Source organism: Haemaphysalis longicornis, unplaced genomic scaffold (assembly GCF_048455015.1).
Source record: "Haemaphysalis longicornis isolate Haplotype H1 unplaced genomic scaffold, Haemaphysalis longicornis Haplotype H1 scaffold_4, whole genome shotgun sequence".
Taxonomy (NCBI): Eukaryota; Metazoa; Arthropoda; class Arachnida; order Ixodida; family Ixodidae; genus Haemaphysalis; species Haemaphysalis longicornis.
In genome coordinates this window covers 113905548-114049726 of record NW_027526361.1, presented here as the reverse complement: position 1 = coordinate 114049726, position 144179 = coordinate 113905548, and the positions used below count along the sequence as shown (strand labels likewise).

Below are 144179 nucleotides of genomic sequence, written 5' to 3'. Positions count from 1 at the left end.
GAGCCATCTGCAATGAAGTAGGCGCAGCAATTTAGGTCATGTCAGTCATGCCAGGTGAAATAAAAAAAAATAGGCATAGCTCATAACCACGCCGAGGATAAGAAATAAATCAATAAGAGATCCGCGCACCATGCTCGATGGCAGGCCTCGTCGCTTGCTAGCTTTCTTACTCTCTTGCTCACTTAAGGGTTCATTTTCATCTTTCGTGCATACCACGACTTTTCCGCAAAAACTTCATCGGTTTTATATGGCAATTAACGTTACCGTTCCACGCTCACAAACTTCCACCATGAGATACCCAAAGCAACATGCACTTGTATTAAAGTTCCGAAACATGCTCGCACTGCTCAGTCCGTAGTTACCATGTTGGTTTGGTTGCTCTCTACTTCTGACGGGCGGAAAACACGGCAAGGATTGGTTATCATGGGCTAGGATCTGTTGGTCGCCTTAATGGTCGCCGAAACACAGCCAATTGCCTCAAGATAGTGCGTTCTAATCATTGGCATACTGCGGCCGCTGTACAGTGCCCTAGAAACGGAATCGATGGAACGTCGTGCTGCTCGTGATCGATTGCGCTATTGATCGGAAACTGCGATGGGTCTCGTGTTAACGGTACATGCACTGCGGGGAAAGGAGGGTTATATGTGTGTGCCTCATTTTTAATGGAGTTTGTAAAGTAGCATACTTCCTAGGTAAGGCGCATACCAGGACGGCATCTCCCAAAGCCAAATGAAGACAAAGAAATAAAACAGTAGCGTACACTATGTTTTTGGATTTAGTGGAAGGTTAACGACTGTGCCTTCCCAAATATCTCATCCTTTGAAATTTGATCCTATTCTGTCAGTGGTAAAGTTGGCCACTCCTGCTTCGACTTGACTGCACGCCATTTGCACAAAGCTTGCCTCGACGTCGTAACAGGCATCTCATTACTTTCGTTCTTACTACTTTCGCCGACCTTTAGAAGACGAGTGGGTAATGTTTCAGCACTGCCACATGATAAGGATGTAGATTTATGATATTTCAGGTATTTCATGCCAATTCACGAAAAAATAAACGTGCCCTTAAGGTTTCTTTTCAAGAAGGAAATAAAAATGGTGAATAACTAACTAGCGCATTGCAAATACAAGACGGAACCATACTTACACTGCTGAAACTGAGGGGTCGTTAAGGGCGATGTGGCACATTCAACGGTGACGCGAATTGATGAATGCATTTAGGCATCAATCTAGTTCCATGTGCACTTTTTTCTTTGTTTTGGTGTTTTATACTTCAATACGTCTCTGAGGTGCAATAAAGACAAGAGAACAACCTATTTATTACCTCATGATAAAGCATTCGTGTCATCCAGTGCATCCAGAGTCTTGTTTTTTAGAGTATGCTGAAGTCCACTTTGCGCAAGACTTGTGTTCTTCAAGCGCACTACAACTCGCACCAGAGTAGCTAGATCCTGACGCTCGTTGTAGTGTGCTTGAAGGTTCTCTTCTGCTACTTCTGAGTAAGCAACAATCTGCAAGAAAAATTGAGAGAGTTAGCGAAGGCTAGTTTTTTTTTTAAATACAGCTAGCATGAGTTCTGCCTTCATAGAAGCAATGGCGGAGTGTACGTTTATCAAGAAATGAGCGCGCGCCATGAGAAGCAGTGTGCAACTGCCGGAAAAAGATTACGTAGACGTAGGTAAGAACCTATCTTATCACGTACTTGCTTCTGTTTTCTAGCAGGCCTTTTTTAACGGCAGCCACGCGAGACATGATCCCCACAGGATTGAAGTTTTGGCGTACGCGCATGTTCTGTACCTCCCACGACAAAAAAACGCAACTCCAAGGAGAGTAGACTTCTACGAACGAATACTGATGATACATTCACTACGCTTCAAATACCGAGTGAAGTCGGCGGAAGCCATTCGTCTTGGCTGACAGCCCAGCTAGCTTCCTTTCCGGGGACATAAGTACCGCCAGTCATGAATCACGCTGTAACTTTGGGTGGGGCCTTGAATGACTCAATGTATCCCAGCTGCCTGGCTATTGCAACTAGCTATACCGTAAGTTCCATGGCACTACACCCTAGCCACACCGGACGAATGGTGTAAACACGCGTTGGGGTCTGCAGCCATTACTGCCAACCGCTCAAGCGAACTTACGGAGTGAGGGCATCACTTCGCTGTCGCTCCTACGCGGGAAACTATTGCTACGGTTTTCAAAATTTTGCAGTTATTCATATATCCAGAAAGTAAAGCTACTGTAAGGCTTATGGTCGCGGCACTGTCGTTCCTCTATACAACCGAGCGAACTAAGAGGACACCCAAGGAGTGATGTTCCGTACAGGGGAGAAAAAGCCCCATTTCTAGTTTAACGAATACCTTATTTTTAGAATTTTCCCCCGCAGGTTTCTAAAGAATTTACTGCAAATTTCCCTGTATTCTCTTTTCCAGCTGATAGATCTTTACGTAGTTTCCTGTTCGGTTTGAGGGCGTGAGCCGGCGCCACCTATGTTTACTTTACGACGCCTTCCGGACGCAGACGCCGTTCAGAGAATGACAGTTTAAAATTTCACTTCATCTGCCGCTCAGCAGAATTTGACTATGCATTTCACGTTTTGTACCAAACAGCATGCTTACTGTGCATGCGAACTCTCTATGTTAAAAATGCCAGTATGAAAAAGGCCAAGAAATTGTTGAATAATAGATGTCATTTCTGCTCAGCGCCGGGACTGGTGACGCCATCTCTTGTTGACCACACGCGGACTAAGGCGCACCCGAAATACTTTTTTGTATATTGCGCGGAATACCTGCGAACAGGTTTCAGCCCTTCAGCCACCGCCGCTTCCCGCTATACTAACTTTTTCTCACAAAGTTTTATTTCTTCTATGCTCCCTCTTGGGTTACGAACAAAATTGGAAGCCTTCCTAGATGCTTGTGGCTTCCACGAACACGACTGCGGGTAGTTGAACATAAATCCGATAGAGAGTTTAGAAAATTTTTTAAGAGAAAACAAAGTAATAATGATGTAAAGTACGGTTTACCGGAATTAGTTCTCCTTTGTTTTTCTCATTGAGTTTCTAGCTTTCCAAAGAAAAACTAATGGTACGCGGACAAAAGGTACAGGTGCCGTCAAAAGGAATTGGAACACGGTTTCGTAAATTTACAGGAATTTATTTTTCCGGAAACTGCCGGGCTGCATTGGTGTGAGTTTAGAGGAGCCTTCCCTTTATAAAAAGCTTCCTGTAGACTGGTAATGGCTGTCATAATGCCAGTAAGAGAAATGCTTTGTGGTATTCGTAAATGCCTGTTCCAATTACTTATGACGGCATCTGTAAACATAGGTATCTTACTTGGTCCCAATTAGGTTTGCTCCGGCACTCCTAAAATTCCCTACATCTATTAAAGATTCCCTTTTTCCCTTTCGACCAAAATTACACCCCCAAATTCCCCGCACGGAAAACACTGCACCGATGGTAGACGAGATGGAGCGAGCAGAAGCGCAGGAGGAAAGTAGGGCGAAAGTGTCAGGGGGGAGGGAAGTATACCATGGCCGCGCAAGACATGTGGGGAAACCGTGCCATGGCATTAGTGGCGGCCGAGAAAAGAGTCGCAAAATCAGGCATCCGTGAAAGCAAGCGTCTTGTTCTTTCGAGTTCACAAAAAGCACAGGAGCACAGCAAGCGTAGCGTACTGCACGTTCGTCGGTACTTCGTCGTCCTCTGCGTTGCGTGGCTTCTCCGAACCACCTGTAATTTGCGCGGCAGGTTCAAACACGATTTACAACAGGCTCGGCGGCTGCCACGCGCTGCAAGGTAGCGTCAGAATAGCGCGCGCCGTCTTGCGTTCGCTCACTGCGCGATCACTTACTGAGGCGCAACAACCATGCGCCCTGATCGGGAAGACTTCAGTTCGCGCTGCGCTCAAATTTCTCAATAGGGAGTATCGTACTCCTCACGGGATTTTTAGCAGCAGAGCTCCTTAGGCTTTTATTTCAGCCGTATAGCGTTATCAGAAAAAAATACTAAAAAAAAGACCAAGCACACGTTAGCGTACACTCGCTGAAGAGAGCCCGGCGTCGGTCAGGCTTGCGCACGCGTTGCTCGCAAGAAAACCGAGTGCACATGAGCGTGCGCCTCGTGAGGAGCGCCCGGCGTCGGCCAGCTCAATTTTCGAGAACCCTGTGCCCAGCGTTCGTGGCGTGATCTCTCGCTTGTTATTCTACTCGCCAGTTCACGTAGGTTAGCGCCTGAAGTGGGGAGCACAGTCGCCGAGTTCACTCTACTGACGCCGAGTTCGCGAAGCGGGTTGCCGCGGGTTCTAGCGCGTGCTCACGCGGTCAACTGTGGTAGAAAGATGTGAAAGGCTGCGGGCAAAACGATCCATGCTTGTCAGTTATGGGAAATGTTCAGCGGCAAGTTCGGAAATCCATGTGATGTGCAACAGCCAGGTCTGCTGTGCTGTTTCTCCAGCCTGGCACCACAAGAGCAAGCTGCCCCCGGTTTTTTAAAGAGAAGCTTGTATGGCCGGGGTTCTATGTATTTTTCATGTTTGAGAACAACAAGATACGTGTTCTTAAATCCTGAGGTGAACAAACGTCTAGGCGCGAGTGCTATTAGCACACGGCAACATTAAAGTGCACACCGTTCAGAACATTGATTAGGACCTTAAGCCTGTACGTCTCAACACTTGGATATGCTTTTGTGCGATGAAGCGGCATCATTTTCAAGATAATTAGAGTCTCAGGCAGAGAGTATATATATATATGGTTTCTCAAAGGTTTGCCACTGTGCTATCTGCGCTACGTTTTCACCGCACTCTCTTTTCCGTCGTATCAAGCACTTGCGTTTGTAGTTTCCTCCGGCTCCTCGATGCAGCAGTCCCATCTTCAAGATATGCTGGTCTCCATTTTGAATTCTACTATGTCGTCGTCAGGTGATGCCGCGTACAGACAGGAATAAATCTGTGGCCGTCTACCTTCACGGAGTGCAAGAGTTATGGAATTTGTTTGGTTTCACGTTGGTGTTTCCGCCATTTTATTTAACGAAATTGCGGATTTTGTGGCTTGCAATGCAATTATCCTACCAGCAGTGTTGACCAGTGAATTTCTAGATTCAGCCTGACCTCGAATACCCCCCGTTGACATATTTGCCTTATACGGGCGTATGTATGGCCGATTAGGTGTAAGAAATACGCACCATTAAACGCCTTGTTCTCGTTTTTAAATTATGCTACTTGAGGGAAGTTTGAAACACGGGCGGGCAACATTTGCCGGTCGGGAAGAAGATTGACAAAACATGCGCTGTCTGGGTGCAGCATTTGGAAGCCCAGGACCGGGTTGGGGTTAACTGGAAGGCGGGAAAGGCCGAAAGGTTGTAATTCTTCGTGGCAGGCGCCAACGTTGTCTGACAACGCCACCGACATGCTGTAGCCTAATTGGCGACATCACCAGCAGGGTGCACTAACAACAACACCGACGCTCGTTATCTAAAAAAGGAGCAGAAGCACACGAAGATGGGGAAAAACAAATGACCTGATGCCTTGCTAGTTTAGGTGTTTTTGCGAAGGGTAGTGGACGCTGTTCTCTCTGGTGCTGCAGCGTCTGGCCGTGTTTCCTCCTATGCAGTAACAGTACAGAAAGTTACTTTTTATTGGTAACTTATTCAAATTCCTTCTTTTCTTCCGTATTACTTGAAATCTAGGTCAACCATTTCACACGATCTTATACGTTCTTTTTAGGGATACCAAGCAACAAAGCCGACAAAGTCCGGTGAGATATTTTAGGCACTTGAGGAGCATACGAGCTTCGCTAGACACGGGAGGCTGTGCAGTGAGGGAGGGCTTCAGTGCTTATCTGCAGAATAGTAAAACTCAGTGGGCACACTTTATATTTTATTTGCAGAAGGTCTGGGCCACACAGAACTTCCTGAAGGATAGTCGCGACAATGTTTTGCAACGGAGCTGGCTGGCTTGTTGAAGCTGCAAATATTTTTGCGTACATATTGTCACGAGACGACGATAAAGAGGGCAGTGGCTCGTAGTTCGGTGGTCACAGCCTCCGACGACGACGAAATTCTGTGAGGTGTGCAGCTGCCTGCGCGGACTCTCCGATAACCGCCACGTACATAGTGTAAATAGATCGCTCCTCATCTGCCATGGTCCATCTCATATCTGTCCTGGCTCCACATAACAATATTAAATGTTTGCATTGTTTAATGGCTTCGATTCTATATTACAATTAAGCTTGTATTCTAGTAGGCTAGAATAGATCAAGAGAGTGAATTTCTGGGCTAGTTGGTTCATAATGTTCAGAAAAGGGGAAACCAGCGAGCAGAACGCAGGACAAGAGGAGGAGGCACACACACAACACCGCTGGACTAACAACTGGGTTTATTCGGCAGAAACACATCACATTTATACGCCAAAACCTGCGCGAGCGCACACTTTTGAACAACGTGAAGGGCTGAACTATAAAGATAAGAATTCAAATTCCTTTTCCGTGATAACAACCGAAGGATCACTAACGCAACTCTGTTTATTCTTTCTTATTAAATACGCTTCTAGCAGTTCGCGCTCACGTCTCGTTTTCCCACGACCGATAGCGCTAGCGAGGTGAAACCGTGGGGCACAATTCTGGCAATCTTTTACATGCAAAGCTAGATTGCTTCCCGTGCCCGAGCCTAAGGTTCCTCGGTGCTGCCTCAGGCGTTCATTTAGGCACCCACCGAGAATAGAGCGCCGGTGGTAGGTATTTAAAACAGTGACTTTTCTGAAGAGCTGTCTTAATGTTCAGTCGAGCAGCCTCAATCAAGTGCAAATATTCGCCGTAGTCATGTAGCGCTGCCCCCAGCTATTTAAAGCAGCTTTAGCGTGTACTTCACGTCCATGAGCCGGAGCTGCAGAGATTAGGCGCAACCTTTCTCGCGAGGACGTACCCTCCGGTAAGAGAACTACCTCACCGAAACAATGACGAAACAGTAATGCGATCACTGACCAAGTCAAAATGTATAGAAAGAATAAGAATTATATGCTTCTGCATTCTTGGCATCTGTTCGCCATCAGCTCATCAAAACTGGCCAAAAGCATGCCTGGTAGATATCCTGAGCGCAACGAGAATTATGTTGTGAGTGTCGACGAGAGTACACTGGCTGACATAAAATGCACTTGATGATGTAGAAACCCTTGCCGAATTACTTGTGCACACGATAGGCAATGACACCACATTGCAGATTTTCGCACAAAATGCGAAGATTGCCCTATTCTTTCTCAGATTTTCTGGAATTACTTGAGAGTTAGGTAAAGAATTGCTACATTTTCAAGCCCCGTCTCTAAAATAGCTGCTTTTGGTAATTATCGAGGCAAATAAATTAACAGACAAACATTCTTAGTATACAGCGCTGTTCGATGGATGTTTACTGTTCTGACAGCGATGCTGCCATGTATTTAGCTTTTCAATCTTGCATGAACGCATAAAGATAGCCTATATGCATAAAAACGTGTTAACACGTGCAGTGAGATTTCTTGCTTGTCTCTAAAGTCCAAAATGCCAAAGAAATGGTCCCGCTTTTCGAGCTTGGTATTTATGATTGCGGCAGCTCAGAATTCGATATGTTTGAGATCAACGTAAGGAGGGCTCAGTAATACTAATGGTGGAATGCGGAATAACTAAAACGTACTTGAGAATGTTATGAACTGGTGGACATTGATCTCTTATCATACAACGGACAAGCACAGCTGACCGTTATGTGATCGCAGAACCTAAACAATTCAATCCGCGAACCATGGTGATGATCCTCCGGATTATTCTAAATAAATGTCATACATGTGCCCATCTGCCTGCTTTACATAGTCACCTGCTCTACATAGTAGCGTGCGGAGGGGCAATACATTGAGGAGGCGTACATCTCCAAGTATTAAATACCAGTAGTGCTCGTCCTGTTGTATACCAGATTCCATACTTCTGTCTCAGAAGCAGGAGAATCACACCCTCTTCCTAAAAAGGGACAAGGCTTGGTCTCCCGCTGTACTGCAATGGATACATATAAGACTAGAGCTATCCAGATACAGCTCATCACTGAAAATGGAAAAAGTTGTGGGTGAAATCTACGTTACGGTCTTGAGAATTTGACGCGATAGCGTTATTTGATTCCCAGGGAGTGTTTTCGAACGCAGTTGCTGTATTTACGATGTAGTTGCTGTATTTACGATGCACTGAAGATCAGCAAAGAGAGAAAGACCACGAGCAAGGGTTTTGAGTTGCCGTGGGCCAGGAGAAACAACTACTCTGCACATCTGTGGCTTAAGCGGCTGCAGGGTGTTTGTCAGTTTGAGCGAGAGAAGGCGGTGTCAGTGTTTCAAAGTGTTTATTCTCTGATGTCTAAACTGGACTGAACACTTTTTTCTGTAGCAAAAAGAGAGAGAGAGAGAGAGAGAGAGAGAGAGAGAGAGAGAGAGAGAGAGAGAGAGAGAGAGAGAGAGAGAGAGAGAGAGAGAGAGAGAGAGAGAGAGAGAGAGAGAGAGAGAGAGAGAGAGAGAGAGAGAGAGATAGTGAATATCTTTGTTGAGAATAAATAGTTGTGGTTTAGCAATAGAAGGTGGGCAGATGGTAGGGAGCTCAAGGGTGAAATCAGAAATCTGGAGCACCGGACGGAGCGGCTTTTTCTCTTGCCCTCTCATCAGTTTGCGCTGATCTTGAGGTAACGAGCTAGTCACAGCTGCCTCCCATATCTCGGTAGAAGTGCAATATGTAATGTTTGAGTTGTTCTCCCCTAAGCATACCCTTGGGCATGGGTGGGGTGCCTGGTAGGAGGTGGATGTTTCCCCAATTTCAGCAAAGCTTTAAACTATGTCTGATGTTCCCTACGAACATTTTCGCCTACATAGATTTGTAGGTAGTTATGTTTGTTTGTACTCCAAATTCTTTGCTTTTCTTCGGCATTGAGACCCCCTTGTAGCAAGGGGATAATCGTGCTCTTAGGTGTAGGACGGGCGTTTCTGGGCGTTTCTGGGCGTTTTTCTTCGACCGGAGTGCGGCGATCCTGGTGGGGAGGAGCACGGTATGTGAGTTCGCATGTCTCTTGGTAGGTGGCTTGTTATCTTCCAGACCCTTGTGTCCAGGTGTCCAGGGGACTTTGTTAACCTTCTGAGGTGTAAAGAGGAGTATCCTACCGAAGGAATAAGTATCCTGCCAACAGAAAAGTCTAATGCCCTTTCATAATCTGCAGTAGTGTTTACGCTTCTATTCTATAGTTCCGCTATTCCGATTGCAAAGAGAGTGTCTCTAACTTTCGTTTATTTGTTCCTGTAGGTAAAAGCGTCATGCACTAACAAAGATTTCTTAAAGGAGCACTGACACGAAAATTTTATGTTACACTTTTATTGCTTTTATCCATGGTTAATAATCTGGCGAACCTGAAACAGCACTTCAAATATTTCAGCGCGCGATAGTTAATTACATTGAACAGGCTGAAAATCGTTTGTTTCAAATTCCCGCGCTTTCATCCCGAACGGCGCATATGACAGAATCCCGGCCTGACCTCACCGCTTTGTGCGGACGTCACCGGTGCCCGTTTGAGAGGGTGTTGCGCCCGCTCGCCGCTCGTGGGGCCGCGCGCGTGAAATGACGTCACGAGTTTTAAATGCAGAGCATTTCAGTAACTCACGATGTCACCCGCGTTGTCCCGTCGTAGTCCGCACCGTCGTTGTCCGCACCCCTCCCCCCTCACTATATAAAAGAAAATACTATCCAAACGCAATGTACATGGTGCTCTACCCACCGCGCCACAAAGCCGACACAGAATGGTACGCTACGAACGCGCCTTATATCGTTGACTAATTCAAATTACTGCTGACGAGCGCTCTCTCGTCAGCACTTGCCACAAGTGCAGCAACATTCACGTAACGCAAACTGCTTAACGTCGTGCGCTCCCGGAAATGCTCTGCATTTGATCGTGCCCCTCGCGAGGGGGATGTTTCACTGCGTCGCCATGCGAACAGTTTGCCACGCTTTAGTTTCAGTTCTTTCTTTGCTGGGTTGCCGACGAGCGGCGCCACCTCCTCGCACTTCGCCGCGGGAGGATCCGCGGTGGGGGCGAGAGATGGCGCTGGCGTCTCTGCGGCCGCCTCTGCGGTCGTCAACTTGTTGTTTTGACTTAAATTGATTAATTTCTCAGTGATCAAAGCGTTATTTGCATTCGGACAAGCGTTGGGGGCACTATACGCCTCGAGCTTCGCGATCGCTGCGCCGCCTGCACCCGCTTCTCCGCGGCGTTTACGGGATTTGCGCTGCGTGGCTGATAGGGGCTCGTGCAGTGTTTCTGTTCTGTTTCGCTTCTTTTGGCCTTTCCGCGCCCTAAAAAAACTTGTTATGGTGACGTCTATAGGCAAAGAGTACGTTTAGGTCACTTAAAAAGCAGCTGCGTCTTCGTAGAGTACGCCATCGCGTGCAAGAGCTACCCGGGGACGCCGTTCGGCGCGCTTCGTCGCCGCTGTTCCGGGCGTCGGTGACGGCAGCAGCATATCACCCATGTCACCTCCAAAACATCAGGCACAAATGAATTCTCTGTCGCCTTGTTTAGACCTGATACTGGCACAGTAAGAGGTTGCCTTCATTGTGCAGCGTGGACAAGGAACGCGGCTTCGTTTCGGATATATACGTCGCAGAAAAATGTGTTTCCGGGATGTGATTACCCAATCCCGGACAATAACTAATGCCTGTTATAAGAATATAAACCATGCGAAAATGTTATGTAAATTCCAAGCCTGTGCGTCGTTAAATATGTGCCCACACACGCCATATAGCAAGAACCAAGGCAAGTTAATGAAACCACGGGGAAAAAATGCTGTGCAAGTGCGGAATTAAGAAACATAATAGCTCTAACAGAAATGAAAAAAAAAAAAACAGTGCGGTGTCTGACATGCTAAAAACGTTCGTCGAAACTTAAGTTAGGTAGGGTTCACTAGACCAACTATACGCGAAATGCACTGCTTTTTCGCGAGACATCGGGGGGAGGGGGGGGGGGCTGTGTACAAATACGAAGCGGAATAAAGCAATGAACGGTTTAGTAATTACACACACAAATCTCGCGTTCACTTTCCTTTTGTTTTTCTACTTCAACGAAGAGCTGATCGTACGGCGGACGCATTTTTGGAAGTATACAGGGTAGGCTGTTCAAAAATTAAGCGATGAAAGGTGTCGCTGGAAAAGTGTGGTATGTGATAAGGCCCTCTGATTTCAGTTTCAACTTTATTCTGCAGGGTGCCATATGACGATATTTCAAAGAAGCATTTAGTCGCGGACGCGGATTACATTCTAAGCCCGTCTCCGCGCTGCTCGCAGAGGATATATCTAGCAGATGAATGTTTGCTGGCGCTCACCTCCCGACAAGACGACTCTGTCGTGTGCTGCTCCCCGAGTATAATTATGCATTGTCCACCGTACTTTTGCTGAATTTTAATGAGCGCTGCGCGTCACTTCTTTTGGCTTCACGGGGTGATGTCACGCTGATGTCCATTTGCTGTGTGCCGCTCCGCGCGCTGCTCCGTTGGCGCGATAAATGAGATCCAATTGAACTATGTTCTTCGCGTCGCAGGCCGCTCATATTTCAGCCAGGGTATTCTGTTGAGTGAACGAAGTGAACTGTGAAATATTATTAACGCCGAAAATTGGTGTCAGTGCTCCTTTAGGTAGTAAACTGCGGCCAGTGCTGCTTCATACTTTCGCACGCGCTGGAGTGGGTGTACACTGTGGTCTCAAGAGTTTGGTCCTTTGGTCTCAAGAGTTTGGTCCTTTCCTCAAATAAACGACACTCTTTCATTTTGCCCGTTCTTGGGTAGGTTTGGATCCATTATTTCGGCGGATGAGTTTGTATAGGGAGTCAATGGATCAGTGGCATGTCTATCATGGCATGCAATCGTTTCTTTCCAGAGGGCTGCTGTCTTCCATACGATGGGCCGTCCCTATTTTGCTTTCTGAGCCGCTCTCAAGGTACTAGGAGAATGGTTTCTCTGGTTTCTTCAAAAGCATTATGAAGACACAGTTTAAGGGTCTGATTATCGTCATCATCATCAACAACTTATTTAGGTCTACTGCTGTATGATCTCTCCCATTGAACTTCACTGCTCTTGTTCTGCAGTTCCCGATTCCATTTTTTGCCTGCGAATGTTGTTATTTCATCATTCCATTGAGTTCATGGCTTTCCCCCTTCTAAACACGACACTGGCTATCCATTCATTTACCCTGGTAGTCTACCCGTCGAAAGTCCGACTCATGATCATAATTGCGAGTTCGAGGACTGCCTTATTTGCTGTCCTGATGATAATGTTTCTTTTGGTTTTTTCGGTGCGGGTATATTTGTGGTATGATAGGCTCTGCAATATTGTGGTCATGATCAGGGGTTGCATGAGTCTTATCGTTTCTTCTTCTTTCTCTCCTCCTCTTTTCTAGGTTATTCGTTTTAATGTGGGCAATTGGGTAGATATTTTTAGGGTTATTGGGAGTTCCGTTCTACCGCTTGGCTTTAGAGCGAAGCCGATCATTCTTACGTGACTGTTCTCTAGGAGGACATACGTGCCTATTTTAGGGTGATTTTTGACTTGGCCGCGCGGCGCTTGCAACATTTGCCAAACAGAACTTGCAGCAAGGTTAGAACTTACGGAATTTTTAAACGTAGTTCGAAAATTCTAATAATTAGACCCTACATACTGAGTTTTATTTTAGTTCATTTCTGCACACAATCAATGCCTTCGCCGATTTCTGGGAGACTGGCGTTAATCATTTGCCTCCTGATTTATTTAGGTGACGGCATCAGTTCCTGTGGCAAGCACGCGGGTTTTCTCTGGAGTACCTGTTTAGTCTTTCAAGGAAGGCTATGACGAACACTTTAATTCATAATCTGTTTCCCGTGCCTCTTTAGCGTCAGCCATACTTCCGGAGCATAAGCATTATGGTTTCGCCCGTGTCAAGCGTATGTGCGTGCCACCAAATGCCAAAACGTTTTTCTTTCATCTTCGTTCGCAAACGCTCCTTGTTAAAACATGGCTGTGCGAAAAAAAATGTCGATCCCTTGGTCAGACAATTGCCGCATGTGCAATCAACCAGAGGCTAGTGAACATTGCTTTCAGCTGTGCCGTGACGCGGTGTTTTCTGTGACATTTTGCAACGGACACTAAAAGAGGACATTGACATCACCTGGAACGCGATTCGCTTCTTGCCACTTGAAGATGTTAATCGGGTGCCATATGGCGTTTTTTTCTCATAGGATTGTTTAGTTTGTGGATGTGCCGCATGACTGATCGGCATGCGGAACCCTCTAGGCCGACCAAGTGCATTTTTCGGGGACAGGCGGTGTTGGTGCGGAGCGTGTAAGCTGCGCAAAGTGATCTAGCGGAGTGGCTGCCTCTTTTGGATGCGTGTGTCTGCTTGCCTGAGTTTTGAAATGGTTCTGATCGCTGTTAAACTGACGTCCTTACTATTAGCGGTCTGTTAATGTCTGCATTGTGTGTAAATTGTCTTGTCTGATTTTTCGAAAATTTTCTTGCATTAAAGAAGAAACGGAGGGGTGGCTCAGTGGGTGAGGCATTGCGCTGCTGAGCCCGAGGACGTGGGTTCGATCCTCAGCAGCCGCGGCCGTTTTCTCATGGAAGAATTTCGGGGCATGTTGAAGATCCCCAGGTGGGCGAAGTTAATTCGGAGCCCTTCACTGTGCCTTGCCTGATAGCCCACGTGTAGCTTCGGGAGGAAAACTACCGAAAATTTAAATTTTTGTGTAACTTCTGGTGGAAAGGCGCTTTGATACGATGACGTCAGTTGCTGGCATGGCCGATGACCAAGGCTGCCGAGCATGCCACCACCGAGAGGGCGTATAAGGAACTTTAATGCGGAGGCGCGGCTCCTGTTGAAAATGCGGGTCCTTTCGTCTCCGCCGAAGTATCATTGTCCTTGTTTACACACTTCAGCTGCCCCTGCGCTTTATTGCAGATACAGGCCAGCCCTCGAATCTTGCTGCCTAAGTCGCAGCTTCCGGGTGGCATCGATGACGTATTTCTGCGGACGCTTGATGCGTCCGGCTGATAGCGCAGGGCTAGCAGCCACGGGGAGATCGAAAAATGAGCAGGCCTGGGCGTAGTATCCCAATGAAAAAGCGAACCGAAACTATAACAGGGGCACCTACGCGGCAACCACCATCCACGCCTGCAGCGTCAAATTTTAACGTCACTTTGTGACTGTACCGACACCGTCCACGACGTTAAAGAACCCTACACATAGCTTCTTGCGAAGCAGCCACATGCAGCTTACTTGCGTTCGTACCCAGTGGCACGACACCGCCATGCTCATGATACCGCCAAAAGCCCTGACCTTAAAGGGACCCTGCAACGCTTTTTTCTACTTCTTTTGAAATCTTAAATGCTTGCAGATTATAGTCACTCAACACACCCAGTACTTAGATTGGGGGGCCGGAAAGTATTTCAATCAAAAATTACTGCTGTGCGCCCATCAGATAACCTGTAAACTCGCTCAAAAAATTTTTCTTTCTTTCTCGGTCTTGACGTTCTTCGACGGCTCGAATAACGTCACTAAGGCCATGTAGCGGCTGTTGGCCGGTTTTACTTCAGTTGCAGCAATGAATGCTCTTCGATAGCAACTTAAAAAAAAACCACAAAAACAAAGCAGAAATGGAAGGCGTATCTGGTGCGACAAGCAAATCACGTGGTGCCACTCCGTGCTCGCGATAAGTATAGCTTTCACACTGGTTTCAGACGCGAAGGAAAGAGTGAAAGCGCTTATCGAAAGTGTTGCAGGGTGCCTTTAAACAGCTATTGCCCGCCACGACGACTCCCCCTACCATGGTCGTAGCAACTGCAGTGGAACTGCGCGCTACGTGTCTAAACTTAGAAAATCAATGAACGTCCTCAGGGACCGAACCAGAAGCTACTAGAGTCCGTATTTAAGTCACGAAGCGAATGTCCTTGAACTTGCTGGCCAGCGAGCTTACGGCGTTACCAGAATTTGTGAAGGTTTCCTTAAAGAATTCGGCATGTCGCAGGGGTCCAGCACATAGCTGTTCAAGTGCCACAAGTAACGCCATAGCATGAAATGCCTACCACCTGCACGTGTGACGATGTCCCGGAGCTGTCCCGCTGTCGGCGGCCACAAGGTAGTGGTGGCATCCACGTGCGTGTGCACTCGGGTTGCGGGGACGAACTACTCTACTGGATGCGCTAACTTCGAGGGATGTACCTTACGCTCTGGTGGTATTTGGCGGTGCTTTCAGTGGTCTCTGTAGTGCATGGGGGTAGCGCGTAATGACCACCAAGGGCCGCACCCTGGAGGATGCAGCATAAAACGGTCACCTTATGATTGTAAAAGATCGCGCGTTTCTGACGCGGTTGGAATAGCAATGTTCGCAGCCGCATGATGCGCTGTAGCTAATAGGGACGTAAAAGAGGCTCGCGTTCACAGCCAATGGGCGCACTCCTGCTCTATATTCTTTCTGACGTCCGTGCCGTGGTACGTGTTGCACCTAATGCGGGGTTAAGAGCCGCTACAGTATGCAGACGCATCGAAAGCACCGTCGCTGACTTTCTCATTCAATGCACTTTCTTGCTTTAACACTAAAAATGAGTCCACAAGGTAGAGGATTTACTGCTGGTAATGCAGAAAAGCGCACCTAATGAATAACAGTAATTCTGAGGTCGTAGCCTGGTTAACATTCCTGCCTTTCCTTTACTTTTTCTCTCTCTCTGTCAGACATTCTGCCAAGGAGCTTAGTTGTAGCGTTGAGACTACAATTCCTGCTTCAGAAACAGTGGGAAATGAATTTGATTCTTCGTGCAAGATGCTTGTGAATACATTAAAGTGAACGCTTTCTCAGCGGGGCCGACGGCGTCCTGTTAAAAACTAATGCATTTACCCATAGACCGGTTGGTTGACCGAAAAGCTCTGATAAGATCTCTGGAATAACGGCGCGCATGCGCATAAAACCGGGCTTCCATTGAGTAAAAACGGTTACTTGAAAATTGAAAAAAAGAACGGTTCTAGATACACAATGCAGGCATCGATCATTAAGAAGTACAATAGAATACATTTATCTCATACACCACGTATATGTATACATTTTGGTCGTTCGTAGATGTTTTACTTAGTGACAGAAAAACCGTCACATGGTTTCGTTCTTCGTTTGCGGTTTGGGTCTTGAATGGTTTGACTATTGATCGGACTCACTTTCAGCAAAAGTTCGACGTGCTTTTAAAGACGTTTTTGACGCACTTTTGACGCAGTTTTGATCTGAGAAAACTTTCGCACTTCTTTCAACTTCCTTTCAGAAGGGAGGGTGACGTTTTTTCCTACATTATTACTCAAAATACTGTACCTAGGTGCCCATGCGGGCATTTCCTTCCTCGAAAAAGTGCTATAACTCATTGCGCACAAGAACACACGTTGTCCCTCCATGCCTGCGATGGTAATCACCACATGGTCATTTTTTTTTCAAGACGTCGTTTGACAAAGGCAAGCTTTCGAAGCTCTTTTATTTTCACACTGCGCCTAATCATAACGTCAGCAATGGTTTGCTTGGTTCTCGTTGGCCTTGGCCGACGCACATCTCGGCGGTTTCCGATTTGCATTAACCCTGACCCACTTTTAAAAGAAGTTTGCTGAGCCCGGTGCCCGTACTGTTAAAGATGGTTTATAATGAGAATTTAAAGGGACTTGAAGCGTCTTGTTCGGTGCGCAAAGTTTTATTGCCAGGGGAGGGGGGATGCAACGTAATCCGATTAAGGTCTTTTTATCCTCTGGGTCATTTATTATACACAAAAAGTTCCACATCTTCTTCCTGTTTAAACGGGAGCTTTGATGGCGTATCTCAAGGGTGAAACTTTGTTGGGGAAGCTACAGCCCCGCGTCCCCTTGATACGGTTGGTCGTTCCCGGCGTTAATCCGGTTAACGCTCTCACTCCAGCGCGCCTTCGTCTTGTTTTACACCCATGTCGCGCTTGCTTTGCCTGCACCACGCTTGGTGATGCGAGGCCGGCCTTCTTTCGAGCCAACAATGGTTCCTTCTCGTGCGCACCATCGTACAAAAGAAGCCGTATTATCAGCGCGCGTTTCTAACCTATAAATACGCGGAAGGCGTCTTTTTTTCCTTTTCTTTACAAACATTCTATTGCTCGCAGCGTGGATAATTAGTGTAAGTCGCTGAAAATGCACCTCCACAAAGTGAGGTTTAATAATGTGTTTTGTATTGCGGCTCACAATTCCGCAGTGTTTGGGCGGTGCCGGAATGCGTTCGTAGAACAAGGATTCTACACCTCGGGTGTGGCTGGCATTAATTTGTAGCATACAGGTACATAAGCAAGCAAAACTGTTTGCAAAGCGGTGATGGCGGTCCCGTGAGAGACATGAGACAGATGGAACAATGCCCACCTTTTAGATTTTTCAGAATGACCACCTGAAGGTGCCATCTCGAAATATATTTTTTCATGACCTTCGATCTTTTCTGACATTTATGTTTAGTTCCCGCTAGCAGTAATTTGTAGTTGCTGCACGTTGCAAACTGCTACAATGCGTTTTCATTTTTAATATATATGGTACCTTTACAAAACCTGTAGGGCTCGGCTCAAAGGCGCAAACAGCCTAGATAATGAATGGTCCACCACCTACACTTGTTGAAATGTACAGACATCAGCTCCTTCACCTGCAATAGATAGCAAAACACGTTGTAAAACCGCATTCACAACACCTTCAGATGGTTTTAGTTTTCTGCCGGCATTATTTATGCTGGTTGCTTTCTTTCTTGCCTTCCAATATCGTTAAAACTCGCGGACGTGGACCTAGGAACCGCAGAAGCCATGAGGGGTGAGGTAGTTCATTAAGTATGTCCCCCTTGAACAATGTCGAGTAGCTTTATGACTTTGTGTACTTTGAAAAGTCCTAGCAAGGGGGCTTTGTGCCGCTCTCTTATGTTTTCCATTTGGATGATAAATAGCTTTGTTGAATTCATAATCTCCTATAATGCACCGCTGAAAGCTTGGCGTTCGGGGAAGAGATGGTTTTGCTGTATTGTCAATTTTAAAGCCGAAGCTAACTTTAAAGCTAAAAGCTAATCGGCCGACCCTGCGAGGCTCGAATCGACATACCCGTTGCCGTGCACACATATATCCCTGCCTCGCAACCCATCTTGTTCGATCTGTTGGCAGCAACATCCAAGTCCGATTGTATCCAGTCTGCACATTCGAAAACACCACGTTCACGCGACCTAATCTTTCAACTTCCGGTTTGGGCATCTGTAACCAACATACCTTGCGAATTACAAAAACCCTCTGGCTACTGTCCTGGCATCCTCAACCGATGTGGTACTGTACTCGTAAAGATACTCTTGCACGTGCCTGTCAGCGGCCGCAATGGCTTGCTGGTGCATCTGTACGTAATCGACTTGAGAGAGTTCGCACGCCGTTTCATGCACGGGGCTTACGTCTGCACTTTGCACCGTGGCTTACATCCCACACCCTTGGTCGGATAGCGTCCGTGTCAGTGTATCCGTACTCTATATGACCCCCTCGGCGAGCCTGTAACCGCCAAGTTTTTGTTCCTGTGTGATCTGCATGTCTTTGAGCGTATACGTTCTTTGTCAAAGCGTGACACCAGTCCTCTGGCCATACCCGAACTGAGCGCAGTAACTTCATCAGCCCTGCACCACTATTCCGAACGCTTTCCTCCAAGCTAAGCAGCGCCATAATTGCGCGTACCAGGGGTAGTGCTAAGGAATGAGTTTGAACAGAAAAGTCTATGAAGGGGTCCGACAGGTTCTCATCGGCGATTAGGAGAAAACGATGTCGGGAGCATGCTGCCTTTGATTAGTTTGTGAGTACTTTTATTAGTATATGTGTCATTAAACCGTAGAGACGTATTCGTCTGCGCAATGCGCACTTGTTGGTGCGGCGCCTCACACGGGTGTTAACGCTCGGAATGGGGGGAAACAACGCCAATCTAATTTAGGGTGGACGTTCAGGACCAGCATCCTGGACACCACAAACAAGGTACTTATATGCGGGCAGTAGGGGGAGAATTACAGGAGCACATAAAAATGATTGCGATGGATAACTCAACCAACATTTACCACACAAACACTGGGAACAATAGTTGAATATTATTTACGTGCTTACCAATTTAATGAGTTGTAAATGGAATGCATAGTAACCAAAGTGTTGTTATTGCCATGTGTCAGGCTGCAATTAATTTGTCTGTAGACGTTTTTAATTTTCGCACAAGAAGCATGGCGGGTTCCATTCTTATTGTTATATCAAGTGCTTTCGACTCTGCATAGCATTTTTTGTAGTATCCCAATTAAAACAGTTTTTAAGTGAATAATTCACGACAGTACAACATTGCTATGGGTTCTTTGTCTGGAACAAGGCATTGTGGTCTGAAAAACTATTTAGCAAGTGGTTATAAATCGTTGCTTGTAGGTGGACTTCTTAGTTTCACCTCAGTCTTCTGTAGCGCAGTGCCGGAGCAAAGGCGTGCAATCTAGCATGAACAATAGTGTTCTTTACTATTGTCATATATCGTCTAACCACGAACAAGTTCACCCGCCATGCACATCCTCCTCGTCTTCTGTGTCCATGTTCCATGCAAATGAAGCGTGTCTTACTCTGGAAAAAAGAACAAAAGGGCTACCGTAATCGAAGAAAACAAATGCAACGTGTTCAGAGCGCTTTTGTAAGTCCCTAATAGAAGTGCAGTCCTTATTTGTTGGCGGCGACAGCAAGGGCTGATACGTGTTCTAATATAAACACCGAGTTGGGATAGTGCACAGTGAGTGCATGTAAGATAAGAATCTATAAGTGCTATCGTATATTGGAATAAGGATAATTGCATTCCTAACGAACTCCCTGAGTAAAAGGCTTAGCGCAGACATCGCGCTATACTGAGCTCCAATGTTTCGTTGCTGAACTGTAGCCCAAACCCTGCGCATCTCCTGTCATCAAATATTCACGGTTCAATCATGTCCCGATGAACGATTGCTGTTGGGGCACCCAATGTTGATTCCATTTCGTTTCGTCGGCTTAATGTTGATCTAGGACGACCAGTAGCGCACTCGCTGTCTGGCGCAATAATGGATGAATGCTTGCTTAGCGAGGGACGCTGCTCACTCCACTAACTTTGCCCGCCCCACTCCACCGGCCAGTGGCAGCTCGAGTGTACAGAAGCAGTCCTTCATTTCTCGAGGTAAGGGATACGTGGCTAACTAAACTTGTCCAGGACTACTAATACTATCCTATGATTATTTTAGCGATTTACGTTTTAAGGGCGTCATAACTCTGGTATACATGAGGCAGAAAAACATATGCATCCGAAGAGCAGAACAGGAAGCATGAATGGTTGCAGTTGATCGCATAAATTCCAGAACAGGGGAAGCGGCGTGCCCTGTCTGATTAACTTTTTATAGTCCTCTGGTCACACTGGAAAAGTTTGAACTCTCAATATATTTCTTCAAAATTATTCTTTTTTCACATGCCCTCCCTCGATATCAAGTACTGCTAAAAGCGGCTACAATGCAATAAGCATCCGACAAACATATACGTGGAAGCACTGATAAAAGCTGTCTGAAGGTGTATCAGCACAGCTGTGCTTGAATATTAGCACAGTACCTTACCAAGGAGTATTAATCTGGACGAATATTGGCCAGGAATTGCCTAAGATGTTCTATTTGGCTGCACGTTGTTTGCGTGAATTCAGCCTATTTTATTGAATTTTTTTGTAACCTGATTATGTATGAAGCACAGCGGCGTTGTAATTGCTTTAGTTTCAATTCGGGAACTCGAGGTACGCTCAAACACAATCGTTGTCCGCACAGATGAAGAGTTGAACAAGTTTCATCTTCCCGAGTTTAGAAATTTGCTCCATTTCGTCACAATGACAAGCCACGTTTTGCACCCACTACTGCCTTCATAAGGATGTTTCATTCAGACTAATGACGAAAGTGATCACGTGTAATGGAGCTATGTAAAGCGATTGTAGAAATAGCCATATCTTTGTATACCCAATCGCCGGTTTATTGCTTCACGTCAGTACTGCAGGGAGTAACACCTTGCGATAATAGACTTCACATGTTAGTTACAGACATAAGATTTCAGAGAATCTTAATGTTTGTCGGAAACAAAATAGTTTATAAACTTTACAAACGAGTCTGATTTTTTTAGCATCTGAGACATTCGAGAATTGTTATAAAGGCATTTCAGAACTTTGCCCCTTCAGAAGCGCAGCTTATAACCGCTGTGTTGCCATGACATAATCCTCATCATCATCATCCTATCTACGCCCCGTGTAGGGCAGAGGCCTCTCCCATGGATCTCCAACTATCCCGGTTCTGTGCCAACTGCGACCAATCTATCCCCGCCAACCTCTTGATCTCATCTCGCCATCTACCCTTCTGCCACCCCCTGCCTAGGGATCCACTCTGTTACCCTTAATGACCAAGAGTTATCTTGCCTTCGCATTACATGCCCTGCCCACACCCATTTCTTCTCCTTCATTTCTACTAATATGTCCTTAACACGCGCTTGTTCTCTGGCCCACTTCGCTCTCTCCTTGTCCTTAATGTTACACCTGTCATATTCCGTTCTATTGCGCGCTGTGTCGTCTTCCATTTAAGTTGAACCCTTTTAGTGAGCCTCCAAGTTTCTGCCCCGTTGGTGAGTACCAGTAAGGTGCAGCTGTTATACACTTTCTTATTCAGGGACAATAGTAGGCTTGCGTTCATTGCCTGACAATTCCTTCTGAATGCACTCCACTTCATTTTTATTCTTCCAATTATCTCAGTCGCATGTTTGGGACCCCGGGTGACCACTTGGCCTAAGTAGATATATTCGCTTTCCACTGCCTTGCCACCTACCTGAAACCGCTGTGCTCTCTCGAGGTTATGAAGCATTAATTTAGTTTTCTGCATATTTCTTTCCAAGCCCACGATTCTACTCCGGTTGTCCAGTGCGGTTATCATGCTTTGCAATTGGTCCGTCGAGTTACTAAGGTTACTCTGGCACTCTCCGTTAACCCTTATGCCCACCTGACCCCACTGCAATGTTCTGAATACATCTTGTAAACTTGCTGTGAATAACATTTGAGAGATTGTGTCTCCGTGTCTGAAATCCTTCCGCGTATCTATTTTACGGCTCTCCTTATGTAGGACGATGTCAGCAGAGGACCCATTGTAGATATCCTCTGTTATTCTTACGTTATGCTCGTCTACACCCTGATTCCGCAATGTCTGAATGACTGCTGAGGTTTCGACAGAGTTAAATGCTTTGTCATAACCTATGGAGGCTATATACAGAGGTTGAGTATACCCCGTGCATTTTGTTATCACCTGATTGATCGTGGGAATATGGTCCATTCTTAAACAGCCTTTACGAAACCATGCTTGTTCATTAGGTAGACTGAAATGTATGGTGGAAGAAATTTTGTTAGCGATTACCTTGGACGTACCTTGTAGATAATTGACAATAAGCTTGTAGGAACTTCTTCCTCTTCGTACATAGCAGAAGACGCTGATCATCATCATCTTCACCAGCACGGACCGAGCGGTGGCACGCGCTCGCGCTCCACGCGACCTGTTCCATTAAAGCCCTCATTCTCATCAGACGTGCGCTCTCGGCTCTCTCTCGACGGCTTGGCAGCCGGAGGACCTCGAGGTCCATTACATGGTGCCGAAACCCGGGACGTCTAGCGACACGACGAGGTGAGCCATGCAGCGGAATTCAATTCTTCGACCGCCATGCTCACCCCGAAGCGAGGAGGAGGCGTCGAGACAGGGGAACCGGCTTCGCATTGCGCAGAACAGCCTTCTCGAATTTCATCGAAAGCTTATCGCCGAATTGACGCCCACTCTTGAGGAAGCAAAAGACGTCGAGGCTGCTGTTTTGATGGCGAGGCTCCAGCACAGTGCCGAACGACTTGCTGCTATCAGCGAGAAGCTGGATGCCCTTGCTTGCGGAACCACAATTGACGGCCAACACTACGAAGCTTTAGAGTCCGTTAAAGAAGCGCACAGAATTATTCGCTACCTCAAACCAAGACTTTGCGGACAAAAGGAACTTACTCCTGAGGGCCCATACCTCATAAAAGAAGAAAGAAGGCTACACCTACAAAAACATGAACTTAGTCCTACCAGCGACAGAAATGAACCCGAGGAAGAGACCGGAACCCACAAGAACCAACTTACTTAATCGACCTCGATGGGAATTCCGATAGTCTGTTGTCAACCCTCCAACCCTTCAAGCTTGGCTACATCACCAGCCCCGACGTCAAGTAGCTCTATGAATAACAACTCGGCTGAGACGGCACTTGGGATATGCCAGACGAATGTGCCTCCCTCAATCGGAACGGAAGACGCCATGATACTGGGAACACCGCCCAAGAAGCGGAAAGTAATCCAGCGAGAATCGCCGCAATCCATGTCGACAGCATCCGCACTGGAACAGAATGTCGTGAATGACGGTCCGGACTCCGACGAGGTTACCGCCAAAGCTTACGCACCAGGAGTGCTTCAGAGCTCCCCTGGGGTCGCAAGGTACGTTGTAGACAGTATGAAGAAGGACAATCACAAGAGAGAACTTGCCAACCTAGACGCAGGGGGACCTCCGACAGAGGTAGAAATAACTACAGAAGTCGAAACACAGTTGTTGCTAAAAGACAAACGGGCCGACCCTTCGTACATGTGTGGCTGCGACGGGAGCGCGTACAGTGCCGGACCTACGGCCATGACAAGAAAAGTGCACCAGCTTCATCCGCACGAGGGCACGGCCACAAAAGGCAAACTGCTTGAACGCAGCCCTTGTAAAACCACGGACCCCTCGACGATCGTTCACCTTCCCGTCGGCTTGAGGGACGACGCGAAAGACCGCTCACCCCCTTCTTCTGGAAAGAGGCTAGATAAAAAGGCTGCCGTCGGCATGGGGACACCTATGATTAAGAAGGCTAACAGATGTGTTCGGAAATCGGAGAAACCGCGAGAATGTGGCACTGGGAAGGTGCACACTGAAAAAGGCATACACGTTCCCGGTTTCAACTGGGCCATCGGGTACAAAGGCCATACGCCAGTGAAACAACTACAGTTGAAGTCACTGCGCACTCTGAGCTACGCAAAACGTCGTGGCTGTGTCATCATGGAGAAACCCTGACCGAAAGTCAGGAGAAAGGCGAAGTCTCGAAGGAAGAGAAGGCCGAAAATCAGAAAAAAGTATAAATTCACAGACCGGCTAGATACAAGCGACATACTGACCAAATATCTTCGCCCCAGGACTCGGTTACTCAACATTTACGTTTGTTGACAGTAGCTGCAAGACTTTGCTTCATGTCGCTTACAGGAACTCTTGTGGGGCGGGAGAGTGTTGGAACTTTCGATGACGACGAGGACGTCGCAAGCAGTGAGCGCAACAGACCCATAGCGATGAAGAAGACGACGACTAGGCGAGGCGTCAAGATGGCTGCATAGCACCCGGTTCTCTGTACATAGTGTAAGTATTCTGTACATAGCAGAAGACGCTGATCACCATCATGTAATGGACCTCGAGGTCCTCCGGCTGCCAAGCCGTCGAGAGAGAGCCGAGAGCGCACGTCTGATGAGAATGAGGGCTTTAATGGAACAGGTCGCGTGGAGCGCGAGCGCGTGCTACCGCTCGGTCCGTGCTGGTGAAGATGATGATGATCAGCGTCTTCTGCTATGTACGAAGAGGAAGAAGTTCCTACAAAGCTGATCGGCCTGTAAATTTTCAAGTCCTTAATGACACAGTTCTTACGGATTAGGATGATGTTCGCCTTCTTCCAAGATCCCGGTACACTCGCGGCCATTAGGCATTGCGTATACAGGTTTGACAGTTTTTCTAGAAAGATTTGCCCGCCATCGTTCAAGAGCTCTGCTGGTATCTGATCCTCACCGGGTGCTTTGCCCCCTTGCATTTCTTTCAAAGCCTTCTTTACTTCTGTCGTCACTGGTGGCACGTCTATCTCCTTTGAACTACTCCCTCGTAATGTATTATACGGGGATGTCGCGGCTACTGCACAGATCCTAATAGAACTGGTCGGCTAGTATTACTTTATCATCCCTATTTGTAATTACATTGCCTTGCTTGTCTTTAAGTTCATACATATGATTTTTCTTCACAATTAGACGCCGCTTCGCTGCTTTCAGACTGCCTCCGTTCTTACATCATGCTCAATCCTCACCTTATTAGACTTGCTTATGTCAGCTGTATTGCGCTTATTGATTAACTTCGAAAGCTCCTCTCCGCTAGTCCTGCTCTGTCGGCTAGGGTGGATATTGTCATGCTTCGCCGTTTCCTAATTAGATCTTTCGTCTTCTTGGAATCTTTACCAGTATTTTTCCTAGCAATCGTACCTCCGACTTCTACTGCGCACTCCGTGATAATGCGTGCAAGATTGTCGCTGGCTTCCTGGGTCGTAAACTCTGCCTCCTCGGTTAGAGTCGAATATCGGTTCTGCAGCGAGTTCCTGAATTTTTCAATTTTCCGTCTTGCCGTTATCTCATTGATCGGCTTCTTTCGTACTAGTTGGTTACGGTCCCTCCTCAAATCTAGCCGAATTCGTGGTCTGACCATACGGTCGTCACTACACCTCACCCTTCCGAGCACTTACACATCCTGAACGACATGAGGGTTATCGCGTTGTATGAAGTCTCTTTCATTTTTATGCGTCCCATTCGGACTCCTCCACGTCCACTTCCGGTTCTCCCGTTCGTAGAAGAAGGTGTTCATGATGCGTAGATTATTCCTCTCTGCGAACTCTACAAATAAGTTCCCTCTGTTATTTCTACACCCAGACCACATTTCCGAACTGCCTTGTCTCCAACCCTGCTTCTTGCCCGTAACTACGGTATTCTCCGTTTTTACTTTATCCATTGCCAATTCCACACCTTCATAGAGGCGGCCAGCTAGCTGGTCGTCGTGGCTGGATGTTGGAGGGTATCCCTGTACCATCTTGATTTTGTGCCTCCTATTAAGCCTAATTACAAGACCGGGTACGCTTTTGTTAATGCTATAGTATTGTCTATGTTTCCATCCATGCGTTTGTTGACTAGAAATCGCACTCCCACTTCTTTTCGGTCCAGTAGACCACGGTAACATAGGACGTGTCCATTTTTCAGCAATGGAAGAGCTTCACCTGTCCTGCTTACCTCGCCAAGCCCTATTACATCCCATTTAATGCCCTCTATTTTTTCAAACAACACCTCTGGACTCGCCTCACTAGATAAAGTTCTTATGTTAAACATCGCCAGGCTCAGATTCCAATGGCGGCCTGGGCGGATTCAGATCTTCTTAGTACCCTCTGCTTCGTCACAGGTCTGACCACCGCCGTTGTCAGTTGCTTCGCAGCTGCTGGAGACTGAGTGCCGAGGGTTAGTCTGTATAATATGGGGGGTTGTGGCCATTACTACACCAGGGTTGCCAGTCCTGATCTGGTGAGGGAGTGCGTTACCGGCAATGGTCGCCGGGATCAGGCCGCACCCCAAGCGCCATTCTTCAATTCCATCAACACTCGGATTGTTTTTGATCCTTTCGGAATTCCGCGGCAACGGGATTCTAATCCCGTTCCTTCTGCACGCGAGGCGGATGCTCTACCTCTACGCCACCGCTGCACCAGTTGTTATAACAAAGTCTTTGATAAAAAATGCCAACATCACCGGTAGCTCCAAGTTACTAACCAAAGTAACCGCACATTTGTCCGTTGACCCATTCCTAACGATTTTGTTGATAGCCTTTCAGAATTAGATTTTCGTTCTTTAACAAAGTTCGTCAAAGGTGCCAGACTGCTACCTTAGCAGCATTCTGTTCCTTTAAAGTGCTCAAGCGTTTTGTGGGACTGCATGCCAGCTCACCATCCGCCTCTGCTTGCGTCTTTTACATGTTTTGGCTGACCTGCCTGAGCAAACCACACCTGCCAGCATTAAATTCAGCCATTTTCTGTGTAGTTATATACTGGCTTGCAGCACTGCGCGCGGTAGCCTTGCCAGTTTCTTCCTTTTACCTAATGCCAAGAAAAACATGGTGCTGCTGGCAGCACTATATTCAAGCGCGAAGATGCCACACTGGCTGCAGTGCTCGGTATTTACGTGGTGACGTACAGTTCTACTAGCGTCACTACTCAACTCACCCTACAACAAAAAATTCATGATTAGAAACAGCGCAAGAGACAGGACGAGGAAACTGACAAGGACGGTTATCTGACAATTATCCTACACAAGCGGTCGAGGTCCTATTACGGGCGATGTATTGCTAACTCGAGAAATTTACGAATGACGTTTAAAACTAAACCCCATTAATTTCTTTCTGCAACATTTATTTAATCAAAAATGTGTCTCTGATATCTTTCTATCACCTCCGCGACAGGAATAATGTTCCGGAAAGAAGCGTTACCGGTATGCCCGCCAGCCGCTGAGATAGGAGAAGCCGCCGCCATCGCTGCATAACACACCAGCGTGTCCATAAATGAACCTTACCTCCTTTTATCACCTTCCTGACGTCCATAAAATACACGAATTTTAACAGGGAACAGTTGTACACCCATTTACTCCCGAAAGAAACAGAAACAACAACTGGGACGCACACGAAAGCCTGTTTTTACTAACGGAGGTCTGGCACCTAGTGGGCCGACCTAGTTTATACCAAATTGGGCTTACGACGTGCCAGTTTAACATCTGTCTCCTTCATAAGCATGTACGGTGATTCGACCAAGTCGGGAGGCAGCGAAGTATATATTTTCTTTCTGGATTGCCCTTTTGTAATTCTTAAATCACATGCTGCCTTATTTCTCACGGATCTCTCTGCTTTAATATGCGTACTCGGAAAAATCTTACGAAAATTTAAAAAATAGGCTCCATGACGAGAATTTGAGGCTTTGTGTCTATTGAAATAATACAAAACATGAGCATGGGAATGTTTAAAAATATTTTGTGTAATAGTTCGAGGACAATGAAAGAGCGTTTGGTGAAAGTTCTTGCCGGTGGCGCAGATGCCCGGCGCCACGTCTAATGTCGTCGGCCGAGCCCTCGTGTGGACGCTGTGCACGGCAGGCTTCGTGTACCAGGCTTCCGACGTACTCCAGTTATACACGCGTCAGGCCTTCACCGTGACAGTGTACAAGGAGCACGGTTCTCTTCAAATACGCTTCCCGGCTGTTACCATCTGCACCGAAAAATGGTGGGGGCACCCGGCATATCTCTGGCCAATTCTGGCAACTATAGAAATCTTGTGGTAAATAGAAAAATTTAAGTAACTCGTCTTACAAACGTAATCCTCTCTGTAAATGAAAAAAGAAAGAATCAAAATGAAGTGGTTATATTGATCTTCGAAGTTCCTCTTCTAAAAAGATCACAAAAAATATCCTGCTTATGAAGTAGCATTGTTCAATAAAGACACTTTCAGGCGGCAGTGAGCATTATCATATAAAGCTTGGCTTAGAATTTGTTGAACAAGCACTCGCGGTTGTGCGGATCAGGTGACAATTTTGATACATTAGCTCAGTGATCATCGGTGCTCTAGGCACATAACGGAACTTAACAGCTCGCTATAGAGGTTTCCTGTCATGCCCAAGTGCCTCAAACTTCCAGGATGCTTTGTGCGCCAATTGGAACACGTCACGGAGGCCGCACCACAATTTTAAGCGGGCTTCCTGTTAGATGCAATAATTAACGGACTTGGTATCTACTGTTAAAATCACAACATATAACGCGACGTACATATTAAAATGGATTTTAACCGCTCATTGTGTCTTGAGGACGACTATAGCTTTCACAATGCTTTGAAGTAAGAAGGAAAGCGGGAACGTTAAGTGAGCCACAATATGGCTTACGTAGCTCCGTGCTGACTTTGCATCATGTGGACACAACTTTCTTAATTTGTCGGCGTCCCATAAATTACCGGAGTATACTATGACAAAATGACTTACGGGTAGTAACACGATGAAACAGGGCTAGAAAAATATTTCATTTTTGGTTGGGCTGGGCGATCGGTCGATTAGCACTCGAATATTCAATTAGTGCGTTATTCGCGTTTAAATATTTTGACTGGTTAAGTGGTGGAAAGCATGTGAGCAAACTGAAACAGGAGTGCCATGTTGAAATTATGCGCAAGCATACTGAGGATGGTACTCACGTTCAAATAATTCGCCTTACGCCAGAACAGGGAACGTTGCAATTATGCTCGGAGATGATAGCTCTCAAAACCGCTTGCTGCTGCCGGACAGATGAAAAAATTGCTTTTTTTCATGCATATACAACGCTGTCGGAACGGTACAGAAAATAGACTACCGAGTGCTTGCACCGTTTTGCGTGGGATGCTCACTGGCGCATGAGTAAACTACGAATAAATGGGCCCTCTACAGTGTCATTTAGCGCCGATGTTTCTCACTCCAGACGTGCGAATGACGAACGCAGTGATGAACGCCCCGGCTGCATCATCGTCACGGTGATGACCTGCTTACCTCATCTGAAATATGTGTGAATAGCTCTAGAAAGGTACTGATGGCTGAAAATACTAACAAACTTCATTGCTTGTGGAGCAGCAAAAATCGCTATGCAGACATCTCGTTGACAATGTCGGTCACGTGGCAGGGAACACGTGAAAAACGGGAAATGTTATATTTCAATTTTTTGTAAAGCAGCAGATCCTATTAATCGATCGGTTAACCGATGGATTAATAGGATTAATCGGGTTGAAATTCTTCATCGACTCCCAGCCTTTATTTTAGGGTTTTATACTCTGAGGCTTCTCTTTTATAAGTTATACGAGGCGAGCCCTCTGGAGACCCAGTGATGTATGACGTATTCCACCTGCGGGCTTTTAACGTGCCCCGAAATCTTGACGGGAGAGTGTTTTAAAGACGATAGTCTTTTTTGGGCTACTTAAACCCAGAAATTTTGGTTTGGTCTGTATGTATGTCTGTCTGTCTGTCGGTGACTCGATTCAGCCACCCGGCCAAAGTAAAGCAATGCCTGCGCAATAGTCTTATATAGTCACAACTAAATCTTAACGTCTAACTCCGGTGTAATGCTCATACTTGTCAACGTAGTTGAAGAAGAACAAAGACATTACGCAAATATAAGACAATAAATTTATACAGAAATGACATTTGCAGTGTCCTTTTATAAAAAATCATACATGCTTGATTTTTGCGAAATTAAATACTTCTTAAACTGCAGAAAAAAAAATTCTGCTGTTGATTCCGCCTCCTGTCACCCGCGCCACTATAGCTTCTGGCGCCATTTAAAGAAATCAACCGGAAACCGTTACGAAAGGGTCCACTAGATAGTTTCTACGTTCTGCTTTCAACTAATGTGGAGTAGGGAAACGCGGTTCTACAAACGCTGAAGTAGGGCGCCTCGATTCACGCGCGTTATCGCCGTACGGCAGCGTTGGCATCGAGACACCCGGCCTGGAGCAGTGGAACACGGTAAATGTAAAATGATTTAGGCAAACCTTTGGCGTCTTTACCTTGGGAGGAGCGCGACGCAAGAGGAACAACATGAAAAGCAAGCGGGAAAGCGAAGGGAGGCATTTACTTGGCAAAAGTCGATAAAGACTATCGTCTTTTATCGAAATTTGCAACGAAAGGAGCAGATACGCGGCCAATTTTTTTCATTTTTCGGTTTCATCATAAAATGTGCGTGGAAGAGAATGCCGCGTTGAAATTCTTATATAGTGCAGCAGCAGGCAGCCTTCGTGGAGTACACAAGCGTTTGGGTACCGAGCACAGAGCCGCTTTGTGCCCTTCTACACCTTGTATCGTAAAGCACCTACGATGTTGTCAGTACGGCCAAACTCTTTGATACAATACGTACCTTAAAATTTCCTTATTATCAGAGGGATTAGCTGTTCCAGCTCCATAGATATACTGACCGTGGTGTTTTCCGTGCTCCGTTTTCGTCTATATTAGCGACGCTTGGGGTTCTAAGGCTCAGTTTGAATTTATCGCGGCGATTTGACAGTTTAAAATTGTAAACAATGCAGTCAATTTGGAATGTGACGCTTGCAATTCATACAAATTAGAAATTTCATCGGCGTTCGCGTTTGCCGAGAATTTGGCTTACAAGTTTCAGGTAAGGTGGATTTTCGGAATGTTTTCTCGCGTTCTCACAAGCCCGCTACAAATTACTCACAGTCGCGACTACTGTGCTAGCATATTTTTATACCTTCAGTATTCTCGCTCGGTTGCCTACCGTCCCTTGCAGGTCCAAGAAGGTCGTTATGTGCAAAAGGAACAATTCGTATTGCCACGTGAGTACCAACAGCTAAACAACTTTTCTAGCGTAGTCCAAGCAATTGAGATGAACTATGGCAGCACTGTTTATAAGGAAATGCAGGTTCGAGCATAATAATGGTGTGCACAGTTCCATGACAAAATGTATCAAGGATTTTCCTTTCGTTCTCGAGGAAAACTAGTTGTTGCAACAGTTTGCGATTTTCCTGCGTTTTAAACCGTAAAAAACAAAAACAAAGCGACGACTGCAGAGGTAGCACCCCAGGAGCCAGATCGGTCCAGGGAGAATTCGGCTGCGTATCCTGATAAGAGAACCGAAAGTGTATAGATAAAAATAAAATGGCATTATTTTCTTACTTAAATACAAATACATACTGCGCACCACACTTCGGTCCAAGCAGGAGGGCATGGTAAAATGCAATGAGCAATACCATAAAACAAGCACTACAAACAATGTACAGTTGCCCAGTATCGGAAGGATATCATTCAGTTACCTGGTTCCATTCTGAAATAGTGCGCGGGAAAAACGGGGATTTGAATGTGTCCGTTCTCGCGTAATACGGATTGAGTGCGCTTGGTTGGTGATGTCTTGTCGGTCTTGTGTTTAAGGAAAAAAGAACAGGTGCTGGATCAAGGGCAAGTTTGCACGTATATAAAAGAGACAGAAAATCAGGCCGGGACTTCCTTCTTCGGTCCTGAAGGGAAGAAATGCGGTTGGCTAGCATTAGGACCTAAAGGGATTCCGTTCACGAAAACTTAGAATAGACGAACGGCATGGCTTTCCGTTGAGTACTCTGAAGTTTTTTTCATGTTTTGTTTAGTAAGACGGTCCCTGTACGATAGTCGCATATTCTAGCTTCGGCCTAATCGAAGAAAAATAAAAAGGGAGCTTAGAGTTTGCAGGGGAATTTCGTAGCTTGTATCTTAAGGAGCATAATTTCCGGAAGGCAGATGAGCAAATATTATCGATGTGTAAGTTCCATGACAACTTATTTGTGAGTGTAACACCTAAGTACTTATAGCTGTGAACCTGTCGGAGTGAAGACGGTCGTAGTTTATGCACGTGTTCACAGGGGTTTTTCTTCCTTGATACACAAAGATACACACTTTTTTCCAAATATAATTCCGTTGCCCATACTTCACGCCCCTTACGCATTTAATCGACGCCACGCTTCAAAAGAACGGTGTTACATCTGCAACAAAAAAAGAAGGCTTGCTTTAGGCCCGTTACTGTAGCCCGATTCTGAACTGTCCATCCTGAAGTGGCGTTTGCGCAAGACAAAAGGGAAGAGGTGCATACTGATGGCCTTGACTGCCCTTGAAGTTTCACTATCAAGTAGGACGCCACCTTACCGTTAATGTGTATTGAGACGCGTATAACATGAAAATGCAGGCAATGTCTTAACTCTCCCTGAATGATGTATACAAGTAACCAAGCACTCCCGATGGGCGTCCATTAAACACGTAACACACGATCGAAAGGCCGCATTGCATTCTGAGCTGTTGCGAATGCAGGGAGACAGCTAAAAGGCTGCGATGACCAGAAGAGGGACCGACAACCTTCATGCAAACGAAAAAATACAAAAAAAGGGAAGCGCATGCCGTGAAAGAGGTTGCCCAATTGCTGACAAAGCCGTATGGGGAAATTCAGTAATCGATTGCCCGCTCGAAGGGTGCTTGAGCAATATCTTCGTGAGCACGCTGGACGCGGGATTTTATTCTTTGTTGAAATGGCAAAAAAAAAAAAACGGGAGCCACTAAAAAAAATACATGAACGGAACTTTGGGAAATTAAAATCAAATAGCAAAATGAACAAAGAAATCCGATAAGCAATGCTGACGCATCGCTATCACTTCTACGGATCATACCGACGTCTCTACACGTATATTGCGGGGATTTGTGCCAGCTGCAATCGGCAGTTTGGAGAATTCCTCATCTCGTCGGAACGGGCCGCAAAACGCAAATCCAGATGGTTTCATCCCTTGGGTAATATAAGTGGCACTCGCTCGGCCTGCCAATAGTAGACGTTTACAAAACGTCCCCAGCAGAATGGAAGATGAGCAGGAGAAAAAAAACATTATTGCAAATTTCTGAGGAAATCGAAACGCCTAACGATAAAACGGTCTTTGAATACTGTAAGCCAACAATATCCCGTATTTCCCACTCCTTATTACCCCCAGTGGGTTATGTAAGGAGCTGCAACGTGGTTGGCAAGATAAAGGTGGAAGGTCGGATTGTCTTCACACTAACGCACCCTAAAACGGGGTTAGGCATAAACTTCTCACGTACAGGGCTCATGGTAAACCCAGTCCACTCTTTATAAGCTCCGTGTTTCTCTATCCTCACGGAAAGTTATTACGTATCTGTAAGCTATCGACTGTTACTCTATGATAGCTGAAACGCTGTGCTTTAAAGGGACACTGAAGTGAATTTGTCAAGCTCCCGTTTTTGCTTGCACTGCGTAAACTGGCTCAAATTAGCCCACTTTTCATCGTTTATCCGGTTGACAAATCGGTAATTATTTTACACAGCGTGAAAGAAGAAAAACGACTATGCGCGGTTTGCGGCGGCCGCACCAACTAAAGCTGTGACGTTGGGAGGAGGGAGCACCGTGATTGGACCATGCCCGAGGTTAGCAATGCAAACAAGTTTCGGTTTCGGTTTCGGTTCTGTAAAACACAACCGATGGCGTTGTTGGATGGGCATTCTCAATATCTCATTAATCATCGTACCGCGCTTCTGCCATGTTGTCGGCTGTAAAATGCGTAAGATAAGCCTCCCAGGACGGCTTGGAATCGTAGCATTCACTAGCCGAGGCCTACGCAGTGCATGGACGCCCTCCGCGTCCCCGCAGACGCTCAAATGCCATGCGCTTTTCCCCCATATTTGGAGCTTGCCTCACTCATTCCTGTATCGTAAAAAGCGTGTTCGCACCAGGCCAAGGGTCTGCTGATTCTGGCCTGTGCCCACTGCCCGCAAGCAGTCGGTGCTTATGGCAACAGCACGCCAACGAGAACTCGCTAGCGCGCCAGTGCCAGCCTGCGCCCGTTCTGTGAACTAGTTCGTGGAGCAATGAACGTTGCGGCCCAAGAAAAGGTGAACTCGGTATAGAAAACATCGGCGGAAAACGAAAAAGTTAACTTATAAAAAAAAAAGCACGCACCCGCGGGGATTCCAACTTGCGACTTGCAAAACACTTGGCATGACATACCCAGCGCTCTAGACCACTCGGCTACGGGGCGGGCTCTGCTGACATTGGTAATATAAGGTATATAGTTTACATTTTTATTTAGTGTTGGCATTTCAAGCAGCTTATGTGACTATTTGTTGTTTTGCGCTCGTGCAGTAAGCATCACCCAAGTTTCCAGAATATATCACGTCTAGCAATTGCATTTCTTTGACGGAAAAGCGTTCGCAGATGCGTAGTCGTGCTGCTGACCACTGTGCTTGTTCGCCCAGCGCAAAAAAGTGCTTCCCGCACCCTAGTTTTACGCTCTACGGTAAAAATATCAGTTGATTTTATTTCCTTAGTACCTATATTGACTTCGCTGACTCTTCTCCCGCCTTCAAGAGGCCTTATATTTTCCTACTGGCGTACCAGTCAGCGAAGCGTCGCATGTGCGCTTGTGCAGCGCTTTGTGTGAAGCGACCTTGACTTGGAGCTAGATACAGTGTACAAACTAACCAAGTAAAGAAAGGCACATTCTTCCATTCACAAACGTGTCCTGGCTTCGTTTCAACTGAGCGAACGAATTGCGACGACCCGTCGGCGGCCGGCGGACGAAACGCTGGGCCGACTGACTCTGCCTGAAGGCCGGGGAGCCGTGCAGTAGCGCAGCCAATTGCGAGCTCGGCTCCTCCCGACGTCACACGAAAACGCCACAGAAAATGGGCGAGCGTAAAGAGAGGAGGACAGCATTTTCGAATTAATTTTTCTACTAAATAAAATCGCGTAAACGCGCCCAGAGTGGTCGAAACATGGCCTGGGGACTCCGGACTACAATTTGCGCTAGTAATCCCGCAATGTTTACATATCCCTTCAGTGTCCCTTTAAAGGGAAGCTGAAACGCTTTCCAACAAAAAAAATGAGTTAGAGGCACGTTTATATAGTTTCTTGCGCGCTAACTCCGAATATCACATTGAATTTTTTCGTAAATCAGACCAACCGGCATTTATCTTGCAAAACGCGCGTTCCCGTTTGAAAGACGCGCGCTCTTCGTCTGTGACGCCTCTAATTGGTTGCGCCCGTCATGACGTCAAAGGAGGACACCCTTCGGCCGCACGGTTTGTCGGAAGCATTGGAAAGATCGCACAGAAGCGGCGCTTGCCTGTTCGGCAATTTAGCTTGCAGTGTAAAGGCCAACTGCACTCAAATTTCACCTGGACCAAATTTATTTTTAATGTGTAGTAAATACCCCACATCAGCTGGGGCACGAGTGGCAACCCCTAGAGTTCCTAGAGGAACTCTAGCAGCCCCGTGAAACGCCTGCACCTGCCGACGGATCGCGTAAACAGCCATGACGCGCCTGTGACGTTCCAGCCGACGGGGGCATTAGAGCACTGCACGGGCCTAATTTTAAGGCCAGAGCCCGTCCCGAGCCCGCTTCGCGAAGCCCGAGCCCGACCCGGGCCGTAACACCTAGCCCGAGCCCGGTCCGGGCCCGGACATTCATAAGTGAGCCTGGCCCGAGCCCGGCCCGGGGCCCGCCATCTCAAGCCCAGGCCCGGCCTGGCCCGGTGATTTATTTTTTGGTCTAGGGAGGGCCCGCGCGTGTGTGACCAGGCCCGGTCTTTGACGCTGAAGAAAGTTTGTTTATTATATTCCGAGCGATCAGACGGAGCATCTAGTCTGTACAAGCAGCTTTCAGCGTCTGCAGTTCACGCCACATCGGCGTAATAATACCTCGTATTCTTAGACGAGAGACACCATCACCTTTGATTACCAGACTCTTGGCAACTTCACGTGGTTGTCTCGGCCACAAGTTGGTATTGCTGAAATTTTTTGATCCGCAATTGAATCAACGAGTATGTACGCGCGTTAAAATACTTCCCCTGCAGTGGTTGTTAAGCGGTGGTGTTTCTCTGGCATGCGTGTTTGATTCCCGGCCACGGCAGCCGCATTTTGATTGGTGCGACATCTAAAACACACGTGTACATATATAGACATAGGTGCACAGCTGCAGGTTATCTGAATTAATTCCTTCCTCTCTTGGGCATTCCTTGTAATCGTATCTTTGGTATGTTATACACCAAAATATAAAATCTTGACGCAGTACAAGAAATGTCATTAAAATTGCAGTATAGTGGCCATCAGACCCAGCAAAACACGTTTTTAAAACAATGCGTACAACTAACAGCAAGAAGCGCGCAAAAATAAACCAAAAATAAACCAAGAATATTCATTTTTAAGCTCTTTTCTACACTTTACGTGGGACCTATTAAAGGGACACTGAAGTGAATTTGTCAAGCTCCCGTTTTTGCTTGCACTGCGTAGACTGGCTCAAATTAGCACACTTTTCATCGTTTATCAGGTTGACAAATCGGTAATTATTTTACAAAGCGCGAAAGAAGAAAAACTACCATGCGCGGTTTGCGGCGGCCGTACCAACTAAGGCTGTGACGTTGGGAGGAGGGGCGCCGTGATTGGACGATGCCCAAGGTTAGCAATCAAACAAGTTTCTGTTTCGGTTCTGTAAAACATAACCAATGGCGTTGTTGGATGGGCATTCTCAATTTCTCAGTAATCATCGTACCGCGCTTCTGCCATGTTGTCGGCTGTAAAATGCACAAGATAAGCCTCCCAGGACGGCTTGTAGTCGTAGCATTCACTAGCCGAGACCTACGCAGTGCATGAACGCCCTCCGCGCACCCGCAGACGCCCAAATGTCGTGCGCTTTTCCCCCATATTTGGAGCTTGCCTCTCTCATGCCTGTATCGTAAAAAGCGTGTTCGCACCAGGCCAAGGGTCTGTTCATTCTGGCATGTGCCCACTGCCTGCAAGCAGTCGGTGCTTATGGCAACAGCACGCCAACGAGAACTCGCTAGCGCGCCAGTGCCAGCCTGCGCGCGTTTTGTGAACTAGTTCGTGTAGCCATGAACGTTGCGGCCCAAAAAAAGGTGAACTCAATATAGAAAACATCGGCGGAAAACAAAAAAGTTAACTCACAAAAAAAAAAAAAAAAAAAAAAACACGTACCCGCGGGGATTCGAACTCGTGACTTGCAAAACACTTCCGGTGACATACCCAGCGCCTCAGACAACCGAGCCACGGAGCAGGATGCGAAGGGGTGGCTAATATAGGATATATATTGTATAACCGGTTTACACTTTTATTTAGTTTTGGCATTTCAATCAGCTTAGGTGACTATTTGTTGTACTGCGCTCGTGCAGTAAGCGTCGCCCGAGTTTCCACAGTAGCTCACGTCTAGCAATTGCATTTCGTAGACGGAAAAGCGTTCGCAGATGCGTAGTCGTGCTGCTGACCGCTGTGCTTGTTCGCCCAGCGCAAAAAAGTGCTTCCCGCGCCCTAGTTTTATGCTGTACGGTAAAAATATCAGTTGATTTTATTTCCTTAGTACCTATATTGACTTCGCTGACTCTTCTCCCGCCTTCAAGAGGCCTTATATTTTCCTACTGGCGTACCAGTCAGCGAAGCGTCGCATGTGCGCTTGTGCAGCGCTTGTGTGAAGCGACCTTGACTTGGAGCTAGATACAGTGTACAAACAAACCAAGTAAAGAAAGGCACATTCTTCCATTCACAAACGTGTCCTGGCTTCGTTTCAACTAAGCGAACGAATTGCGACCAACCAATTTTTTTTAACCTCCTGGACTGCGACGACCCGCCGGCGGCCGGCGGACGAAACGCTGGGCCGACTGACTCTGTTGGCCGGGGAGCCGTGCAGTAGCGCCGCAGCCAATTGCCAGCTCATCCCCTCCTGACGTCACACGAAAACGCCACAGAAAATGGGCGAGCGTAAAGAGAGGAGGACAGCATTTTCGAATTAGTTTTTCTACTAAATAAAATCGCGTAAACGCGCCTAGAGTGGTCGAAACATGGCCTGGGGACTCCTGACTACAATTTGCGCTAGTAATCCCGCAATGTTTACATATCACTTCAGTGTCCCTTTAAAAAAACATCCTGTCAATAAAAAAAAACGTTCGGCTTCGATCGCCTGCTAAGAGGTGAAAATGAAGAGTGCTTGCTTTTCTACAAGTGCGACCTCCACATTCCTTCCCTGTTTATACCTAATATGTTCACAATGCTAGCAGGCACAAGTCTCGCGATTTCCAGACCTGCATTTTTACTAGGTATGGCCAAGTTATTTAGTATCTGGTTGGTGTGGTAGCATCTTGGAAAGCCTTTTACCATTATATCCTGTTAATATTCCGCGAATTTTTGCTGCCTGTTTACAGAGCAGTAATAAAAATAAAATAATGCACTTTTCGAGAAACGGCCGCCACAACAGTACTTTCAAGAAATGCGAAATTAAAGCTTTTAGGTGCAATGCATCATTTCACTCCACATCCTCCTTTTCCTTGCAATCTCCAGCTGCTGATGTCGTTAGTAGCGCCACTTTTGCGTGCATAGTTCGATTTAAAAGAGCCAATAAAGGAGGAAGATCTGTTTTTTTTTTAATTCTCTCTCCTTGCCATCGTAACACAACAAAAGCACTCACAATTGTCCTGTTTTTTTTTTTTCACACAGCAGAGACAGAACAAGGTTTTTATTACGCTGCTGCGCTGTAAAACAAGGCGCTGGAAGATATTATAACGCTGAATAATTTTGATGATAAGTTACCATCACGCCTGGTGGGTGGGCCGCGGCTGCCCAATTTCCGCACTTGTGACGTAGGGAGTAAACTGCTCGGCTGCAAACCGCAGAGTAAATGGCTTCAGGTCACGTCACGGGAGCGCTATTTCTATAGAGGGTGCGAAATATCTGCGTGTATGAAGATTTTTTTTTTCGCGCGAAAGTACCAGGTTGAATAAATTAGTGCTGATCACGCCAATTACTGTTCCTGATAGCTTACCCGGAGCTCGGGGGCGTGAAGCTTCCAAAGAAGGTTGCGCAATTGCCACCGTTAAACAAAGAATCCGCGCCAAAGGAATCCGGAGTACTCCACTACGGGACGCCTCATCGCCTGTGTAGCCTACGCTACACAGGCGATGAGGCGTAAAACCTGATAATCAGTCAATAAAACGTATCCGCGCCAACTAACGAGTAGAATGAAGGAGCACGCGTTAAGAGGCAATGTTGTTGCTTTGTAGACAAAACCCTAGACAACGACTAAAACTCACGCTTCCACACCGCATTCATCTGGAGTATTCCGATATGTAGCTGCCATTTGTCACCTGCTTTCAATAACTGAGGTTTGTCTGGCAACTGTTGAAGGAAAACTGAAGACGATGCAGCACGATGTTTACCACACTCCCCAGATAACGTAGAAATGTAGCAGCCCAATAAATATCCTCTCTTGCACCACTGAACGGGTAATTATGATGTGTTAATGCGTTTTAAAAATTATCCACCTGCTACGAAGTCATTTCTTCACCGAGCGAAATTGGGCTGTCGCAGAATACCGTGAAGCAGGAGGATAGGAGAAACGCGAATGCCGGTATCCCGTTCTGAGGCGCGGCTTTATCCAAGCGTGTGCTGAGGGCGCGTGGCCGTCGTTTAACCCTTTGAGGCTTTGGGAGCTTAACTTTCAGACAACAGGATTTTCCGCAACGGAATATGAGCAAGATGACATAACGTTTTGACTCGTTAGGCACACTTAACAGTAGAGGAGAATAGAGCGAAGAATAACGGAGGAAAAATATGGAGTTTGACATTAAAGAAATATTTGTGTTGCAGAAATGACAGCGAAGTCGGTTGGCCATAGTTGCTTGTCTGCAAAAAGCGCTTTCAACCAAGGGGAAGAGTAAAAGGTCGGCAGAGGGAATGCAAAAATTCGTGGTTTTTTGAGTGAGCGGATATTCGATTGTGCGTGTTTTTTTTTTCGTTGCCTCTAGCGTCAGGTCTCCCAACCAATGAAAAGACCGAGATGACTTTATCGAAGAGGCTCCCGAAGAAAGCTGTTGATTTTAAAATTCGCGCTTTTTCTGGTCTAGGGATTGTAAATGCCATGTCATCAAAGTCGATTTATACGGGAAGGACCAGACGCCTAAACAATGCAGGCAAAATGCTCTGAAGCTAAAAATAGGGATATGAGAGCGGCCACGCAGGAGCAGCTTTATTCACACCACTTCCATGTGTATCTAGCCTGCTAAAGATTATCGCATCGAGTTAGATTTTTAAAAATACGTACACGCAGCCGCATAAAGCTTCCCTCGGAACTCCTCCTTTTAATCGTTTTATGTGTACACTCTACTTCAATGTAAATTGATGCAGGGCGCACCAGAGGCCATGGCTGAGGCGTTGCTCTTCGACCCCGAGCTGCGCGCGGAGGCTGCCTACCCGCCGACAGAACTATTCAAGTGCCACATGCACTCCCAGGATGAGAAGTGCCCCGAATTCCCGTGCGAATCAATGTATGTGCTTGCATAATGCATGTCAGTGACCGAGTGTATGGCATATCAAGTTGTAGGGTGGCACGCATTGTTACCTTTGCTTCAAAAACGCCTTTTACGCACTTATTACGCACAGTTACATTGATTTACAGCATCGGTAGCAGTTACGACGCCATGGGAGTAAGAATTTATCCAACTTTTTTCAAGGCTAGATAGGAACGCTTACGGCTGAAACCCTGATTAACCGAGCTTAATTATTTCATGCACAGATGTATTTCAACACAACAGGCATACAACCAACCTTTCCAGTACTGCTTCTGCATTTTATAAAATATTCTATATATATATATATACGTTTGTCCAGTGTCGATCAACATTCCGCGGTGCTTCAGTGCTAGTGGACAAATGGGTGGGATACTGAGCGAGCAGGCCGGAGCTGAATTTCTTCGGAGCACGACACGTCAAAAATGTCACAGGTATCGAAGCGCCGTCTTAGACAAACGCCCAAGCGATAACTTCCGTAGTCACACATTGCGTTGCGTACAGATTCATGCTGAATCGAAGCTCACCTGGGTAATACTGCATCATTGTGCACGTGCCCACCTTTTCGTGGAAGCCATCGTTTATTTGGTATATTTCAAGTTGCTAGATGAAAGAAAAATCATTTTCGTTGCTTCGGGAAGGCGCGTATTATGGATGTTTCAGAACGCGACTTTTGTTGGCTGTGCTATTAAATATATGGGTGAATAATCGAGAGCGCGAACAAAGAATTCACCGCTGCGGGTTTCTATTTGGAGGCCGGGCAGCCATGTAGAGAAAAACGCCTCCAAACACGGAGTAGCGTCCACAACCTCTTTTAAGTAACCCCACAGAGGCTTGTCTTGTTATAACGAGTACAGGATTTAAAAAGGCAAATGGTTACCAAGGTGGTGGTTGAGCACATGTCTCGAACAGCTTGGAGGCCTTATGCGCCGTTTTATGCACTTTGATGAAGTCTCTGTGAAAATAATTCGAAATACTTTGTGGGGATTGCGTCAGCAAAAATAAAACCTCTTGCGAGATATACGTTGGAGGTCACCCGCTGTCAGGAAAACACAGCCTCCCTAGGCCAATACTTACATGTGCAGCTTACCCATACGTATCATCTGCAGATAATGTATAGGCCATGGCGTTGCTAGAGAGGTGTCAAAGGTGTTTCGGGGTAAAAAAATGGGCCAGACCGTTTATCCACATGCCAACTGATACCAAGGACCCATTTCTAAGAGTAGGCAAGAGCGGCGCCCTCTACTATTAACGATAGCTTGTTTGCTCGTTGTGTCGCCTCGTAGTGGGGTCAGTCATATGGTTGATTTCCCCATTGCGTTATATCCAGTATTTATTCGGAGAAAGGACACTCACCCTTTTGTTGTTAGCCAAAACAAGCAAAGACGACGGACCAAGTAATTGTCTTGTTGCTGCGTGCCTCTTGTTGACCGTCGTACAACCGAACAGCCACAAGGCTTATCCACAGCTTTCGCGGTGGACTCCACTGCGTTACCTGAGACACGTTTTCTTGTGTACTTGCAGGATTCGCAGGACCTTCTACAGAACTCCATTTTTCATGTGCTACACCTTCGATATGTACCATTACTCGGATCGTGACCAGGTGTTTCGATCCTGCAAGGTCCCATGGATGTACGGTACGAGAATGACCCCATTTTATCTGTTTCACTTGTTACACCCGGTTCGGTTGATAAGAGGCTCACTTTTTCGAGTCTCAGATGCAGCTTCGGTTTACTGAGGATGAAGGAAAGTGCATTTGTTTGCCATGTATAATGCGCGCGAACATGAACTCCGACCACCCTAATCCCAAAGGCTGTTATCACTTGTGTCGCCTCGTGCGCTGAGCAAAGCTGGAACTATTTTCAGAGGATTTATTATACCTCAACGCTAAGCACAAAATATCCCATAAAAGAGCAAAATTAAAGCTCCTGAAGTGTTGTACGACAAACGGTGCGAGTGTTACTCTTCGGTGGGCATGCAGCCCTGTACTAGGCTGCGCAGGCTTCAACACTATTCTAGGCTGTACCCTACATATTTTTGGTGCTCTGCTACTAATAAACTACATATGGTACTAAGGTATACTTGAAACGGAGTAAAAAACGTGCAGAAGAGATGTAAGCGGGACACAGCGGGACAGAGCGGGTCACTGCGCTGTGTCCCTTTTACGTCTCGTCTGCGCCTTTTTTGCACTGTACCAAGGATACATATGGCAGTTTTCTATTCTCGCAGGAAATGGCCTTGCTGACTTCTGGCGTGCATCACATTTAGAGTTTCGCATCATGCTCTTATTGACACCTGTAAAAACAGCACCGACCCAGCAGACGGTAGTGGCTTACTGATACCAAGGACCCATTTCTAAGAGTAGGCAAGAGCGGCGCCCTCTACTATTAACGATAGCTTGTTTGCTCGTTGTGTCGCCTCGTAGTGGGGTCAGTCATATGGTTGATTTCCCCATTGCGTTATATCCAGTATTTATTCGGAGAAAGGACACTCACCCTTTTGTTGTTAGCCAAAACACTCAAGCTTTCCTCAACTTTGTGTTTATATTACCTCTAGGTGCATGATTGCAGAATCGGAAGTGATAGACGATAATGCCCTTTTGAAGTGATAGTATGCTTATAGTATGCTGACAGCAATTACGTTTCTTCGCACTCTCCCACATTTATTTTGGTCCATTCGGGGCTTATATTTCAGAACTAGAGCTCACGGCTGAGTGGGACCCCAGGGAGGTTGGACGCACAGACCACGTAGAGAAATACCCGCTCATAGTGCACGAAGCTGGAATCTGCCCGCCAGAAAAGCTGGCTCCCATTCATCTTAGGCCGGGAACACGCTACACTGTGTCCATTGCCCAGGTAATGTCCCAGTCACCTACAACCACAGAGAAACATGTTATAGTTTACGAAAGCCTCCACATGCCACCGCAAAATATCTTAAACGCAGCACTCAACGTAAACGAAACTTTTCCAGGAACTGCACAATGATTTGCAACACTCAGATAGGCCTGTAACATGCACCATAGCCATGCAAAGTAGGGGGCTTGTTCTACCCTACCTGACTCTTCTCTCCCTTACCATGTTCGGTGAAGCGGAGTAACACCATTAGAGAAAGCAATCTTCCCGAAAATCGCGACGAAAAGTAGCTCCAGAAGAAGCCGATAAGGACGTCAAACACTAAGGGAAACATTGCGCATAGGTTTCTGTTCTTATAAACATCCTTTTTTTTTCTCAAGCCCGCCTCTATTTACGCTGTACAATTAGCAGAAAAATCAAAACGAGAGAAATGAGGAGGAATAAATATATATTTTGTTCTAAGTTTAGAAAATACGGTCGGCCTCTTAGTTGAAGTATCTGCTTGCTTTCGCAACTCGGGTAGCCCTCTGGATCACGTTTTCCGGGTACTGCCGGTCCGAGCTGGTCAACGCGCCGTAATATTGTGCAGGAGTAGGTGAGGGGAGTGATTGGGATGGTGTGGGCAGAAGAATATGGGGTGAGGGGGTGGAGCTGGATGGGGTGTGCCAGGCAGGGCAGTTGCAGATGAAACAGCTGGGAGAGAAGTGGTAAAGGATGGTCACGTTGTAATATGTATTACTTTGGAGACGTCCCCAGATGTGGGTTCTTCATTGCCGAGTTTATGGTGTGGAGGACGGTATCCTCGACGGGTTTTTTTTTTTGTAGCAGGTGACTGGTAAGGGCTGTAGCGTGTCTGCCGTGGTGGCGGAATCTTTCGACCTCGTCGGGAGGGCCCGATAGTCAAGGTCGTGGCCCACAGCGTGGACTGCTTCGTTCCAGGAGAGGGAGCCGTGACCTGGGGGGACAGGGGACATTAAGCCCCCGGACGATGGTGATGATAGGGGTCCTATTGGGGCTTGTAGAAGTTTGAGGGTAGTAGGGTAATTCTTCCTAGGAGGCATCTCCAACCGGGTTGCTGGGAGGGTGCTTGCCATAGTTTCCGCTGCAGCTAGAGATAGGAGGCCGTATGTGACTGCAGTGTAGATGGTGTCGGTGGGGGTGTTGACCACTGAGGTTTTTACGGGAAGGTGAGGGAGCTATGACGGTGTACCTGGGGTCGCTAGCCGAAGAATATTTCTCGTGTACGTGGCGTACGTGAGTGTTGCGACGTCCATAAATGAACTCGGGGTGCATATGTATTAGGAAACAGGTGGCTTTGATGGTGGCCCGGACGTGGGATGTTACTTTGCGTAATGCTTCATAGAGATCATGTATAGGACGGCCTTAGTTCTAAAGGACCGTGCGGTTGGTAGGGTTGAGCGTAAAGCAGGCCAGTTTGCTGGTGCTTTGAGCTACGATGGCTTCATAGAGTGAAATATGCAGGCCAATTCTTAGGAGCTTAGTGGTGGGAGGGAAATAAAAAATAAAATAAAAAGTATGCTGGAGAAAGAAGGACCGCCGTTCATTTGTAATTTCTGTGCTAACAGATATTCCGATACAAAAGAATTGTTCCGGATAAAACAAACGCTGAGAGTTCAAAATTATGATCCTTCGGATGCAATGAAACGTATTTCAGCTTTTATGGTTTAGTTAAGATGCTGGGCATTTCTAGTGTTGTCTCAATGGTGCCAGGTCAAACATGCTGGCCTACATAGGGTTACCAGTGGGCCTTGTTTCCAGCGTGAAAAACAAAAAAAAGAAATAGTCATACTGAAAGAAGATAAACTGTAAAATTTGTTTTCCCGTCCAACTGACTCTTCAAGCATCCTCTCGGCGTGTGGCTTGTTACACTGATTTCTGGGGTACTCGAATCTCCTCCCTTTATTCCCCACCTTATTTTCTGCCTTGGTCGGGCACGAATGGCTAATCCCCCTGCATGGATATCCAGTGCGCTGAAATTCCAAGTATATTACATTGAACTTATGAATTATTCCGCCTTACCCCACCATGCAGTCACAACCATACAGACTTAAAGTTCTACCCGTATTTGGAACGCTACTCACCTGTGAAAGGCTTCAGGTGACGTCGAAGTTCCAGACAATGATGCTAGTTCGAAAACGTTCTTGTTTGCAATTCTGCAGTCGTAACTCACATTGAATTATATTTTCTGTCCTTTTGCATTGCACTCTATTTTTCTTCCCCAAGCGATATTTAAATTTTCCTTGCAAAAGTAATGTCAAAATGTCGCATAATATTTACAAATTGCGCAATTGCGCTGCATCCTTCAGGCAGGTCCAAAGTTGTTCCCCTGGAGCATAAAAGTGTTGCTTCCCTCAACTGCTCGGCCATCATGCTTCACACCTATCTTCACACCATGTCGTAATGACGACATTTTCTGTGCATAACTGTGCCACTCAATTTTCTTGTGAGAATGCAGTGAGCAATTTGAAACAAGATAAAGCCAATTTTCTGGCGTGATAATTTTTAAGTACAAGAGAATAATGCTGTGTCTTTTGATAAGATTAAGAGCAGTTTTTTAGAAAACGTTGAAGTGAAATTTTCAAGAACGCTCCGACTGACTGCATCTTTTTTGCAGCGGTCATTTCGAAGACTTCCGTACCCGAGTGCATCACGTTGCGTTGACTACCAGGCCAGGGGTCGAATAAACGGCTACTTCGGCTACATGAACTACGAAGTAAGTTAGCCTGTACGCATACACAACTTTGTAAGGACACTATTCGTCCGTATGAGCCGCTGCTGACGGAAATTTCGTATATGACGGGAAAATGGAACGAAATTGGACCGCACCATTTCCGAAAATTGGGGATTTCAGCTTGTTGCCGATGTATTTAACGTTTAAATGCAATATGTAGCCCCTATTATAAATTATTGGTTATCTATACATGGTAAGTTGCCCCTTATCCCGCATCTGCCTCCACCTATAGTTAACGTCCCCAATATCGTAAAATGGGAGTACGAACAGTCGCATCCTTTTTTCTCCATCTGATTCATCCCCTCGTCTATGGAGGGGGGTCTTTTTGCCCCGTCGCTTTGCACTCGGCCTTTCTAGAGCACTCGCCAAGCAATTGAAAGCAACCAAGAGCTCACAGCATCTTTTGAGGGTACTTAAGACAGTAATGCAGAAAACTTTAAAAGATACAAACAGCTTGCGCCACCGCCTCTCCACTTATTCGGTTAAAACCATGCCGTGTGTGTTCACGTGTACAGGTGAGTACATTATTCTTTAAAGCATTAAGCCTTATATAGCCCGCCGTTCGATTGGAATGTAGCTCATAAAGGTATTCTTGCACTTAAAAGTTCATTTGCCTTTACACATCCCAATAAATCTAGTATCTGCGTTGTCTACTTGTAAATCTTCCTGCGGAGCACCACCCGATTTCTTCGGTCACACATACGCGTCTATTGTAGTAATTACACCAATGTGTCTAGACTTCCTCAAATGGCCTTATATTTTACTTTTTCCCACACAAATAAAAACTTTTTGATGCTGGTAGCCATTTGTAGCCCCTATTACGGTGTTGCAGCAACAATAAATTTCTGCGCAAAGACGGCACCTAACTGCTTGCGCTTTCTCATACATAACGGGGAGAGCATATATGATAGAACACATCTGTAGTGATGATTTCGTGTATACGCGTCCAAAACAGCTGGCAGAAGGTACACTTGGATCAAGTATCTTGGATCAAGCTTGGATGTTCTCGTAACACATGATGTTACGAGAACATATAGCTCAAACAACATGAATACAAAGACTTGGGTGTGATTTTCTTTTCATTCCCAAGCCGAAGGGGCGAAATCAACTGGTACGTAGAATGCGCGGCAAATAAAACACGAACACGAAAATGTGAATCAAAACACGCAAATAGTGCGATTTCTTTCCATGCAAGTCAAAATGACGCGTGGCTTGATTAGAAAAACAGAGTCCGGAAATGTGCCTTTGCGAATGTACCAATGGCGCGCCATTATTATACCTCAACGAAAAGTGTTTTTCAATTTTGCGTGTTCCGATTCATATTTTCGTGTTCGCGTTTCATTTTCCGCGTATCGAACATCTAAGCGCGCGCGCACTTGTGGCTGCCTGCGCAGGTGTGTCTCCAGGACTGCTTGGTTCGTCGGGAATTAGGAGCGTGCGGGTGCGTTCTGCCAGACCACGAATTCGCAGCCAGTGCCTTCAGTCGTTTCACGTGCCCCAGGAAGAAAAGAGGTCAGCCACTTGCCTATCACGAAATTGTATCAATCAGCAGTAGCAGAGTGCAGTTCTGAACTCTGTATAATATGCATGTCCATCAACAAGATAACTCATCAGGCGAGTACTTTGTGCCAGGGACGAGTACATGGTGTAGGTGCCGTGAAGGACGCACCAGGGCGCAACACCGGAAATTCAGTTTTGTTGGTTCCTGGGCCGTGTAGATAAGTGATTCATTGCAGAAACTGCCAAATCACTTGAAATATGTGTTCTATTCTCTGCTTCCGCAATAAGCGCTACGATTTCTGTGGAGCGGTTATCAGAACTTAAGACTGCTTTCAAATATACGTGTTCCATTTCTTTCCATTCGGAATGCGACGTTGTAGCAGCACATTTTCCGCTCTTATTGGTAGGTAGATTACGGAAGGTTCCAAGAGTGCATGTAAAATAAGATGATATCTTTCCTCTACACATGCCCTCGTTGTTCCCCAAATGCCGTGTCGGAGGAAATAAGTGCTCCCACTACTGAAAACCAAGTGTGCTAATCTTGACACACTTTTGCCGGCATGCTGTCGCCTCATAGGGGTTCTGATTTGATTGTACAACTCAACGCGCTGAAGCTACACCTGTGTTATGCGGCGCGCAATAATGGAGGGCTCCGGATTGATTTTGACCACCTGGAGATCTTTCACGTGCGCTGAAACCTGGACACACGGGTGCTTTCGCCTTTCGCCTTCATCAGAAAGCAGCCACCGCGGCCGAGATCAAACCCTCGCCCCTGGGCTCAGCAGCACAACGCCTTAACCACTGAGTCACCGCGGCGGGTTCATAGGGGTTCTTGATTCCTTACGCAGAGCAGTGTAAAACACTGTCCGCTTTTAAGCATGAGCTCAGCAGTGTCGGTTTATATTAAAGCGGAGCTTTATGTCCCTGTTGTCCCGTGCATTTTCTCTGTGCGTGTGCCAAAAAATCCCTTCCTGTAAAGGCAATAAAACCGCGAATTCTCAGCAGAAAACTTGTTTTATCAATGTTTTTTTGGAAGCAATTATATGACAATTGGGCGTCAACACGGCTCATTCATTGCGACGAGCTTGATTTACTAATTAGTTTGCTCACCGTAAAGTTGGAAACATTGCAGAATTTCCGAAAGAAAAACGAACAGCCCTTTGTGTGTTTACTATGACAAAACTCTAGCATTTCAATGTGTTATTGAGTAATCCAAAAGTCATATTCAGGAAAATAAATATGTGTGCATTGTCTAAGCTCGTGTGAGAGGTGCATTTTATACAGCTGCGCTGGTCATGCACTTTCAGAGGGGGAAATGGCTTCAGTTTCATTTCATTTCAGAAGTATGCCATGGCGTGCAAAGTAAAGAATTTTGCTTCTAATATTATTTGTTCCAACAATTTGCGGAAACAGATTTAGTATCATATGCGATTGATTCAAAACAGGTTTTTATTTTGGCACTTTATTCTCTGCAAACCAAACAAATTTTTTTTCCGGAGAAGCGTAAGCTATAAAGCTGTAATGTGATAATTGCATAACAGGGATAAAATAGTGTTCACTCCTTGCCATGGATGATATCCAGGTAATGGGTGGAAAAAAAATGGATCGTTCAAATACAGAATTGTTGCAGGCCTAGCACAGCGCACTTGCGACGTTCTGCCAGGTCTTAATTGGTGTTTCATGTAGTTTTGGCGAAAGTAGCATCATACGTTGCAAGCAGGTTTATATATTTAAAATAGCTTGACGTACACGAATGCGTTTCCCCAAGAACTGTAATAACTACCCCTGCGTACAGCCGCCCTACTACAACCGCCCATTCAATATCGAATAGTTTCTAACCAGAGTAAAAAAAACCACTAGAATGTAGTAAGCGGTGTTATCACCACCGCGTACAGTTTTATGTATTCAGAAAATGATTTATTTTCCTACATTTTATAACATTTAATTTGGGAGTGCGGTATACCAAAAAAATTGGCGGGCGCGGAAGAGCGTGTATTGACACTTCTGTATTACTACACGCTGAATGAAGTGACTGTAACTGTTATGGTTTTAAAAATATATTTGCCTTCACAGAAACATGCATGAAGAGGATTTCGCCGCATCGAGAGCGCGATAACGCCGAGTGCAAAATACAATGTCCTCAGCCATGCCGGTTGGTATTGATTTTTTTTCTTTCTTTGAAAGCATGGCTCTCTATTAATCGCCCGTATAACCCGCTAGTATTTGTCACTGCAGTTTATTGGGCTGTACGCATTTTTGTTATTCCGTATGCTTATATGTAAAAAATCCCACAAACGCTACTGAATGAACAGCTGTGTTTTAGGTGACTGAGTGAGTGAATGAGTGAGATGTGTATTCGAACCAAAAAGAAAAAGGGGGAAAATAAATCCAGTTCTACGCCTGCGAAATCTGGTGAAACAGCCGAGCTGACCACGCTGGTGGCCATCTCGCGTACAAGCGGGGGTCGCTCACAACGCCATTCGCCGCGGTATGCACGCACCCAAAGCTGATTCACAGAGGTCTGGTGGTTTATCGGTACATATATGGGGTGTGGTAGTACGCCACGTGCCTCGGTGCACGAGCCGAGATCGCGCACTGGACGGCCGTTGCATCATCTCGTTAGCACTTCTGGCCCCCTGTAAGGGTCCGCATTCGGGTGGCGGGCCACCGGTGGGCGCGTATGGCCGAAGGAGTACGGCCCCTCACGTTAGTGTGCGGCAAGCTTTTGTTTGAATACGTCAGTTGGCGACTTTAGCACCCTGGCGGCCACCTACCGCAATGGCGGGGGTCGCTCACAACTCCACTCGCCGCAGTATGACGTACTCGAAGGTGGTCCACGGATGTCTGGTAGCTTATCGGTGCATATATGTGGTGTGGTAGAACGCCGGGCCCTCGAGGCGGCGGCTCCATCTGTCGGCCAGTTAGGTACGTTCGCCTGGAGTGACGAGCATTATAAACTGACGTACCGAGCCCCTGAACCGCTCCGCTGTTAACAATTGGCCGCGTATCTGCTTGCTTGGCTGCTTAGGCGTCGTCTTTCGTCGCCATTTTTCAGCCTCTTCAGCCTCTTCAGCCTTTTCAGCCAACAGGACAATAAATAGCCCACGCTGTTTTGATAAAAAATTTTTTTTCTTTATTGCTGGTTTGTTCATTCGGGTCGTTCCATTCCGCAGTTAATGCCGCTACAATTCTATCATATAACGGGCAGTTTTGCGAATTTTCGCTTCAAGTTATTTCATAGTTACTATCAGTATTTCCTTGTAACTAGTGCTCACTAATCGATTGTCAGTGATAGTGTCATAAATTTTACAGGGCACTAAAATGTTTCAGTATATTTCGACAAAAGCCCAGAATCCAGGCAAACAAAAAAGTGTTTGTGGTTCGGCAACAGAAGCGGCGTGGGCTGCTTATTTAGTTATTTTTCTGCCATCTGAAATTATTACAGTGCCGACTAAGACATAATCTCACAAGGGGATTCCGTGTACTCTTTCTCTTTGTGTGTTTTTTTTTCTGGAGTATGCTGGCAGCGCGGTAGCCGGGGTGGATGGGGGGGGGGGGATAGAACGGTCAATCCTATCAAAAAACAGCTAGGGAGAAATATGAGGCGGTAAACGTGGCTACAGAAATGACAAGAATTACGTTTAAGCTGGAAGCACGACTTAGGAATTAGGAAAACAGGCACATAAAACTGCGCTTTTTTTCGAATTGACGGTGATTATAAATCTCTAAAAATACAAAATGTGATATTGCTCCAAAGACATTTGCAGCGTGTAGGCATTTTCTAGCGCGTCATGAGAACGTGATTTACAAAATTTCCCTGGATTGAGGCCGTGTAAACACTGCGGAAGCTTGGCGTTGCCTCGACGACTGGTTGCTGGAGCATGACGCGACAATGAAAAAGGAACAGGAAGCAACTTGGCCTTACACTGCGAGTCAATGCAGCACTGAAGCCCGACCAGACAAGAGTATTCAAACCGTACAGCAAACCACGAGAAAGCGAAATTTTCGGGACCTACATTATAAACACGACGAAGAATAGACGCGTTAGTAAGCCTTCCGTGGCTCTGTTTTCTTGCGAGATAGACTATCTGGATGAGTATAGTGTGAAGCTGCCGTCACGCTTTTGAAAGTGTCGTGGGAGCATTGTCGCATAGTGTATTTTTAGAGCTTTATAATCACCGTTAATGCGAAATAGAGCCTAGTTGTGAGTGCACCTTTGTCTTATAAATATCTTTTTCCATACGTTGTTGCTTGCCGCTTCAGCCTAATTCCTATGTTGGCACACCAAATAGCCCGTAACGGCACTTTAATCTAAGTACGGGGATTTTCTGAATGCACTGCAATTATCCCTCTAATGGAAAATATTGTCACGATGCCAAAGGCGACGCAGTTGTCTCCAAGGAAAGCAAGTGTATTGGAGTGAACTTTTGCTCCCCTAACAACTCAAAGATTACCCAGGCGTCGAAGCAGCAGCCAACAAAGTGACGTGCCCAGACGAGCGTCGGCGAGTTCAATGCCGCGGCTGTTCTGAGGGAATTTATCTTTAGGCGCGAGGGTTTCTCGAACCGTCAATTTCATCCAGAACAGTGTAGATCAAAGAATATTATTCTAGGCTGTTGACGTTAGTTGTAAACGTTTTCCCTATCAAAAGAGTTAACACGTGCGGCATAAAAATAAAAAAATGGAACACGGGCTTCACTTGGCACATGGATAACACAGATAACAGCCCGGCGCAGTTGGTCAAAAACAAAACATAAACAACCCCAATGCATGGTTTGCGGCAGTACCAGTGTGTAAAGATAAGAAATAAAAATGGAGCACCCGGCAATGATTGGTCAAAACTACTTTGTAGAAATGAATGATGTAAAACTTTTCCTCATTTTACAGCGAAGCTGTTTATGGTTATGGGTCCCTGTATTCTCCTGGTCCGCAAAAAAATTCTTCGGCCGCGAAAGCCTGCTCACCTGTTATCAAGGGGACAGCCTAGGGAGTAGCAACCCCTTCTTTACTGCTACTGCTACATCGTGTCCGCGTCTCTTTCTTCCCTATAGTTTCGTCGTCTTCATACGCGAATTAGTCCGACTGTCACGCTGACCGCAATACACTCGGAAGCTTCCCCACAGCCACAGTTCGCCACAGTGGGCACCTGTTCGACGTACCTGCACGTTCACGTGTCTCCGGGCACGCATGTGCCGGGTTAGCACAGTGGTTAGCGCACTTGGGTGCTGCTGTGGCGACTAAGATTCAAGTAGCACTGTTCCCGAATGTGATCTTTTTTTATTTATTTGCTCTTCGCAGCGGTGGCTCATGAGCAAGCACTGGTACCTCTGTTTCACTAAATATTTAGCTTGGTTGGTAAAGGTGTGACTTCAAATTAGCATCATTTTTATTTGGTAGACAAGGTCTCTTGAACCACCCAAACTTGTATTTTGTTTTATGGCACTATTAATTCGATTTTTTATTCTCTGTATAACTCACCTATTTGTTTGTTTGCCCATATCGCTCTAACCGTTTCCCGGTGGTCGGAGATATCGGAAAACCTGAAATTTTACGTTCAAACCTAGGAAGCTGAAGTCATAGACGGCGTGGTCGGAGGGAAAGGGTGCGGACAAAGGGGAGGGTGAAGGGAATTCGTTTCTTGAAAAGAAATGTGTCACACAAGCGGCAGAATTTCATAACCCCATCCTGCAGGTGGTTTTTTTTTTCTACAGAGTCCGCCTTATTCTTAAGGGACAAAAAGCGAGAGATACCTCTTCGGCATGAGAATATTTTAGTTAATGACTTCAATCTGAACGTATGTATGGGTTTAGGTTTTAACTTAAGGAATGCTGATAACCCACAGAAAAGTTTTGTGGGCGCAGCGTGATGTTTCGAAACTATCACATCTCAACCTTTCTGGTTTTACTCATTGCATAAGCGACGCCAAATCGCGGTGTCACTTTGCCATCCTATAATTTACTTTGTAATCTGTACGACGCGCGAATGCCATCTGAGTCCCTACTGAGCTCCGCCCTCTTCCAGCCTGCTTCGACAAAGTGCCGTTGGTGAAGCATCCCGGGCGCAAAAAATGTTATTGAGGCTTATCGCTCGTGAACAACTGCACTAAACTTACCACTAACTGATGCCGTAAGGCCACATCATTGATTTGACATTTATCGTGCCACGGCTTATTAGTTTTTTGGGAAGGACGGCCGCATCAAATAACGTTTGGAAACAAGCAAGCAATGGAAATTCAGCATTTACACGATGCCAACATTTTTGAAATTTCCATCGCGCTGTAAATATCTATGAAAACGTGAGGTATTGTCGCCAGTAAAATGCCCTAGACAAAAAAATGTTACCCACGAAATGTTATTGTTAGACCTAGCAACACATATGGCTTACGTGGAAACATTTTCATGGTTTTTAAAGTTGTATTTGGGTTTCGTCAAAAATTTTCTTTTTTCAACAAGCTTTAGCAGAATAGTTTACAAAGCTCATTTGAATGGTCGTCAGTGTGGCTTAGTAATGATGTAATGATGAGTGGGAGCGAACGAAACTAAACATTAGTCTTTTTGGTGGCGTTAACTGAATCTACCTCCGCACACCCAACGGAGCTTCACACTCTCCGTGTTTAAGAGGGAGGATTTACCATGCAGTATTTTTCGTACTTCTGGCCGCCATATTATTTTCCTTGGTCGGAGAAGCTGTGTTGTTATCACCCCCTCTCTTATTCAATCAATCTTCTTGCTAAATCATGCTTCTCTCTTTGTCTTTCTTACAGAGAACTTAAGTACGACGTAAAACTGGTTGGCCTGGCAGATGACCAAGTAAGAGCTACTTTAAGCACTAAGATACTAAGACTTCGAATTGAAACACACAACAAGTGGCTTAATTCTCCTCATCAAGTTACCAGCATTTATCCGTAACGTACAGGACTGACTAGAAGTACTCACGTAATTGGAATGTCTATACCTTTTATAACCACAACTGTTACTAATTGATCAGCTATACTTTCAGCGTCTTAAACACAAAGCCAAATATTTCCTTTTGACATGGGAAGAGTAAAATATAATCTGAAGCTCTTTATTTCAAGAAAGTAGCCACTGATGGACATATTTTTGCGGAACCACAGCACTCACGCACACTCACGCACGCACGCATACACGCACACGCGTGCGCACGCACACACACACGCACACGGAAGCGCACACGCACGCACTCACGTACGCACGCATACACACACGCACGCAAACTCACATGCGCGCGCACACACACATGCATGCACGCACGCACGCACGCACACACACAAACAAAAACAAACAAACAAACAAACAAACAAACAAACATACATACAAACAAATAAACAACGCTGAAAGTCGAATTTCTAGTAAGAACACGCATTTTTTAAGTTGTGTTGACAATGCCGTTAAAAGTAAAAGAATTGAATTTTCTAGCTTCATTAGCAACAGAGATTTGAATACATTATCCCTGACATTAATTTACTTCTTTTTCCTGCTTCAGCCGGGAGAAAACAGGTAAGGATTGCACATAGAGATTTGGGCCCAGCAACTTGTTAGGTGCAGTAATACCTTTTTATCCTCAAAGCTGCATGAGCGTTTACAAATAATGTCACGGATTGAATACAAAAAAAAGGCCGCTTCTGGGTAATTTTTCAAAGAAGAAAATCAGACAACTTAGAACTAACAAAGGTTATATTGTAAGGCATCCTCGATCCCCGTTTGCACTGGGGAGGTTGTCTATGGCTAGCTTCCTGCATATTTTTGTGCCCGCGTGTCCAAAAACTGCCGAGCGCCCTCTATGAGGAGGCAAAGCAAACCAGGAATGTATGAGCTGACGCCTAGCGAAGTAATAGGAACGCGAAGAAGCCGCCCAATAGTACATAAAGCTTCCCTCTATGAATACGCGCTGTTAACGAGTAAGACATTAGGGAACACCTGGCGTAGCAAGAAGGAAGCGTGGAAAACACCCACACCACATAGCCTTCCGCGTTCGGTTCAATCATGAATTCGGCTGCCTCGGAGAAGGAGCGTGCCGCTAAGCGAATATCGTGACCGAGAGGCCGCCCGTAAACGGCGGATTCGACAGGATGACCGTAGAATGCGATGCAACGACACAGGCACCACACCAGTATATATTGGACGAGCACAAGGCTGCGTGCGCGAAATATCAGGGGGGCTTTCTAGGCAGACGTTTCTGATTCAGTTATGCGCTGTATGGCAGATTGCGTTTACTTTTTAATAAGACACTGAATACAGGGGGACTAATGTTAAGTCGACATCTAAGCGCGTAATTTTAAAAAAGTGGACAGGTATTTTTTTTAATTAGGCGCTTAAATTTACGTGAAGACTACCTCTACAGCGAGGTTATGCGCCCAGTGGGACACATAATTAGGTGGTAAGTATTGATGTAGGTGGCATAATAAACTAAATTGAATAATTAATTTTTGGTGGCTGCAGCAAGCAGGCGTGTTTGTGTTGAGTTTAATTGCCGTTCGCATGATTACTCATTCTATACAGCGAACACTGGCGCAGAGCTCCTTCCTTTTGTTACGTACCTGTGTGTACAGTGTTTAGTTTGACAACGGGGTGGAGACACATGCAATAGTGATAACCGGCACCCTTTGAGTTTTGGCTGGCGTTGTCGCAATCTGCAGTACTCGGAACCGCTTTTGAAGCACCGAACAAAAGGGAGGAGCTTCGCGCCGGTCTTACCAGTCTAGCATGCGTAATCATGCGAAAGGCAATTAAACTTCGCAGTTCCTTATCTCGGAGTATAGATGCGCTAGAAGAATTCTACCAAACGAAACGGCGTAGAAGCACGATTGCGTCTAACTTTTCAATACAAACATGTCTGCTTACTGCAGCCAGTAAAAAGTTAATTATTCAGTTTTAGTGAAGTCAGCCACCGACATCCAAAAGTTACCACCTCATTCTGTGTTTCCCTAGGTACATAACCTCACTGCAGAGGTGGTCTTACCTACGTCTAAGCGGCTGTATTTAAAAAAAAAGCCTGTCGACTCAACTTTGTTCACCCTCTATATTGCGGTTTATTCCTGTGTCACCAATGAATATCAACTAGTTTGTTTTCGGATTTTCTACTTTCTACTTTTTCTACTTTTGTTCGTTGTACCAGCAATCCCCGACTGGCGCAAAACCAGAGATTCGCACTTGGTGTTGACCCTCCATGTTAGATTAAACTGTTGCTTCCCCTCCGCCGCAGCGAGTTACATTTGAATGGACTTCTATCGTTGTAATTGGAAGCTATATGGTGAAAAGAGGTAAAAACGATGAAAGCAGCCTTTTTTAATGATAACGGCAATATATCTTTAAACATCTGGGACAGAACTCTTTCGAATTATTTATTACAGTGAACCACAAATCTTCTCAGTGCAGAATATTTCCGCACATATCATTTATTGATTAGTTTCTCTCGGTGTAAAATTGCTTAAATATTACAGATAGCTGCACCGCACATAAGAAAAAATAGTTAATAGTAGCATAATTTTATACAAAAAAACTTGTTACATTAAGGAACAAGACAATAAAAAGTAGTAAGCGAACAAGCCATTAATTAGTTCGCGTTGCAGACGTTTCCCGTTCATAGAACGTAGGAATATTTTGACGTATGTAAATGTGAATTCGTCGTGAACCTTCCCTGCGCGCAAAATATTCCTGCGTTCAAACTGTTTCTCTCTCATTGTAGACTACAGCATAAGGGAGAATTTCGGGTTGAGCCACTACATGATAAAATGTTGAAAACAAAAGTGGCGTTACTGAACCAGTTCATGGTTTTCTGTTGCATATCCGAACATTATATGCTCGGTATTATCAAAACATCCACACCAAACTATGCCTAACAGTATATTGGTCGTATATACTCATTTTACATAAACCGTTGTTCGGTTCATCTTTGAATTTTAATTTCAGGTCATCCTTCACGGCCATAATTCGCTTTGCTACCAACTCCCAGACCGTCTACGACTATCACAAGCGGCTCTCGGTAAGCTTAGTTGTGATAAACTTTCCCACGTGCAGACTTAAGCCTCACGGCTTGCTTACTCGTTTCATGCGTTCCTTTTGTATTTCAGAAATGCACCCAAAATGAGAAACTTTACTTTTTCGTATTTTCTTCACTTTTTAAACAGTTTGCCTTCAGTTACCACATGTGCGGGACACTTTTGCACGCTTAGCACTTTCCGCACGAGAATTCACTTTTGTCTTTCTTAGAACCATGTTACGATTCAAGCAAAGTCACAGTTTTCATTTCTATTACATGAAAAAATTCGCTGCTTCAGCTTGCTGTAAGCTGCCAGTGAAAACTCCCGAGCGTCGAAATGAACCCGAAAACTGCGGTCTGTCGTAAAAAGTTTTAATGTTCTTTTTCGAATAACAGTGCACGTCGCGAAGAACAGGCTGTTTTTCTGCAATTCTGCTGAATGCATGCCCAGTACCACCAAGACACAATTAAAAGAAACGTAAATGGGAGACTCTGCCAGGTGGCCCCGGCCTGCTCGCGGCGTTCCGTTTCAGTAGCGTTCCGTGGTTTTGGGAAAGCTTGTTTAACGTGATAAGAAACCAACTTCTGCAATGTTCCGCACACAGCAATCGATGCGAACGGAGCGAACGCAACTTTTTGGAAGGCGTTAATTGCGAGCATGGGGGAGAAAAACTAAGGAGACTGACATGGGAAATTAACGTATTTTGACTAGAGCTGTTTCATCTTCGTTTCCTGTGAGGAAGCCCGTTTGAAAGTCGACTTCACCAACTGCCTCTACATGCCCACACCAGCAGGAGTTCCGTTGTCCACGTCTAGGCGTGTCAAATTACGCCTGCTAGGGGACTTTCATTTCAATTATCTTATAGATTAAATAATTCATTCAGTGTGACACGTACCAGAGCGACGACTCCGGCAGCATGCGCAATACCTACTCGCAAGGTGTGCGCATGTCTTGCATCAAGGGGATTAATAATAATAAGCATTTCAAGAATAGGATGATCGTACATACTATAGCTCGTAATCTTGATGCATGCAACACTTATGAAGAGAGATTATACGACGCAAGAAACGCGCGTAGTTTTTCTGGAAGGGGATGAAACAAGCTAACCAACAGCGGATATTATTTCTTCGTACCGCACTAATGCGGTGGGGGCATGCTGACGTGGTAACTATCGACAACGCAAAAAAAGCTCAAGGAATGAATGGGAAAATTTTCGTCGTAATTGTGAGCTCCAGGTGGTCCGTAATAAGGTGGTACTTGGAATAGCGGCCTTCACGACTGCGTGAATTCATGGGTCGTGTTGGAACGTGCTTCAGGATGTCTTTAAAAAGGCTGTGAACTTAAGAGACCAGCAGCGTTGCTCCAGTTCACTCTACATATTTGTTCACTTCATAAAATTCATCGCCCTTGTCCAGTATGTACCGTGGCGCATGATGGGACGGGGTAGTCGGCGTACACGGTCTCGCCTGACGCTCCACGTCAACTTCGCTGTGAACCAGATGCAATAATACTGTAGTCTCAGAAAACTCCGACTGCGGTTGAGACGTACTACCGCTTTCGAACACTCTGCTCACATCTTGCCATAAATAAAGGTGTCTATTTCTCTTCCAGACATGGAAAGATTAAACTCGTCACTTTGTTTCCGTGTTGCTTGTGAAATTAAACATGAGATGTAATATTGATGCCATGTTCATTAAAATGAAAGGACGTCACTTTTGCATCATATACAGAACGGTGAATATTTTGCATTAAGGAACAATGTTTTGAGAGGCGAGATTTTGGCATACACATTTTCGTTTTTATAACCCAAGAAGGGATTATAAAAATTTCCCTTTATTTAGTTTCTGGTTTTTGCCCTACACGCAATTCATGTTCATCGCGTTGGATATTACTTTCCCGTGCAGGGCTTGGAGGCTTTTGGTTACATCGGCGGCTACATCGGCATGTGGCTGGGGGTGTCGCTGTACTCCATTTATGTTGGCCTGGAGACATCGCTGGGGGCATTTCTTCGCAGCCAGTGGCAACTCTTCAAACACTCTAACGCATAAACAGCAATCGTTAGCTTCCTATTTAACTAGGTTTAGTCACGATTCCCTTAAAATGCACAGTTGAGAAGAAGAATAAACAGGCGTTGACGGCTACCAAAAACAAGCGTTTCTGTCCCACCCATGGCTCAGTGGCGTTCGCTGCAAGGCTCAAAAATGACTGTAAAAAAAGTGCGCACGGCGTTAGCAGATATCGTCGTCTAGTTCCTAATAAAAGGTCCAGCACCTTCCTTGTAGTATACTGCTGCCAAAGCCGCATTAAAAAAACTGATAAGGTTCGAGTCATACAGATGCTAAGATACCTTGCCAGAATTATGGGCGTTGAACGTCACTTCGAATGAAGTTTAATTCAGTGGGATTGCTGCAATATTAGTGGCCGGGAAACTACAACGGATCACCTCTATATATGACATCAAAACGGTATCTGGAAGTTTATGACAGACAAGCCTCCAGCTGGTCAAACTCGGACTGGTTCGCCCCTTCCCTCCAGGTGGTATGCATATGATCCAGGAACTGAACCGACAAGCACGTGAACTCTAAAAATAACAATACCAAGTAAACCTTTCGTTGGGCTTATGAAGTTTTTCAACCATTTTGCCTCCCGCCACCCCCCCATCAGGGCAGTATCTGACCTGCTCAATGCGGAGGGACGACTGATTAATTCAGCTAGAAGGATAAACCGGCTATTACTGGCCGTGAAAGGGGGCTTTGGGGGCTTTTGAAGTGAACCACAATGTTCGCACATTTCTTGGAGAGATTAGAGACGCGCACTAGGCTCTCGATCACCCGTACTTGTTACCAGGCTGCCAGTGCCTGAAGCCGGAAGTGATGGCGTGAATGGCACTGTAATACATGAACGGAAGCGCATTGGCTTGTGTCAATTTGTGCATTACAGTTTAGGGGCTACCAGAGACTCATGAAGTGATAAAACCTGAAAACGTAACTTTGGAGCAAGTACTCCTGTAACGGTTTGCTTGTTAGCATATTGCCCGCCATAGTTGCGTTGGTCATATCGAGTGGGAACTGGAGACTTCTATATTAATGCGAAGATTAGTTAACTATGTTGGTCGAAAACCTGGCGTTCATTTAATGGCCGGCTGCTCAGCGGATGAAACATAGGTCAATGAATGCACGGAATGTCACCGTATTTCTCATGGAAGCTCCTATCAACAAAGCAACTAGTTGAGTTCTGGGGGTAAATTTTGGGGTAAATTTTACGCCGCGTGGGATTCGAACAGGGGTCCTGCGGAATGCGAGGCATGCATGGATTTCTGAACCACCACAGCTCGATGTTTCTGGCTGATTAAAGGTGAATCTAGCGCAATGGTTATGGCCTTCGACTTGGACGCATGGGTTAGGCACACGTACTCCATACTACAGGCGAGATTCAAGCATGGTCATTATGCAAGTATCTAATATATGAGCAGGTAAGCATTTCCCGCTAATAGCGTACTAGTAGGGCTAGCGAGTACGCTCGGCCAAGCCTCTCAGCCGCTGTAACCGAAAGAAAAACTAAACTTCACCAAAGAAAATTGATAATAATAACAACAGAAATAATATTATAACAATAATAAGAATACGCATGTGTGGTCGACAGGGCACGGGCCATTGTTGGCACCGCGTCATTTCCATGCATGGAATGAGCGCACTGCCTTCAACGCGGTACTGGTTTCAAAAGTACATAGGTGAAGGGTATGCGGTGGTGGACTCTGGGCTGACTACATCAACAGCAATTGGGGAACATGGTGGTGCGCACAATAGGGAAATGTCCCACAATTAACCCTAATGCTTTCGCATAAGTTACATGATAAAGATTGTTTAGAAGTCCTAGAGTTCTTTATCATGTAAGGGTGATTTGAAGCTTAAATGTTTCCTTTACAAGCCGTATTCAAAGCATATGTCGAACGTAGATTTATCTACGATTTTATTTTTCCAATTCTGCAACGGTGTTTGTGAACGTGTAAAGCCAAAGAATAATCTTCTTCTGTGTCTTGCCGACAAATACGACATCCACTTCACCAAACAATGAAGGTTTGCGGAGAATTCGCGTTTCTTGGAACATTGCTTATATGATAATTCAGAGAATTAGGATTTCTCGCAACACTGTTAGGCGAGTTCGACTAAGCAGCAGGTTCGTTAAAGGGGTTTTGTCTCACGTCGGACCCCCGAGCCAGATCAGCCATCAAAGCAGAAGACAACAGACATAAGCGCTTCGGCTCAATTTCAGAGAAGTGGAATCTCCCCGAGCGGACGAAGTTTTGCAATTACTGGACCGTGCTGCAGAAGATCGCAAGGACGAACGCTGATTCCTTTTTCTTCTTGTGCCCTTTTGACTGTACCCTGCTTTACTGCTGTCTTGTTTTTGAACGCACAAAAACCACTGCAGGTCATACTTCTGTGTGCAAAACTAATGCTCTTCGTTTGGCTGCAAACACGCTATCCTGTAAATGCATGGGACCAACACCGCCATAATAAAACAAAGATTATGTGCTTCCTAAACACAGCGATACATTGCGATAAGCTGTAGGAACTGCAGTGATGTCAGCGTTGGGATTCCTCGAAACCCCATAGGTCGTTCACCATAATGGCGCTCGCCTACCTTTGATTGCCGATTTACCCAAAGAACCAAAGGAACCATTACAAGCCGCCTGCGCCTGGTACGTGCCGACAGCAGCAGCGGCAAGAGAAAGGAGGCATCCAGACGCCGTTGCAGTAAGTGACCCACTCTGGCGAGCACCAATTGGCAGCACTCACGAAGTGAGTTTGGGTTCTTTATGTGCCGTTAGCCGAAGCGCTGGCCGGGTATCGTCCCACGGGGAAATTATATGTCTGCCTATATGGCACTTGTTGGTCGATCGCACAACTAAAGAACTAGTTCTCATGAACCCAGCACCGACTGCACTTAGCGACTCATTTTTGCAGGACCGGCCCGACAGGATCTGTTCGACTGATTCGTAATGGGCGCATCTTTCTGATTCAGGTTCTCGCTGACGAATTTCATTGTCAGTAAATGTTACGAGCTAGAATTACTCTATGGTAAGATAAGTGTATACAATACATTTTTAGCATTTTTGTTCGCATCAAATCAGGGGCATGTTAATTCATTAGGGTGAGTTTATGTTCTCATGTTATCGCCTTCCCCACCACCACGCTTGAAACAATGCAATGAAAATATTTATTTCTAAAATAATTTACGGATGTTGTACATGTTAATGATAAAAAATACGTGTTGTTTATTACTTGCTTACCTATTGCATGTCGTTTTTAAGTATCAGCTCCGCAGAACAACCTTATTCACTGGGCTTTTTAGGGTAGATCAAGTGCTAACGTCATTGTGTGACTAAAAAACCGACAATAACGGCGGTTTCTTGCATGGCATGGTCGTAAATATTTGCCCTTGAATTCATAGTCAGATAAATGGCTCCAAGCGACGTAAGTACAAAGGAATCGGTGCGTGAGACCATTCTGTGGACCCCTAGGAGCCGCCCCCAAAATCATGGCTAAAGATAATTTAACAATTGCAATAATGAAACGATGCGTTATGTCACATGTAAGTGAATAATAGATATATACGAACAGGTGCGAGTTTTGTGATGGACATATAGAAAAAACAGTTGTCAATGTATGTCCGCTGCAACACCCTTATACTAGTGGAGAAATACTCGTCCTTATTGCAAGCAATTTTTTGACGGGGAAGTTTCGATGTGCTTCGTATTCTCTACGCTTCTGGACCGAAAGGGTATCCAAAAATGTGGCTGTATGTAACCGACCAATTGATGCAAATAACTTTGAGGAAATTAAGGCACGTTTGTTGCCTTATACGACTTCATAACATTCCGAAGTGCCATGTAACACCCTGCGATGTCGACGACAGCTCTACTAAAACCGTTAGGTTCGGCTGTTTGACACAACGTGAGAACTGCGACCAAAAACAATAAAATGTGTATTCGACGTTTAGGCGCTCACCACAGAATTCCTTGATAGCAAATTGTGTTGCCAATCCTCATACAGTTTTTTTATTAACACACGTAATTATGAATAGCAATTTCCAAGAATGTAATGCAGCGTTGAGGCTACAGTAGAATTCGAAAGATGGAAACTTAGAACATTGGTTACATGCCTAGTTTGCAATATTTCTGACGAGCATCTAGCTAGCTCGTATCCAAACACGTTATACAATCCAGCCGTACGCTCTTAGCTAAGCAATTCACGCAGGCATCAGTGCTTGGAAGAGATGTACTAGTGCTTAACAAGAAAACAGGAGTTGGGCGTGGAAATAGAGAACGGCACACATTATAGCAACATATTTTTCATCTCAAGTCCCTAAAGTCGAGAAACGTCGGCAGAAATACTATTCTTTGCAAGTCAGTTATAATCGCGCTTAAAACACTTACCGTAAAGTTCTGAAAGAACGCGCACCGAAATTTCAGAGCCAAGTCAGAAATACGGGATGAGCGAACTTTCGGGTCAGGTGCGAAAAACTGCAAAAAGTGGCCGCACCGCCAATCTAAACTGCGGAGATATGAAGAAAAAAAACCACATAGGCGAACTTTCGGTTCAAGTGCGGAACCGACAAATAAGTGACCGTATCCACACCTGACTATACTAGATTCGCGTTTATTTTGTTCACTCATCGGCGCCGAAGCCATCGATTTTAGGAGGTGGGCGATCTTCGGGGCCTTTTGGTAAATTGAATATTCTTCCCCTAAGGGGGGCGGAGCGATGTTTCCGGGGAGGGCGTTCGCTCGGAACTTTACAGTAAGCTCCCCAACCTGATAAGAGTGCACCGACAGCTCAGGGTACAGCAAACCGATCATGATAAATATTCAGTACGGTACACTCAGCGTTTATATTGCTTCTGTGGCGGCACTAACCCCGAATGTAAGCGTTGGAGCCTGGCGCCAGTAAGCCTCCAGATATAGATCTTTCTAGGCTTCTCTTTGGTTAGTGCACGGTGCCAGATATTTGTGGTCAATGCAGGCGTACATATGCGTCATGTACCTGCTGGCACGAGGCAGGAACAGTCGCTGCACTTTTTTTCTCCCTTTGCTGCTTGTGGTTGCAAAGATCTATCATAAGAGCGACATCTTTTCTTTCTGGTGCCTGGGCTTCAAAACAGGTAGTCCAACTGGAGAAGAAAGCCAGAATTATACCTTCTTATCACGGAAGGCTCTGCTGCGCGGCCGTATGCCCCTCTCTTTGTTAAGAACCAGAGAAGAATTGTTTCGATTCTAAGGCATTCGAGACCGGAAAGTGCGTTTTGCTTTTCAGATGTGTGCATGGCTGCGCGAAGGCAGGTATACTGGCTATGAACACAGGCAAAGGTGCTATCGACCGGTACCACCGCAAGCGTATCAGGTTGCCCTGGGTCTATTGACAACTGGTAAATCGAACAAGATCATCAGAGTTGTGGGGGCGGTGACCACTGACCTTTACTCTGTGGCGACACACAGAGCTTCGTTTTGTCTACATTTCCCCCGTTTCAATTCCCCGAGGCAAGCTTTTCACCTGTTTTACTCATATGGTTATTCCAATTACAAATTAATACCGCACCACCACAACATCACATGACACAAGCTCGAAGTGGCGGTAATTAGCTATAAAACAGAGGATGCGAACTGAGCACAAGTATGGAGGTTCTGCACTGCTGTTTTTGGTTTCGAGAGAGACGTTCTCGAGGCATCCATTTTGTTCGTGCCTGCACGGTCGCTTTCCGCGGCGCGGTAAACACGCCTGTGTCTGCGGGCGACAGTTCTACGGTGGCGAAGAAAGCAGACTCGAGACACCTATTTCAGGAACGCCAGTCCAACCCCCGTCTCGACGCGAATAGAATAATAGCAGGAAAGACTGTGAGGCCGCCGCGTGGCGATAGCAGCACGCTGACGTTGACAATGGCTGCACGCCGAGGAGCAAGACCATGACGTTTCTCCCTGAACAACGTGCTCTGCTTTGCAAAGCGGGTTTCACCACTATTAGGGGCGAAGCTCCTTAAGCCATGGGTCTGTCCATCCCTTGTGTCGCGTGGTACGTGCCCGCCGCATGCTTTCGGAGATGTCGCAAAGTGGGCCGCGTTGCACGCGCAAGAACCGGCTGCAACCGGCAGCGCAAACTCGGCACCGGGAGCGCGAGCTTGTCTGTGTTCGCCAACGGAGGCGCGAGTGCACGTGCACTGCGAGGGGGAGATCACGCAAGAGATCGCGCCACGAACGCAGGCAGTCGTTCTCGGAGATCGAACGAGACGCAAGGACCTTTGCTCGTTTCCTCCCGTCTTGTTCGGGCACAAGTTCGCCCTAAATAAAAGTTCTTTCTTTACCGTTGTGTCCCATCCTACGTGACAAATTGTGGTGGAGGTGCGGGGTAGTCCTCGATGGCGCGGGGTCTTTCACCAGGTCTGGGCCTGGGAGCATTGACTCCGAAAATAAAAGTTTATTTGTACAATGTACGCACACAGTCTTACATCTTTCTTAATGATGTATGGGCGAACTTTTACGGGAGAGTTACGGTTACCGATGATCTCCCCCTCTCGAGCTTCGCCCCACTTATCATCATTCATTCCGTGGATATGGCGTGATTTTTTTGTTTGTTTCTTTCAGCGTCTTAAACACAATAAGTAGCACCAGATAAGAATATGTACGTAGCAAGTCCTTCTATGAACTTAGGACCGTCATGAGAAATGCAGGACTGAATTACGAGTGAAACATGTTTTCATTTTGGGGCTGGCTTAATAGAACATTAACCTGCCGTACCTTTTTTTAAGTCTTTAAAAATGGAAGTGTTCTACTGAAGGTAGTACAGACCTTTAATACAGCAGAGCTGTTTAAGGCTTTGGTAGCGTAGTCAATGAACAGAAAAAAATACCAAGAAAATTCCGAGCGCACGTGAGCGTGCGTCAAAGATCAATCCGCACCGGTCTATTGAGAGCGCCTGGCGGCACGTACCGACATGGGTGATTGTCGAGGAATTGCGTGTAAGGAGGGATAATGCGCCGGCCATACAAAACTGCAGATTATAATATGGAGCATTCGAAGGAAGAAAGAGCATATAATCACAAGCGATAATTGGTGAATATTTCGGCAACAGAGGTGGGAACAAAACAGTGGTGGTGGTGGTTGTGGTTTGCGACCGGAAAAGGAACGGAAATCCCGGCGGAACGTATCCACTTGGGGGATTGGCCAGAAATCGGGCGTAGGGCGGGCTAATGCGCCCGCTGCAGAAAACTGTAAATTAGAAACTTAAGCATTTGAATGAAGAAAGGGCATACAATCCCAAGCTAGTGAGCAAATAGCGTCGCCGACGACACGACTGCAGTGTGATCCTGACGTCACTCCCTAGGCGTTGCTAGGGGCAAGCACCTGCGCTCATAAAGCTCCTAACCGCCGCGGTGGCTGCGGCAGAACTCTCCGACTCTTTGCCGCGTACATGGGGAATCGGGCGACCAATGAAGATCCGGCGGCCGCAAGAGGTGCGGCTTATCAGGAAACACACCACGCTGCCAGGCGAGAATGCAATTACCCAGAAGAACAACAACAACAACAAGAAGAAGAAGAAAAAGAAGAAGAAAAAGAAGAAGAAGGAGTGCAGGTCTTCAACGTTGAAGGAGCGCTCGACGAAGACTTTGTGGCTGCGCACGACGGAGTATACGGATACTGAAGAGGGTACTGGGCTATTGAAGCACTCATATACTTGACTTTGCGTTTGAATTGGCCTTCTGCTGACGCGCGCCATATATAGGGTAAATGGTTCGAGTGACATATGGCGCTCGCCGAGTTTAGCTTAGTGAGACGAACACAGCTCTGGTGCGAAATCAGGCCTGCAGCGTTTTGCAAGCTGGTTTTGATTTTTTTCACCGTCACTTTGTGTCGTTTGTGGTTACGCCACTGTTCGCTTCGTCGTTAGAAACAGCACATTGGATTTAAACGCAAATGCAGTTTATTTCTTGTATGCAGGCGTTGTTCGTCTGAGCTCTATAAGGTTCAAATCAAAATCATTTCATGTCGACTAAAATCAACGGGCCACACGTTTAAGACAAGGTTATTACGTGGTCTGCTTCTAGCGCATTTCGTGATGTGTTATGTGTACTCAATAAATCTAAATAAAAATACGTTACCGAACATTATTCACTTCTTTCTAAAAATCCCGGCACTTAGTTTATGACTTACCAACCCCACGTACTGAGATCAACCTTGAGTTTTAGAACAGCCTCTAACAAACATTGTGACGCTGTCACCTCAGGCACCCCTCAAGACCACGGCGCTGGGAGGCGGACGTAATTAACCCATCCGATGGTATAACGGCGAGTGTACAGGTCCAGTTCTATACTGAGGTACACGCAAGAAACACAAAATTAAAAAAAAATAAAGTACGCACACAGTTGTTAACCACACAGCTCGCGTGTAGAAAACATTCCAGTGGGCTCTCTGTTTGTTTCCTTGAGTTAAGTTTGCCTTCCGTAAGTGGAGAACCGCTCGCATGGGCCAAATGAGTAGTTCTTTTTTTTTTCGAAATGAGCCAAATCTAGAAACGTAAACTAAATCATATAAATAGTGAAAAAGAGAAACTCGGCAACTTTTCCCTAAAAAAACAGCCTACAATAAAATAGGCGATATAGCCCCCGGAAAACGGTTACGCAGATGGCATTTCGTATCGAAAATTAGCCACAGCCTGTTTCGGCACCGATCGAAATCAGCCAAATCGATTTTCCCGATGGTAAAGAGCTGTTGGTTTGGTGTCATATGACCAACATGAAGCCTCCTTGCGAGTTCCCGCTGGACACTCGCAAGGAGTGTCTGGCGGCACTCCCATAAATTCCCATGCTTCATGGTGAGAGGCTGCTCTGGTGTTGTCTCGCCGCTGTTCTGCAATATTTTGGGTCTCTCGCTAGCAGAGCAGCACTTTCCGACATATAGGAAACCTGGCAGTGTTTTTCCTCTCCATAAGTACGGGAACGCGTCGGTGCCTGGGAAATATCGACCAATACTGCCCTGTCTTCATTTTCAGAAGTCTTTCAAAAATTGTACTCCTTTATCTCTTGTCCAAAATCCGCCCCTTCATTCACAGTAATCAGCACAGATCTGCCTGCCCGCACTCTGGAGTCGAACCTTGGATGCTTTCTGCATGACGCCAGCTAAAGCGTACTTTCACGTCAACAAAATGGACGCCGTCTACTTGGACTGCAGTAAGGCCTTCGACCATGTAAACCATGATTTTCTCCATCGCAAGCTGTCCGAGTATTCTCTGTTTCCTGCTTTTTGTTATTGTTTCGCTACCTACCTCAAAGGAAGAACAAGCCTTGTTCAGTACGCCGGCGCCAAGGCTCACAGCCTCGGTGTGCCATCCAGAGTTCCCCAGGGCTCCATTCTGGGCCCTCTACTGCTTAACCTATTGGTGAATGATATGCAGTTCATTATAAAACACTCATTTCTCTTACCCCTAGTAGACGACATGAAACTTTATCTTGCAGTGGTATCACATGCAGATTGCGCCCAGCTTCAAAGCGACGTACACGCGATTTCTGTCGGGTGCAAAATTAATCACCTAGGCCTAAATCCTTTGAAGACCATTGCTACACTCTTAATCTGGATCCACATAAGATCCACTTAGTAACTGGAACTTTTTTACAAAAAAGTTCCAGTTATATATTTGGAACCGTGTTCCACATATCCTGAAAATGTAAGTGGAACAGTGCACCACATATTTTTGCAGCTAAATTATTTGGATCGGCGTTCCAAATAAAAGTATACGGATCACTGATCCACGTAAAATGATTATGGCTTTATCCGGTGCGCCGTTCCAGGTACCTTCAGACCAGCTGTTTATATAAAACGGTGTTCCGATAGACGTTGAGAAGCTGTCTATGGGACTCCACTTTTCCAATATATCTGCTTTCCTGTTGGTATAAACTGAGGTCATTTGCCAGGCTGGCGGATGCATTGGTATCAGAAGGAAACCGCAAGCACCATTCTAACGCAGCCTTGACATATGGCCCACAGTGATACCAACAATGGGAAAACAGAAATCGCCGCAGCAGTGTGGTCCCCGACAGTTCCCAACAGTTGCCTATCGGAGCACAGTTCTATATAAAAGTTGGTCTGAGATACCTGGAGCGGCACACAGAGACTTTGGCTTCATCTGCCGCATCCTGTTCTGGGTTTTGGCTGCATGTAAAAGAAACAAGACTCGCCTTAAAATACATTACCAAACCAACTATTAGCACTGATACAATGCTTTTCAAAACACTAAGCAAATTTTATTCGCTCGTATTATTGCGTACATTTGAGATACGGAGACATATCTGTTTCCACTTGGGCAGAAAATAACCAGCGTACAGGATCACATACCAAAACGATATCAAGTGGCCAAAACGATCTAAGTGGCATTTTCCTATTTTCGCTAATATTTACCATTCTTTTTTGCTAAAAAAACATAGGTAATAAAGATGGCTTTAAGCGCAACCGCGTCACAAACAGACTTGTACATCTACCCTCGTTCTAACTCAAAAAGCATTACACAACAGTGAGCATAAAATATGCTGTTTTATCATATTAAATCAGGTACCGCAAATGCGGAAGTACCCACAGTGCTTGCCATGCCATGTTTACGCATCCCGGTTCCAAAATATGCAGTTTGCTATTAAACTGTAGGGAAAAGCCAAAGATACAAGCCATACACGGTTGGATTATCACAAGACCTGCAAGAGTGTAGGGAAAGAACACCGGAGCCAATACTAACAATATAACATTTGCACAGAAAAACTTTCCGGAAGCATGTGGCACTATTGCACAACTAAAACATACACCATATATCAATATCAAGCTAACTGTAGCCAAAACCGACTATATACGCGCCCTGAAAAAGCCTTTCACTGAAGCCGCGTTGCTTCTCTGACAATTTGTAGTTATTTAAAATATCTTATCAAAAAAAAAGCTCATAGCACCCAGTGTGAATGTTACAAAATTTTGCAAACCAGATATCTCGGAGCATGTTACGCATTTTAAAATTTAAAAAGCAGCCTAACTCTAAAGACGTTATTAATTCCTTCAAGAACAATTCAGACATCCCAAATAACCAAGCCAGGTAGCGTTGAAACATACAGGTGACCAATTTTACCAAGCGAACTTGGAAGCATTTTTCCAGCCGGAACATTTATCTGAGGTAAAATTCACAGTTGCGTGCTATACAAACCCTACTATCATGACGACAGTATGCTTGTGACCAAAGCACTGCCTCTAACAAGCGAGAAATGCAACTTTGTCCAAAGTAAACAACCTTTTCAAGCCAAATATGTATATTTCGCATTCTTCTAGGGCTTAGGTGTAAGCTAAGATACAGTACAAAAATTGATTAATAAAGCCCCAAACCGTCTGAGTAAATAATTACTCTCACGTTTGCATCCATCAACAGCAGCACTGCCATGTAAAAAAATTTCGAGCTGCACTTCAATAATAAAAACGTTACAGTGCAGTGCCATTAGCTACATTAACAGAGTAACAGAGCAGCGGCAAAGGCAGCCTGCGCTTTGTGCCAATAATGAAAAATTGCAAAGGAAAGCACGACTTCACTTTTGCAGTTGACATGCCGCTTGCATCTATCAATCATTTGAACCACGACATATCTTTCCGAATAGGCTTAAACGTCTAACAATAATTTAAAACCCCAAGTAGAGTGACCACATCAAGTCTTTCAACAGAGCTTTAAACTTAAATGACACCAGGCCACTGTTAAATGGCCAAGAACTCTCTGCAAAAGTCCCAAGAACTCTCCAAAGTCGCATAAGTTTCAGGAGATTAAGATGAAATATACGGCGAGGAGGATGACCACATCTTGATGCGACAATGCAGGCGGAAAATCCATGACGTGTTTCTTGCAGACAATATTTACGCTGCAATTCTCTTCTCTCAAAATAACTGGACGTCGAGAATAACTGGACCACGTCATGTACCTTTAAGGAAGGAACAAGAAAATTTTGTTAGACGATGGCTTTAAATGAGTGAGTTGCTTAGGATACCCCTTTTATAGCACAGTAATTGATTGAAATATCAGCTATTTCTTGGTTTCTTTTCCGGGAATGCTGCTAACAATGTACAAAAAATATTAGCACAGACTGTCAATGGCCGTTCTCTAATTCTGGAAAGCAACCGCACTGGGCGTGGCCGTAGTGCCGTGTTATCACAGCAGCAACTCTCAATGTGAAAGCAAAATGCTGGCAAAACTTGAATGCAAAATAATAGTTTTTTTGTCCACATGTTGCAGCATCCGAAACAGGCTGAATGTGAAGGTATTTCCCAAGACTGGAGTTCACGATTTACTTTTAACAGTAAGATTCTGCTACAAAGAAAACTGCCACAAATTCAGCCCCGCAAAAATAAAATGCCAGCTTCAATAAACACTACCATAAATCGAGTCCCACAAAAATAAAATGCCAACTTACCCAACTAAACTTAAGATGCAGGCGTTCCTGGCAGGGCCTCCTCGGAGTGCATTTCCAGGAAAGTTTTGCCAACGTGCTCCCAAAAGCTCTTACTGTCGTTTTCACCTACAGGTCAAGTTGTCACTGAAATGGTGTTCCGAAGCCATTACGTATATTGCAACTACCTAAAAAGGGACCATCAGAGTTCCAGAACTGGGAGTGCGTACTTACTTGTAGAATGCAATGATTTCATCCCGTACAACGGCTTTCATGTGTTTCCTTTTTGTGAACACACGCCTTCAAGAACGGTGAACACACGCATTCAAGAACCAGGAAAATCGCAGTATGCATTCGTTGTTCCATTGTTTTAAGTCCCGGTCCGCCCTATTTCCTAGAAAATAAAAACAGTATAAAAATATCGAAGCATAAATTTACGCTTCCCTCTAAAAAGCGAGTACTACAAAATCTCGTACAATGCCTGATTAGTTGTGCTAGAATTTATTTTGCAGCACGAGCCCTGGTAACGTTTTCAGGCGAAACAACTTTAAATATAAAAATATTTGAACATTTTTAGGCTCACCAGTCATTGCTCCATGCGGAGTGGTGAACGTCTGTATAATACGCAACACTCAAGAGGCACTCTTTCGTGGCTTTATGACTTCCACAATGCATTCATAATCTGCCACACTTGTCACGACGACGCCTCGGCGTGCCGAAGATGTCTTCAGCCACAGTGAATGCCACAGCCATGGTTTCAGAGGTATATGTAAGGAATGGAAAAAAATTCGTTTTAATTTCTGTTCTTCAGACAAAGGAAAACAATTGTCGCAGACTACCAGAGTAGAGACAAATGTCTCCACAGTCAGCCATAGTCTGCATCTGGACAGGTTATACAGATCGAATACAGAATGTAGCAATCTGCTCTCGCAGTATATTTTCTAAGTTCAAGGAAGTACACTGATGGGTTAATGTTGGGTGCACATAGTGATGCAAGAACTTATCACCTGAGCGTTGTCGGAAATTATTTCGACTCTCGGGTTACCACCGACATTGACGGCATAAAAATGCAAGAGTGGCTTATTTCTAACGCGGTTCGTGAAGTAGCAACCACTAATTACGGATATTGGTTAATTATCCTGAAGTCTCACGTTACCACTGACATTACCAGCATAGAAACGGCAGCACACTTTCTATATACCCGCTGCGTGTTTCCACATTTCTTCCCCTCTACAAAAGAAACGTTTGTTACTGCGGTACTGCTAAGACAACAACTGTCCCTTCCATTTCTCTACGCTTCAGGCAATGTTATTTAAAATACATCATCTCAATCGGTCAAAGGAATTGGAAGAAACATGGAACATAAACATGAAACATGGAACAGATAAAAGTAAGATGACGCCTTGAAAGCACATCAACACAACTCGAAATAGCGTCTACCTTGCGCGCAACGGGCAAGGTCGAAGACTCCCGGTCTGGTAACCACAGTAAATGCATTCTACTCAGCAGACTAACACAACGCCGGAATTACCACGCAAGTTTTAAAAATACCAATAAATCTAAGGACGGACGCTCCGACAAACTTGCTTGGAAGTTGTACACGTGTGCACGCGCGATTATCGCGAGCGACTAACCCGAGAAGATACGCTACCGCAGAGATACACAGCAACCGTCAATATACAACTAAGCAAAGCCACACAGTAAGGAAACATCCAATCATGAAACGCGCAAACCAGCAACTTCCTTATAGGAATGGCTAACGTACGCAGTCAGAAATGTCCAGCCGACTCTGACCCACGAATACGGAAGTTTTGGTAAATTACGGCTGCAAACGTTTCTCCAACACAAAATGTTACACGCCGCGACCACAAGCATGGACGACACACGAAGAACGGGCAGAGAAGCGGTATGTTTATCGGACGCAGTTAACAAGGATGTCACTGAACAACAACCGTTACCAGCACATAAATAAGCAGCACTGACCTTTTTTGCGCCTCCTGGCAAAACTCCACTTCGTCGAACAGGAAATACAGCCCGGGGATATGAAAAAGGGGGCAAGTACCAATGTCAGGGCACACGCGTCCTGCGCAGCTTTGGAACACAGTGGCAAGCAACGAATCTTCAGGTCTTTTGTATTGCCAATGAAACCGATAAATGCGTGAGCGCGCGTTCCCCAGGCGTGCACGCTTATGAAAAACATCCCCCTCGCGAGGGGCACGATCAAATGCAGAGCATTTCCGCGGGGGGCGTGCCTGCAAGTCTTATGGATTACGTATTGGTTGTTGTTGTTGTAATTGTTGTCTTCCAGCGTAGACATTGTCGATGAAGTCGATGGTGAAACGTGAAACGTGCCGTGAACCCCCTGCCGCGGCTATTACGCAACGTGGAGAGGCTACGACGCAACGTGGCGCGGCTATGACGCAACACAATCCAACACAATCCACTTTAATCCAACCCAATCCAAATCCAATCCAATCCAATCCAATCCAAGCCAATCCAATCCAATCCAATCCAATCCAATCGAATCCAATCCAATGCCCTTCGCGAGAGAGTGTTATAGCGCCGAAATCGCGCCACCACATGAACGCGAACCGAACGCGGCGAGAGAGGGTGTTGCGAGCGGAGAGAAGGCGAGGAGGACGCGGGGGAGAGGGCGCACCTGTGGCCGACGGTTGAATGAGTCAAGGATATAAGGCGCGTGCGTAACCTTCCATTCTGTGTCGGCTCCGTGGAGCAGTCGGTAAAGTGCCGTGTACCTTGCGTTCCGCCCGCAGAGTCGTGGGATCGAAACCTGGCGCCGGAAGGTATTATTTCTTTATATAGTGTAGGGTGCGGACTACGTAGTGATGCGGACTACGGACGCCAACGCGGGTGACATCGTGAGCTACTAAAATGCTCTGCATTTAAAAATTCTCAATTGCACGCCGCAATCAACCCAATCAAACTGCTAACGGCGCTAACGGTTCTCACCAGCGTGACCGAGAATATCTTTAGTAAATATCAGGCGCATCGCGCGAGCAATTCAGAAACCCGCTTGGGAATGCCACTGGTGGCGCTGCATGCGGAAGACCGTAAAATTAGCGGAGGGAATCCTGGAAGATTGGAGCGCTGCTGTCGTTCAAAGTGTTGACGCAGTCCCGATTTTCATCCGTCGTCGTCGTACCCGTTGCAGCCCCACTGTACCGTGAATCAACGCAAAAACAGCTCTGCCGTGCTGCTGCTGACGCATGCGCATGGAATGCGCTACTGGAGTGGCGGTCTTTTCCTCATGGCTTCGGCAAACTTTCGTTCTCGCGGAGGCTTTGGCGATGCGCCCGCATAAGAGCTCATACAAACTCGGCACACGTGATGGCTTTTATTTGATTCGAAAACGGGCATATGCGTCTAAGCGGACGTTTACGCCCGCTGAGGTCGAAACAAAGCTCAGATAATAGCCGCGTTCGCGCGTTAGTACTGGCTAAAGTTGTTTCTCGCGGAGGGCCGTGAGTACGTGCGATATCCGAGCTTAACTTTGGATGACAATTTCGGCGTTAGTGTTTACAATGAACGCAAATGGGCGTGGCTTCATTTACTGCTTTTCTTGACAACAAGCCTTTCCGTAGTCAATAAAATATACTGCGACACTCTTAGATACCCACGTTATATAAAGCTACTTACAGCTAATTAGCGAGTAATAATACATCGGCCCGTTTCCCAGCCCTTTTCCCTCCTGAACACCAATACTACAGGAAAACAGCAACTGGGGAAGCAGCTGGAGAAGGCGGATCATTCAATGAACTTCAATTACTATGACAAGACACAACAACAGCAAGTTAACTCTGCGCATTTTTGCCGTTACTGCACAGCATAATTAGGAATTACAATGTAATTTCAGCATTAATACATACAAAATAATGAAGGTATCACGTGGTATATTTAGTTGTCCAAGTTTAGTTCCGTTCACCCAGTCAACCGCTCCCTGCAAAGAGGCTTTTGTTTTTGCTTGTGGAAATTAAAAGGCACTCGCCTGTTAGCATTCCTATCGGACTTACTACGTCATGACCAACGGACTTAAAAACCATCGTGCACCAATACGAATAGTTTTAAAAATACATACCGATAATCACAACGGCCTAGTTTGCTTATTTTAGATATATGTCGCTTCTTACTGAAACAAAGCAATAAAACTCTCGCATGGTAGACCGCTAGCGCCTTCCAGTGAAGACTGGATAAACCAAAATGCATTTCTTGTTTTTTTTTTTGTCTCTGCAAAGAAATGATATACAGTAGACTCCCGTTAAGACGAACCCGAAGGCACCGTAAAAATGTATTCGTATTATCCGAAATTCGTCTTAAGCGGAGGTGTATTGCATTGTGGACGTTACAAGAGAAAAATGTTGTGGTTCTTAATCAGTGTTCGTTTTAACCAAGCTCGTCTTAACGAGGGTCTACTGTATTTCTAGAAGAAGCAAACCGGGTCGTTAGTGTCATTTCTGTGAATTTGTAAAACTTCTTGTATCGGTACATGGTGCTTTTGAAGTAGCAAGTCTCATGAATTTGCGTCATAAATTAGTGAGTCCCATATGAATAGGATCAGGTGAGTCACCCTTAATAGCATGCACGAGACGAAAAATGCTAACGAACATCCAAGCATAACTGCATGCGTGACATGCTGCATGCAGTGTAAAATGCGGCACAGTCGGTTAACACTATGTATATACCGCATCAGGGCATAAATAACGTAGACTAGGTAGCTATTTTACAGCAGATTGTAGCCATTTATACGTTCCTGTAAAGCACTTAAAATTGTGCACGTGCTACAACGCAGCGAGCTGATGGCTGAGCATTGAGCAAAAAACAATGTTTCTGCGACGCTTTGTGAACCAAATGCAGAACATGCAATAGTCTCAACAACCATATATATTTCTTTATGAGGTATCCACAAAAGCCCAATGAATTCTTCAGCACTACCACGGCTCTGTCCGAAACGCAGAAGGAGAACCTGAGGACATCTGGTCCTTCTCAAATTCAAGTCATTGGTGATTTCAGACGTACTGCGCGTCTGCAATTAGCAAAAGACGATATTCACTAAAGCGGTCTGAGCGCCGCAGACAATCTGAAAGGGGTTCGTGGAATTTCTATTTTCGCTAAGATACCCTTTTCTCGCACCTTTCATGCTTTGTACGGTGTTGTTATAGCAGTGGACATGTTTTTTTATGTCAAATAACGTCACTAAAAATACGTCTTAGTCGTCTTATATAAACTGCTCTAAGACAGTCCCATAGATATCGACGAAGTTTATTAAATTTTATGTGGTACGTGCGTGTGTGCGTGTGTGACTGCATGCATGTGTGTGTGTATGTGTGGGTGCGCGGGTGTGCGTTCGTGTCTGTATCTATGTCTGTGGGCGTGTGCGTGCAAGAGCTTGTGCGTGCGCTTGTGCGCCAAAGCGCGTCAAATATATATGTGGTTCATTGTTCCAGTTAATGCACGATTCAGTGCATACTTCACTGCAGCGTACAAGTTATGTGGAACAAGACACGAGCAAAAAATATACAAAAGCACTGTCCAAAATTTTTACTGGGACATAAGTGTAACAGTAACTGGAACGGCAGACAGCGCATCCCCTCATTTATTCGGTTCCACATAATAACCACAAACCTAAAGAAAACAAATGGACAGTTCCAGATAAGATCCACTTATATCTCTCGTTCCAGTTATTCTTCGTTTAGATCCAGATAAAAATATGTGGATCGCCCCGTTTAACTGGAACTTACATGGAACCAGATTAAGAGTGTATTACCTACACTCTAAATGAGTCACCGTTAATTTTTCATACCAGCTTGACTCTCAGTTGAAGAAAAGAGCAAGTACAGCCCACTATTTGGGTGTTTTAATGGATTCCAATTATCGGTTAATATCTCACGTTAACTACACATCACGAAATCCCTTCACTCTCTGTATGCGATCTCTCGTGCAAGAAGAGACTTTTCAGGAGGATCGTGCCTTCTAACCCTCTGCAAAGCTCTTATTATACCCCTGATGGAGCTTGCATCGGCAGTCTGGAATTGAGTGCTTGGTCATCTTTACGGTTGGAGAGGGCACAAAAAAGGAATTCTCGCGTGCTAAATGCGCTTACAACGACGTCCTCAAGCGGCTTAACCTGGATGAATTAGAGTTTCGACGAACGAAGCGCGATTTGTTTTTTTTTTTTTTCTGTTTAAGTGTCTCCACTCCACATTGGGAAGCCCCGTATGAGTGAGCTCTGTTCGGCTTCCGACGTCAGTGCGAGCACTCCGTCCCCACGTGCGCTTTGATGTGGTGGCGACAGACACGCTGGCTGTCTCCAGTGTTCCGAGCACAGGGACTGTATAATTATTATTTTTGTGTCTCCTTGACCGTATTTTCTGATAATATGAAGGATTTCAACCCTGTTCTTAAAATACAACTTTATGGAGCGCTTAATTCATCCTCGGTATTATGTATAACGGATCGCAAGACCGAGATTTTGCTCCCTTGCAGCATTCCACAGCTGTGCCCTTTGCTCTTCACAACATACTCACCGACATCGACAAGACGACACTCCATGTGCTTGCTATGCGCCAATCCCTCCTGTGCAACGGACGAGGTTTGCACCGGAAGAAGGACTATTATGCGCCGTACGATGATGGTGGGCGCGACCCGCCGCGGTGGATCAGTGGCTAAGGCGTTGTGCTGCTGAGCACGAGGTCGCAGATTCGATTCCCGGCCGCAGCGGCCACTTCTCTGATGGAGGCGAAAAGCAAAAACGCCCGTGTGCGCGATATTTCGGTGCACGTCAAAGATCCCCAGGTGGTCGAAATTAATCCGGAGCCCTCCACTACGGTGCGCCTCATCACCTGCGTTGCGTCGGCGCGTTGAACCCTACAATCAATCAATGATGGTAGGCGCAAGGTGCTAGGCGCGAAAAGAAGAAGCACGGCGAGTATTGCGTTGCTCGGAACGAGAGCGGGCTCTGAGAGAACGCGCCGAGACATCGGGCTCCGCTCCCTTGCACGTCTTTGGTCTCCGTCTCGTTTACCCGTCTTGATGGCCTCCAGCTATAAACCCCCTTAACTGAAATGTAACTGAAATATAGTTATATTTAAGGGGGTGATCTTAAATATCACACACACACACAAACACACACACGCACGTGTGTGTGTGTGTGTGTGTCTGTGTGTGTGTGTGTGTGTGTGTGTGTGTGTGTGTGTGTGTGTGTGTGTGTGTGTGTGTGTGTGTGTGTGTGCGTGCGTGCGCGCGTACGTGCATGTGCATGCGCATGTGTGTGTACACTCACACGCCCGCGCGTGTGTGTGTGTGCGCGCGCACGTATGTGATGCTATACTGCAATGTTTGATTCCGTATACTGCGAAACTAGTACCCACATTTCATTCTTTTGTCTGTATTCTTGTACTTTTAGAGTGCGCCACCCTAGAAGGCCTAGTGCTGTTGGCGGGAATTCTCAAAAAACAAATTACTGAATAATAAAGTACATTTTTAGGTTTCAGACTAACGTTTTTGTCGTAGTAGGATTGTTGAGTCTTTGAAGCGGGGCTAAGGTGTCCCTGATTATACGGTAGTATAATTGCATGGTTTTTGTTTAATGCATTTCAGTGCTTCGCTATCGCTCTAACTTCGTTCGCTGTTGCTCGGTAGTTCGAACGTACTGTGCTGAATTATACTGTTTGAACAATCAAAGACTACAAAGGCTGATCCTTTGTGAGCCATCCTGGAAGACATAACAACCTCATTGCATTTTTGGTTATTAATTTTGTATGGTCTACGAGGGATATCTGCTGGGTGGGATTCCTAGGTGGTGGGTTTAGCTACAATATCGGGTCCGTTAAATTCTTAGTTCTGCCACCAAAATGCTTTATTGTGATTAAGGAAATGAAAGAGTTATTTTGCTTTGTCTATTGTTTTTGCAATTGCATTGCATTTGTCGCGATGTTTAGATCCTGATTGGAGACTGCTCTTAAGGTTTTTCAGATTTTAAGTAGATGTATATGTATCGCCGCGAGTTTCCTTTCTCGTTAGATGTACGAGTACTGGTGATCCATACGGGTGAGCCGTAAATATTCATTCTATCGATTCCTCGATTGTAAATCTCCATACGTTGCCTCGGAGACAGACCCCAACTGTTGCCCAAGAGGCAAGATTGGTTGTTATTTTTTCCGGTTTTATTTTTGGTATATTCTATATGTGGAATGAGCCATAATTTTTAATAACAAATAATGCATGGTATTTTCATCTCCTTTATTATGTTAACATTTTTTTCTCCCTCTTTGATTATCGGTGGCCGTTTTTGGTATTCTTTTCCTTGAAGTGTTGCTCGGCTTTTAGTTTAATTAAACGGGATAGCGTTCTTTTTGGCCCAGGCACGTACTGCTGATAGTGCTTCCTTGGAGTTCTCAATTTCTTCCCAAGTTGTTCCTCCTGTCCTAATTACGATATCGTCTGCCGATACTTGCATTTTGGCTTTAAGGCAGAATTTTTTAAAAATGTTTTGGCCCCCCAAAAAAGACAATCGTCCTTAAAAAAAATTCCCCCGCACCTCCCCGAAGGGAATCGTGCAGAAATGCGAATGCATTGGGTGCACCGATGAGTGTGTTGCGGGTAATGGCGTAATTAATGACGAGACTGTGAACGTAATCATTTATTCATCGGCACCTGTTTGTGTTATCGTTGTACCTGACGGCCACAATCACTGCCTTGTGATCGCTAAAGTGCACGGTCAAAGGGTCTTTGAGAAGCGTACGCGCGTCACAGTTTCGCGTAAAGACCAGATCAATGCAACTCCCGTGACTGGTAGTGGGGCACGTGTCGAAGCCGGCAGAGAGACAATGCATAGAGTGCCTGGTCTGCATGTACTCGACCAGCCACTCGCCACTCTTCTTGCACACGTCAACGTTGAAGTCGCCAACCATGACTATGGGGTCAGAGGGTTTGGAGTGCACGCGCACACTTTCCATAGCCGCGTCCAGCTGCGCGGCAACGGCGTCTCGAGCGAGGTTGGTCGCGAGGTACACGGTCACCACAAAGACTCCGTCTCCGGTGTAGGCAAGGGTGCACAAGTCCTTGTACGGAGACGTGTCTCGAACGGGAGACGTGGCAACGGCGTGCGATATCAAGTTCCCATACACGTTAGACACGAGACTAACACCGCAGTACTCGCCGTCCTTGCCGCTTCGAGCAAACTAGTACAGCTCGCTTCAAGCGCATGCGTTCGGCATTGAGCGCGGAGAGCTAACACCTGCGGGCGCACGCCGACGGAGCACGACAACCCCCGACTAAGAAATGCATTCGCATTTACGACGACGATGACGACGACGAAGGCAGAACTACGAGGCGCGTGCTCACGTGCGCTCGCGCTGGAGGAATGCAGGCGCACGCCGCTCGATGGACGCAAGACAACCCCCGACTAATAAATGCATTCGCATTTAATATCGCTGAGGTAATGAACGCCACACAGCCTGGCACAGATTGGTGGAGGTCAATGAGGTCGTGCCGCCGAAATAAATCGCAGCGATAAGCGCAGGGCCCCTGCTCCCGGTGTTCTTGCCTGCGTTAGACTACGTAGAAACCTGAAACACGAAAGCTTCAAGGCACCACTACGATGACATGCACATGCAGCCCCAAAAAGAGGATAGAGGCGGCTGGGAGCCAGCACGCAGCACGGCAAGCTCGAAGGGACAGAGGACCAGTGAGAATATACCTCAGCTCCACGGCATCTGCCTGGTAGTCCTCTTCGGAGTCCAGTAATCGGACCGGCCGAAGGGTGGGCGTCAACACATGCCTCTAATGAGCATGCTCGTAAATCTAGCAAGACACAGAGACCAGTACTTTCGCCAGTTATTATCAACCCGCCGACGCCAGCGAACGACGCTGTGTTTAGACCACTCGAAGCCTCGTGACGGCCGTGTTTCCTCGTGTAGGGTGACTATAAAAGTTTGCAACCTGCCCCCAAGGGTTAGTTGTAAGGACTTCCATTCCTTTTGGATTGTAAATTGTACATAGCATGCAGTTACCTTCTGCTGGTAATTCTTAAGAGTGCGAATGATAGGAAAAGCAAATATTCCCTCCGTTCGCTGCGTCTGCAGAATAGACAGCGACCCAACACAATGGTTCTTTTGTATTGCTGCCACGTTGTATTTAAACAGCTTGCTTCAATTTTGCATAGCCTTTCATGAAGTTGTTTTCTTGTCCATACCGGACTTAGACTAAATCTCTGCGCTACCACTACTGTAGGCTTGGCATCAAATACCAACCCTTTCCCGTCACGGGATGTCGGTGGAATACTAACTTTTCCTACACATAAAACCCCAAGAAGTGGCGCCAGACTACGCCAATAACTTCGAGTTTCTATTAGCTGGGCGCAGTCAGCCGGCGACTGAGGCGACCTTTGTTGCCCCCTCCGCATATGTGTTAGCCACACCGCCAATCATAAGGTGATTAGATGCATGCGCGCCCGAGGAGCGCATGCATCGAGACCCCTTAGCCGCATATAGCGCACAGTTATAGCACCCTCTTGGTATTCAGGCTGTATAACTCCAGGGCCACGCGCACTGAAGCTACTCGATAGATGCTTTGAAACTATCATTTCTCGCCGACGTATGCTCGAGCAGGACTGTCTCCTTCAGGAGCCAGTATTGCGCTACAACTCACTGTACACCCTCCCAGTTTTTTAATAATATCACGGGAGTGATGACCGATCGGCACTTCAGCTCCTTATGCCGGTGTCCAGCGGCAAACCAGGCGAGAGTTCGCGCACGCGCATATATCTTTCTGCTGGATGAATGTTGTCTGTTGCGCTGTTCTCCATAAAGCAACACCAACCCTTCTTTTCTCATCGGCAATATCCCTTTGGCTGGCAAAAAAAAATGTAACTAAGCAGCTTCAAAGTTCCTGACAAACGTGCAGGGCAAATGATACGAGAGAAAAATCAAATTCGTGTTGGTGATGTGCACGAGCTTGCAATAACCACGGGCTTTTAACAAAGTCGTCATGTAGGTACCGTGGCGGGGGGTATATCTCTCTAAATGAAACGGCCCAGCAGACGATGCTCGCACAAGAGAGGAGTGCGCGCACTCTCGTCTATTTCGCCACTGAACACCCTGATAAGGTGCTGACCAGCGAGTCGGTCATCGCTCCCGTTATAATAAAAACTTGCGAGGGTGTACAGGGGCCGTCAAAAGTATTTTGAACACAGCCTCGTAAATATTCAGGAATTTTTTTTTGCAAAAATTTCCTGGCTGCATTGGCGTGCGTTCAAAAGAGTCCTCCCTAATAGCAAAACTTCCTCTACACCGGAAGTGGCTATCTTAAAGGCAGGAAGGCAAATAATTTGTGATATTCACAAATCATTGTTCCAATTACTTATGACGGCACCTGTGCATGCAGAAAAATAACAGTGAGTATATAAATGCGCTCGTTGAGCGTGACCCGCATTTGGCTGCTCGCTAAGCCCTTCCGTGGTACGCGGTACGCGGTGGTACCTCCTCCGGTATTGGCCGTCTGACGTTTTCTTTCCCTTGCCGGTTTTGAACCATGGGCCATGAAACGAGCCCGCTATCCGCCACACCATAAAGGGGGTGCTTCTGTGCGCAAAGATTTGGAGGTGATGGCTGCATGTCACGCGTTGCTGCGGAGAAGGGAATAACCATTGACTTATTGATTGATTGATTGGTTTCCGTCAATGCGTTTATTAAAACTATAGTATGTAAGCCTATATGAACCGCTTGTTTATTGATACTTTCATTGTGGAGGTGTACTTTCAACTTTATGGTTCCTATTAGCTTAAATTGGCTTTAGAATGTGCCTTCAGGCATACTGGAAGCAATAAATTGACACAAAAGATATGCAGGAATTATATAACGTATGCTTCACTTATGAACAAACTGCTGGTCTGTTCAACTTTTCTTGGACCCGTTCTTTTTAAAATTAATGCGCGGACAGCACGTTTTGCGCGCTTAGACTCTGTAGGTCATCTTAGCAAATCAATCTCTTCGATCCAACATGAGTAGTGCTTCATTTCAACGGCACAGTGTATCCGACATCAGAAAACGCGCACACAATTGTTTTCCCGATACATAGCACTTACCCACTGTGACTGGCAGAACTCCGCGACGTAACTAACTTTTCAAACGAATTTGATCGTTTATCGACTGGTTTCACAAACATGGACTGCCGTGTCACTTACCTGTCTCGTTTTGAAGACTCTTGTTTGAGGTCGCGTATTATGCGACAGCTAGTCGATAAGTGAACCACCCTTCCATTGCACCCGCATTTCTTTGGATCACCAAATGAGAATAAAATACATTAGCTCATGCATTCCATAATAAACTATATGCTTTGGTACACAGCGTCATGAACAACCGCTCAGCATGGCATCCCAAGTCCGCCTCATCAGTTCCGGGGTCATGCCGTGCCCCGTAAACGTATGCGCCAGTTCACAAGGGTCTTTCACTGGTCGCCCGCAGCTGAACCTGTCCTCCGTCTCGGGCTTGACACCTAAGAGGGCTGCGCACCTTCCAGTCACAAAGACGTCCTCCAGAGGAACCCACGTTACTCGTGCGGAGGCCGCCAGCAAGTCTTCCACAAGATCACTCGATATCACGTAACCTGCCCCCGCCACGAAGTCTGGATGAGCCTTAGGCAGGTTGTTCAGGTCGACGGGGTTCAAGGGCTGTCCTACGCCGGCTCCATGGAGCGGCGTGCCTGCGTGCCTTTTGATGCATCCTTGGATCCAGCGCCGCTGGTCTCCCATAACACTATTCAAATGGTGCACGAGGTTGTCCAGGTTCACGTACACGTCATCGTCAGTTTTCATGATGTGGTCCACGTCGGGGCAGAAGGAGCGCGTCCAGTGAAGCATCAGGACGCTCTTGAGGGTAAGGTTGTCGTAGCTGTCCGTGAAGTTACCTTGCACGATGTCTCCGTGTACTTGAGACTCAGCCTTAATTTCCCGGTCAAACTGAGAACGCCCCAGCAGAAAGATGACCTTGGTACTACGATGAGCGAGGTAGGAGTGGAGGCCCCACGTGTCACGTATGGCGTCCCGCTCTTCGCGATGGCTCGGCGCACTTGCCACAAACACCACAAAGCTGGGTGCTGCCTCGAAACCTCGGCACAAATGCGAGCCGTCAATGACGTACGGGTGCACATAAGGGTTCCTGGCATTGTTGTTTTCAGGAGAGACGTCGATCTCGTCACGCGCAACGACTTCATTTTGTGCGTGGTCGCTAGATTCAAAAGGAGCGATAAACAAGTCTCCGTCGTGGCCGTCTTTGTCCCGATCTGATGTGTCCGTGCGGAGAGACCGGAAAATGATGAGCAGTGCTAGGCAGCCGGCCAGAATGGCGTACATTTGTACTTTGCTCAGCCATCGGGGAAACCGCCAAGAAGTCATAGTTCTGCAACGAAAAGAAGGAACAACACGAAATGAGAAGCTGCGCTCCGTGACAAAGAGTGCTAAAGTTACACATCAAATTATTTTATTTTCGCGCCATTTGTTGCTACGTGGCAGATTAATTTATTGTCATTAGTGAAGAAGTTACAAGCCATGGCTGTACGTACATATACTTCGTTACCGAAAAGTGAAGCAGCCCTTGCACAGTCCTGTACAAACAAGTCACCCCACGCCGCATTTTCAAGCTGCAAATATGATTCAACCACGCCGGTTCTCGCATGGTACTTACTGAATATTTGAGAAGAAATACATGTAAGTAGCCTAGCCTAATCCCAAAAGTCGGCAGAAATTATCTGCCCATTTAAATGTTTGTTAAAATAATCATTCTAAGCACTTTCTTTTTCTGACAGTTCCTGTACACGAGCCAACCAACTGCTTTAATTAGGGTTGTCCACATTTCCCTCTAACGAGGAAGATTAGCGATAATTATAAGCATTCGCGCGTGAACTTAGACCGCCCATGCAATAAAAGTGTCTGCACTGGAAGGGTAGCAGGCTCACGTACTGATGTCACGATGTCGATGTCAACCTCAGAAGTACTTCAGAGTCACCAGATTTGGTGAGTTTGAGGTCACCTCTTGAGCCTTTGCTTGCTGAATAAGGTTGGGAGTTTTAAACTCAACTTCATATGAAGAGATTTAGAAGAAGAGGTATCGCACTTGGAGCTGAGGTTAAAACTCCAACAGCAACCTTCATGTCGAAAGCCAGCGCACTTGCATTCTCGTGTAAACCCTTTTCCACCCGCTTGAAAGATGTCTACGATGAGCTGCTGAGCCCAAGGACGCGGAGGTTCGGCTCCCGGCCACGGCGGCCACTTTTATGAGGCAGGCGAAAAGCGAATACGCCCGTGTGTTCGAGATTTCGGCGCATGTTAAAGATCCCCAGGTGGTTAAAATTAATACGGAGCCCTCCACTACGGCGCGCCTCATCGCCTGTGTAGCGTCCGCGCGGTAACCCCCCCCCCCCCCAAACAATCAAATCAAAGACGTCTACGCATGACATAATAAAAACACATCTTTATAACGCCTGAAAAGCAAAAAAATCTCCAACCTCCCCTCGCGGGAACCCCTGTGTAGATGCGACGCATAGGGGCTTCCCGTTGCAGCGTTGGACAGCGGAGGAACGGCGTTGGAACGATGGAGCGGAGCGGCGCAGGCACTTTAATCCAATCCAATCCAAATCCAATCCAAGCCAAGCCAAGCCAAGCCAAGCCAATCCATTCGAATCCAATACAATGCCCCTCGCGAGAGAGTGTTCGTTATCGGAGAGGAGAGGGGGTGAGCGGCGGAGAGCGCAGCTCACGCGACGAGGAGAATGGGGGAGGGGCGGACGCCGACAACAGCACCGACGCCGGATGCAGGGACAAGGCGAGTGAATGAGATGCAGTCGCATCTAAAACTGGGTGGACGCTTACCCGCGATAATTTCAATACATACTCAGTATGGTGCTCGCACGTCATATACTTATTTGAAATAGTTTTCAGCAACTACTTGTGGCTTTTGTTTTCATTTGGCAAATTCTTCGCGCATAAACAGTGTAGATTAACTTTTTAAACTGTTAGCTGTCAGAAAAACGTTTCTGCAATTTCTTGTGTCCTACATTTACCATGCAACCGCTAAATAGTATTGCTTAATCTTACGGAATTCACATGCTTGATCCACGTGTACGGAGGACATTGAATGGTTTAAGCAATCTTTCGACTTTGTTTATTTTGAAGACCACACCAATTTATACGGTTAGTTTTAGGTGAGGTCCGGTTTATAATACCCTAAACAGTGAGCCGCGCTTGAGGAGGCATTTTAAAACCCCAAGTGCCCCATTGTTCGAAGAAGCGGCATTGTTGTTGCCCGGGACATAAAGGAGTGGCCCCTGAAAAGAGTAAATAAAATTTACCATCCGTTCCTAAAGAAAGTTGAGAGAAGCGCAAAAGCTTTCTAACACCTAAACTGCGCCAAAAGTGCGCCAAAAGACTCAAAACCATCGCTAAACGTGCGTTCACACTTCGCTGAAAGTGCGCCAAATCGATCATCAAACTTTCAAAGGCCCAAATCGCAAGCGAAGAAGATGAGCGCATCTAATAACGATCTAAATGTATACCGATAAGTTGGTTTATGAGATAAAGGTATGCTATTGTACTCCTTCTCCATAGTCGATGTGTGTATTGTGTTATCCAGAACCGTTACTATTTTTAGGTTATCAAGTAACTGTTTTGACAAAATGGAAGCCTAGTTACACGCACGCGCCGTGTGTCCAGACATCTTATCGGAGGTTTTCGGTCAACCAACCGGTCTATGGGAAAATGAATTAGTTTTTCCGCTTTCAAAACAGTTTACAGGTCGTATGGGGATTGAATTCAAGTTCACAGGGGAGGAACGCGTTGCTGCCCGCTACTTCCCTTTCTAGGCTGTATTTGTATGCGTATGTTCTAGGTTGTGTTTTTTATCTTTTGGTTCTCGGGTTTTTGTACTTGTATGCTTATGTTGTAGGTTGTACTCCTTGTCAGTTGATTATCTGGCTTTTGGCTTAACTGCTTTCAACCGAGACTGCCCAGCCTAGCACACAAGCCTCAGGGCTTATGCTGGCTGGATATGCACATGTATGTTTTTATTTGGACGAATGAACTTCTTATCTTATCTTATCTTACCTCAGCGCGTTGCCCAAGGCACAACCCAATTAGTCTGGTGCATTCGGCATTGACGTCACCGCGTGTAACAGGTGAACTTTTCAAAATGTAGTAGAACAGGACACCCGCGCAGCGGAGCACTCTCATTTTTGAGAAGCTGTGGTGTAAAGTGTCGCCAATCCCCCTGTAGAACTAATTTACGCCTACAGACAAAAAGAAAACGAAAGGGATGAAAGAAAATACGATGTAGCCGTGTATTGAAAAGTATCGCCTCGGGAATGCACAACAATTTTGTTTCAAAGCGCGTCAGCAGACCTAAGTGTCGCGATATATCTTTCGTGTTCGATTAATGTCGAGGTGAGCTTGCCTCAGCCGACCTCAGGTACAACGTTGAGAATGAGCTTTAAATGAAGTTCAGAAAATGAACTTGAGTTAGACCCATTAGTTTCAGGTGAGGTCCTGTTCACAGTAACGTAAACAGCGAGCCACAATTAACGGAAATGTGTAAGACAATGTTGAACGGGAAGATAGAAAACTTTCTGGTGCACCGAGTTCACATTGATAGAAGAAAAAACTGCAAGAACCTGAACTATTTCGTGCGTGCTGCCAGATAATTATACCTCTTTACAAAAATGCAGGACGCGGCGTCCTTCGAAAAGGTGCTCATTTGTTTGCATGCCGCTATCGGCGATATCTTACTACCCGTTTTTCCCAAATATTAGCAGCAATACGTTTGTACTGAACCCTGCTTTCACCCACAGCCAAAGGTAATTAGGCTATCTTTCTTTTTATGACTTGGGCTTTCCGTAAAATTACAAAAGTAAATGTTTTGGGTAAAACTAATCAATACTTCTAAAGCGCATATTTTCTTTGCAGCACTGAGCCCATATCAGGAAAAAAAGACGTATACGAGCCATTTCAACAAAGCGTTTTTACGCAACGTTCTTGTAGGGCCGTTCTTTACACAAAAAAGCTTTGACCGCGAGCTGTTCGCACTAAGCACAGTAGCTCTAATTTTCCCGTAAACTTAGCTGGAAAAAAACTGATTAGAAAATGCTTGGAGCCCACCTTCCAAGCGTCTACCTCCAACCTTAATGTGGAAGGCGTAGTGAGCTTCCTGTTCATATATTTGAAATACCATTCCCATTCCAAGTGTTACTTCGTTCAGCGAAGCGCTCCAGGCCAGTATGATAAACAAAAACTAGTAGCACATATATACATCAACATCTAATATGTAAACCCCCGGCAAAGCAGCTTTCCTTACTATGCTACACTTTGAGCAACGTCAATCATGCCTTCTCTCCTGGATTGCTTCCTTGCTCCTAAAGTAGCATAATCATAGTAAATGTTAGGAGAAAAGCAAAAGCGGGTAAAGAAGCGTGTTCTGGAATGCTTCGCTCCCGCAGTCGGGCTTATCAGGAACTGAATTTCGTCTTGGAAAAATGAGAGCGCTAGATGCCCGCAGCGCGCCTATCAACGCCACGCAGAGTTCATCTCCCACCAACCGAGGCACTGGCCCGTACATCCAGCTGCGAAATCTCTAAGGGACGGCAAGAAAGTATCAAGAAGCACATCATAATCTTGCCCGGCCCGCGTGGCTTCCTGCTCCCTCGAGGCCTCCTTGCACCAAGCGCCAAGGTTGCGCTTTGTATCTTTACGCTTTAAAAAAGAACTCGCTTCGGTATAATAAGCGCCTGCTCCGCGGTGCTTTTCCTTTTCCGCTTATGGCTCTGCGTCGTACGTTGCTTCTGGCGCAGGGCAACGCGGCCGCCGATTTCTCTTTCATTATCATAGCGCCCGCACGGGCACGCTGCTGAAACAGTAAAAACTTTGTTGCAGACTGGGCCCCGTGCTATCGACCTGATCTGATAGTTTTATGACTGCTGTATACGCTTACTTGGCTGTTGTTCTGAAAGATATAGGTGATTACGCAGCATCAACGCATGCATCCGCTCCATTTTGAGCCCCCCCCCTGGCGTAGCAAGGCTTGATCGTCCACATGACTTTCGAGCGCTAATTTGATGCATCCTCTTTGTAGGCAGATCAAAATATCCGCACACTGAATTTGAGGTCTCGCAAGCCCCGATTACTGGGCTGAAACTGAGCTTACAGTGTGAAGCAATGTCAACAGAAGCAAAATCTTTATTTGGCAAATCAGGTAAACCATTTTTGGAAGTTTGCTTGTGAATTTAGGTTTTCTCAGTTATTACTACAAATATTTTCGTCGACAGTAAATTCTGGGGGATAAACCATAGCAAAAACAGCGCTGACACCAGACGAAGGCAGATGTTTCCACAATAAGACTAGCTATCAATGTTTTATTCCAAAAATGTTCGCCTTACATCCGACGGCAATGGACAAAAGCATAAGGGCAGCGTGAACGCAGCACCAGGGCGTATTTCTCAAGTCACTTGGGATTGGGACAAGTACTTTTCGCATTATTGCAGCAGGGGATATTGACATGTCCTGTTCAAGAGGATAAGAGTGTCACAGCACACCAAAATAATGTTTACATGTGGATGACGAACAAGATGTTTCCTTCACCGAAATTTACCAGATAGCGACTAATACGGACTACTTGACTCAGAACCCAGGCACTTCAGCGTTCGTATTTGTGCCGACTGGGTTTCATTAGCAGCCCGCAATGCTTGTCGAACAAGTTCTGTCGTGCCGCGTGCACCGGCACATTGAGCCCCGACTTGAAAAACAAAAGGTTTTTTCAGTTTTCGGCTTCGTGGCATTTCATCCACGCTACGTTCGTTTAATGTTTAAGTCTTTACACCACAATTGTTTGGTGACAGTAAGATGCGGCTATGAGGCTTGTATAGGTGTATACAAATTTTGTGTTCTTTTATAATGTCTAGGAGGCGGCAGAGAAACTCATCCTGGCTTGTACGTTTTGGAGGAACTCCCAACTATAATGCAAAAAAGAGGCATTCACTCTCCTGCACCCGCGCTGGCATACTCACAAAGGACGCCTAGCATCGTCTGTGACGGGCAAAAAATGGCAAGGTCGATTGTTTGATTTGGTTGATTGTAGAGATTACTGCTACGACGCAACGCAGGCGATGAGGCGCGCCGTAGTGGAGAGCTCCGGATTAATTTTGACCACCTGGGAATCTTTAACGTGCGCCGAGATATCGTACATACGGGCGTTCTTGCTTTTTGCCTCCATCAGAAAAGCGGCCGCCGCGGCCAGGAATCGAACCCGCGTCTTCGTGCTCAGCAGCACAAGCCCTTAGCCACTTGGCCGCATGACAAAGCCAATCTCTTGTCAGAGAAATGTTAATGGCTGTCGGCCCGAGTCTTGTGCACACACGATGCTCCGAATATGACCGGTGTGTCATTTCAAGGAATGGGTGTATTTTGGAGATGCCCTTGAAAGTAAAAGCCCTCTTCTTTAACAGGGAAAGTGGTGACCACGTAAATGATGCAGATATTTGTAAGTAAAGCCTTGCTGCTTTACAGATAAATAGGATTCAAGGGCCCCGTATCTTCTGAAATGTCTGCCTGATAAACACCCGTCTCTCTGGCCAGTGTGTGGAGACGGCTGCATGCCGGGAGCTTGCAACGATAGGCGAAAGAATTCCGGTTGTCGTCACAGGGCCGAAAGATTTGACGACGAACACTGTAGCACAACAAAACAGTCATCGAAAAAGTTACCGATGGTAAGAGGCTGTAATGCGACCCGTGCTCTCTACCTCTATCGACCGACGCAAACGCCAGCGTCACAGGTCACTCAATGACGGCAAGGAAATGTCCAACGCAACGGGTTGCAGAGGTTGCAAAGGGTAGTGTGACAGCTGTCAGCGAGTTTCAAATACTGCGACGGACAGCTTTCATTCGACGCAGCTTTTTTTGCGTCATTTACACTCAGGAGAGAGCCGGTTCGTCACAGAAAATTACTGACATATGAACCAGACTCCAGTTTCGTAGATCATTCACCTTTCCTGCACGAGTGCCCTACAGACAGCATCCATGCTATGTCGCTAGAAAATCGAAAAAGGTTTATAGGCAGCACAGACTAATGAGATAAAGTAGGAATCTCTCCGCACATTTTATTCAGCTTTTAAACAATGCACGGAAAAATTCATGCTTAGTAGAACTGAGCGGCTCCATGAAGCAAGTCACCGCAAGTGCACTACTACAGCTTTAAAATACATCAACACAAGATGAAACCAAATTTATTAACTAGAGAAAACGCTGAAATTCTGTTCGACTAAAGCTTGCCCAAAATCAATTTTCATAGTCCATGCTCGGGTTTATTAGGCTTAGCAGTCTGTAACCATTACTTTATTTTCCCGTACATGCATTTTCAGTAAAATAGCAAGAATTGTTTTTTTTTTTTTCTGAGGGGGGTGCGTGGGCAGGCGGCTCATGTATTGTAGTGATAGCTTTAGAAAAACTACGCGAAAGATTTTGCGTTGTTCGCAACAGAGTTGAACCCAAACACCTGCAACACACAACCCGTGTGTTTTTTTTTTCCTCAATATCGGTGTATTCCAGTACACATTGACAGAACACTGCCACCTTTCCGACTTTATCCACCCACCCGTTTTCGCACACCAGCATTAACCGCAACCCGCTTGCGTAATTGACTAAAGCGTTCGAAGCTGCCGTGACTTGCACGTGGCCTTAGCTACACCACCGCCAGTTTGAGCGAGTTGTACGTTCGTGATGGCCAGGACGCAGATGCATTACAGAGGGCGCACCATTCACGCGACTAAATGTCGCCGCAAAAACATACATTTATCTCAACTGCAATTACAACTCTCGCAAAATCTATGAGTTACTAGTTGTTGTCTTTGGCTTGGTTTCTTGTGTTGGCCGGTCTTCCGTATATCCTTCACACTACAACATCTTTACATTTTGCGGAAAACATCATCCGGGAAGACATAGTAGGGACGAAAAGAGCACCTCCTCCGCCCGCATTGCTTAAAAAAAAGGAACCAAGGCCCTTGAAGTGAGAAAGGAGTGGACAGCCTTGGTGCCTCTGGGAGACGAACACATGGGTACCTTGTTTTGAAGATACACATGCTTCCTCATAGAGACGAAAACATCAGCCTTCCTCCTTTGTAAAAACTTTCCTCATTGCACGACTCTGTGTACATACGGGGTCGCACTCCTCAAAGCTCGAAGGGAAACCCCGCGTACTTTGTTTAGAAATACCTCGCGTTACGCCGACACCAACTCGGCAAAGGATCAGCCTTTTTTTCTCAGTCACTTTCGGATATCACAAATAACATAAAACCTGTAAAACGTTTTTCATCCATTTAGTGTTTCTAAATTCTTTAGTGGAACAGCGCCGCCGGTTTTACAGTGGCGTCTGCGCGCCTAAACAGGTTCGAGGACAGGGCTCCTTGCAAGACATCCAGAAAACAGATATCGACGATGAAATGGAAGGCGCACGGTTTGATTGAAAGAGTAGTGAAACCGTTCTTACTCAGTTTTGCGGTTTTCAGGAGAGGTTGCCACTCCGTCCACGCGCTGTCGCCGGCGCTGACGAGCCATTAAACCGCCCTAGCGCACGACACGTTTTCAGGACGGCAGTCTGGAAGCGAGGAGCGACTTACGCGAGCGCGGTTTCTTCTTGAGCTTCGCTGACCACCACTTCCGGACGCGTCGGAGACGAGTTCCCTTCTTCCGCGTCGGCTGCCCAGAAGGATCATCTCCGCAATGCGCTCGCCCGTGCGCTAAATGCAGCGCGCACGAGAGCAGGATGAAAGCAGAACCCGCTCTCTCTACCGAGCTCGTCGTACGATGTCCGACGTATACACGGCGTCGACGCCGGCGATGCGCTGGGCGGCGAGGATTCCGTGCATCGCTCTGGGCGACCGCGGAAACCGTCTGCGCCTCGTCTGCCTGGCTCTCCCACTTGGCCCTTTCCCTCCTTCCCCTCCTTGCTACGCGGTCGTCGAGAACTTCGTCGCACCCCACGTCGCCGTACGACCTTCCCGGCCACTTCGGCTGCTTCCTACCAGCGCCCAACACGATAAAGGTAGGAGAAAACTGCGTGCGAAAAACCTTAAATTGATCGGTAATGACAAGTCCGTCGGCCTTCTTGGTGCAAGAATACTCCTTGCGTTGCGTACGAAGCACTTTTCGTCCCCGCGCCTCATTATAGTGGGTAGCGTAGACAGGGTGTACATCCGGTGCTGCGACGGGCTGAATTCTTCCTCTCTCCTAGACGGAAACACAGGCAGCTCGTCGTAACGACGTGGCACGCAGTTGATGGAGGATGTAGGCGCGTAAACTTGTTGCGAGTTTCTTTATGTTGCTTTAAATTTTCGTCGTCGAGTTCTTTAACAGAACATATGGTCTTGAGAGCTGTATCCGCTTTGACCTTCGCAGAGAACCCTTTTATCTTGAATCGTTCACTTTATCTGAGCAAGGAGATCGCGTCATGGTGGAAGCGGCTACAGGCTGTACGAGCCCTCATTAATTCCACATCAGTCGTCCCACGCTTTTTTAGTACGAAAACAAAAGTAAGGTGAGGAAGTTCAATCGCTATTGCCGTTCCTCGTGTTGCGCCGAAATACCTGACATTTATCTTATAAAGATAGCATTTTAGTCGACGCACATCTTACAGAGCCAGCAAAGGAAGTAACCTAATAAACAAACCAGAGAAAGAACGCTACACGGAGAGGAGAAACAAATAACACAAGGTCTGTCTCAGGTCTGTTGAGGCTGGGAAAGCTCAAGGAGTCTTAAACTGAGGACACCTCCTATTGTTTTAACGCAATAAACATGTTTACTTTCTCTCTTTCTCTCTGTCCATGGAACCAACAGGTCGACACTTCCATGGGACGTACGGAAAGTCAGTGCGTTAAAAGGAGCAGTCGAGAACAGAAACACTTATTTGTGCGTGTAGAGGCGCGCTGGGGATTTAAAAACATGCAACCACCAAATGTTGGCATACAAGGCCCTCGTCTACATACAACAGCATATCTATCTCTCCGTAACAAAAGGTAGTTACACGCCCCGCCCCCCTTCCCCCTTCTCTTTTAGCATTTGAAATACAGCGATTCTCAAACACTCTCCCCACCCCATTTTTGCCATTATAATAAATTTCCTATGAAATATCATCTCTGAAGGCAGCCTGAAACTTCGCACATTCTGAGAAGGAAATGCGAAGCGATTCGGTTCCGCCACGGCAGTGTGCGTGCATCTCCGGTTTACTTCTGCGAGAAAAAAAGAGGCGAGAGGGAGCTTCGTCGCGCGGCCACGTTTTGTGCGCGCCACTTATGTATTCAGGCGTTTCGTCCGCACCGACGTAGGAGGCGTGTGTGGCTGACGGGAGATGTCCGGCCATAAAATAAGGGGGAGAGAGGGAGTTCCGTCATCAAGGAAGGAAGCGAGAATAAATGCGACGCAGCGCATGTAGAGGTTGCCGTGCGTCTGATTTAATTCCATGCAGCGTATGATGGCGTAGCCGATCTCACGGTTCTTGCGGCGTCACTTCACGATTTGCATAGTAGATACTGGAAGGTAAAAAAAAAACTCTCTTCGATCCAGTTTAACTGCTGGATATTTGGATTGCCCTCTGCGTTCAGGCTTTGATATTGGCGTGTAAGTATTTATGGTTACAATTACACTCCCCCCCCCCCCCCTTCCCCAGAAAGGCGTTCTGTTATCGTATGCTCATTTATTGCATCAGAGTTTCTTACACTGGCGACGCGACGTCCGCATAGCTATCCATGATGTCCGCTTGATATTCGTGAAAGTAAACCGCCAAGTCATTAAAGTCGTTTCCCAAAAGTCAGTGACAGTGTTAGCGCTTGGTGGGTGGAGTGTCGTTTGGGTATTTTTGGTTATCTTCTCTTTCATTTTCTTTCTTTATTTAGTCTATATCATTGCTACTTTCAATACATTTCACACTACGGTTTTGCCCCGCTGCGCTCGTAGTTCAGCCACCACTCCTGGGGAAACGGATGCACGTTGAGCTTTGCGTTGTTTGCGATGTTGTCAGCTCGACGAGCGCGACGCCGAGCAGCGATATCGGTCGAAGTACTGGTCCCGCCCACCGCCTGAAACCATTGGGAGTCGATAAAGGCAATACAGGTGGTACGCTGCACTAACACGGTTAGATAAGGACACGCATGTATTGCCCAGCAATACCTGCGCTCAGCTAATACTGCGGCCTTGTGTAGATCCTGTGTTCTTACCACGCCCCCATTACCGCATAAAACCTGGCGCGCTTGCTCCACGCGTTCCCCAGCAACGCACCGCACCTTCTTGCTCACGCAGCATTTTTACGCCCAGCGACTTTGATTGAGAAGGTTCCCACCCCGACGGCAGGATATACGTGACTGGAGGCGAGGCGCTACGGGCTCTCGCACTAAAATAACATAGGAAATAAACGCGGGGTTCCTCAAACCAAACACTTTGCCCCGGCGAAAAAAAAAACCACTTCCCGTCGAACTCTTGCCACTGGCAGGACTGCAAGACCTCTATCACCACTTATTTTCTAGCGATCCTCGTCCATAATCACTCAACCCCTTTCCTCCCTTTCCCTGGAGCAGTGGGAGACTGAGCTGACCAGCCCGGACCCAGGGGTCGCCACCAGGCCATGGTCTCATGGGCTCTTGAGTCATTGCCGTCACAAGACCTCCTGGGCTAAGGCGGCTTCCCATTATCTTTCCCGTTTTGCTCCAATAAAATCGTTACCACCACACGCACCACTGTCCATTGAGGACTGCAGTGTTGCGTTCTATACACAGCACACAAGTAAAACCGTGCCAGTGTTGCTGAGGGGCATGGTCTATCACACACGCTAAACTTCGGCGTTCCTTTTTTTACTTTCAAGGACCGAGCGCACATTTTCGGCAGGGCAACCTAAAGCCGACCGAGACGGAGTGGGGCGTGGCAAAAAATATGGCTGGTTGAATACTCCTTTCACAGTTGAGGGATTATGCTAAAGTACGTCATTGCTATGGATGTGTGATGCGTGAACATGGACTCAGCACTCATTTAAACAGTTGGAGGAGTAGTTTTTGCAATCACAGTTTTAAGTCCTTAATGCTACGTTCACACTCATGATGCAAAAAGAAGATTATAAGCTATAAATTTTGGTAATTTTGTTTCAACTAATTCATACCGCTGAGTCATCAGATTCCGTCTTTACATTGAAAATACTACGACTGTTGCAAAGCGGCCTCAATGGCGTGAAATACACTTTTCGTAGCTTAACACGGCTTCTGAATGCCACCGCTGGCGGTTTTAAGGGTTTGTGCTTCGGGAAGACCGAAATTGGGGTCCTGTTCTTTCAGGGGCATGTGCTTAATTTTCTGTTTCCACCAATTGTCACAATAAAACTTCTAGCTCAGAGCATGTAACTGTTGCCATGACGAAGCATATATCAGCAACATCCACAGCAGCCGTCACTCATAGAGATTCGTTCATTGGGAACACCAGAGCTGCGGACCTTTTTTTTCCTACTTCTCAAGGCAGCCTAGAGCATTACGACTGGCTCAGCCATTTCTGCCCGCCTCGAAGCCGCCGGCGTGCACAGCAGACCGGCTGCATGCGTAAGTGAATCAAGCCACTAAATGTGGGCAACACGCCAAAGGCAGCATCGTGGGAGAAAACGAAGAATGGCGAGTCGCTGGTGGAAGCTGCTGATTGAGTTTAACCAGCAGGGATGATGGACCGAGCCGCGCAGCGGAGTATATGTCATCGCACGCAGTCTCAGTTGCGGAGGCGACGAATTGCAGGCGGGTCCTAATGTCGCATGGATGTTACGTAGTGCGCTACCGACTGTTTTCCCAGCGGGATACAGCAGCGACGGCTTCGACGTGGGCAAGTACGCGAGCCGCGTCGGATAGGGAACGATCAGCCCCGTGCGTCGAATTAGACAGCACCAAGTACGAGACCTTTTGAGAGAGGCGGTTCGCTCATGTAGATCATTGTTGCAAACGCACACCGTTACCTCCTACAAACCAAAGGCAGATGCTCCAATGGTGCACCCTCTACAAACCTATATCACATAGTAAGTTAACCCTCACTCAGCTGAATTTTCTAGACATCTTGCGAAAAAAAATATTTTGAGTAATTTCCTCAGTGAGTGACTTTCTCTATCAAAAAAAAAAAAAATTCTCTCCCTCACCAGACAGAGACCTTTCACACACCGGCAAAGGGCACTCCCCAAGGCTCGGTTGTCTCACCGCTACTTTTAAATATAGCGCTCATGGGACTCCCGACAGCACTTGAACAAATCCCCCATGTGTCACACGCCTTCTATGCAGACGACCTAACCATATGGTCCAACACAGGCTCTCCCGGACAAAAACAAGACAGTCTTCAACAGGCAGTCGACACTACGCTCCAATATTTCCAAACCTGTGGTCTCTGCTGCGCCCCATCAAAATCCGCTTTACTCGTCCTCCGAGCACGAACCCGGGGCCGCCCACCAAACCCTACCCCCGACCCCTCACTCACTCTCAACGGGCAAGCAATCCCCACAGTCAAGACCCTCCGCATCTTAGGAGTCCACTACCACCACGACGCCTTCTGGGCCACGTACCTCCCCAAACTTATACAGACAATCTCCCAACTTACACACCTAATTCAACGAATATGCTCTCGCCGACACGGACTCAAGGAAACAGATAACAGACAGATTCAAGCAATGCTGATCAGCCGCATCACCTACGGGGCACCCTATCTTACCTTAAAACCACAACAACATGCCAAGATTGATGTCCTAATACGCAAATCTTATAAGACAGCCCTCAGCCTGCCTACCTTCACTTCTACCGACCGGTTATTGAAACTGGGTCTACATAACACCCTCTCAGAAATGATTGAGGCCCATCTCCAAAACCAACTACAGCGCCTACAACTCACACCCGCCGGTCGTCATCTGCTCAAAACGCTAGGCCGGAAGGTGGTACAAACTCCGGACTCGCCACAATGCATACCTCCATCAATGCGACGCAACATCCATGTCCTCCCCATTCCGCGTCATATGCACCCAACATACAACGCCGGCCGTCGTCAGCATCGTACACGCCTCCTCATCAGAAAATACGGCAGCGACCCGACCACCCTCTATACGGACGCCTCTCCCTATTCTGAACGACCAGCTCACGTCGCTACTGTTGCCCGCTTCGACAATGCCTTCCTCACCTCGGCAACTGTCTGCACAGCGTCTGCTACCACGGCCGAAGAAGCAGCCATTGCCCTCGCAATGACCCAAGCCATGAGTCCCAGCATAACAATACTGTCTGACTCACAAGCTGCCTGCCGTCGTTTTGCACTTGGACGAGTCTCGGCTCTTACCCTGGCCATCCTTTCTCAATGCTCCACCCTCCCTCATGCCTGCATAGTGTGGAGACCCAGCCACACTTCCCTCCCTGGGAACGAGGTGGCCCACGCCACCGCCCGAGCTCTCCTTCACAGGGCATTCCCAGAAGAGGCCAACAATGCAGCCAGTATTACAAACTCCCTTACGTCCCTCTCCCAATCCTACACTGACATCCTCTACCACTACAGAGCAACCCGACGCACCTATCCCCCTCCTCGCCCTTCCCTTTCTACCGCTGATGCCCGCATTTAGCCCGACTTCAAACCAACACTTATTACAATCACCTCCATCTCCACCACATATCCCCTACTAACTACCCACTTAACTTCCCCCAATGCGATGAGCCTAACACCACAGCTCATCTCGTCTGGACGCGCCCCACCAACCCTCCACCACCCAGATCCCCTACCCTTGAGCAGTGGGAGTGCGCGTTGCAGAGCTGCCAGCTCGAAGACCAGGAGGCCCTGATCTCTAGGGCGAGGATGGCAGCCGCGGCACGCGGCCTACCGGAATAGGATGGTCGCCCACAGTTCCTAACTCTTTTTCTACCCTAACCCGTCCGTCCCTGTTGTTTCAATAAACGTTTTCTCTCTCTCTCTCTCTCTCTCTATTTCTCTCACTTAGTGACTGAATAATATGAGCAAAGTTGTGAGTTAAACAAACACGTGGAAACATTGACTTTGAAGTGATGTGTTTTCTTTGCTTTTGTTCAGCGCATACACGCTTGCTAAGGCAATGACCTCCCGTCGAATATATAGGCGGAGGGATGTGGACCGTGAGAAGCTTGAAAGGAAATTATTAAGTCAAAAGGTTGAGATGTATCATCAAGCACGAAAAGTGACCGTACTCGTCGTCGGCGTCAACCAGAATGGCACCGAAATGGCCGCCACTGCAAGTAGAGAATAAAACAAATAGAAAAAAAATTAAAAAATTATGTGTTACCATAAAAATAGAAACAACGTAAATAAAAGAGGAAATAAACCTGCAGCAGCATAGCTATCACAGGTGACCACCAATTAAAAATATAAATGAACAGGGAGCCTCACGCCAAAGAACTTTTGGAAAATAAGCCAATGAAGAAAAAAAGAAAGCCTCTGGTTTCGGTCGGCGGCACACAGGACTAGCAAGTTTGTTACACGACCCATTAGAACAACCCCTACACAGTACACCCCTTCCCCGAAACTTACCCTACAGTCGTCCCTTCCCCGCACCCCCTAACACAGTCCCCGTTTGCTAGTCCCATGTCCGAAACGAACAGTTCACTAAGCCGCACGACTGTCCGTATGGAACACGGGACTAACAAAAGGGGACACACATTTGGGTTTCTTTTGGATTTGTACCGGAGTTGCCACAGCAGTGGGCAGCTGCGTTACCGCTGCGCTAACATGGTACCCTGCCAGGGAAGTGCACAAGAATTAGCCTGATGAATGACGCGGGACAACTGAAGGCGACGCACGTGAGTAAATCACGTCCAGTCGGGGGAAAGCTTGGACTGTGGGCAAGCTGCCGGGTGAATTGCGGCCTGCGGGCCTGTCAGAGTAATTTGCGAAAAGACACGAAGAAACGAAAGCGAGGAAAGTGACACAAATGCCGTGTAACAGCGAAAAAATATTACAGCGAAGTTTTGGTGTCCTCACTGATGCCGTTGTCCGCCAATACGCACAGCAGGAAAGCCAACTTTCCACCCTAAAATCTGGCGGCATTCATCTTCGCATCGACTGGTCACGTGGACACGAGCAGTCATCACCGGAGAACCAGACATCCCACTCGCCTGCACGGGAGTGTGTAAACTCTAGGCCTCCGCTGCTTCCCGACTTGGCTCATCCACATCCAAAGCCATTACCGCCAGCCATACAGCTTCTACGGTACAAAAGAGAGAGAAAAAAAAGACTGCCTCAAGGCCCTCACTCCAACCGGCTCTTTATCCGCTCTGACCCCGCTCCCAAGATCAGCCGAAATTCTCATAGGCAAATATTTTGCCAATGCAAGGCTAACCCCAGAGGACATTCCATAAATGGTACACCCCATCGCAGCCGCCTCGATGTCCCTTTTGCGCCTCCCTCACACCCGCCAATCTCCAGCACCTAATTTGGCACTGTCCGAAATTTACGCGCTACAGAGCCTTCAACTTTCCTCCAAATGACTCCTCCTCCTACATCGACCCTCGTGCAGTGGGCCCCCCACGCATACTCTAATTGCGCACTACTCTCCACCCTACCCGGCAACGAGGATGCTCACAACCTAGCTCGAGGACTAACCGGCCGAGCTAGCGCAAGAAGCACCACGGAGCAGCCCTCGCCCAGAAACGGCAGTGAACGCATGGTCACATATAGAGAAATTATCGATCATTACCGACTGGGGAGGCTAAAATACCCAGAGGCGCACAAAACACTAGATAAAAAGCAATCAGTTGCGTGGAGATTACTGCAGACGGGGATGTACCCCAACCCCGTACTGTACAATCCCTATTACCCAGATCTGCACAGCGACAGATGTAAAAACTGCACAGGAAGGGCTGACCTTAAACACATGTTATGGGCCTGCCCTGCCATCACCACCACAGATAAAGCAAGAAGAATGATAAGTACACCGGAGCAGTGGGAGACGTACTGCTCAGCTCGGACGCCGAGTCGCAATCTTGGCCTGTCCGGATGGCCGAGGCCGCCGCCAAGGAGCAGGGGCTGCTGGCCGATGGCTGAAGAGGGGGAGAAGGGACTTCTAGCATACCCCACCCCTGACCCCATCCTGGGCAAACAATAAAGTTATTCCTCCTCCTCCTACTCTCCAGAAAACGCTCCAGCGCGAGCGGTTTAGAGCCGTGAGCCTGCTCTCCTCAGCCACGCGGCCTCTCCCGCCTTCTAAAGCAGCCCACCTGTTTCTGTTCGAACTGTCCATTTTCAAGACGTCCCAAGCCACGAACACCCCACCTTCTACTTTGGCTTTCCCCACAAGACCTGGCATCTTCCTGCTGCTATAAAGGCTCTCTCTCTCTCTCTCTCTCTCTCTCTCTCTCTCTCTCTCTCTCTCTCTCTCTCTCTCTCTCTCTCTCTCTCTCTCTCTCTCTCTCTCTCTGACGATGATGATGAATGATCGGGGGGGGGGGGGGGGGGGAAGTGAAGGAGAAAAACGCTTCCCGTGGTCGGAATCGAACCTGGGTCCTTCGCGTTATGAAGTCGAAGGCGTCTATCCGATTGCTCCATTTAGAACCGGTCGAAGCGAATGCCAAGCAGCAGGTTCCGATTCGCGCCGTACACCCCAAACCCAAACGTAAGGCCTATTGAGTGCATACCCGAGAGTTGCTGTGGGTATTACAGAACAGCGCTGCGTTCCCTCTGAGTAGCACATACTCGCAATGTGGAATTGGCCAGCCAAAAAATCCACCTAGAGAAAGCTTCGCGTTCAAAAATTCTTGCCGTTAGACGGAGGGGTGCACGATTTTTGGTAATCGCAAGGGTTTCGCTTTGAAACAAACTAAGCAGACTTATATCACCGAGGATTTTATTAAATGTAATACACAGCCAGCCCGCCGCCTCTATTAAGCCGGCCTCGCCGCGCGAGCAGCCATTCACCTTCATCAACGCACACCCGGCCACTCCGGCGTGGCAGGGAATGAGTCGGCCCACGCTGCAGCCCGCATACTCACTACCACGGCACTTCCCTCGCCGCGCCCCGACCAAGCAGCTCCCCACCCCCCGACCTACAAACCCTGACCCCTCTCAACCCCACGTACAACTACATTCTCTCCCTCTACACCAATTCCTGACGGCGATACCCGCCCCCCTCCCACCCCCCATCATTCCCTCACCGTCCAACAGGCCTACATCCTACGCCGACTACAGACACCGAACACCGAAACTCACTACGACCACATCATCCTATCCCAGATTATAATCATTGCAAGTGTTACTTGCGCCAAATATGCATTAACGCGCAAATGAAGGGTGTTGCACCGTTCGCCCTCTAGCGTGTTTTTTTTTTATTTTGCCTTATTTTCTGGTTTCTGAAAATTCTGTTCGACCAATCATCTCCACCTAGCTACTGTAACGATTAGAGGTGGAACTTCGACGAAAGCTGCATTTCCTTGGAAATACAGGGCGTTATACTGTCGTGGCTGTGGGGGTACTCGGCAAAGAATGCTACGCATAAAGCTCTTAGTAAATATCGAACGCATCGCTTCTCGTGGTTGCACGCGCCGTGCAGGCTTTGATGCGCAGCCGCCCCCAGGGCGCTGGCGTGCGCGGGCCTGGGCAAGAAGACACCGGAAAAAGTGTCTCTCCGAGAGCCCTACAAAGGGAAAATGCCACCCGGCATTCTTCCAGGAGGGAGCTGGCGCACGGGGCCCACCGCTCCGGTTATGTTGTGGAGGCCAGCACATATTCGAAGAGTTCCGCACTCAAGTGCCTTCGCCTCCGTCACAACCACCTCCACACACTCTTTTCAGACCCCCCAAATCCTCCTCCCCCCCATTTGATCTTGAGAAACCTTAGAGCGCGAAGGACGCAACGACAAAACAAGGACGGCAAGACCGTCGTTCTTTTTTTGTTGGGTCGCTCGCACTCTAAGTTTGTTGTACAGAAGTCCCTCCATTATTTGCAACAAACACCGAATGGCTATATTGTCACGTAGCCAAAGACGACGCAGCTGACTTGAAGGAAAAACAACTTTATTGGAGCGAACTTTTGCTCCTCTAACCACTCGAAGAATACACAGGCGGCGAAACAGCAGTCAACAAAGTGACGTGCGCAGACTGGTATCGGCGAATCGAATACCGCGGCGTCTGCTCGACAGGCTTTTGTCTTTCGGCGCGAGCGTTTCTCGAACCGTCGATTTAGATCGAGAATATTGCAGATCAAAGACGATTAGTCTAGGCTGGTGACGTTAGTTCGATAAACTCTCCCTATCAAAGCAGATAACGCGTGCCGCATAAATAACGGAACGGGTGCTTCACTTGGCCAACGGATAACACTGATAACACAGCCCGGTGCAGCCGGTCGGCAAAAGCATAAGCAAACCAAATGCATGGTTGCCGGCAATATATACTGAGCGAATTTTACGTTATTGAGGAAAAGAGCAGTGACAGTTCGTCAAAATGCCGTGTGCCTGTTTAATCTTATATGGGTATGGCAGGAATGCTTCCCTTGCGCAACACAGTTCCCTAAAAAGTATTCATGGGTTAGTTTTAGCAGCGGAGGTTTTTAGGCCGACACTCATTCGTCCGGCGTAGACAGAACACCCCAAGCGCGCGTAAGCGCGTTCCGCGCGGCGCCGGATACGACCTTCGCGCCGTTGCTTTAGCAAAGAAAAATTCTGAACGCACGTGAGCGCGTGCCTCGCGGTGACCTCCAGGCGTCGTCCAGGCTTGCGCGTGAGCTTACGCCACAGGAGGAGCTCCCGCCTTCATCGTCGTCATCGTGTAGTGACGGGCGGGCCATGGGTCCGCCGCGGCGAAGACGATGACGACGAATCTGACAAGACATCGCTTCACGATCTGAACCCCCGACGGTTCAGATACAAGAGGTCCAAAGACTTAGACGATCCAACGAGTCAAAAAGTGCAATATTGGATCTTTGACGCTTTACATCTTTTGACTCGTTGGATGTTTTGAGTCATGAGGTCCAAACTGTAGCAAATTACCTCAACCCCAACGGTAAAGTAGAACCAAGAACATAGGCCGACCTCTAGCAGAATCCTGAAAACCGAGAGGCACCGTGGAGCGCCTGCGTGGTTAGGACCCAGTCAGGGCGAGAGCTTCACCCTCACCGCCTGGATGCCACTTCTTGGCAATGTATAATTTCCCACTAACGAACATGCATTCATACGGCGCTTGTCTTTATTGACAGTTTTTTTACGGCCAAATTTAGCGATGACTATCCGTATACAGCCGGCCAAATCTAACTGGCGTTCGGGAGCGGCGACTTTCTATGCGTCAGCGCCGCATGACGGAAGCCGAGTTGCAAACAGGCCGAGATTATATGCATGCTCGGAAACCACGCTCCGCTGGTCCCATCGTCTCCTATAGGCTGTTCCTTGTTAAGACCGTCTTAAGACGAAAAAATCACCCGTCGCTCACGCTATTTAAAGCTTTGGCTGGCTGTACGTATGATTATTTTATTGTTTTATCGTTTTCCTTTCTTTCTTTTTGACAATGATGTACAGTTGCACTATTATAGCCATGAAGACTCTTCCTCAACCGCTCCAATGATGTTTTTTTTTTTTTTGCAAACGCCAGGCGTAGGGCCCAATTGGTCCGCTTCCACAATTCTTTATTCGTGTTTCTGCCGTTCCTTTTGGGCCTTTCTTTTTTTCGTTGTTTTGTGCCGCAGGTGTATAAAATGTATATTTTTGATGTCGTAAGTTCATTTTTATGTAGTTTTTGTTTTGGAGCATTTTTTTTATTTTTTTTATAATTCCGTTCGACCAATTATTTACATTTGCGTTTTGTAACATTCAATGTGTTAACTCCACCATTTATGGAGCATTGTGCGAATGTATGGAGTTACAGGGTTCGGCCCGTTGTCACTATTATACCATCGTCTGTTCCGGTGTATTTTTCGTGGTATTTATGTTCTGGTTTTCGTTTCGGGGAGATATGTATAAGATGCATTTCGTATTTATTAAGGTATTTGTGTAATTTTTGTATCAATATTTCCGTGTGTTTCTTAATTTTTTAAATATCCCATTCGACCAATTATCTCCACTCATGCTGTTGCAACGATTAATTGTGTTAACTCCCCCAACTGTCTGTTCTTGTGCCAATGCAGGCTGTTACATGGTTGGCGCTTCGGGGCAGTACCTGCTACACATTGAAGCGACAGCTCACTTCTTGGGAAAGCACAGATGTGCGCTGCTAAAAAGTGTGTTGTTCGAAAGCACCATGGTCTATTCAGTTCGTAACGGGAATTTACACTCCAAAATGGAAGTGATATGTCTTTTGCTACACTCGCCAGCTCTGCCCCGCAAACCGTCATGCACCGCTACACCCATATTGCAAAAAACGAACAGAATGCAGCAAAACTGCTGCCAATACGAACCACCTATTACTCACGCAATCAAAAAGTCATCATTACACTGCCTACTGCACACTGATTGGTTGACATACACTAAAAAGCAGCCTCCTGGACGAGAGCAATACTTTTTATTAATTACTCGAACGTTTCTAACAACATTTATTACGTCCCTATCAATCCCGCGTCCTCGCTGTCGAAAAAAAAAATCTGCAGAACTTCAAAGAAATCTTTACTAATGTGTAGCATTGTTATGCGGCTTGTCTGGAGTGCGAGTTCTTTACAGCCGAATTTCTTGGTTTTTCTCCGACTAATTATCACCATTTATGCTATTACAGTCCTTACAGGTGTTACTTGCGCCAAATATACATTGTCACGTAAATGAAGGGTGTTGCACAGTTCGCCATTCTTGCTATTTTTTGTATTTGCCTTATTTTCTGGTTTTTGAAAATTCTGTTCGACGAATCATCTCGATTTACGCTACTGCAAAGGATAGAGGTGGAACGTCCGTGAAAGCTGCATTTTCTTGGGAATGAAGGGCGTTACACGGTCCTGGCTTGAGGGTGCTCGGCAAAGAATGCTACGCATAAAACTCTTCGTAAAGGTCAAATGCGTCGCTTCTCATGGTTGCACGCGCCGTGGAGGCTTAGATGGGCAGCCGCCCTCGGGGCGGTGGCGTGCGCGTGCCTGCACAAGAAGACACCGGCAAAAGCGTCTCACAGGGGTTCCTTCTGGGGAGGCCAGCACATTTTCGAGGACTTCCGCCCTCATGTTCCTTCGCCTCCCCTACAACCCGCTCCCCACACTCTTTTCAGAACTCCAAATTCCCCTCCCCCATCATCATTTGATGTTTAGAAAGCTTAGAGCGCGAAGGGCGCGACGATAAAGCAAGGAGGGCGAGACCATCGTCTTTCTTTTGTGTCGTTGTTCGCGCTCCAAGTTTTAATAGTGTGAACGAAGTTGCCGAACAATGTGTTGTACAGAAGTCCGTGCATTATTCGCAACAAGCGCCGACCGTTGCTATATATACTGAGCGAATTTTACGTTATTCAGGAAAAGAGCAGTAACGGTTCGATAAAAGGTCCTGCAACATTTCGTATCTGTACTGTACTTTTTTAAAGAAGCACACGCGTGCCTCTTTAATAGAGTACAGGTATGGCAGGAACGCTTCCCTTGCGTAGCCCAATTACCTATCCGTTAGCCATAGCTCAGTTTTAACAGGGGAGGTGTTGAGTCCGACACACATTCGTGCGGCGTAGACAGAAAACCCCGAGCGCGCGTGAGCGGAGGGCCGCGCGGCGCCGGGAACGACCTTCGCGCCATGGCTTTACCAACAAAAAAAAGAAAATCTGAGCGCACGTGAGCGCGTGCCTCGCGGCAACTGCCAGGTGCCGTCCAGGCTAGCGGGCCAGCTCCCTGTTCTGTGGCCAGCTTACCACACAGGAGGAGCGCCCGCCTTCGTCGTCATCGTCGTCGTGTAGCGACCGGCCCGCCTCGGCTCCGCCGTGCCGAAGACGGTGACGACGAAGACATCACGTCACAATCTGAGCCCCCGATGGTTCAATGTCACGAGTTCCAAAGATTCAGATGATCCGATGAGTGAAAAGGTCAAGTATTGGATCTTTTGGCTCTTTGGATCTCTCGACTCGTTGGATTTCTTGACTCACTGTGGACCTTTTGACGCGGCTAAGTCGACTCAAAAGGTCCAACGAGTCAAGAGGTCCAAGCTGCAACAAATCACCCCTATTCCAACGGCAAAGTAGAAGAACCAAGAACATACAGCCAAGCTCTCCGAGAAACCAGAAACCCGAGAGGCACCGTGGAGCGCGTAGAGGGTTCGGACTCAGAGAGTGCGAGAGCTTCGCCCTCACCCGTGAAGGGAAGCTTCCAGTCGTGGTGTGGAACAATTGAAATTAAAGCGCGTCTGGGTATATTAGTTGTGTATGTATATCAGCTGTATATCAGTTGGATATATATTGCTGACATGTTTTGCTTTTTTTGCCAGAACCTGGCCGCGCCGAGCTATATTAGCTTTTTCCAGCTAAGGTGAGATTTGCTGTTTTTTACGTATGCCGCGCCGGGCAGCCTTGTTCAACATTGAGAGGGTGCACCCCCCCCTCTCCCTCTTCCCGGTCGTCACTAAACTAGACTTCGTTTCATTGATCAACAGTGTTCTCGATCTAATTCGATGGTTCGGGGACGAATAGCGCTGAGAGATGAATGCTCGCCTGGCAAACGCCGAGGCGGTCTTCTTGACGACACTCGACTGTGCGTGTCGCTTTGTTGGGTGCTTTTTGAACACTTGTGTTTACTTCATTATTGTTCCACAGCACAGCTTCGCTTCAAAAAACTTTTCTTTTGAAAAAATCCTCGCACATTTCTTGGCAACGCCACAATATATACACATATAAGTTGTGTAAGTGTGCAAGTTGTTTCCGTTGTTGTCGTGTGATAAACACCTGCCGCGGTGGGTAAGTGGCTAAGGCATTCTGCTGCTGAGCGAAAGGACGCGAGTTCGATTCCCGGCCGCAGCGGATTCTTTTCTGATGGGGGTGAGAAGCAAAAACGTCCGTGTGTACTAGATTTCGGCGCACGTTAAAGCTCCCCAGGTGGTCAAAATTAATCTGGAGCCCTCCACTACGGCGCGCCATATCGCCTGCGTTGCGCGTCGGCGCGTTAAACCACTATAATCAATCAATCAATCGATAAAAGGGGGAATTACATCAGTAACTGTGCGTTTCTGCAAATATTTCTCAGAACACCTTTTTCGTGTAAAATAGCTAACATAATGCTTACGCAGTACCTAATTGACAAGGTGCCTGTGTTGTCGGACATACTATGGTGTAGACTGAGCAGGGACGTCAGTAAAAGGTGCTACGTGATGGGACAATGTCCAAGATTAGAATCCGAACAAGTTTCGTTTAGGGTTCTGTGAAACAACATGGTTAGCATTCGACGTTACCGTTGGATGGTCTTTCTCGATATCTGAGTGACCGTAATACCGGGCTTCTGCCATGTTTTTGGCTGTAAAATGCGTCGGATAAGCCTACCAGCACGGCTTGGAATCGTAACAATCACTAACCGAGGCGTAGGCAGCCGATGAACGCCATCCGCGTCACCGCAGGCGCTCAAATGCGATGCGGTTTTCCCCCATCTTTGGAGCTTGCCTGCCTCGTCTCTGTATCGTAAGAGGCGTGTTTGCACCAGGCCAAGCCTTTTGGCTGATTCGGGATCGACTGCGCCCACTGCTCACCAGCAATCGGTGCTTACGGCAACAGCCGCCAATGAGAACTCGCGAGCGCGTCAGTATCAGTCTGCACGCGTTCTGTAAACTCGCTCGCGGTGCAATGAACGTTACAGCGCAAAAACGGTGAACTCAGTATAGAAAACATCAGACAAAAACAAAGAAATGAAGTTTTAAAAATGCATGTACTCTCGGGGATTCGAACTTGCGACTTGCAAAACAACACACCCAACGCTCCACACCATTCGGCCGCGAGCCAACGCTGCCAACATCGGAAATATAAAGTATATAATGTACAGCTAGTATAAATTTTATTTCGTTTTAGCATTTCAAGCATCTTAGACGACTATTTCTTGTATAGCATTCGTACAGTAAGCGTCCCCCAAAATCCCACAATATCTCATGACTAGCGACTGCATTTAACGGAAAACCGTTCGCAGGTGTGTGGTCCTGCAGCTGCGAGCTCTGCTTGTACACCCAGAGCGAAAAAGTGCTTCCTGCTCCCTACTTTTACGCTGCACGGTATAAGTTTCGGTTGATCTTATTTCCTTAGTACGTATATTAACTTTGATGACTCTTCTACCGCTTTCAATTGACCACAGATTTTTCTACTGACGTACCAGTCACCGTAGCGTGGCATGTGCGCTTGTGTGGAGCTACCTGGACTCAGGGCATGACACAGTCTACAAACTAGCAAGCTTAAAACACATTCCTCCAAGCGGAAATCGTGTCGTGGCTTAGCTTCAACCCAGGGAACGGACTGCGACGACCCGCTGGCCGGCCGACTAATCGCTGGGCCGACTGATTCTGTCCGTGGGTCGGTGAGCCGGGCAGTAGCGCAGTGAAGCCAAGCCGTCTTTTTTTTAGACGTCATGCATAACGTAATAGAAATCCGCAAGGAGGTTGTAGAAAGGATGACAGCATTTTTGAATTGATTTTTCTTCTGAAGAAGTTCCGTAAACGCAGCGAGAGTGGTCGACATGTGGCCTAGAGACTCCAGACTACAATTTTCGCTAGTAATCCCGCAATGTTTACATATCCCTTCAGTGTCTCTTCAAAAACTTAGAGCGTGAAGAACGCCACAAAAGAAAGCCTCACCATCCTTGCTTTCTTGTGGCGCCCTTCGCGCTCTAATGTTTCTCAAGATCATATGTGGGGGAGGAGGACTTGGGGGGTCTTAAAAGAGCGTGTGGCGCTGGTTGTGACGGAGGAAAAGGCACTTGAGTGCGGAACTCTTCGAATATGTGCTGGCCTCCCCAACATAACCGGAGCGGTGGGCCCCGTGCGCCAGCTCCCTCCTGGAAGAATGCCGGGTGGCATTTTCCCTTTGTAGGGGTCTCGGAGAGACGCTTTTTCCGGTGTCTTCTTGCCCAGGCCCGCGCACGCCGGCGCCCTGGGGGCGGCTGCCCATCTAAGCCTGCACGGCGCGTGCAACCACGAGAAGCGATGCGTTCGAGCTTTACTAACAGTTTGATACGTAGCATTCTTTGCCGAGTATCCTGACAGACAGGACCGTGTAACGCTCTTCATTTCCAAGAAAATGCAGCTTTCGCGGAAGTTCCCCCTCTAATCGTTACGGTAGCGTAAATAGAGGTGACTGTTAAAACAGAATTTTGAGAGACAAGAAAATAACACAAACACAAAAAATAGTGAAAATGGCGAACCGTGTAACACCTTTCATACACAAAAATGCATATTGTCATTAGTGCGCCTGCTATGAGGCGGAGCCACAAAGACGACGACGACGAAAGGCCCCTCGCGTGGCGCGTGTAGGAGAGTTCGTGGAACGGCTCGTGCTTTAGAACGCTGTTTTGGCTGATCGGCGCTTCGCGTGCGACCACGTCTTTTTGGTGCTTTCTTTCTAGAGGCACAAGTTCGCCTAAATAAATATCCGTTTGTCTTTACCCCCAACTTCGCCTGCTGCACTTCTTGCAACGGAACACTGGTGGAGGTGCGGAGTATGTCCAGCAGTCCTACCGGCAGCCGTTCATCTAGCCCCGGCAGGCATCTTATCATCGACACGCCTGTCCATCGCAGCAGCCGTCCGTCGTTCTCTGGGCCTAACCCCTCAATTCGGCCTCATACCCGGGAACGCTCAGGCGCGTCAAGCTAGTGTGAACGTACCGAACCCTGTAACTCCATGCATTCGCACAATACTCCATAAATGGTTGAGCCAACAGATTGAATCGTTATAAAAGCGCAACTGTAAATAATTGGTCGAACGGAATTCTAAAAAAAAAAACCAAAAATGGCCCAAAACAAGAACTATATAAAAATGAACTACACGAGACCGAAAGAAGGCCTGAAAGGAACGCCGAAAACACGAGTAAAAATCATGGAAGCGGACCAATGGGGCCCTAGGCCTGGCGTATGCAAGATAGAAACTATTGGGGAAGTTAAGGAAGTCACTTCGTGGCTATAATAGTGCACATGCTCATCATTGTCAAAAAGAAACAAAGGTAAACTATAAGACAGTGAAATAACCGAACGTACAGTAGTCCAAGCCTATAATTAGCGTGCCCTACCGGCGATTTTTCCGTCCTATGACGACCTTAAAGGGGCCCTGAAAGGCATTTTGAGCACACTAAATGAAGTAGCGCAATCGTTAGATTGGGTCGTCAAGGTCATCTGGGCCAAGTATTACTCTTTTACGCGCAGCGGAAAGCTCACACTTTTGTTGCAAAGTTTGTCGCTTTTTTCTCACCCTTTCCTTCGTGTTTTTGGACGCCGCCATCTTCACATGTCTACATCATCGATTCCCCGATGTTCGTCATGAGCTAGACATCCTGCTATTGGGCGGCTTTTTCACGCACTTCCGGCAAAGAGATGAGTCGTCTGCTCAGCGTCGACTCGCCGGCTGATCTGCCAGCGTAGTGCCGGAGTGCTTGGACATTTTACGACAAACGAAACAAGTGTAAACAAACGCTTAACCGTTCGTATTGAATGCAACACGGCCATAACACGACATGGATATTCTCTTACCGGAGTACGCCCCATAAAGAAAGCGTTGAAGCCCCGTGGCACTTCTTTCGTGCAATCGCAGAGAACGCCCTGAGCCGAATGCCCAGGTTTGACGGATACATTTTTTTCCACTTCAAAACAATCCAGAGATGCGTTTCGAACGAACACAACGTCACAACATGCGTTGCAAGTCTGAACCGCGATTGACAGACGATGGGCTGCCTCCTCCTGCCCCTCGTAAATTCGGCACTCACCTCGCGCGCGGTTTGCGGGTACGAACAGCAAGTCACTTAACTCTGGCACGCAAGCCGAGATGGCTTTTAGCCACGCACACTGCACATACCCCATGCGAGGTTGAGTCGTACGTCGCTCGAGAAAGATAATCCAGGCCATGGGAAGCACTATCCACCCGTAGAAGCACAACGTCGCATTTCATCGCGAAACAAAGGCGTCCACAACACACACACCATCGCGCCATCGCCTCCTGTAATGCCAAACGCATCTCGCACTTCCAAATGAGAGTGAGTAGTATGCCTGCAGTGCCCATATGCCGCGAGGTGGGGCCCCAAGCTGAACCGGGATCACGCAACCGTAACAGACCTCTGGGGTGGTTTGTGCCTTGTTGCCAAGGCAACCGATGTTTGAGATCGTCAAAGAAAGGCGCTCGCTCCAGCGCTAGAAAGCTCAGAGCCGCGCCGGAGCATGTTTAGCCAACGTTGCCGCTCTCCACCACGCGTCGCCCCAAGCTGAACTGGTCACATGATTGAAGCGTTTTGTGCACGGGTTCTGTATCGGCTTAAAATGTCTTTTTCACATGGCGCCGGCAGGAATTACCACCACCGCAAAATAAGACCCGGCACCAGCGGGGCCACATCTGATACGACGCTTTTTGGATAAACAGTGCGCGGTGCATGAAAGGGACCGAGCGCAAGATCCTCCCCAGCGGCTGCGAGTTCGCCGCCGATTAAAAGTCACGTGCTGCACTGCAGCAACGCACACCGCGAAAGGGCAAGGCCAGGCCACCGCACACATGCGGCCAGATTTTTCGTTCGCTTATCCATCCTTCAGCGGAGTGCGGAATTCATGGTGTCAACAAAACTTGCCCGTAGCAGACGGCAGTCGGAGGAGCGTAATGCGGAAGTACGTCACCGCTGACTAGCGCAGCATCATGGGAGGCAGTGCTCGCGCGCCGTCAACAGTTGAAAAGAGGAGGAAACGCGGCGCGACGATAATGCGCGGTTTTTGATTTACGATTTCTCAGCTAATACTCATCGCTTTAACAAAATTCTTGCGGGAGGAGATTGCTAATACATTGTCTTATTTGGTTACATGTACATCCATGCATCGGCGGAAGGTATTTCAGGACCCCTTTAACAAGGAACAGCCTATAGGAGACGATGGCACCGGCTGAGCGTAGTGTCGGAGCATGCATTTAATCCCGACGTGTTTGGAACTTGGCTTCCGTAATACGGCGCCGGCGCATTAAAAGTCGCGCCTAAGACACGCCAGTAAGACTTCGCCGACTGTACATTGCTAAATCTGGCTGTAGAAAACGTTTAATTTAGACAAGCGGCGTACAATTGTATGGGCGTTGGTGGGAAATTCTATGAATTTATCCAGATATTTACTTATCAAGATTCTTCATTTTCCAATATGTCGAAACATCTCACGCCATTTATTACGTAGTGTTCCAATTTAAAAATTTTCAGCAGTTTATGTTGTTTCGATAGAACATCATTGCCTCCTATCTTTGCTACAGTGAACCACGATTTGGTTATTCAATTAAAAATTTGACATCGATACCAACGTGTTGGGTTGCTGTTTCAGAATTATGGTGCAAATACTTCTCGAGTTAAAACGTGTGGGCATACGCCTTCACTTAGTGACCTAAAAAATAATTTTACCTCAAGTCATGCAGAAAATATTTCCCACACACAATAACTTTTATGGTGTGCACCCAAAAACCATTTTCTCAACTATGGCATGCAAAAATAAAAAAAATCCCGGGCTATCTCCACAAATGGGAATCCTGGAGAGGGGCGAAGCATGCACTGTATTAGTGTATTCTTGGCACCTCGGCGTTCTTGCCAACGGAGATGAAGCCTATGGGGGGTAGAGGTATACGGCTTTGCTGTAAAAGCCTCTTGTTTTTGAAGCACCAAGCTCTCTAGCGTGAGGCGTAAACGAGTGTGCTGGGTTTTTTTTTTTAGTACGCGTTACGAAGCGCTGCAGCGCGAGGCGAAAACGAGTGTCCCGGAGTTTTTAGTACGCGTTACGGTCTAGCGCGAGGCGTAAACGAGCTTCCCGGTGTTTCAGTACCGTGACTACACGAGACGACGCTTACGACGACGACATGAGACGCCCACAGCCGCAGCCCCTAAGGGGCTTCGCGCCTAAAAAAAATCATGCAGCCAGGCAACCCGCAGAATACGGATTGGCCAGCACCAATGGCCAGAAAGCCAAAATTGGCCATGAAAGTAGCATCTTATGAAGGTTTCAACAACCACGGCAACTTGCATTGCCAAGAAGTGGCTTCCAGGTAGTGGCCAACCTGAGGATTGCCTCCCCGCCAAACCCCAGCAAATTAGGTGGCTCAGGTGTTACGAGCCTGCCACTAATGACCAGCCATGCTTGGGGTCGCACTTTCTGATGCTTGGGTAAGATCTGTTAAAACCACGCTCAAGCAAGTCCATCCTTTTAATCAGGAGCAGAGTTTTGGCATGTCTGCTAAGCAATATCCGAAGTCGCCGAATACTCCAGCGTCTCAGGCACCGACGATGTTCGAGCCGACTAATTTCATTTTCTGGATCAGCCCCCATGCGGAGTATACCGGATACGTGACTCCATCCCGGACGGGCTGCCGCGGAGAGGCGGCGTATCCCAAGGGAGAGCTTTGGGCGGGCCGCCACGTATGCTAGACCCTGGCGAGAAACGCCGGTCTGTAATCACTAGTCACACCGGGCAACGATGTGGGAAGAAACGAAAGGCCTAGGGACGGGGTTCACCGGTGAATTGCGCGGGCATTCCCGTCTAATTGCTTTGCGCCGTCACGGTAAGATAATAGACGCCGGGAAAGAACTCCGAAAGATGCTGCACGTTCCTACAGCGGCATGAATATAATTACTGGCGGAAGGGCTCGTAGCATGGCGAGGGTCATTCCTTTCTCTCACAAGTTAGGGCTCCGTGGTGTGTTGCAATATACACTGCCCCTACCTTCTCCCCACCCCGATCTGCCTAACGGCCGTTAAGTCGATGTATCAATGTATTTTTTCACGTGCAATAAACATTGTTACGATAAAGAAAGCCACTTTTGTAGAACCCAGAGCTCGCTTTATTACCGAAATCGCGCACATAGCTTAGTCGCCGAAACAATCAGTCTACGTCTTGTTCCAAAACGAGTCGGGCCCCTTAGTCCTGCCGGAGCCGGTCTAAATAGTCCCCGCATACTTCTGCGGGGTAATTGCATCACCCATCCTTTTCGAAAAGCATTGCCCGATGCACAAGAAAAGTCTGAAGAAAAGTGCACATAAACCTAATTGCTGAGAAAGTCGTGAAATAAACAGGGGCCAAAACAAGTATCCCACCTCGTCGTCTACTGGCCTGGTGGCGTTCCTATCACCCCGGCAGTTTGCATGCATTGCCGGCGGCCACAAGTTCAAAAAGAGCAATCGTAGTCGGCCTCACCACTCACCCGAGTGGTACGGCTTTCCCCTAGTCACATGAACAACTTTCGGAAGCGCCCTCTGCCGAAATTGGACCGTCCCTTCTGGGAGTGCTTGACACGTAACGTTCACGCAGTTGACGGGCACTTTTGTAATGGCCGAAGTACCGGCGCAAGCGTTTTTGGGTCTGCCCTGGAAGGCGCACAAGGCTCCTCGCACAAACTTAGTCGCCAGATTGGTGACCGCATCCTGCCTACGTGGCGCTGGTTGTTTCATCGTTCTTGGGTTGCTCGTTGTACCCTTTTCAACACCGCACAATATCTGGATGTACTTCGGTGCGGTGAGCCCATTATTTGGCGCCCAAAGTGAGAATTTCAGTTTCACTGGGCGGAAGGACGGCAGAACTCTCATGACTTCCCGTTCGTAAGGAAGACAAAAGATGGTGAAGTTTGTTTCTTGCGTCGCCGTGTTATATGCGATTACAACGTTCGTCCCGGTTCTAGTCGCCGACATGTACGTACAAGAAGATCATATTCGGCATTGTTCAGTCGGCCAGACAGGCAGTTAGTTTCCGGATGGTGCGCAGGCAGTTAGTTTCCGGATGGCGGCGATTGGTGAAGGTAGGCGTTACGACCTCTTCGGTAGGCGGTGATGTAAACTCGCTACCCCAAGCTGTTGGTGATGATGACGGCTGGGGCACCACGGCGAAGCATGATACTGTGGATTAGTTACCCGCCGTGGTGGCTCAGTGTCTAAGGCGTTCTGCTGCTGAGCACGAGGACGTGGGTTCGATTCCTGGCCGCGGCGGCCGCTTTTCTGATGGAGGCGAAAAGCGAAAACGCCCGTGTGTACGGGATTTCGGTGCACGTTAAAGATCCCCAGGTGGTGAAAATTAATCCGGAGCCCTCCACTACGGCGCGCCTCATCGCCTGTGAAGCATCGGCGCGTTAAACCCCACAATCAATCAATACTGTAAATTAACGTCTCGTGTTTCTTGTTGTAGTGCTTTTACTTCACAACGTCATCTAAGGTAATTGTAATAGATGACAATCCATATGTCCTAAGTAGTTACAAAGGAAATGAAACAAGTAAGTGTTCGCCGACCTGTTGAAACGGCAGGTTTGCTGGCTCGAGGTTCCAATAAGCCGGCGGGGCGGCTAGCTGTTCTGTGGAGTTAACACTCACGGCACGTTGTACCGTAATGCTGGGCTGTCGCAAATAGCTTGACTGTCCGAAATTCACTTCGGAGCACTATGTATTTCCAGGTGAAGTGGGCGGCTGTCGCCGTATTGTCCTGCTCAAGTTACACGCAAAGGTTGGACAGATAAAGCTTGCTTTTCCCCTTTTGCGATAACTACACGGCGGAAATTACGGTGAAGGTGTCGTAAACAGTGCCAACATTACCCTTTGCGAAGTTTTTGTAGTGCTCTAAGACTGACCCTGGTACATCTGATACGTTATTTATAAAACCTAACCAGCGCTTTTCAACGAACGCAAGAAAAAAAGAACGAGACCAACGATAAAAGAAGGAAACCAAACATCCTATTTTCTCCCTTTTTTTTTTCATTTCTTTCGTCTTCTCAAAAGCGCTGTTTCAGTCTTACAAACTATGTAGTGCTAACCTAACTTGGCCCCACGGTGTTCCGGAGAACCCGTACTCAAAGCTACCTTGCCGTTTTGTGCTTTTACTTGTTCTTGTTATTTGAGCACATCTCCAGTGCAAACTTAGATATCATTTGTTACTGATGGGGAAAAAAATGCAACACTGACTGGTGCAAAAAGGGGACGTTATGTGTGTACCCATATCATGCCGGGTTACCTACAACCAATCTCCTGGTTTTTGTAAACTTCTCGCAAAAAGAAAAGAGAGGTTAGTGCGACGTGCTTATTACGAACGCAAAACGCCTTCTCATCTGCAGAAAAACATCATTTCTTAACACTAACATCCCAAGTTCTCATAAAATGTTCCCCACAAATGCGTCCTTCATAATCGTTGCCAACGAGATGCACGACATAGGTTTCTAAACTAGGCTTGGTTGTGTCCCAAAGACGGCATAAACTGGGAAAAGTTGTCATGTTGCGCGCTCCGGCTTTCGTTTCGAAGACAGCGCGGTGTTGTTTTTAATCCAATTATGGACAAATTCATGCCCACACAAATGCGCCGACGTGAACAACGTTACAAACGAGCTACGTTAAAGGGAGTAAGTGGTCACTTCGTCGGAAAAAGAAGTGCTGCTGTCGTCGGCTGCAGATATCGAACTCATTGAAATGCTCTCGGGATGCGTTCCGAGGAGTGGATTGATAGGACTGTTGAATATGTTTGCGAAAGAGCCTTTGTACACTCAGCACCCTACTCCGTATATAGGTCAAGAAACTGCGTTATCTCCAAGAGTCTGTCACGCGTGTATACCTCAGCGCGATGGCTCCACTCTCTTCAGATTAAAACTGCAGCGTTGAAATCAATACCAACTCTACGCAGACCCCTGGAGTATTGCCACAAGCTCCCCTCAATGAAGTTCAGATGAACAATGTTAGCGGGGTACAAGCCTTAACTCAACAAGTCAAAGCTACAAAAAACTAGTAATAAAAGCCATCGGTGCTTGCGGTAAGTTTAATTGCGAAGTGCCCTGAGCAACAATATAATATTACCTAGTTAGTCAATCTTCGCAGAAGCGCAATTGCAATCCAACCGACAATTATACCGCAAGAGTGAGTAGATTAATTACTTTCATTTACCAGTCCCTCGTTATAAATTAGCCATGGGCAAAAATAGGCTTCGTTATACCGGTCCAAATTGCCCAAACGCATATTTATTGGGAACGGGGATTTTGAGCCCGAAATGTACCCAGAATGCAAAGACAACGGACTCCGGAAAAGGGAGCGCCCTGTTTTCAGTTTAGGGGCCAGCTAAGGAGAAGTTACGCCTATACACCCGCGATCGACTGCTCACGTCGTACGAATGCAGAGATGTGGACGACGCTCTTCGAAGAAACGTGCTCCAAGACGACTCGTTCGAAGAAAACTGAAAACTAGTAAAATGTGGGCGGAAAATGAATAACACCTTGCCTAACCTTCCGTCGACAGTATACGTTCAACGCGCTGATTAGGGTTTGATGGATCGCCGTTCAGACAAACCCAAAGGCGACATTACGGTACTGGCCGTATTGCTTTGTTTGTTATTACCACCCGCATGATGAAAAAGAGATAATATCATTTCATTTTCTCTCTGCAGAGAAAGCACCCATGATTGATGAGCGGAGGAGACAGCCAGTTTTTCTCCGCGTGAAATCAACTGTTAGGAAAGCCATTTCGAAATGAAGTCCGGGGTGGTAACAGCTTTCCGTCGCGAAGTAATGCAATTTTTGGCACTTCAGGGGAAGCACACGGGTACTGCGAAGGGTTCACATACAGATTGCTATTTTCAATATTCTGCACCGACAAAACGGGGGGCTTCTACTTTGGTTCGTCGGCAGAGAAACCATTCGCACGCAACCCTCTCTATGTAATAAAAGGCAGATAAATATCTTGGGCGGTGACGTTATTTGAATCTGATCGACCAGCCTGTGCGTCTTTTTTTTTTTTTTTTTTTGCGAGGCGTAAATTAAATCTGCTGCGTATAAAGGTGAAACGAAAGGCCAGTCATAGGAAACAAACGTAAGCATAAAAAAGACGCGTGCTCGAACGCAGATAACTGAAACAATGCGGGGAAAGGTTTAGTTATCTCAAAATAAAAAAAAAAACAAAAAATGACGTGCAGGAAGTTTACGTACTGGCGACAATATCACCTGTGCCGACGCGTACAACAATCTACAGGCGTTCTGTGCTGAGCCGTATAAACACACTGGTATGGACGGTCAACCTTCCTTTTAGAATGTTGAGCTCAAGTGGCAAACCTGCACTAAAATAGAATAAAGGAGCGGAATGTTTAGCCTGTTGCGGGAACATTATTAAAGAACGCGTAGTAATACCAGAAGCCCCCGACAAGAAGTGAGCAGTTCAGGCGACTGCATCCAAATTTGTAGCTACTTTTACTTGAAATTAGAAGGCTTCGATTCGGTAATTGTATGCTATCCGTTGTTCGTTGCAATTATGTGGTGCCGATTTGCAACGTCATTCACAGTTTTCTTCAATCCACTTTTCCCACATTACCGCATTAGGAATTTCCCGCCGCGAAGTAATCCACATGTGCCGGAAAATAGACCACCAGGAACAAGCATTTCCTGTTGAAATAATAAGGACGCGACCATCTCCTGCGGCTGTTACCTACTGATCAATTTGGACAGTACAATTGAAAGTGGAAGCGCCTCTTCCCGAGCGTTCGTTACACGTGGCTTGCGTGATAGCGACCGCTATACATCAGTCTCCAATTACCGCGCACCATGCAGTCCACGAACCACGCCGCAGGCTACGCACCGACCGGCGTGGGAAAATGCTGCGGTGACGGCATCCGATGGAGGCAGACGCGACGCCCCACATGTCGATGCTCTCCGATTCCGGTCGATGCCCCGCAAACCGCCCGACACTCATTGCGCCCGGCGCGTCGGACGTGCGATAAATAACTCGACAGAGCGGATCGCCACGCTTAGATGGTACACCGATGCAGCAGTGGGCTTCGACACGCCGTTTTGTGCTATAGGTAGACGTATTCTAGGATTAGTAGGTCGATAGGTCTTTGCGGAGTAATTGATTACTCGATTGATGAGTAGCGAAGTACTATCAGTCTAATTGGATGTGGCTAAAGCATAGAAGCTTTAGCCACGGCCCCTCGATCAAGCGCACCTTGCGTGCGCTTGATCGATGGGCCGTGCTTTAGCATACAACGTGCTTTCTGTGTAACACCGGTCTGGTTCTTTTGCCTGGTGATGCACTTTACCGTTCTGTGAGTGTGCGTCAGCTGGCACGTGGTTGGAAACCCGTCCACCGTCATTTGTCCTTTTTTTTTTTTTCAAATAGAAGCACCCACCACTTTTTCTTTATTTCCCTTACCTTAACCGCCCTTTTCCATTTAATAGACGCTTTACGACCAACCGAACGAACTGCACCTAGAAGCCCACATTTCAGTATTTAGTGCCAGTTTAGAACTATAAATTCAATTCCGACGTACTACTCAACGCAAGCAAAGAAAATTCTTTAAAACAAAGACTAGGGGTCCCCCACCCCCCTTCATAAAAAAAAAAGAAAACATACAACACGAAAGTTGTTGCCGCAGCACGTGCCGCAGACGATGACTGGAAATCGTACCTGTCGTATAGGCGCATTGCTCCCGCCAATCAGCTGGCGCTGACGGATGCGCGCTGTCCTGTTGTAGACCTCCGCTGTGTCGTTTTCAGCTCCGTCAGCAGCTCTGCCGTATCCGCAGGCACGGTCGGAGTCGACAAATCCACAACGAATCAGGAGGTAGCGGTCGGAGCGACGAGCAGGCCCATCCACGATGGGCTTCCCGAGCATGCCGTTGCAACATTTACTATTCGATACAAACGAACCAAATCCTAGAGGTCCGTGGTTTATCGCCGGACGACGCTTGAGCGTTGATAATGAAACGCCGCACGATGAGCGCGTAGCCAGCGCCGGACTCGAGCGACGACGGCCCGTTTTCTCCGCCACGTTCCGTCGCTCTGCCCTCTCCTCCGCTCTCCTGTCTCCTACAAGAGGATGGGGGCAGCCGTGGCGGGTCAGATGAGCGGCGGCGGGCGAGAAAGCATTTGCCGAGGGAGACGGAACACGGGGAGAAGGAAGATATATGGGCGACGGCGGAGGCGGCGAGGCAAAAGGTCCCGCTCCCCACTAACTGCCCCTCCTTCGTCTAGCCTCCGGAAATGCGCCCAAGCACACAAACACACGAGCGCACGCTCTGAGAGCTACCTCACCCGTAGCGCAGGCCGGTTTAGGTGCAGCAGCTGTTAGCTTTCCTTCAGCTTTCACTCGTTTGTTTCTCTGTGATAACCTCTTTCCTGGCGGGTTTTCTTGCGGCTGGTGGCTGTGTTTGGGACAGCGTCTTTTAGCGCCCAGACAGCAGCCGGCGGCACGCGAAAATTTTTTTCTTCCGGGGCTTCCTGTTTGGGAAGCGAGGAATTCCTCGTTATCCGGCACCCACCCCGCCCTTTTCACTTTCCTTTTAGAGGAATGTTGTTTTTGTAGCCAAGTTCAGCCTTTTCTATCTCTTCCTCTTTCCGTTATACTTTTCAAACACTCGGGGTACTCTGTTTTTTCTCCCTTCCACAAAAAAGATGCACCTTAACCCCAACTAAAAGCGCGGTGCTGCCACGGGAGACTCGGCCCCGGTAAATTTCTCATTTCTGTGTGTGGAGCTATTTCACAGAGTAGTTTACCACCTATATTTATTTGTTTCGTTCATATGGTCTTCGGTGTTTAAGACTGAGCTGCTTCCGAATTGGGACGAAAAATGTGTACAGACAGAAGAGGACATACTTTCTTTATTCTTCATTCGGTTATTTCGGGCAGTGCACAGAACAACACAATGTCCAGTCACCTCTGTCAAAAGACCCGCACAAGTATCTCTCCTTTTATGGCTCTGTTAAAAGCACTGCGCTCATATACGTTCAGCATCATTGCAAAAGCCAGAGCATTGAAATTTTTGCAAAGTTCGTTGATTTCCACGTGGGGAGTTTCGGTTGATTCTGGGATATAACGCGCCGAAGCTACACGTCGGCTATTTAGCGCGCCGTAGTGAAGGGCTCCGGATTAATTTTGACCCCCTGGGAATCTTTAACATGTACCTAAATACGGGTATTTTCGCTTTTCGCCTCCATCAGAAAAGCAGCCACCGCGGACGGGACCAAAACCGCGTCCACGTCGGACGATTCGTCTTTTAAAGTCTTTTTAGGTCTACTTGCATCATAATATTGTTGCCTCGTTTTCTTTTCTTACGATAATTACGAACTCATAGTTCGGAAACAGTACTAGATCCCGAAAAATCAATTAACGTTTTCTTTAAAGCCTTCTGGACTCATAACAAGGTTTCCCAGATCGTTGCTTTGTGTTTTAATTTTCAGCTGTACAGTCCGAACGAGCCTTTTCTTTCTTTTTTTTTTTTTTTTTTTTTTTGCAGCGGCGTGGTAAAACTGCGATGTGGGAACTTTGTGAATGTGAAATTTGAACTTGCTGAGGATAAATTAGGAAACACTGTCATGAGTGAAACAGCCATGCCGGCTTCTACCACGCAAGCTCTTTCGATTTATGTTAGGTTGCAAAGCCTTTTTGATGAAGCTTACAAGATCAAGACGGCCTGTTACTTGGAATACGGAATTTTCAAGTAATGTCGCCAAGCTCTAGAAATATCTTTAAACTGAACTTGAGGACGTTATCTTTCAAAATAAAAAAAAAAACATCCTATGTGGTCAATCAAGCAAACCAAACCCTATGTGCTTTGAATTGCTGAATTTTTGTCCGTATCACCAAATGTTGTTGCGATTATTCAGCATGCGATGATCGATGGTAATTGTGATTGCACAGTCATTACAGTGGTGATTACCGGTCTGAAGCTGTGACTAGTTTGGTAGTATCAACGGGTTCGTTGATTCTTCATGGCCATTTTTATAGTCAACTGGGCTTCCCTCTCAAGCATTCGTGACGCATAAAGGTACTCTATATTCTAAGTGCAGCGACTACCTTTTATCCAGTCACCATGCTCAGTGAAATGCCGGCTTCTAAACCCCCCCCCCCCCCCCCATCTCAAAGTTTCTCCGCCCCATTCAGCCGTCAAGGCTAGCACATAGTCCTAAAGTCTGCAGTTTGGAGGATAGCCTGCTTTGGTAACATAACGCTTTGTCCATCATGTAGGAATCACAGGCTACTTTACACGCCGGTTTGCTTTTTAAAGCGATGCTCTCAGCCTCTATATTGCCGGAATGTTTCGTGTAGTCCGTGTGTAAAGCGAAGGTGAAAGGGGAAAGGAGGGGGAAGCGACAATAACGAGCGCGACACAGCCGTTCACGTGCAGCTTGAAATCGGAATGGACACCTCCCCATTGGCGCGCCGAGAGAAGAACAAATGGAGACCCGAAACACAAAAACTTTAGGGCCACGCCCCGAAGCACCTGCACTGCCAGCCGCTGATCACGTGGACACCGCCGGACGACTTGACAATTCAAGTGTAGCGGAAAGAAGGAAAGGGAGACGGCGGGTATACTGTAGATCCGACGGCCGCCATCTGCCGTGCCGGGTAACTTTCATTGATGTTTTTCAACCTTGTTCTAAGCGTTGAAGGCAAAAACACTTGCGTGCTGATTAACGTTTGTATTTTTACATGTATAGTTACCGGGGAGTGCTATTCGCAGCAGCTTCATGGTCGGAGGAAGCCGAGCGCGATGGGGCGATTATACACCGCTTATAGCTTCATGTCACGTCCACAAAAGACTACCGCTATTATATTTGCTGAGTATATATACCTCTTTCGCGGACCACGGGCACGCCCCATGGGTGCGTCCCCTATGACAGCGACACTGGGTCTGCGTTGCGATACACTACTCAATCTTCGTGACCTTCTCGGGTACTGGTAGTGTCCGGCATTTGTGCCACGGGTTACTAAACCTTTAGCTTATCTTATTGGGCACAGTCGACTGCACAGAAAATTGCGACTATTCCTGGAACTTCTTCCCAGTGTTTTGTAACCTGGTGTCATTAAGTGCGTGTGTGCGTTTCTGCGTGTGTGCGTTTCGTCATTACTGCATGGCCATCTGAAGTAAGAAGCGAAGCTTCAGGTGGCACTGGCTTTTTCAGTAAAACTGAACTTTGGAATGCATGGGTGCACATGGCTGCTATAAAAAGCGGCACCGAAAAAATGGGAGGAAAGCGGTGACTTGTCTGGTCTTTTGCCACAGTTTTCGCACTGTTTTTGAAGAAAGAAGTCTGATCTTCATAGGTCATTGCAAGGTTTTTCAATGACCTACGCGCCTACATTTGTGCGATATAGGCTACAAGGGTGGTTTACTTTTTATTTTTAAGAAAGTTTGGCACTGCAGCTTATCGCCATCATGAGACTCTGGACTGAATTAAGCTTGAGAAGGACGTCAGAAGATTGGTCCCCGAAAACCTTCCGCGGTTTTCTAAAATACTCTTTGCCAAAAAAAGATAATAAATACAAAATCCTGCCGCAGGAGAAGTGAAACTGAGATTCTTTCGGTTTGTTCCTTTGTATTTCTTTTTTCTTTGTGTTTACCTTTTTCTTTGTTTCGCCTGCCCAATGCACGAGTGTCCACAACGGTGACTTCCCTGGTATGGCTTTTATTTAAATAAGTGTCCGCGAACACTCACCACCGTCAACAGGGTTGCAGTGTGTAGTGTGATTTGCACGTATTGTCGCAATGCTCTAAAATAGAGTAAAGAAATTATTTAGGGCGTATATTTACCCCGCTTTTAGAAAAATTCAGGATTGGACACACGGGCCAGCGGGTCCAGGTTCATCGCTGTCAATACTTCACATGAAAATGCTTCACTCTGGTCTCACATGCTGTTATTAGTATTTAGGTGATACCTATTCGATTCCTCCATATTTTCGAATTCCTTTCAGGTTACGTATTTTGAATGCGTATCAACCGCTTAATGCAGTTACTCACAACCTTGAGCGCCAAACCTTGAACAACAGACTGTAAAAATGAGCGGCGTTTCACCATGAACGGCAACCGAGGCGCGCCGGGGTCTCACACTCATCGCGATGTTTTTCGCGCCTACGATGCAGGAGGCGTTACATTTCTGGCATTGATTTATGTCGTGTCGCGTCTCGGAGTGAACCGGAAGGGCAGGCGACGAGCGTTGGCGAAAAGGGGCGAGGCCGCGTCTGGCTCGCGGCGACCGCGAAGATAGCTCCGCTGCGCTTGAGACGAACCACCCGAGCGCTAGTGGATATGCTGTCGCCAAGCTGCAGTTGTTCCCCATGCCAAGCTGAAAGCCGTTGCACTGATTCACCACTGGTGGCTTACAACGCTGGTGTTACTTATGACAAGAGAGAAAAAAAAAGTCATCCTGTCACGAAACCAGCAACGTTGATCTAATCGCTTCAGTTCGGTGAAGGAGTGCACGCAAGTACTTCAGCCTTCGACTTGTACGTACGAACTCACGCCATGTGGTTGTATCCCATTTAAGTGACATAATGCAGCGAGGCACTGTCACACAAAAAACAAAACAAAACAAAACACGAAAGTGAAACAAGTACGAAAGAAAGTAAGAGACGGAGGTATTTACGAGGCAGCGCACTTTATATCGTATGTTATTGTATGCAAAAGAGAGGGAAGCTTTTAGCGGGGCAGCTTGGCGTTCCGAAGAGCGCGCGGTCCGCAGCCATGCCGATGCAAGCGGGCGGTGTGTTGCCACAGCACTCTGGCAGCCCCTTCCTGCTCCATATCCGAGCTCCCTCTAAGCCGCTTCCCTCGTTACTGCGTAAGCTGAGCGCCGGCTTCCGCTTTGGTGTGCAGCTAACGCTCTGAAAACTGCCAGTCGCTGCGTCCATGGCGTGCTCGGTGTTCGGGTGCGCGAGTAAGCAGCTCACGTGCGCGAATTTCCCTATGCGTAAGAAGACGGAAAGTGCCCGAACACCCTATACCGTCTTCCACGAAAGGGTGGGCTGCTTTCTGATTCCGGTGGCAATCCTCGCCGCGGCACACTACGCTGGAGTAAAGCATTTGGGCTAAGCGTGGGAAGTGACTAGTTTGATCAGAAGAAACGTAGGAGGGAGATTTTCAGGGGTTCGGAGAATGCATAGCTTGCATGTATAATGCACAATGCGTATATAGGTGGAGGTGGGAGTTTATAATAGGCATGCACGTGTAGGTCCTTATGTGTCTACTTAGCGTCACTTTGGTGGGCAACTGCAAAAAAAAAAAAAAAAAAAAAAAAGAAAGAAAGAAAACAATACAAATCGATATTGAAGAAACCCTGCAACACTGTCAATAAACATCGCTAAAAACATTTGGAACGCTATAGTTGCGCCAGTATGAGCGGCACGGCATCATATTCCCTTAGAAGCAGATGCGTCTTCTAGTTTATGCTTTTTTGCTTTTGTTGCGATTTTCTTTAAAGTGGCCATCGAATGCGGTCATAGCTGCGACGGAAATGAAGCTGGCCAATGGCCACAGCATCGCTTGAATGTGTCAAACAAGTACGCAAAAAATGGCCAGACTGAGAAAGGGGGGGGGGGGGGAACGTTTTATGTGAGTTTTCAAGATATCTGATGCGCGTAGGTCAGCGGTATACTCAGCTAGGGTATTTTGTGACCAGATAATATAGGCACTGGACTTCGCCCTGAGAGCAATGAAGATATCGGAAATTTTGAAAAATGGGTTGCGAGGTCCCTTTAAATCGCCGTACCTTAAAGGGACACTTAAGTCAAAATACTAGTTGCTCTGGATCGATGGATTAGCTCACCGACAACACGAATATATATCACTCTGCGCATAGCCTTTCTTGAAAATAATGTAGAAAATAGCGAGAACATGAGGGCAGGTGCCGCCTCCACTGGCTATAAGGCGCAACTTTCATCGAAAGGGGTTAAAACGTCCAGCGTACGAAATGTCTTTCCTGGCTGCCGCTGGATGACGCCCCTCGTTCATACTAGGCGCGGCGGTACCTCTTTTCGAGGAAGCGTGCGAGGTACGCACGAGTGGTCTGCCAAAAGCGCTCGTGCGGTTGGACAGGCGGTCTTGAGGCCCCGCGACGCTAACATTCGCGGGACCTCAAAAGAACAGTATGTTTTGTTTTTCAACAAAGCGTCAATACTGATCAAGGGTCCCATTAAGGAACATTTTGCTTAGTGCTCCGGAGCTGCAAAGACGCGGGAGTTCGGGAAAGCATGATTGATTTGACCGAAACTGACCAAACCGCTCGGAAAGTGGTTGCGTGGTATTCGGTTGCTTCTATACCGCAAAATATCAACCCCTGCCTCGCTTGCTTTCGGGTTATCGCGACGTAAACGACTGCGGTCGCGGTTCTTGTTACGTTTGACCAGCGTTTGACTAGCGATTTTTCAGCGTTGATTCGGTGCCGAATGATGTCTTGGACACCGAATCAACGCTAAAACGGATACGGGAAGGTCATACTTTTAGATGCGACTACATCTCATTCACTCGCCTTGTCCCTCCATCATACGTTGTTGTTGTCCGTCCACACCCTTCCCACATTTTCCTCGCCGCGCGAGCTGCGCTCTCCCCCTCTTCTCTCCGATAGCGAACACTCTCTCGCGAGGGGCATTGGATTGGATTCAATTGGGTTGACTTGGCTTGGCTTGAATTTATTTGGATTGAATTGGATTGGATTTGGATTGGATTGGATGAAAGTGGATTGTGTTGGATTGTGTTGAGTCATAGCCGCGGTCGTTCCAGCACCATCGTTCTGATTTCGGGCACGTGCATAGACTTGATCTTCGCTGCAAATTGCACTGTGGTCCCGTTACTTCACCATCCACTACCCGCACACTTCAGCGACCACAAGGCCGTCATCGTTAACGTTACGCCGCGTGTTAAATAAAGAATACATCATACGCGTTCCTCACACGTTTCACGCAATTAGAGAATCAACCCAACGGAAACACCGGCGAGGACCTTGCCGAAACACCAAGTGAACCCCCAAGATGTGTGGCATCTCCACAGGGTTCCCCTCGCGGGAAGGTGGGGTAATTTTCGCTTGAAACCAACGGGCTGGTTGCCTTCAGTGTCTTTTTAAACTATTAACAACGCTGATTTTCCATTTTTCTCGTAGAAGTTGAGCCGTTTAAGGCGAAAGCCTTATGTTCCCAATTACGCGAAAAACCATCGTTATTTGGTTTGAACCCGGGCCTCCACAGTAGCAGCACAAACCTCAACGACTGCACTCTCTCTGCTTTTTTTTTTTATTATTGTCTGCGCTATTTTTGCACGTTGAAAGAAAAGTACTTTGGTTTGAAAGAAAAGTACTTTGGTTTGGTTTAACTGGTTTATTGATTGGATAGGTTGGAAGCGAATGTGCGCCCGGCTACTCCATTTGACCAATAAAGTGTCATAGACCCGGCTATTCAAATCAACTGTTCAGGACAATTTCGTGAGTTCTAATAGTTGTTTATAAAATGTGCTCCTGGGTACACGAATTCACGGTAAAAAGCTAATACGCCGCCCAATACTTTGACGCTATTCCTGTCGAGGTAAAAAACACATTCAAGACACGAACAACATTATTTTGAACACCTACATAAGGCCATGGTCCTACTAAGGATGCTGAACACATCACACGATGGTTATCTAATAGCAGTTTGTTGTAGAGCTCGCGTCTCTGCTGGTAATATAAGTGGCAGTCTAAAATCACGTGGAAAATATCTTCCTCGGACGTTCCGCATGCGCAGGATGGAGAGTTTGCACAGTGAATTCGGAACAGAAACGACTTCGTATAGGGAACGCCCAATCGCATACGATGGAACTGAGTGGCATTGTTGCTGTCCCTGCTTTCGCGGCTAATACCCATTTGGGGGATTAGCCAGGATTCAGGAGCTTTGGGGGCAAATAATATGCCCGAATAACAAAATTAACAAAACTGGAAGTGCAGAAGTTGTAGAAAAGTGTGTACCCTTTGACGCCCGAACGTGATGACAGGTGAGTAGATCAGGCGCACAATAGCCGCGCAGATCCCTGATTCTAGGGAAGCTGCGGCGTATGTCACTGTGCTTGCTGATCGAATTAGCCCCCAAAGACGAAGACAAGAAAGAAGAAAGAAGAGCGAACATCGAGCAGCAAAAAAAAAAAAAAAAAAAGAAATCACGCATCTCCACGAAGTGAAGCATGACGAGTGGGTGACGCACTGGGAATCGTTCTCACCGCAAATCACCCGTGAGAGTGCTTACTGCTGCTGAAACGATTTCCAATCCAATTCAATCCAATACGATTCAATTTAATCAAATCAAATCCACTTCATTTCAATTCCATCTAATCCAAATCCAATTCAATCCAATCCAATCCATCCCAATCCAATGCTCTTCGCGCATGCGCAGTACGGTTCTCCGGGAGCACTCTTTCTCTCTCTCTCTCTCTCACTTTTTGCGAAACTTTTAATTTGTTCTTGTTAATCTATTGTGAACCTTTTCTTCACAGATGTTTCGATTTACACGGTGCTGTGCGCCTCTCTCTCTCTAACCTTTCGTGAACCTTTTATTTTGTTCTTGTTAACCTTTTGTGAACTTTTTGTTCCCAGATGTTTCGATTTACACGGTGCTGTACCGTGAGCATGGATGTCGGACACCGGACAAGCCTCGGCCTTAATGTGCTTCGCCCCTAAAACAAGCCGGTCCAAGAAATTAGCGCCAAAAGGTACAGAAGCAAAAGTGAAGAGGAGGAATAAGTGTTTATTTCGTGAGCGCTGGTGCTGCTGTTAGGGCACCCGCCCAGTGGGGGGCGTCCCTAGGCCGGGATGTCCTGGCCTTGGCTGGCAGTCCAGGTTCTTTTCACCAGTATGCGCTGGGTCCCACGGTCCGGACTTTTTAGGCAGTAGTAGTAGTAGTAGTAGTAGTAGAAAACTTTATTATAAAGACAGACTATTTAGCCCTCAGAGGGTGGTGCCCTTAGTCCAGGGCCCCATTTGCTGCTGCGATCCGTCTTGCCCGGTCGATCAGTCCGCGCTGGTCGTCCAAGGCTGAGCTGGAAAGAGCGGCTTCCCATCCGGAGGGGGAGGGGCTGGGTATAGGCAATTGGGTCGGGGGTTTGGGGCATTCCCATGTGGAGTGGTACAGGTTCGGGTGTCCTCCGCAGGATGGACATAGCCACCCACTGCTCGTAAGAAGGGGAATGGTTGGGAGGTAGGCGAAGTTGTTAATAAGTAGCACCAAGCTTTCGCTTCTGAAGTGCGTATGCAGACTTACGTGCACCGAGGAACTTTTTAGGCTCCTAATACTTATTTCGTACGTTGTGGCAAGTGGCGGAGGGAGGGTTTTTGCTCTGTTTTTAAGAGAGTGAACAAACACAGACCGAAAACGGTTCTCCGCTGGAAAAACTAAGCAATGCATGTTACAACCAGCAGTATTCCCATTGTACAAGTGTTCCTGTAGAGCTTCCAATATCGGCCGAGTTTTTTACACATGCATTACTTAACACGCCTGAGAAGCATCAGAAAGGGAAAGTAGTTGGACAAAGCGGAAGTTCCCATTCCGGCTGCCACTTCCGTTGTCAGCAATAAACTTTACTTCATCCTTTTTTCAGGGCCTACGTTGAATTCCTCTAACCTTCGTTTACTGCCGTTTTATCTCTAGCCTTACACATCCCGCCTTGTGTGCGGATCCGCTCACACCTTTTCCTCCCGAGACAGAGGCGTGAAAGGGGGGAAATAAAACAGCCGTCGACGTCTCGCCTGTGCCCATGCGAACCGAAAAGAGCAGCGGCAGCCGCGGCCGGCTTTCCTTTCGAGTCGGACACCTGTCAACGAGGGGATCGACAATGGTGACGGGCACCGCCCGTGGGGAGCGCGCCCGGTTCGATTGGCTAGCTCCAGACGTTGACGGCGCGCGACGGAAACCCGACACCGCGGCCGCCTACCTGTCGTCAATGCCGTCCCTCTTTCTCCTTCTTCCTGTTCACTTCTCCCTCGGTTGGTAGACCCCGCCGCCTGTAACGATTATCGCAGTACAGTTCTGACGCCCCGGGGCGTGCTACAAAGTGACAAGGGAAACTCAGCGCGCAGCGCTGACGCGTTGGAGCTGCGCGCGGCAAAACACGCAATCCTTCCGAGTCTTTAGAACCAGACCGTGTCATTTGTTTCTGCCCCAGCTTTCCCTCTCTCTCTCTCGCTCTCTCTTTCTCTCTGTCAAACCACGTCTTTCTTTCACTCTTATTGCTGTTGAGCAGCTGCTGACGACTTTAACCCTACGGGCGGAATTAATAGCTAATTATAGCCTTTGGAACCCTTGATAAACCCATAATTAACGTTGATTATGCGTAACTCCTAAAAGGTAGTATTCTTTAACCAGAAGATAGCATCCTCGCATAAATTATGTTGGGATATGTAAAAAGCGGTGCAGTCACCTTTTTGGCGCCGTTTCCTTTTTTTGTACGTTGTTTTTTGTTTTACTTTTATCACCTTAATACGCTTTTAGCTCACTTTCTTCTGTCTTTCTTGTACGATGCAAGAATATTTCGTCTGCTCGATAGAGTACACATAAGCAATGACGGAAGAAGTAAATTTAAATAAGCGTAATGTCATTCAGGTTGACAGTGTGTGAGTGAGTAAAATTTAATCAAGCAGCAACAGTGGTCCTCAAGTGCTCTTCCGGTGAGAGATGCGTCTAGTTTAGGATACCTTGGCGCTTGCTGGCGAGATCGGCCCTATGAACCAGCATACGCTGGATGGCTAAGACTGAGCGGGCCAGCAGCTGCATCGACTGCTGTGGTGTAATGTTACAGAGGGGGCGAAAGTTGTTATGTCTCGGCATGCAACTGTTATTAGGCCTTGTATTTCATTTCTAATGTTTATAGTTGTTACAGTTTGTGCATTTTTGTGACTAGTCATTCATTTGTTATATTGGGCATGTGACTCCCCGCCCTTTTTACGTAATACCCGCCTGCGAAAGGGCCCTTTGGGGTATTCTGAATAAAAAAAACATTCATAAATATATAATTGTGTAAGGGGTCGAGTGCCTAAATGTGGGCAGTGTTGACACGTAGCTGCAGAGTTGGTTGGAAACATGGCGTGTAGAAGGGTGTTGTTAGGGTATGTGCTTTGTTTGTAGCTTTCTGGATAAAGATCGCTTCGTGTCGAGACAGTGATGGTTGTGATGGTAAGAATTTGAGGCGGGATATTCGGCAATACGCACGAATACTCGCATAGATGAGGAGAAAAGTAAAAGATTCAAATAAAATTGACTAAAATAATGCCTGAATTGATAAACCATGCAAGCTATCAACGAATCATTCAAACAATAACACTTGTCAAAATGGCTTTCTTATTGACTGTTTTCTTATTCCTAATTTTTTTCTTATTTTTATTTTATTGTCTTCTTTATGACTTTCTTTAAAACGGCTTTACACAACTCGCCAACCTGATCAGACGCTTGCAAACTAAACTTACGACTACTGCTCGCTTCCTTTGTTTAGCTGCCTCTTTAGACTGGTATACGAATTGGGACTTCTGCGTAAAAAACCGAAATTTTATTATCGTTTGTTTTACATAAAATGTGGCCATTCTACAAACACTTCGACTTTACCTTCTCTTGTAGGTAAGTACGTTGTTGGTGACAGTTTATAGCCGCGTTTATATGGCTGCGATATGTAGAAGGGCATTGGAGCGAACTAGCGCAGCGGTGAAACAGCGCGCCTAAGCCTGCTTACGCTGTGGCTTCACCAGCTTCACTGCGACTCCCGAGCGGACCGTGCCGTTTACATGACGCTTACGCGACAAAAACTTATTTCGCTGTGCATGTGCCATATCCATGTAAACGTGCCCTATTCTAGCTACACTCCCACAGCGTAGCCTCTTCGGGGAGCGCATGCGACATGTACAACTTCAGGATTAATGTGAGAAAGTGGCACGTTGGTCGAGGGTTACTGACGAGAAAAGCAGATTATTATTTTGACCACCTGGGTTTCCTCCCGAGCGGTTAAACAGCGCCCCCCTCATATGTTTTAACACTGAATGTTCTTAGAGTAAGTTGGGCACAGTAAAACTAAGCGATCAAATTGCCACGTTCTAGTGTTCGTACAGGCTCAACAAACGTATCGGAGGGGCTGCGCCCTTGGCGATAGGTAAGAAAGACTGTATCAACTTGCGCTTTCACTTACCGATCATAACGGGTGCAACCTGTCGGCCAGCATGATAGGCCGCTTACTTTCATTTTTCTTGTCCTTGTAGAGCGCTTTGTTCTTAAATCCAGTGATTGCTGTAAACCCACGCCTGGTTTTGACATTGCCAAGCGTTAAAGGAGGCACTTGTCTGCTTTCGGGATGTGCCAATGGATGCTTGCACGTTAAGGTCAGGGCTTGTAGGCTTTATGATATCACTTACCAGGAAGAGAAACTGACGAAACTTGTTAACAGAATTACATACGTTACTAACGTCACTAGACTCGCAAGAGTTCTTTACAGCATCTTTAATCAATTTAGGGGGCTTTGACCATGCTGATATAAACGGGGCGCCACAGAAAGCCTAATGACAAGTGGGTGGATTTTCTGATCATTAACATCACCAAATTTGTATCTGTGACCAACCTGACGTAATTGTAGCCCGATAGTGGGCGTACTCGATTTACCAAGCCTGGGTAGTCCGCGAGCAGTCAGAGGACTGCTCTCTGATTTTAGAGCAGTTGGAGGACTAGTTTCGGGTTTTGTAGGAACACATGAGAAAATCGAATACCGGGTCGCGCCCGGGAAGTCCGCGGACGGTCCGGGGCTGATAATAGAGAAGGCCCAGTGTTATATACCGGGCTTAGCTGAACCACTTCCCGTGGTATGACATGACATGGAATTGACGTAATCAAACGTTTTGTGCGCCATTTCGCTGCATCTTCGCGTGATAACGCCACATTATGGCTACAATGGCCACTTGAGGGTAAGTTTACAAGCCTTTCCTGCTACTATACTGCCACTCTTCCCCAACTGCTAGCTATCCCATTGCTTTATTCATGTGACCACTTACTCTTGGGGTGACGCGTGGTGGTTAGCGACAACGCAATCATAACGTGGTCCACAGCGGCGCTTCATTTTATATCGCTGGCCACAGCTCCGCTACTTCGGTGAACTCGTGCATCAGTTGCCTTGACAACCAGGGACACGAAGCTCTCAAATTCGCGATGATCGGGTGAGCCTGATTAAGCTTGCCGCAGCACGTGCCTTACAACGTGTGGCCTAAGCAGGCGTCCCTGTAACTCCCACTGTGGAGTGGGCGAGGCGCTCAGCACTTGAAAAAATACAACAGGAGATGGTTTGTTGTGTCGTGGTTCGTCATGGAATAGACGCAATCGAAATATCTGCGCGCCATGTCGTGGCATGTCTAAAAGATGGCGCCAGCTCGCAGTCAAAATGGCTGCCTGGGTGAGAGTTTTCCGGCAATGGGTTGTCACAAACAAGGAATACAGGAATCTCAGTAGAGGCCCTGGTGACCACCGCCACATTGGGATAAGTGTTGAGGAAGCCACCCGATTTTTTCACGACTGGCAAGCGCGCAATAGCGACGGCGATGAAGGCAGGCCCACCGAGGCCACGCATTCAGGCGTCTTCCGGCTCAGGCAGAGGTGGCGTCAAGATCTCTCCTCAGCTTTTCTTTCCTGTATGGCGCAGAAGTGACAATATCAAAATCTCCACGCACCTTTTTGCAGTATTCTCGTGGTGTCGGGTGAGCTCGAGGTGACTACTACCAGTATGTGAATGGCCATAGAGTGGCGTATGGCTGTGCCACAATGGAAGAACGCCGCCGCGTTTCTATGGCGACAGCTCGAGGCACTGGCCCGCGGAAGACGCACAAACCACCAATGAACAAGTCCTTCACAAACCACGCCAGCATAGGCGGACGGCGTGTCTGTGAAACGTTTATTTACCTCGGTGTCCGCTGCTGTAAACTACACACGTCTAACTGATCAGTGGCTATCTCGCTGCTTTGGTTTCCTTTGTGGAGAGGCTTGGTTCGAGGTGCCCGCGTGTTGTGTGCCTTCGAAGCTCGCGGCGGGGTTATACAGGTAACTGCCGAAAATCATTGCTGGCGCGTCTCCCCTTCGATGGGAATACGATTTAAAATTAGCACTCTGTGTGCATTTATGGTGCCGTGTTTGTAAGCAGGCAAAAATCAAGCGACTGCTTCTGCAAAACATGCTTCATTTGCGAGTGATAAACAATTCATTTGTAAGAGGGATTGCAATGATTTTCCCTTTCTTACAAACTGCTTCACCAGAAAAACTACTCGCGCGAGCCTGCAATCAAACCTGTCACCTTGTGCTCACAAACACCGTGCCTCAGCCGCTGAGCTGCCGCGGCGTGTAGTGGATTTCGTGTTATAGACACGGGCTGATTCAGGCCGTTGCTGCAGAAGAACGTTTGCCTGATTTCCCGTGTGTTTGTGTTTTCGGTTTGTGTTACAGAAGTTTTGGCGCTGTGAATAACTCTAGGAAAGTGTTCGTTTCTCTCTCTCTCTCTCTCTCTCTCTCTCTCTCTCTCTCTCTCTCTCTCTCTCTCTCTCTCTCTGTCACACACACACACACATACGCACGCACACTCCCACGCACACATTCGCGCTCGCACGCATAATGCCTTGTGGCGACCATGCGTTCGAGATCAGAGGGACCTATGTGTGGAGTGTTTAGTTTTAGTGGTTTCGGCGATGCCAGCAGGAGGTGGATTGAGCTGCAGCCAGATCGTGCGCCTGTGTTCACCGTGAGATATTTGTATCCTCTGTTGAATCTTCTTACGATGCTTAATGCTGCTGGCGACCATGTTTCACTACTGCCGCTGAGGTGACGCATCAGAGTCAGTCGCAGTAGAGACGGCCTAGGAAGTGGAAAGCTGTATAGCTTTCCTTTGTAGCCGTATAGCTGCATTGAGGTGGATGTCAAATTTTCCTTCACACAAGCAAAAAAAAATGTGTCCAGTAGCCGACTGCGACTCTCATACCAGCGTCATCAGCCTTTTTCGATTGCGTCGTCTTCTTATCTTTGTTACTCTTCTGAGAGGCTTGGCGAACCGGCTATGTTATAGGCCTATATTAATTTGCAAGTGTTGGCGTGCTTTGCTACGTTTACAATTAGCCTCTTGTACACCTCCAGAGGCACAATAGAGTCGTGTCATACATCGCCATGATCGTTTTCCTTTGGTGTCGTTTTCTTCTTCGTCACCCTTGTACGCCCTACATACACGTTCTTAGCGGGAACGTGCTTCGCTACTTATAAAAATAACATACTAAACTTACTCCGGTTGGCCTCAATGCATGGCTTATGTATCCACGCTGTTAGTTTAATAACCACGACACAATGACTATGTTCACCTTTATATAGTTACCCATAGAGCCCAGAATCAGCCCTGGTGCAGGGGAAGCGCGTCAAACTGGAATTCCGTTGGTTCCGGGTTAGGATTACTGCACTGAAATCACCAGTGTTTTTCTTTATTTTTGCTTACTTTGCGGTGAAGGCCAGTTCTGAAACCATCCCTCGGTGACGCCGATGTCGGGTGCATGCGGATATTTCCGTAATAGGGAATTTAGTGCTTTCTGAATAATAAGTACCAATTGCCCTGCGCCCGCACAAATCCTTGGCGTAAGCAAGGTTCTGAACAGACTGGTGAGTGACACGTGCACTTGGGCTTGTGCTTTTGGTGCAAGGCGTGCGAGATGAATTAGGCCAGGAACATCAGCTTGCGTTAAGCGATGTCTGCGCTTTTGGGTGCACTTGCCGCGGCATTCATCCGTTTTTTCCGGCCATGCTGAAAGTATACGAGTTTTTGCTCACCCAAACGGAACATGGAAATATAACAAGCGCTGCAGTAGACAACGCGAGCAGAAATTTCCGCGTTGACACGTTTTAGCTATTCCCGCTAACATCTTAAAAACAGCTGGCACTGCCCGGAATAAAACAGAACATTTGGTGTGTTTGATAAGGAACATCTAGATATTGAAGGAGAATATCAAAAACTGAGAAGGGGATGATCGCGAAGAATTCAGAGGTCGTGACTGATAGGGGTCAGCTGGGTTTTATTTCGGGGAGCTCAGTTACGCTAGCTTGACAACCGTTGGCTTCCTGGGTTTCTAGGTAGCGGTGGTCGGGGCGTTAATTTGTGATGGAGGATGGGCTACCACATGGATTCAACACCATCTACACTGAGTAGCTGAGGTTTCGTATATAAAATGTGATTTCAACTCGGGGTCTGGTGGCTTCCGAAGATGGTGGTCCTTGTCTCACCGGCAGAACAGAACATTTCATCGGCAGAACAAAGTGTGCAAATTGCCTAGAAGATTCACTGTCCTTGCTGCAGTTCAGGAGAATTGCTCTGGCAGACATTTAGGAACAATATTCTTGTCGTACAAAAATTAACCGATTGTTGCAGTATCAATAAATGCGAATTATTACGATGGAGAATAATATCAATCACTTGAGTTAGAACGCATACGGAAAATCGATTATTAAGAACGGCCGACGTTTTAAAAAAACGGCGGGTATTTTTCATTGTGTTAATATGGCCAATGCATATGTGCGCGCTGTCCGGTCCACCGAGACGGACTTCAGCAAGAGTCATTAGCAGGGCTTGTATTGTGGGTTAGTACTTCTATTCTGTTGATTCATGTACTAAAGAAGACTGTCTGCTGCATTCATTCATCCTTCACCGTATGCAGCACCAAGTGAGAAAATGAAGGTATCAGGGGACCATAACTTATTCACTAACTTTTGATGAAGGGTAAAAAAGGTAGAATTCTCTTCTTTTGTTGCCCCGTGCGCTTGTAACCGGAAAAGTCGATCAAAACCCAATTAGCGTTCAGGCTCATGGGGTCGACAGGCCATTACGCCAGTAATTCCTCTTTGGTTCATGTTCATTTTATTTAGTTCCTTGATAAAGGTAGCGAAAACCAACGCGAACAACTTTTTGAGGTTCTTAGATAATTGTTCTTGCACTAACTTTGTAATCCCTGAGGTCTCCGGCATGAGTGTGAGAAGAGAATAAAGTTGCAGAGGATAAGGGAACGAAGTAGAGTTAGTTTAAAGAGCGAGCAAGGCAATCACGAGAAGGGGAATGTACACAGCGAGTTCCAAACGTCACGAACACTTTGTGCCGTAACTGTTATGTTTATTGTGCTGCCGCTCCAGCAAAGCTAATTTGAGGTATGAACCGGTAAGTCTATAAGCAATGAATCTAGGAGATCAGGGCTTTGTTGTTTCATACCTGTGCTACACGGTTGTTTCAAAGGCCTTCGGAAGAGCCCAATTGTTTATCGAAAGTTACCGTGTAGCACAGGCATAAGACAACATTTGCGCCGTTGAGGTCTCTTGAACGTTGAGTTATAACGCAGCACACGGGCGAGATCACGGCTAAAGTTTCAATCGACAAGGACTGCATTTGTAACACAAGCCACTGCGTGTGCAGTATCTATCTCGGAGCGCGTTACGAACCTCGCTTCGCAAATTTCTGTTGCGAACATCAAAACACTTTGCTCAGGCGTGTTTACGGTTCGAAGCGCTCAACCGAAATGTGGGCAAGGAAATTTGCATGTCCTTTTGGTTAACTGCGCGGTGGTTGGAGCAATATTTAAAAAAACCAATACGCTGCTGATATTTTTAATATCATTTGAAGCAACCACCACAGCCAATCAACCTGACCGCATGGAAAAAGAAACCAAATTCAACAAAGAAACGTGACTACCACCAAAAAAGTTTGAAGATCCAAATCGTGGACCTTGATATCGGCGAATTTAGGGCTTATGCCCGATGTATTTTATCAGCTATTAATGCCAAAGTTGTCTTTTTTGGTACAAGGCTCTAAGCCAAGCGAATGGGGCCACGCTTTTAACAGACGCTGCCTGGATTTTTTCGTATCCTATTTGTGGTTGCGTAGTCCAGTTTAACACGGGCAATTCATTGTTTGACTTTTCATCAGAAGTCTCTGGCCTTGGTTCTGCGATAGGGGGAAGAGGAAAAGAAGCCGAGCGCAGTGTGCAGCTGCTGCGCCAATCTTCATGAAGGCGCCAAACCCACCTGATATGGTCTTTACGGCTATCTTTAGTCGTCGACACATGGAAGCGGGCCTATTTAATGTTTAATGATGATTTTCGGTTTATTCAACCAGTTTACATGTTTCAAACAAGTTAGAAACCGCTAAATTTAAGCAGCAGCCGACCATAGCGAGTCGACATGGTAAATTGTGCAAGGGAAAGAGAACTATCGAATGCACTTCTCACCGGATAAAATGCCCGTAAATTGGCGACAAAAATATGCAATTTGTTATAGGCATTCTAAATATTTTAATGCAGTAATTTAGTACGCTCACAACTACGTACAGGGTCCCCTTAAGAAGCAAGAAAGCAGGGAGCTCCGCGTCGCGTGCCCCACCTGGTTTCTAGGCTTTGTCGTCTTTGATGAACGCTGACACAATATCAAACTGTTCGCATACTGAATTTACAGCAGGGTCTCAAATTGGTGATAATGACCTGTTCTAGCGTGATCACATTTGTGCTAGACACATCAAGTTTGCTGCTTTGTATAACTCTTCGCTACCTGCAACATTACGAGTTTCTCTCTTTCCTCCAGAAATTTCCGGAGACGGTAGGTGAAGGCAATTCAGTTCAATGCAAAATTTACCCTACAACCCTGGGTTGTTCCACTTGCGAAGATCCCCCAGCGCCAATGATAATGTTCTCGACTAATCGTTTTCGATAACCTCATTTGTGACTACACATTTAAACGAAGGTCATTACTCTAAGTGCAAATTGAGAACATGTCAGGTAGCCTCGGTTTATCCTTCAAGCTCATCCAAGGTCAAACAAGCCCCTCCTACTGTTTCGTGGCGCCGACTGAAACGCCACCGACCAACCTTCGGTAGCCGGCCGAAGCTAGCAACGTCTTGTTGCTTTGCCAGGGCAGCACGTCTTATTTGCTGGAGTAGAGAAATACTATGAACTCTCTGTAAGCAGAAAATTAGGGACCGTATGCAATTGAAGGTTCGCTTCACGTCGGTTCCCGCCTGTACATTGGATTCGACAAACTTTCGTTTCCGTGTTTTTCGTGCCCATTAGTTTTGGCCATAGTTTTCTTTTCTTTTTTCAGCAACAGGTCTGGAGCGAAATAGCTTATGTTTTACCGCTGTTGCGGGCGTAGGCTCGGCCCGTAGTCTAAGTCGCCGTTGTCATCGTCATCATCGTCATCATCGTCATCATCGTCGTCATCGACGTCATCGTCGCCTGATTCAAGAACAGTTTACATTTACAACCATCACGTTTTCAGCATGGCTGATTGATCTTAAAGGAGCACTGACACGAAAATTTCATGTTCCACTTTTATTGTTTTTATCGATGCTTAATGGTCTGGCGAACCCGAAACAGCCCTTCAAATACTTCAGCGCGCGATAGTTAATTACATTGAACGGCCTGAAAATCGTTTGTTTCAAATTCCCGCGCTTTCATCCCGAACGGCGCATATGACAGACTCCCGGACAGACGTCACCGCTTTGTGCGGACGTCACCGGCGGCCGCTTGAGAGGGTGTTGCGCCCGCTCGCCGCTCGTGGGGTCGCGTGCGTGAAGGGACGTCACGAGTTTTTGACGAGCGCTGTCGCGTCATTTCTTTTCCGCTCTTGGATTGACGTCACGCTGATGTCCATTTGCTGAGTGCCGCTCCGCGCGCTGCTCCGTCGGCGCGATAAATGAGATCCAATTGAACTACGTTCTTCGCGTCGCAGGCCGCTCATATTTCAGCCAGGGTATTATGTTGAGTGAAGGAAGCGAACTGTGCAATAATATTAACGCCGAAAATTGGTGTCAGTGCTCCTTTAAAGCAGACGTGAGCGTTGTGGTTGCAAGCTGGATAAAACGACAATAATACACTATTTTCCGAAAGCTTGCTTTGTAGATCACCGCATAACACAAAAGGGTGCATTCAAGAGAGTGTAAATACTGTGAAGGCACCTAAACAATTTTTACGGTGCAGCAAATGCAAAAGCATCGGTACATATGGCCGAACGTGTGCTCTCAATACATTTTATTCTATTTATTCTATTTTTGTTGCTGTTGTTTCTCGGTATTTGCAACAATCAGCGGATCGGCCAAACATCAGTGGATGGAGAGAAAAAAAAGTTCTTATCTAATTGCGGTGTTTCAGGAAAATAATTTAAAGTGATTTGAAAGTTGTTTAATTCAGGGACGAGAAAAACAATAGAATACAATATAATAGCATTTTTATTTCATGTTCTTTATAAGACAAATAAAAATATTAGCGATGAAATAAAAAGAAATCGCAAAAATATGTTCATAGAAAGAAATTTGATGTGGTCCATTTACATGTTCGTTTCTTTTTCCCGTTATTATAACGCGTCACATGCCTTCGTTCGCACCTGCAAGCAAAAACGACACCCAGTGGGAACGTCTTTTGTTGCTTTCCGAATTGCTCCGTTTTTAATCAGCTCAATAAAATTTCTCATGCATGCCTTATTGCATGTCTTTAGCTCATGGTTTGGATTACAACTCCACAACGCATTTATTACTACACCCTTTACTCAGCTAAAGCTCTGTTGTGGCGCTCAGAGAGTTTAATGCTAATATATACTAAAGAGAAACCTGGCACCAGTGTAGGCAAATCCCACTTCAGCGAGCTCTAGCCCGCTCTCATGTACCGGGAAGGGTCGTTCCACTGGTCCTTGGCAAGGCTCATTAGGAGGCTGAAAATGTGAAACCGAACCCACACACACACATGCACACGCACACAGTGTAAAATATTGTTTGAGGTTCTTTTTTTTTTATCCCAAAAAAGTGAATCTAGAAAGGAATTGTTTGCCAGGGATTACCAAGAAGCTTTATGAAAGACGGCCGAAAGAACGTTACCCTTTTTTGTTAATTCTGGCTTCAGGAAGGAGAAGAAGCCATGTGGCAAGCCAAGCCAAATGGGAGAGTATATATTGGTATGTATAGTAATGCACTGGTATATATTAGTAGGAAAATGAATAGTCGGGTTGGAGATTCGTGCTCGTGTCACATTCTGGAAAACTTGCGTTCGATAACTATCCTGCACCAAATCTGAATAATTTTCGTTTCACCTGAGTTACTTTACTTTTATCCTGTGTGCGTCATCTGCCCTTTTGTGAGTAATAGTTCGCTACTCAGGGCGCAGGATTTTCCAATTACCGAGTCAACTAACTATTGACCAAGCATTAAGTCAAAACAGAGGTTCGACTGAAAACACGGACGTAATGATTTTAAATTCCGCAGTGAGCGTAAGTTCGCTGTTTCGACCAGCATCACATGATGAGCCGGTTTTGTTAACGCTACTAAAATTGTTCCCTTGTGTTTATTCTGAAGGCAATAATTTCCATCTGTACTGAATATACGTCGCAACCTGTTGACCTTTATCCTGGTTTCCTGTGAAACTAGACATGATTTCCCCAGCGCCTCGTGAGCGCCGCAAGTGTGTGCTTACACGCAGCTTCGTTAGAAAAGAAAAAAATATATATATTGTGCGATAGACCCCGAATTTAAAGATTGTTGCACCGAAAACAAACAGGCTGCGTAATTCTGCATGTGTCCTTTGCTGCAATCAGAAATTTTCTTTCCCGAGCTCTGTTTGCCGTAGTAAAACAAATTCCCTCGAGTGATTATCGAAAATCTCCGGGAATCCTGAATTCACAGTACTCTCTTCCTCCCACGACTCGTGAGCCGGCAAAAAAAAAAAAAGAAAAAAACAAGAATACTCGCTCCGAAATTAAACTCCATTTTCACTCTAAAAGCTGTCGTTAGAAAATAACCCCCCGCAATAAAGCGGAACTTTGTTGGCCAAATAAAAACCTTGAGGAGAAACTGAGTTTTCAAACTGAGGTGCGTGATGGCGGAGAGTGCGAACTAGTTTGACTTACGGAGCGGGAAGGGCGCACATTCCAGCCGCTTTTGACACTTTATTGCCCGCAGCAAGCTGTTGCGTTGGCATCGCCCCTCTCGCAG

The 144179-nt window shown here is 46.8% G+C and overlaps 2 protein-coding genes and 1 long non-coding RNA gene across 4 annotated transcripts; 1 reads left to right on the top strand and 2 right to left on the bottom strand.

The window, feature by feature from the left end:
• Positions 1 to 23365: 23365 nt before the first annotated feature.
• LOC144179941 (uncharacterized) lies at positions 23366 to 60060 on the top strand. Its single transcript, XM_077708357.1, has 13 exons — positions 23366 to 24001; positions 27999 to 28186; positions 31216 to 31261; positions 40636 to 40775; positions 42321 to 42433; positions 43491 to 43651; positions 46284 to 46382; positions 47795 to 47912; positions 49974 to 50052; positions 54664 to 54709; positions 55404 to 55417; positions 57830 to 57902; positions 59805 to 60060. Exons 1-13 carry the CDS (start codon positions 23366 to 23368, stop codon positions 59946 to 59948), a joined length of 1857 nt encoding a protein of 618 aa, XP_077564483.1. The 3' UTR covers positions 59949 to 60060.
• Positions 60061 to 72370: 12310 nt separating this feature from the next.
• On the bottom strand, positions 72371 to 74398 carry LOC144180504 (uncharacterized). Its single transcript, XR_013324443.1, has 4 exons — positions 74332 to 74398; positions 72932 to 73073; positions 72583 to 72742; positions 72371 to 72495 (listed from the first exon to the last, which is right to left on the bottom strand). It is a non-coding gene; the product is annotated as an uncharacterized LOC144180504 (long non-coding RNA).
• A 9126-nt stretch (positions 74399 to 83524) lies between these two features.
• On the bottom strand, positions 83525 to 94264 carry LOC144179274 (beta-1,3-galactosyltransferase 5-like). 2 transcript variants are annotated; one of them, XM_077707562.1, is made up of 2 exons: positions 93882 to 94264; positions 83525 to 85760 (listed from the first exon to the last, which is right to left on the bottom strand). In XM_077707562.1, the coding sequence occupies exons 1-2, from the start codon at positions 93947 to 93949 to the stop codon at positions 84713 to 84715; spliced, it is 1116 nt and encodes a 371-aa protein (XP_077563688.1). In that variant the 5' UTR covers positions 93950 to 94264; the 3' UTR covers positions 83525 to 84712. The 2 variants fall into 2 exon arrangements, with proteins under 2 accessions (XP_077563688.1, XP_077563689.1); XM_077707563.1 differs by having other exon boundaries at positions 83527 to 85760; positions 94012 to 94264.
• Positions 94265 to 144179: the final 49915 nt, after the last annotated feature.

What these genes read in the sequence shown, in the direction of transcription:
- LOC144179941 (XM_077708357.1), top strand. Translation starts at nt 23,366, where the DNA reads ATGATACTGGGAACACCGCCCAAGAAGCGGAAAGTAATCCAGCGAGAA. An exon ending in ACCATCTGCACCGAAAAATG is followed by an intron (nt 28,187 to 31,215) that starts GTGGGGGCACCC and finishes CGTCCCTTGCAG; the next exon opens with GTCCAAGAAGGTCGTTATGT. An exon ending in GAATTCCCGTGCGAATCAAT is followed by an intron (nt 40,776 to 42,320) that starts GTATGTGCTTGC and finishes GTGTACTTGCAG; the next exon opens with GATTCGCAGGACCTTCTACA.
- LOC144179274 (XM_077707562.1), bottom strand. Translation starts at nt 93,949, where the DNA reads ATGGCTCGTCAGCGCCGGCGACAGCGCGTGGACGGAGTGGCAACCTCT. An exon ending in CCTGAAAACCGCAAAACTGA is followed by an intron (nt 85,761 to 93,881) that starts GTAAGAACGGTT and finishes TTTTCGTTGCAG; the next exon opens with AACTATGACTTCTTGGCGGT.